Here is a 127,274-nt window from a genome sequence, read left to right on the forward strand (position 1 = left end):
TAAAATATGTTGCTTACATTACTCAAGTTGGATTTTCTTTGCTACAGTATTAGTTAATTTGCTGTACAATTGTATTATTATAATCTATTGAAGCAACCTCCATTATTATCAGAGCTGGAAAATACTGTGTGTGTGTGTGTGTGTGTGTGTGTGTGTGTGTGTGTGTGTGTGTGTGTGTGTGTGTGTGTGTGTGTGTGTGTGTGTGTGTGTGTGTGTGTGTGTGTGTGTGTGTGTGTGTGTTTTACATTTCACACACACTATCAGCGCCTGTCTTCCTTATGTCAAAGTCGGAATAGCTCCAAACCTAAATGTACAGCAGCCAGATACTGGACGATGGAGAAGAGGTGTAGGTGTCTCTGGCGTGAAAAGCAGCCCGGTTGGATCCTACTACAGACCAATCAATACATCGTTATAGATCGTAATCACGTGAAGCGTATAATCGCCTAAACCTATCAATTATAAAGAGAGAGATAGCCGGGGCCTCCAAATCCTGGCCTGCAGCCCTCTTCCTCCTTGGATTAGGATCTGAGATTGGGTCAGGATCATAGGGGCTGCGCCCAGGCTGGCCAGATATCAGATTAATGACCACTCCAGGGGCACACATCTCAGCCAGCAGTTAGAGGGAGAGGGAGAGGGATCGGCGAGTTACTGCAAAATAATAATACATCATTTTGGTCTGGGAGCTGACATAATTATCACCTAAAACACAGGCTCTCTGGGCTGTGCATGATATATATCTTAGATCAGAGTGATATCAGCCGAGTGAAAGCACGGCTCAGACACCTGTGACGTACGAAAGGGTTCTTTGTGTTTACTTATAGTTTTTTCCATTGACTTAATTATGTTGATTCATTCAAATGTGATACACTATCAGACTTTTCAGACCTCCTTCAGCCAAAAAGAACAAAGTAACACAAGGTGTGTTCGGAAACAATACAGTATTTATCCCAATGTGTATCCTTGAATATAATACCCCATACTTGTCTTGTTCACTCAATATGTAAGGAGAATCTGTCTTAAATACTAAAATGATGTTTAACGTACCACAAAGCTTTTAATTTAAAAGTGTCTTTTTGCACCCGGTTGAAAATAGCTACACCAGAGTTATTCGGCTATCTACACCCATCCAGTGCCAAGTTGTGTATATAAAGATTTTGGTGGTTAAGAAAACCAGTTATTTTCACAGTAACTTCAATTTAAAAGGCACTGATGGATCAAGCCTAAAACCAGGCAGATTAAAAATAATGGTTTAAACACACTGTAAGGGGGCACTGATCACATTTTTTGGGGCCCATGCCACCCCTTCCCACTTCTTGGACCTGTGTAGATTCGCTGTCTACGGCAATGCTGGTAAGCAATTGGCATTCCCCCCACTGAAACACCCTGTTGCCAACAGCAAGGCAATTAAAGTCAGAGGAAGTAATTTGAAATGTGCGTGTCTGCAGCTAAAAATCTCCAATCAAGAGACTGCCTGTGAGGTGATTTCTTACTACTGTGTGGATGGGGAGGCCTCCTGCTTCCAGCTCCTCTCCACCCTTTTGCTTTCACAAAAAAAAAAATAGTCTGATGGTTATGGGAAATCCAACTACAAAAACAAATATGTATATTTTCAATTTATCTCACCTCCCATACCTGTCTGTGCTCCCCACAAGCCTTGGCATCTCTCCTAGCTGCCCCTCCAAGTCACTATTTAAATTCAGAATTCCTAAGCGGATTTTCTCAATTTAGCCATACTTTTAATCTTTGGCGAAATGAGTGATGACTTCTTTCAATAAAAAAAAATAAAAAAACCTGACAGGCTTACAGCGCATACCGGCGGATTAGTTTCCCGTGGAGATGAGGTTTTCCTTTGTGCCGCCGCGTGTCTGTTTGATGGGGTTTAACAGGAAGCGTTGGTGCTGAAATTGGATGCAGCAGGGATCGTGGGTAGATGGCCCGGGTTCGATACAGACCCCCACGCTGCAACTTTGCCCTGTGCCTTTTCCTTCATTTTCTTTCCCCCCGGGTCCAATGACTGAGCCTTTAAACACTCATGGACAGACTGATACACAGATACACACATCTCAACACACAAGTACAAACAGAAATACTGTCTTCAAACACACATATGTGAAACCACAAAGCAGCACACCTGCACATATACCATTAGGAATATGCACACCCCTCCAAAGCACCTTCTTTGAACAGTCTGGTCGAGTATTAAATCCCACCTGCTCCATAATGTGTCGGAAAGTCCACATTTTTTGTGCTAGATTCTCACCGCCTTTATTACAGTACCACATCATTCCAGTTAAAACAATGTATATACTAGCTGCCATCACTTTCAAACAACAGTTTATAACATACATGCACATTGATTGGTTACTGTGACGTCAATGTGATAAAGGCAGAGGCATATCTAAATAATAAGGAGAGGGGATTTCCAAATCTGATTGGATGGTTTTTATATGAGGAGACCATACTGGATTTGCTAGTCTGGAAAACATCTTCACTTAGCTCTCATGTCACTTAATGCCTTGGAAAATGGGAGGGTATTTGGAAATACTGCTGACTTTGGTATCAAGTATCGGATGATTTCATAAAATGTGGCCCATTTATGGTGAATGCAGGCCATAACCCTAATCCTAGCTCTGACCCTGACCCTAACCTACAGACTAGTGATCATCTGATTTATCACCAACTTCAGGTCAAAATATTAGTTTATCCAATACCTGCAGAACTAATGACACTCCCACCATCTCATTAGCTGTTTAGTTGGTGTTTAAGACACAAGTTTCATCACTATACCACATTGAATTGATTCTTTCAGGGCCTGTGAACACAACAACCTCATGCGCTATACAACACATCCGTTTTAGTTTGATTAATTCACACTAAGCTACTGAAATATGATTTATGACTGGACCATTTAATTAAAAACATTCAATATTTGTTAAGCTGTGGATCCTTGTTAAAGCTGGTGAGCAGCAAAAATAAGGAAAGCTGGTCCACCTTAAAGGTCAGTCCACCTTAAGTGAGCCTAAATGTTAAAAATAAGGCTATAAGACTGAATAATGGGTCATCATACAAAATATACCTTGCAGTCTTGCTTATATCTTCAATGTTGTAAGAGACGTTTAAATTCAATCAGAATTATAAAAGAAAATTCTGAAAATATACTTTTTAAACAAAATATGTGAATTGTTGGAAACATATCCTGTTAAAATGGTATGCCACCAACAAAGGGAGTGATGAAGTGTTCATGTTAAAACTGTGGTTTAGAGCACATATTACTAACACCTCATTAGATCTGGTTTGTGTTATCTGTATATGGGAATAAATGCAAAGCCATGACCTCTTTTAGTTTAGAGCAGTCAAGTGCTCAAAAATGATGTGCAGTGCGTCTGACTTTAACATATGTTGCCAGATACCGCTGCATCTTTTGGTCCCCTGTGTCAAAACCTAATTAGCTGCAGTGTGTTTCAGACATGACTCTTTTCGAAAATGTTTATCTATTGAAAGACTTAAAGTAATTTCCCAATGTTTCCGCGTTATTTTCTCCGGGACAGAGACTGCTAAGTGAGTGGTACGTTCATCCATTCAGGTGTTGATGTGAGAGTCTATCAGTCATCTGCTGTAAGGCATTCATTACATTATGTCTGTCTCAAGTTGATACTTAAAGACAAGACATATGATGGTCAAAGTAACCACTGTGTGTTGCCAAAGGTCCAGGACCAGGGTGATGACAGATGGGCTCAGCTAGGCAGGGCTCAGACAGTCTGAGACACTTGGGGTTAGCCAACAGCATCCATGCTCACTGAGTATATATGGCCCACCATTACTCCTATACTTCTTAATCCAGTATAGAGGACTTAAGCTTCTTTGTTTGCTCATTTGACTGTGTGGGTGCCATATCCCAAAGCCGGGCGTAGGATTAGTCAGGCATTGTGTCAGTAGCTTGTGATGATGCTGGGGAGGGGGATGGGGCTGCTTGATTAAACAGAGGCAGCAGAAACAACAACATGAGCTTTCATTTGATGAGAGACTACGCTAAGGTAGGAGGGATCCCAAAAGGATACAGTGGCGGATTCTATAAAATCCATGAGATACTTTGGCATTTTCTATAAGATATGTTGACTCAGTTTGCTTAGACGCAGCCTCGCTCGCCAGCAGGAGAGGCGTTTAAGTAATCTAACAATGCGGAGAGTGCTTTTGAAATAGCCATTCTCATCATTTCCTTTGATGTGTACATACATTTAACGTGAGCCAGGGCTGGCTGAGAAGCATGATAAATCGCTGGAGAGAGTTTCTTCACTGCATGTTTTCCACGGGGTCGGGCTGGCGGTAGGGGTAGTGCAGGGGTGGGAGATTTTGGCATTCCTTTTGGAACTGTGCACTTGACCTACTTTTCTTTAATGGGGATTCTGGGTGAATAAGATAGCTGTTTAGGCCATGATGAAAACCCAAATGACATTTGGTCAAAGACATTGGACGGAGTGGATGCAGTCCCATCTACTGACCCCAAAGGGTGTATGCTTATTGTCATCGGATGAGGCTGCTTGGGTGGAGGGGCCGGCTGAGTGGGGAGCTAGATGAGCTTGGTGACACAAACACCTTTTGAAAAATGTTTGGTGAAAGCACTGCTGGGAGGTTTTGAATGCCCTCGCTCATGAATCCAAAAAAAGGCAATTTCCAAGATGCTTGCTACTTAGAGTCTAAAGGGGATATATCGTATGAAGAGCATTCACATCCATCATATTGAGTGGAGATGAGCTAGCCCTAGGTGAGGAAACCTCCAAAGTTTGGTGCAGGTTGAGTACAGTGACAGCAGGTGAAAGAGAGACGTGTGAACACTGTCCAGAAAGAGTGGAGAGAGGAGAGAAACGGTACTGAGCCGCGGCAATTAGAGAGTCTCACTTCCGAGGTCCAACTGACATCAAAGAGAATAATTCAGGTCCCACCCTTTCTCCTTTATTTTATTGTAGCCATTCTGACCCCTCATTGCTGCAGCCACAATGTGTTTCACCAATTAGCCTTGCTCTGTGGATGCGGCTGAGATGTTGTCAGAGTATGAAAGGTGGCACAGCATACCTAATGTTGTGTCTCAATCTGCGAATTATTCACTCTGGCACATAAATATATGATGACTGTACCTCACAGCAATCTATATTGGATTTCTCTAATCCCCAAGGTCATATGTATAGAGTGTCAGGTTGAAAATAAAGATGTTTCACAATAATATTTTTGACCGTCTTAACCATCTTAGCGTCTCGTTTTTCCTTCCTCTTTTATTTTCTCTCTCACGCGTGCTCGTGTTCCCTCTCTCTCATTTGCTATTTGAAGCAACTATTAGTGTTTTAACACCACAGGAAAGCGGCTTCATTGAAATGCAATGAAAACTGCACAGAGAAGGCAAAGTTAACTAATGGGCTCAAATTTTCAAACGAATGCAAGATTAAAGTCAATTGAATCTCCCATTGGGTTTTGACTGAAACCCTTTGAAAAGAAGCCCCACAGTGGGTTTCAGAAATGAAAAATAGGGCTTGTTCTAAAATATTAATAACATTTTATACCCTCATTACAGCAAGCAATAACATTTGTTCAGAAACGTACTTCTATCTTTACCTTGAGGTGGTTAATGTGCTTCGGTGAGGAAGGGAAGGTGGTGTTCACCTCAGCCTCCTTCTGCAGATGTTACTCATTGACATATCACAGGGCAGAATATCACTTAAAATATCCTATATTCATATTTGATGTGCAGCTCTAAACTCTGCTGCTTTTTTCTCAAGCTATTTCACTGTGAGCATTTTTTAAACCATGATCCAGTTCAAATGAATGAGAAGGAAGACGTTCTCAGACAATATTAGGGTGTCTTGGCTGCCAAAAAAAGAAAAATATCTGAGGAGCAGAACTACAGAATAACCAAACAGAAGAAAGGGATAAAGAAGGTGTTGTCTGACTCAAAACCTTAGAGAGAGAACTACTCGGATTCCTTGGAGGGCGTTTTTTTCCTTCCTTTGCACTATTATTTAAGAAGCACACACAGCAGATCCAGCATCAACTACGATGGCCTAGTTTTTTTACTTTATATATCATGAATTAAATATATTTTTACAATACGTGCCCACATTCCCTTAAATGATAAACGAACAACATAGAAGACATTAGGGAAAGTTGCTCTCGTTCTTCGACAACAAACTCAACAACTCTTTGTCTCGTGCTTGGCGGCGCTCGTGCCTACACATAGTGCATGTTCTCTCTCCCTGAATGTCTTTGGAGGATTTCAATGTGTCGAAACTCACATTCAAGCCTGAGACAAAGAGCAGCAGGCCCACAGGAGTGACAGGAGGAAGGATCTGAAAATCTTCCCTCGTCTGTAATGGGCTAGAAGTCATTAAAAACATCACTGCCGGCCTAATTAAGACGGGACATCTGGTCTTTCCTCACAGAATGGATCGCAGCAGAGTACAAATAACTCCTCTATGACAAGTTGAGAGGTGTCATACATCTCAGTGATCGTCAGTCAACATGGGAGTTATGGAGCTCTTTCATCATTAACGAGCAAATGCTTTGTTTTTTCGCCGTATGAAAGAAAACAGTTAGATAAATTGAAAAAAATAGATTTTGAGGTTTTTCTGTGTCTTCCAATGCTGCTCATCTCCCTTTTATGCTGCTGCCAATTAGTTGGAATAAACTTTACTCTGTCTTTGATGATACCCGTTTTGCATGGAACAGAAGTTGGCTTGAGTCTTCTGCGCTGCATTCGGTAATTTTCCCTTAAATGGGTCAATCCCTGATTTAGCTGCTACAGCAAAAATATGGCCTGATATGGAGTAGTTATGGGGACAAAATTCAAATAAATATCTATTTGTACAACATAACACATGAAATAAACAGATTCAACTAATTGAATTAAATGTCAGTACACTGTAACAAAGTGCAATCTATATTATTTGATATAAATAACTGCATTTTCCTAGGCTTCAGAAACCATAATGCATGATTTCAAGAAACATTTTGTATACCCACACGTCTAAAGCTGATTATGTCCTTATAACTTAAAGGTGGGGTAGTTAAGTTTGAGAAACCGGCTCGCGATACACTTTTTGTTATATTCCATGGAATGCTCTTAACATCCCGATAGCAATGACAAAAAACAAAAAACCCATAAAAAAATATCATCTGTGGAAGCCGTGGCGCTGTAAAAAGCACGACCAATCATCTGAGCCGGCCCGGCTAAAATAACTGGATGGCCTACCTGCCTGTCAGCCTTCCATCTGTGCACAAACTTATCTCGTGCCCTCATTGGTCATGTGCACGCTCGTGTGTGTTGGAGGAGGGGCTCTGTAAGGAAGTGGCAGATTCTTTCCGGTTGTGTATTTTCAAATTCTAGTGCACTCGAGCTGGTTTCTCCAAAATCACCTACCCCACCTTTAATCATACTTAATAAAAAATAGAAATATTTGCTATGGTAACATATTTACTGGCTTAGGGTTTACTTTAGAAAATACTATGGTTGACCTTAAAGGAGCCTTATTATGCTTATTTTGTATTTTATGCCTCTACTCTGACATGTTTCCATGCTTTAATGTTCAAAAAGCTCTTTATTTTTCTTATACTGCCTGTGCTGCAGCACCTCTTTACACCCTCTGTCTGAAACCAGAGCCCTGTCTGCTCTGATTGGCCAGGAAAGGAAAAAACCAGAAAAGCATAATAGTGCCTCTTTTATCTCCGTAAGTGCACCTGTAAGTCAAGTAACAACATTTTTGCCATTTTCAATCATGGTATTGCAATATAAAGTATTCTAAGCATACACTATTTGTTTTGGATTGTCACCTGCAGCATCTTTCCAAACGCGGTTGCTTCACTTCCTGTCATGCTTCATGTGTCAGGAAGTCAGATACAGTGATCATGTCCACATCTCCATGACCTAGCCTCATTGTGCGTCACATCAGCAACTCGATTTTTGTACACACAGGATTTTACCATTAAAAAAGAATCTAGTCAGACACTGAAGGAGCAAATGCATGAAAATAATTGGAGCCCAAGGGGTAATATTTGTTCTCCTGAAATGATAATTATTCTTATGGTCTTTGTGTGCTAACGCTAAGCCACAGAGGGAGAGCACAATCCACCATTATATTTTCATCAATAACCGTTTGTGGGCGTCTGTGGAGGCAGCTGTATTTCATGCATGTCGTCAGCCTCACTGTTTACACGGATAACATGTCTCCTCCTGGGAGTACACCATTCATTTACCTTATGGGCTTATGATGGACCACATTACAATACCACATTTGGGGCTGAGGGGCTTTTTTACATTTTGAGCGTGCATAAAAAATAGCTTTAAACTTTATTTCGTATGACGTGAGAAAAAAATTGAGAAATAGATACCATTGAACATCTGCTTTACTTTTGAGACCACTAACAAAACATCCAAACCCTGCATTTATATTAGTCAAAACTAAATCAATGGCCCTCTGCCAATGAGGCTCTGTGTCTGTGAGAAAATTAAAGAAGGGAAACGCGCAAGCTCAAAATGTGGACCGAGGCTTCGAGGTCAACATCAGTCACTGAAAAATCACACAAACTCTGCAGGCCTTAACACACAATAAATAGAAATGCTCAAATTGAATGTTCGAAGGTCCAAACACTTTCAAGTCTGCCTTTTTGTCCGACCTAATTGCAGGTTTAACCAGACTTTCTATAAAAAACTGTTTATAAATATAAATGTGACCATATTATCATCATCATATTATTAAGTCAAACTACCAATAGTTTACTGACAGATATAAATGTCCCATATTTGTTTGAATAAACACATTATTGAAGACTTGATATATGCTTGTCTAGGAGATGCTCGCTTTCCATTTTGTTGGTAGTGTAGCAATTAAATGCTGTCTTATTAGTATCAAATGACATGGTTCTTTCCAGACAATGCCATAGGAATAATGAATGACAAACTAAGCTAGTCTTCTAAATATTATTTATGTAATTAGACTTGAGTCCCTCGGTAACATTTCATATTCAATTGGTTTTACTTTTCAGATTTGGTGAAATTACATGAAGCATTTCAAATACATCACAGTATATCTAAAGACTTCGGGGTTGCTTTGGATTCAGACAATGACCAATCGAGCCACAATAAATTAAGCACTATTAAAGCTGATTTTATTGGAAAAGAATTTGGGAACACGGAGTACATTTCAATAATTTGAGATTCACGTCCGTCCAATGAGACCTACACCTTTTTTTTCCCAAACCTTCACACGACACATGCAAAACAAAACAACATGTGGACAGGAGGAACTAGGGATTGAACCAACAATCTTTTTGGACAATTAGGGCTGCCACCTAAGCTACTGTACAGCGGCCTAACAGTTTAACCTCTGACAGGGCTTACTGTGAATATGCATAATGGTAACTAAAGCAGTGAAAAGGTGCTGTTTAGTCTCGTGAACTGGACTCTAATTAAGTCTAGTGCTTGAGAATGTATGTTTCTTGCCCCCTCTGATAAGCAACAATGAAATGGTAAAGCCATTCTTAAGTGTTGCATTCTTTTTCCATCAGTGCAGTAAACCAGCAAGAACATTATCAATCAATACCATATCCTAACCCAGACTTCGGATAAAGTGCTATAATAAGAGAATGGAAGAAGTCCTTATTTAGCTAAAATAAGGCCATTTCTATGTAAATCGGCAATAAAGCAGAACTTTTACAAATGCATAAGCTTTCCCATTATTGATATTTGGTAGTCGAAAATCGTTTAGCTGCTTGATAGCAGTCATCTTATCTCCACAAGTATTTGCTTATCCTCCTCTTATATGAATGTTTCTGCAATATTAAGCTGTCCTCCCAGGAGATAAATATCTGCTGTGTAGCAGCCACTCACACTATAGCCTTTGATTATTTAGCCAGGTAATTCCTTTATAGACACAGAGCTGTAGCTGTGCAGCCACATGATATTAACTGCGAGCACAATATCAATTTCAAATTGAACCTTGGATGCATTATTGATTGACCGCTGATATTGTTCTCTGAAAATAAGTGCCATTGGGTTATTGTTTAATATGAATGATAATACCAATCCTCTATCTGGAAATAAGGTCCCGGTGTTCTACCCAAGCCTTTGGAAAAAGCTCTGATTGACTCGATTGATACTGTGGGATTGTGGGTAATACAACAGCTATGAAAGCTAAGGGTCCTCATTATTATATCCACATAGACGGCACAGAGGTAAATATATTTATTTGGAAATTTTTACTTTGCTGTCTATATAAATGATTGTATTGCTTTCTTTACAAAATACTTTAATTTCAAGCTGTGTCCAGAAAGTAACGTGATATAACACATACAAGAATCCAAAAATGTCTACACATACAAGGAGGACTTAAATACAGACTGACCTAATGAGGGTATGAAGGGCAGGTTAATGAGGTCAGGTGGCTGCAGAGATCATTGGGAACAGGTGAAACTAACAAGGCCACGACAGACAATGAAAAAAGGCAGGATAACACACAAAGACAGGAAGTAAAAACAGACATCAGACAGAGTGAGAATATTTTTCAAAATAAAAATAGGAAACAGATCAAACAAGTGTTATAGGATCATGAGGGACTAAGTTGCGGAGGACCCAGGTTTGAATCCTGCCTGGGACCCTTTAGGCATGTCATCCCCTCTGTCACCCCCTTTCAACACTTACTCTCAAATAAAGGTTAATAAAAATAAACTAAAAGTCTAGATCCATTTTATTTTGACCCAAAAGAACCCCAAAACATAGGGCCTTTCTTTTGCCCTTGATCTTTTGAGTCTGTCAGTTGGTCCACCACGTTGGTACAGACTGAAATATCGGTGCCCAGAGGATGAATCCTAATGAACTCGGTCATATTCAAACTTTTTCTCTAGAGCAACCATGAGGAAGACATTTGTAATTTTTAGTAAACTGTCTTAACGGAGTAACTAACGGAGAGATTTTTTGCCAAAGATAAAAAGTTGTACATTACGCCACGTTCCCCTGAGATATTTATCAAATTGATGATGCTCTTACTTTCCATCTTCAACCAGCAATATAAGTTCAATAATAAAATAATTAAAACAAATACAATGTTGAAGTTGAATAATGTTTTATTTGACATTTAGATTTGAGCCCAACTGACACTTTTAAACTCCTGAAGCTGCTTCATTGTAATAATTTGACAACCAGGCAACTCTGCAGCTACTGAAGCATATTTGTAATGTTTTCATCACTAAAAAGACCAGACTCAGCATATACTGAGAGTGAAGGAGCCATGATTGAAGGCTAATAAAACAACTTTTTAAATGTACAAATTAATCTCACTGTTTCCCAAAGACCATAAGGCTGTGATTTCTGCAGAATATAAAGTATTTGAATATCAGTCGAGTATGATATATCCAAACCAGAGGCTGTTTGGGCTCGATCCAGTTGTCTGTCACAAACTCTGGCTGCTGATGAGTACACCAGTTGTAGGGCATTGATTTATTCATGTGTTTTCTTTTAAATATTCACATTGTGGCAATCTATGGAGACATGCATTCTGTCTCCAGTGCAATAGATGAGGGGACAAAGAAAAAGCCAAAGAAAAAGGACAGTTACTTATCAAGTAAGTCAAAAAATAACCAGTAATATGTATTTTCTGAGGTACAAGATCATAAGCAGGTGTATAAGAGCACCAAAAAAAACTGATTTGCTCAGGCCAGTGTTAACATTAAGAGCATGGACAAACAACATATGTTGTCATTTGATTTGGAGGACATGTTGCTTCTAACCCTAACTCTGAGGGTTCTGGAAAAGTGTTTGACTATGATTAATAGGTGTTGGATATGAATGTTGTCCTACCATAAAGAGCCATGTTTTCGCATGGTGACTGGTCTCCGTAAACATGCATATTAAATAACAATAGTCAATTTTGAAACCATTTGCTATCCTTATCTAATAGTATTGCGTGAACTGCACAACATACTTTGGTAAATATGAAAAATGTCATGAATGAGGTTTTACTTGATAAAGACCTCTAAAGTTGCAGCGCTTTATAGCCCAGTGTGAAATGTTCTTAGTGAACATTAGGACTAGCAAAAATGTAGAGCAAGGGTAGAGTGTAGAGCTTATCCATTACTTACTTACTTGTCAATATTTAAAATGAAACTGTTGATATGATACTATACAGATTTTGGGGAGTTTGGGACGAGCAACTGCCTCTTTGCAGTCTGTCTTTATCTAAATTAAAATGTATATCAGTTGCCTTAGCCCTTACAAAATACAATACAAACTAGTTTTTGTTATTGATGTGATGTGTCTGAATATCAGTTCTTACTCTCACAAAAATCCTACATTATGACAGAAGCTTGTGATGACTAATGATTAAAAAGCACTGCCTACAGGATGGACTTACTTTGTTACGCCCGATGAGTGTGTTTCATATGTTTTTATATACGTGAAAATATATGCTATATTAATGTGTACCATTGACACCGGGGTCCTCTGTGACGCAGACAACGCCAATTTTCCAGGCTACTGCATCGCATGGAGCTCAAGAAAGCCGGGGATAAGAACAGGCGGCCGGGTGTCAGATCTGCAGCGCGCCCCGAACAAAATCATATCACCAAGAGTATGACAATAACATTGAAAGCTTATTATAGTGAAAGTGAGCCGATCTCATGTATAAATCCCAAATATATGGAAAATGTATTGTACCAGGCATTTAGGAATACAAATTGTTGACTCAATATCCTTTAAAGGCCAGAATAAAACCCAGAGATAGTCATCATAGTGTTGTTTCTCACTCAATATCTTGTTTAAGAGCATCAATCTGAAGGCAAAACTAATGGAATTCTGTGGAGCAGACGGTCTGGTATATTGTGATCACTGGAAGATTGCAATATTGACCAAATGTCAGTTATAGAGCAATGTAATGATTGAATAAAAGAGGATACATAATCGAAGATGAGGAGTCTGCCAGGGCTGCCTGCTGCTAACAACACCCTGGGAAATACTCAAAATCATTAGCACACACAAATATACCTGCAAACATAGACTCACATATCACTTCACATAAAATAACACATAACAAACGCTGTAGCTTAGCGGAGATATTTGTAAAAATGTATTGGAGTGATTGAGGAACTGCAAGTAGACAGAAAACCTTGTTACCCAGTAAAAAAGCTCAGTTATCTAATTTCGAACCTTTGTAATCAGTTTCAAACTTGCGGCCTCATTTCTACCTTTCCTGCAAACACACCAATGCCTGTTCAGATGATGGAATTAAGTTTTATGTGATTTTCAAATGTCAGAAATCAACACTTTAAAAAATTAATAAAAGCCAGTTTGTATATCAAATACAGGTTACTCAGTTCCACTAGATTCACTGACAATCTTTCCAATAAAATACGTTATCATTCAACCCCGGATAAATCCTTGGTTTGACTGAGTTTATCAAGGATCTGTGGATGTGACTTGAACAAATAGTGTGTCTTTGAACTGAGATACAGCCATCGGATAGTGTTTGAATTTTATTTGAAATGTGGACAACTTGGCCCCATCTGTTCTGCACAGGCCCTCTGAGAAACCCTCAGTGTCACATACTGTTTGATGGGAACAATACTTGCCTAATGGACCTTCAAGAGCTCATTTGTTTGAAGCAATTATTCCAGGAAGCCTGTTTCTGTAAAGTTTCCCCTCAGATGGCAGAGTTTATTTGCTCCTTGCTTTTTAGAGAATGTCTGAAGGGCATCTGAAGACATCCCATTTCTTTACAGTTGTGCTGCTAGCAATAAAGATGGAAAAAAGGTAAGACTCTGGGGACGGCCATCTGCCCACTCTGTGTATACAGAGGTGCAGGGGATCAGCCAATCAGCTCTCAATGTGGGAAAACAATCGCAAAAAAGAAAGAGAAGCAAGCCTGAGACAGCAGATGGCTTCTGTTTGATGGCTCAGGCCTTCACGTCAAAATGTTGAAAATCTCACAAAGCTGCGTCAGAATGATCATATGTCTTCCTCCTTGCAACAGGGGCATAATTACAGATGACCCAGCTCCATTTAATACATCCCGACATGGGGCTCATCGCTCAGATTTGCCACATCCCGTGGTTTTCCGCATCCATAGGAGTCCAATTATCCTGCTTTCTCTCAGCCCTTTCAAAGCCACAGTTTTATCCAGTTTGGAGAACATTTTAATGTATACTTCAGCAGCGGCGTTACCGTCAGGGCAACAATGATAGCTAAATGCCTATTAGATGTGTCACCGTCAGTATCGCTAAAATACATTCTCATTCAAAGAGAGACAGCTGTAGTGTGTTGACAACCGACACATGACATGTGAGGACATTAAATATCACATTCTCCTTTTTATCAGTCAACTATTTTGGATTTCCAAACCTTCCCCTCATCTTCATCCTCCCCCAGAATGATCAATGGAGCGCATTTGAAAACAGCCCTTAGCCAATCCGAGAGGAGCCTAAGACGGGAGGAAATATCAAAATGGCTACAGAAGATGACAGGCCCAATGTGTAGCAAAGCCTGGATCTCTCAGCCTTATCCTTTGTGATTCCCTTCCTCCTTTTTTCCAGCATATCAATCCCCCCCCAATGCATAAGAGTGAGAAGAGACAGCTCCTCCAGTTTCTCCTGCTTCTATTAGCTCCCTGGTGGATCTGCCTGATGTGAAGTGACTCCAGCTATAATCTCTCGCTAAGTTTGTATGTTCTACAACTTGGCAGGATTTAACTCAACTTCTCACACTTCCTTCTTTGACTTTTTGTGGTGCAGTGGCACTTCTGAATCCGACAATGAAGGAGCGATGCAATATTGTGGCCTCACACACACAGTAATACAGTCAACAGTATTCGAGCAGCTGCCTGTTTCAAACTGCTTATCCAGGCTGAATCCAGGTGGGAAATCATTCCCTAACAGTTTCCTTTCATAAGCGCTGGTTGGGGCTTAGCGCCGCTGTGTTCATCCCAGCGCACAAATCACTTCTCAGAATGGTCAAAAGAGCAAATAAATGATGAGTGTGACACCGAGGCTGGGGTCGACTTTCCCAGATGGAGTTCCGCGTTATCAATATCGCTTTGATGGAAAAGAGAAATGCCGCACTTGGTGATCCTGTGCCTGCCATGCATAAATACACTCCACTACCTTCAATGGTTGAGTAATGTTTGGCTTCCTTTTTCTCTAAGAATCAGAATAAGTCCACTTGACATAAAAGAGCAGCATCCAATACCTCACAGAGAGTGATTCTGAAAAGGACTGAGGTGACTCGCTACCTCCTGGATTCTTACTGTATAACAAGCTTGTCTCGAAAATGTATTCTGCGGCGGTTGTTGCCAACGACACACAGATATAACGGAGCAGAATCCGGTCCCTCTGAGGCTGGGTTGGGGTGTGATGATCACAGGGGGATTGGCAAACTGTTGTGCGGGGTCCCATGACACTCTGAGAAAGCAGTCAATTAAAACATGAAGGATGAGGACGGGCGCTCTTCCCCGAAAATACGAAAAATAAAAAAATGGGGAGACAACGAAGTGAGATGTAAAGACTTTGAGTTTTCTTGTACATCAACGCTGTTATCCTCCGCTGTGCCGCGTCTGAGTTAAAGGCCTCTCATCCTGAGGGGCTTTGAACCCCAAAGCAGCATGAAATAAAGGCTTAATTTGCAGTTTGACGACACAATTCCCATCAAACCCTTACACGTCTGTATATTAAAGGTCATAAAATAATGCAACCAAGCTCATTATGACACTTTTTGTCAATTTGTCTCCATGTCCTGTCTGTGTAATTGTGTGGTTACATTTAATATGGAAACATGATAAACTTTGGTTATTCAGGATGCCAGTAAAGCCTCCAAATTGAAAAACAGAATATCAGTTCTAGAAATGCCTTCCAGGACAACATCTTTTTTTGTTTATACCACCCCAGGAGGATATCAGTTGTCGGATCTTTTTTTAGGTTTTGGCTTGAAAGCAGTTGGTTCAAATATTCTGGTTCGGGTTTACATAATTAATTACTTCAGGTTGGGGAATAGTCTTGGTTGTGAAATGAAATTTGCTGTTACTGGGTATTTGTTGAAACAGCTGATGCCAACAGTCAGTCCGCATATAACACAAGTTAAATAAAGTCTACATCTAATGAACAGTGCTATGATGATCAGACTGTGTATGTTGTATGTATACAAAAAATGTATACGGTGATTTGTTACCTCTGATAAACTTCAATTAAGTACTGGCACTGCTTATGTATTTGTTCCAAAGCAACATTTATCTTATCTTTTCATTTTTAGGCCTATAAAATGTCATCACTGTACAAAGGGTTCCTAAAGTGACTCCAAAGCTACTTTAAATGTGTTTAACTGAACTACTAGTATGCCTATAATCAAAGCTAATGTCAACATGCTAGCAATGCTAACATGCCGATCGATCGATACTCTCTAAAAATGCCGATCTCGAGAGCTGATCGCATGATGTAAAATTATGACGTAAAATACATGACACTTTTCTCTATGCGCGGCAAAACAAGCTCGCCAAAATGGCTTCACCAGTCTGGCAGTATTTTAAGGTGTCCGAAAATGACAATAAAATAGCGGTATGCAACGTGTGTGAAGCAGAAATCCTGCAGCTCCGCCCGCTGTGACGGACCGGTGAGCGGAGCAAAACACACACTAAGAGTTAGACCTAACACACTTATGGCGCATTTTCACTGCAGCGGGTAGCCCCGTTTAAGCGTCCTTAATCGTCCTCAAGCGGCCAGGCCAGTTTTTGGTGGCCTTTCCATATAGCGTAGCACCGGCTAGCGGGTACTTTTTCCCTCTTTTTCCGGCCCCATAAAATTGTGGTTCTATCAGGCCAGGGCCAGGGCTGAACTAGTGACGTCAACACTCTCGACTGCTGCTTAGTCAGAGAGAATCGTCACAAGATCGCGCGTGAGATCATCCCTAGCGTTGCATATATATCTAGAAGCAAGCTTGCAGCATTTTTATACACAGCATTTTTGGAAACGGAGGAGCTACAAAAATGGCAACGTCAAAGAAAAGCACACCGTGGTCGACCGAGGAGGTGACGACGTTCCTACATCTCATTGGGGATGATAAAATCCAGCAGGAGCTCGACGGGAGCCTCGCCTAACTGCGTTGCTACCCCAGGTCCTAAACTGTAATGGAAATGCGCCACGGCCTCGGACGGCCAGCGAGGCACCCCGAGGCCTGAGCGAGGACGCTTAGGGACGCTTAAACGGGGCTACCCCGCTGCAGTGGAAATGTGCCATTAGCTATTTTATCTACCTCTGGAACAAGCTAAACTAGTTATAAATATGTTTATTCTTCACTGTCGGGTCACTCATTACTGGATCAGTGAGCTGAATGAGATAGCCTACTGACAGGCTGTCAGGAGATAGAGAGAGGGGGAGAGAGGAAAAGAGAGAGCTTCCGCTCATTTATCCCGTGTTATTATCCAAAGTTAATGTAAACTTGAATAATGTACTTCATCTGAAGTTAATAATTATGTTGGTTGTTGTTTGTGGAAGGGCCAGTGAATGAGCCCCATTAACTGAGTTTTAAGCATCACTTTAAATGGAAGATCCCCATAGGCCCCGCCCACACGATCAGACCGGCGATAGGTATCGGCCCCAAAATTGGTGATCAGAGCATCCCTAGTTTACAATCTTAGTTTAGGGTGTACACTTGTTAACGGTTTTTCATTTGAAGGTGCATTGAGGCTTAACGGAAGTGCTTTAGTTTTTCAGGTATTTGGTTAGTGTAAGGTACAGTACTGGAAAAAATAATAATTTTCGAACTCATGGTGATATACATAAAAAGTCAGAGAATTGGCAAATACCAAATTTTACCTTAGCTTAACTTAATTTCTACATCACAAAATTGCACATTTTAACAATATTAGTTTATTATGCCAGAGGTGTTTAACTATTTTACTGGTAATTGGTAATGACCAATTAGAGCGCAGTTGTGTGGCCCACCATAGCTTATCTGTGTCTAATCACAAAGGCTCCATCAGGGGCTAGACATTATATCCCATGACTTCAGAATCGAAATGCTTGTCTTAAGCCATATATCAACCTTCCGCCCCTGATTTTCCCATCATTACTGCAGATCAGCAGGCTAATGTTAGAAATATCCACTTTTTTATCGTGTCACTGATACCAGACAACAGGTGCCGGGATGAAGAGTGACAGAGCCTGCAGCCGTTGTGAAATGAAGTGATTAGCCATCTTAATTAGCTGTCGTCTTTGGCCCTGGCCTTCTCTGCATGATGGAAAGTTGTGCTCCGAGGATCAATAGGGAGTAAAACAACAGCCACCCATAAGCCTCCTCTTAATCAACCATTCCTCTGCTTGGAAGCAGAAAAACCGAGAGAAAGCGAGGGTGGGCAGGCAGTTTCTGGTAGAGGACACTGTTTGCCCTCTCTATTGGCCTCTGTTCAGCTCATTATTCATCCAGTCAATAGGTGTTACACTTCTTGCTTTTTACATCAACTATTGTTGAACTTAACACCTTTGATCTTTTCTATGAATCCATATTAAAAGAAACCATACTGCAACATTTAATTGGATAAGAGAGGAATAACCACTGTGTCTGCATTATGCTGCAATGGTCATGCTTCATATAAGTTTGTTCACGCTCCCAGGGGGATGAACTCCAAACGTATTGCTCCAGAATCATGCAAAGCGACACTCCATACCCATTAATAACTATACTACAGTTTGTGGCATGTTAGACTGTGGAGACTGGTACATATTCTATGGCAGAATAAGAATAGTAGAAGTCACACTTTGTCTGATAATGTCACCATTGTAGTCATACTGTATACTTGTGGGGAAATGAAGTAGAGGTCATGGGTATTACTATTCTGTTAAAAATTGTGAGTTTTCTGGTAAGTTATGTAATGGGAATTACTTTAATCAAGTGCAATTTCCTTGTGAGGGCACAAGAGTTTAGTTTAGTTTAGTTTAGTTTAATGTAGAAGGTTTAATGGGATCTGAATCATCACTTCCCCTCCTGGCTAGACCACTCCCCCAAGATTGTATAACTCCGCCTCTAAAGCATGTGACTCCATCCTTTCCCTCAAAACTATTCAAGGAACAAACATAAACAGAACACATTTAAGGATGGACTTTTCACCTCGGATAAACTGTTTACATAGACTTCTTTAGTATAAGTTAGAGTTAGGGTTACCATTTGTATTTACTGTTAGTATTTCTTTGAGACCATTCTGATCTGTAATACTTTCTTTTATTCTTCCTTTGTTTTGACAAAAATCTAACATCCGACTGTTTACTAATCCAGGAATACTGTCTTTAAATCTACAACACATCAGAAGCCACCACAAACAGTAGGGGTTCTACAATACAGAAACGTTTTTTTATACAGTATATAATCTAAAATCCAAGGTAGATAAATAGTATTTTTTCTGTGATTGTGTTGCATTGCCAAGATCTTATAACTACCACTCCCAAGAACCAATATTCTTTAACACATGCTTCAAATGAAAATGCAGTAGCGTTGTTACACTTTGATAACAATTGTTCAATTGTATGCAGGTACTAGGTCTTTCACCACTGCTAACTGCATCTAGCACTTGCACTTCTAGCATTGGTTTGGGAGCGATCGCCACACTAAACACAGAGTGGAGATTTGGCAGCTGGAACCACTGGGTGAGCTGTCCCTGGCTGGCTCTGTCTTGTTCGACGTGGTGATGTTCTGCTCGACCGTGGCTCAGCTGTGCTTCCCTCCAGGGGGGCTCATTTGTAAGACTCCCTCCCTGCGCTACTCTAAAGCAAGAACCACTTGCTTACATATGGCCCTCAATTAGTTTGGTTACTGAGGGGCTTGGACAGACTGCTCTGGAAAATGCACTACTGCAAATGACTGAAATGTTCATAGCCAGAGGAGATCGTGAGTGTTGTTATTGTCCTCTCATTAGTGCTGCGAATATAAAGAAAATCACAGCATGATGATGATCGAGTGTGCTGCAGAGCTCAAGCAGCTGGAGCTAATGCTGTGAGTTGTAACAAAAACAGAACTATTTGATTCTTAAAACGCATAATAATGTTTGTCATCTGTATTTACTTGTGTATTTTACTTTTGCAGTGAGCATCTGCGGGGTCCTACAACTTTTACTAATAACTACATTTAACCACTTATCTCTTTCTCTACAAATTCTCTTCATAGTTTTGTGCAAATCTATTCTTAATTTTGTAAGCAGTGAAACAACTACGCTGGCAGAGGTTATGAATATTTCGCAACCACCTCTGCCTCAAAGGATACAAGTAATTCCCTTTGTACAACAGATGGCTTAATTTCAGAGGTACAATTAATATTTATGTTTGTATTGAAATCCTTCCCACACTTGTTTCCCTATCCAATGTGTAAACCCAATCCAGCTGTCTCTTTTTCTTTAAATGTGATCACCTTTTTTGTCTTTTTTGCTTCAGTGTTTTGGTGGCTAGAACAGGATATGGAAAGAATGTCAGGGAAAGCAATATTCCATCATTAGCAGGGGAAAAACTGTGCTCACAGGTATTAAATAGAGTATTCATTCATGTGTATGTAAAAATGGCAACCGCAAATCCAATATAAACATCCCATTCTAAGCGGCACAGTTTGACTGTCAACTGATGCTCTGCACTGCAATCAGGGATTGTCGGCAAGAGATTAAAAGATATTTTCCTCTTCAGGCGGAGTAAATTGGTTTTGGATTAAGGCTGATTGATTGCTGCTGAGGTATACAGCAAGTCTGTTTGAAATGCTCAGTTCTGAACACACAAGTAATTTCAGCCCAAGCTACTCAAGGAAATCACGCCGGATGGAATCGATAGATATTATGTAGCAGTTACCAGCATTGCATTGTTCAAGGTTATCATTAAAGGCTTGGAGAAATGTTATTATTTGATACTGAATGAGTTTGCATATGTGTGTGTGTGTGTGTGTGTGTGTGTGTGTGTGTGTGTGTGTGTGTGTGTGTGTGTGTGTGTGTGTGTGTGTGCGCGTGCGTGCGTGCGTGCGTGCGTGCGTGTGTGTGTGTGTGTGTGTGTGTGTGTGTAGGTGTGTGTGTGTGTGTAATGGCCTTTGAAATGGCATCTAAAATCTCTAAACACTTCAGTGTTTATGTATCAGTGTCTCTTGGCACATGCTGTTCTCATAAAAGGGTTCGTAGCTTTATTTACGAGAAAAATCAGCTGTCATATCGTGCTTGATTTAAAGATGCATTGTAACATTGTAATCCTGGTAGTAATCCGCAGTTTATAAAAATGTAACTGTAATCCGATTTTTTCTGGAACTGGAAAAAACTGGAAAAAAAGACGTAAAAGAATTTCGATCAGGCATTTGTGAATCCATTTTGTGTTTGAAAATGCGTTTGTTGATCTCAATTCTGTTTGTGGATCGTTTTTTTTTACACACACAGAGTTTTGAGACTAACTTTACGCAGGTACGAACCAACATCGTGTCATTCGGCTATGTAAGAGGTGGAGGAGGGAGAAAATGTGTCAAGAAAGAGGCCCTTTGCAAACAAACAACAACTTCGAGAGGACTACCAAAAAAGAAATAAATTAACTACATTTGGAAATTCTGGTTTCAATAAATCTGTTGTTTGCCTGTGTATGTTGTCTTTTTCCTTTATTTTATTCTCAGAGTCTAATGCTTAGTTTGCACATTAGAATTTAAAACAATTACAGGGGTTTAGTTTTCCACGTCACCTTTTTCAGGTATGCATGTCATTATTTTAATGTAGTTGGTCAAAGCTTAGTACAGCACAGGTTCATATAATATCAGATGTATACATCAAAAGTAACTGTGAGCGTATTATCAATGTTATGGAATAAAAAGTACTACATTTTCCTCTGGTATGTAGTAAAGTACAATTATGTGGAAAAATTACTGCAGAACAGTACTTGGGTAATTGAACTGGGAGATGGTTAGCGATGTTGCTGCTGAAAACATGCTAGGTGATGTTGAGTGTGTTGGCCGGATAATTCTAAAAAGGCAGAGGTCGGTTTATTTCCGGGATTTATTCACGATTATCTGATATTATATTGTTTTCACTCATTTAGGCTTAGTAGCAGGTGCTGTCCAAGTGTTCTGGAACATAACAGAGAACAGTTCTAGGTTCCGATGGTCTCCAGAACACAGGAAGGAGATTCAACTGAATTTCAGTCATTCAACCTGAGTCATAGCGAGAAAGAGAGAGAAAACACTTTACAAACCTATATATATCTGATATATCAGCTTCTAGGACAAACATGTACCAAAGATACCACAAGTACTTTAGTGGCTACACAGTAAGTTGTATTTATTTGGTTGATGTTTTTGTAATATGAAACAAAGACGCAAGGTCTCTTTTCTTTGTAGACGTTTTTAATCTTATACATCCTTATTTAGTGGGAATGCTGATACAGCATTCCAACTACTTGTTATGCTACACACAAAATTATTTATTATTCTGCCGGGTTATTTTGCGCCTCTTTTGCTCCCACATTCCACATCGCAGAAACTCAGTTCAAACATAAAAACGTTCAGCTCGGTCGGGAATCGATGGCTATTACTTTTCTCATTCATAACTTTCATAATTCCAGAGATATATCCCATAATTCATCACATGTTTAACATGGAAGTCAATGGAGAAACTCTTCAGACTTGAAAAATCTTCATGCGACTTCAACTGCTAACTGTTCCTTCATACTTTCACTCAGAAACCTCATTCCAACTTTAAAATGTTACACATCTTTCTGACATTATTCGTGTAACACAACTTTTAAATCGGATTCATACTTTTAGAGATATTAAACATTGTTCAGACCTTGGTAAAGAGGCCTTCTTCAGATTTTAGAGTGCGTGATGTCACAGCTAGAGTGGAGGACAGATTTAATTTTGCCTTCAAATTTTCTTTTAAAATTTTTTTTTTTAAAAGATTAAGCTAAATAATTAAACAAAATGCCTCTTGAGGGCATGCAGTGACAAAAACTTTCAACATGTCAGCGTCATCTTTCCCCACCACAGCAGCCGCACACCTTTAGTTAACACAAAAAGTACACTTCAGATGCTCAAGTTCCTTGACATGCTTCACGCTTTGAAATTTCACCGATATCTGTTACGGTTCTTCAACAAAACGTTCACATGTAAGAGGTTTATCTCTCATTCAGAACAATGAAAATGCTCTCCTCTCACTGATTACTGCACATCACGATGGAAACCTTTGATCTCTGGACACGTCGTTAGCACAAATATAAACACCTGTGTCATAGAACACGATGATGTCATAACTCCAACTGACATGCTCAGAGCAGCAGACTTCAGATAATGGTTAATGGTCCGGCCCTCAACAGCTCTATGTCAATTATGGGGTGTTGCATCCCTGGCCATGAAACATGATGTCGCTGTAACTCCAATGGACACAGTCCGATCATCCCCAAACTACGCTTGTATATCACCGGTCCATGCCTCAACAGCTCAACGTCAAATCTGAGATCTCACCATGGGCTGTTGCCATAGAAACGCATCCCTCGCCATAAAACACAATGTTGTCATGATACCTATGCAAATGGTCCATACATCACCAGACTTCAGATGATTGGTCCATTGGACCAATCCACGGACTTAACGTAACGGCTCCGAGGACATAACGTAACGCTCCACGGATTGGTCCATTTGGATCAATGAGTCCATTTGGGTAGGGGCACGTCACTGTACCAAGGAAGAAAAAGAGAAATCTCCAACAAGGCGTTCTGGGGCAGCATAGACAGACAGGTCTTTTCTGTGTTAGAGTTTTACTCGCTACAGGGTGTACTTTGAGGGTTTGGGACTTTGCAGACCGTTTACATGCATAAAAACCTTCATAACACATAAGGGGAAGGGTAATAACCAGAAAAGCATGACATGGGACCTTTAAGAATTATTTGGATGAGTTGACAGCTGCCATGGTTGGACTGTCAATCAAGAGTGACCAGTTATCATGCGATGATATGGACAACTTAACAGCTGACTTGGCTAGACTTACTATGAGAAGTAACGAGGTAACAGACGAGTGTGTGGATGAAATAACAGCTGCCTCCGGAGGACTCTCCACTAATGCTCAGTAGCTTCCACTTGTCAGAAGAAGAATACTCTTATACCGAGACTAACTCCCTGAGACCATCGAATCCACTGATGCCCAGGTGACTAATATCTACTTTTGTTAGTTGTACTTAAATGTCACCTATTATGCTAAATCCACTTTTTCATGTATTTTATACATAAACATGTGTCCCCTCTGTGTAAAGAGATTATGAAAGTTTCAGGAAAAAAGATTCTCTCACTTTTTGTCCCGATCCATTTATATAAAAACCTGTCTGAAAATGAGCTGATCAGATTTTGGCAACTTTATGATGTCATAACGATTTTTTGGCTTGTGTAACAATTAGCCAATAGCCAACCAAGGTAACACCCGCCCACCTTATAACCTGAATCTCCTCCTAGAGCACCATTGTGTTCTTTGTAACCAAATATCTCTAAGAGGGGCATGGGGAGTGGCTCCTTATTTTCATCTAAAGTAACAGACAGAGAATCAGTACTTTTGAAACAGGGCTGAAACAGAGGGGATTATGGGATGCTGCAATGATCTGTTTGTTATTTCAGACAAACAGTTCAGAGACGTGTTTTGTATATATCTGAGAACTATAATATATTGATGAAAAACAGTATAATGGGGACGTTTAAACGTACTTATATTGATAGTGATAAGTGATAACGTCTATGTTTAGGCATTGCAAATACTTAGCTACTTTTCTGTTGGTTCTTTAGGATTAAATAACCTAATATATATGTTTGTCACTAGCTAACAAGTGATATGGAAAACTGTATACCTTCCTGTGAAAACACTCAAAATGAGAGGACGGTGGAGGCCATGAAGCCAAAGCCAAGGCCCGGTGGAGTGCTGCGTAGGTATGTCCTCTAACAGCAACACTCTGATGTCTTTATTGAGTATATACAGCTATTGTGCATTATGTCCTCAAAGCTTCAGAATGTTGAATTGAAACTTGTGTATATGTTGTCCTACAGTATACAGAATAACTGCTGCTCAGTCCTGCCATCACTGCTCCCCCTGCCACGGAGCATCAGAGCACTCGAGAGGTTGGATAACCTGCGCCAGTAATACCCCCCTAAAGGATCAAGCCAATACTGAAGATAATGAACAGTGCAAATAAATGACCAGAAGTCTATATTACTCATGTTGTTATTAACAAGGTTCCCATTGAATTTCCTAAGTGTTAAAAGAAGGCTTTATATATGATGAATTAAGAGTCTGTTATAAATACTTTTTGTATCTTTATCGTACCATGTCTGTATACATTTTTGGGATGAATAGTAGTGTTATTTCTTAATATATGGTCCATCTGTCTATGTAATGTTTATATATGTCTATATTACTCATGGTTTACAAGACATTTTATAATCATAAACAAGAAAAACTATATTTTAAAATGTGTGCAACAATAACTAGGTTTGGGAAGGCAACTTAAAACATGTAATATGTTAAAGTTACTAGTTAGCTGTTGAAAAAAGTAATCAGTAATGTCATTAGCCTAATATTAACGTAATGATTAGTAACTGATTACTTTCCGTTACTTTTGGATGACCTCAATATCAAATATGCAAATAAAGACAATAGAAAAGAGATATCAATAAGGTTGCTTTTACCTATTGTATTCTGATAACATGAAAGAGAAGACAGCAATGTAACATAAAAGCATAAAATGTGACCTCTTCTCAGTGGTCACATTGGCAGAAGGCAGAGAAGGTGCCAAATCTTTTAAGAATGTATAGACACAGATCTCAATCCACTTCTGTTCAGCATGTTAAAATGTCAACAATGGGTTCAATTGCATGCATTGCTCATTTGTGCGCAGGAATTAGTAATGTGTGTGTGCTGTTTATTTATTGTTTTTGAGTATGATGTCATTTGTATACACCCTATGATACATGCTGGGAGTCTGTGTCTGGTTCTGAGATACTAATAGAATATAATCTAATTAGTTGTATTGGTTGTCTGTATTAAACAACCGCATACAGACCTTATTCATTAAAAGCATACAAACAAACTTCTTTTATACAATTTCAGACCTTTCTGAAATGCATTCTTCAAAAGATGTTTCCTAAGTTGATTCTTAAACATGCTTTATTTTCCTCCAGCTAAAGGAAAATCTGATGTCTTGACCTTGTTAGGTCTGTTTTTCAATAACATATTCACAGAATTCAACTCTTCAGTCATTTTAAAGGCGCTGTTTTGATGTCCACCCTAATTATGTACATAACTCTAATTTGCATTGAGGGCCAGAGTAAAAAGTTGTTATTGTGTTTCCGATCAATAAGTCCCTGAATTTCAAATTTCTCAGAATGTAGGGATTAGAATATATTGCTTTTTCTTTTGAAAAGCATGTTCACAAGAGATTTACCCAATATAATCCAACACCAATCTCTTTTCAACACTAATGTCATCTTGTAGCCTACCTGAAATTAAACTGAGTCATTCAATTTTAAAGATATGTCATCCTCTATGACAGTGTTCATTTACAAGGGTGGAGGTGGATTACAAACCAACACATGATTACTACAGAAATACTTCCTGGAGAATGAAGGTAGTGTTGAAGCAGAGAGGAAATTGCTTCTTTTCAAATCACGAGAACCCAAAATGATGGGCTTAAGGTGGTAGCTTAAAATCTCAGGATGATTCATAGAACTGACTGCAAAATGTTTTTCTCATGAATAAACAGTCCCTCTGAAAACTGTTAGCAGCATGTTCTGATGATTACCCAGCCTAACTTGGACACTGTTTCTTGAAAAATGTTGCTGTTGAAGTTTTTGAAGTCATGTCTAAGTGCTGTGAACACCACCAACGCTATTTCATTGACATCCACTGTCAGTATCTCTAAACTTGGATAAACTTGTGATTATCGTATTCAGCCTCTTGACTGACAATGAAGTGGTTAAAAGCCTTCAGATTTAGCTCTCACTATGATGGATATTAACGATGTGATGTTTCAAACATGACTTTTTAAAGCTGTCATCCGAATGGTTTTATGACATATACAATCTGTATTCACATTAAGATCTGACACAGCAATGTTAGACAAAATACTCTTTGTTCTGCCCCTTTAAGAGTGCAGGCAGAGTGTTTTCTGTTTTGCACTGTATATGTCCATAAAGCAGGGGTGGGGAACCTTTTTCCTCTCAAGGGCCATTTCAATTTTTTAAACATCCTGCGAGGGCCGTACAAATTATTGACCTCTGCTTAAAAATACTAAAATCACAGCCCATTCATTTCGCCTTTCTTTCATGCCGTGCAAAGAAAAAGCAAACTCTTAATCCAGATATTTTACCATGACTCATGCATGCATTCACGTGCACGGTTGTGGCATGACCACCAAAACAGAAAGTATATTGGACACAAGATATGTGCAAATGTATTTCGTTTCCTATCCATGTTGACGTGATTTAATAGTGGGGGGGGGGACCTAACCTCCTCTAGGGGGGTCCTCACCTCCCCGGGAAGATTTTTTTTTCAACGTTGAAGTTAAAAGCATCAATCTGGTGTACTTTGAGAGCAACATTAGGAGATCTATGGATACATCTCTCAACATCCATATGAAACAGAACTGGAAGCAGATGTATTTTTCTTTATGGATATTTTACAAATCACTCCCCTTTCAAACTGTATTCTTGTTTATTAATAACAACTTTTATTTACTGTCATATAGTATTTTATACCTGTTTACTTTATTCTATTGTTTTTTAGAACTATAATGATCATATAAAGAAGTGCCTTTACCTCACTGGTTGGAGAAAAAGCTTCTTATATTCGTTAGCATAGCTAGCTATCCAGATGCTAATAACAACAAAGTTATTGACTGTATGATCAGTTTGACAGATGAACAGATCGCCACTGGGCTTACAACTAAAGACACAGCCACGCAGAAACTGCGTGGCTGTGTACGGCTCCTTATGGGTACTGCAATTTTTGGAAGTGCCGAAGTGACGTTCTGGTGCTTCCCTGCCATGCACCCCTGTCAGACGAGACATATACCACGTGATGACACGTTAGACTCGTGTTGTGTTCAAGGACCCTGACCTTGGCCAGGAAAAACAGGTACTCACCTGTTTAATTTTTTGTCTACATTTCTTTAATTTTTTTCTTTTTTGCGTGTGTTTATAAATTACCTCGAGGGCCGTAGCAAATGGTCTCGCGGGCCGTATACGGCCCGGGGGCCGGAGGTTCCCCACCCCTGCCATAAAGGCATGCCATAGTGTCCTGGTTCTGGCTGTCTCTGAAGCACATGGGTTGTGTTTCCTGTGTCCACCCAATTTTCCCAAGGGCCTTAATGTCTTTAAGTAGCAATCCATTGTCTTACATGCACACTTGATTTAAATAGTTGACTTGAAGTGCTAGAAACTGTAAAACAATGAGTAATACTAATCCTGTTAACATGTGAATGGGAGATCAAATGTTTAGTTAGCATCAATGCTAATCGTTATTCAACTGTGTAGCCTACAAGGTTTGTTAAATCTTGTGTATTTATATAATGGTTAAGGATTGAGTGTTTGTTAATGTGACGACAATCAAGCAACACCTTGTAATATGTGTGTGTTGTTTTTTGTTTTACAATTAAATGTATTGAAGTAAGAAAAGAGATAAAAATCCTAAACTGACCTGCTGTCTCCTGGGTGTTTATTGAAGACAATGTTAAGCTGTCTGCCAAGCTAGGAATCATTCAAACATTCTAGTAAGGGCAGAATAGTGTTATTCATTAGGCCTACCCATTTAGAATCTAAGCTCAGTCATTCAGGAGGCCTACTTCTATCTTTTCATCCATTCAAATACAATTCAAAATGGTTGTGTTGTGCAATATCCGCCCCAGTGGGACCGAGGTTCAGTACAGGGTATGGCAATCCAGTAGCGCATTGCAAACTTGTTGCCATTAATTGTGCGTCTTGCCCCCAGCTGCCCAGGCAAGGTTGATACCTACCCCCTTTGTTCTAGAATATTATGGTTCCTGTATTTTGTAAAGGCACTCAAACATCTCTTAAATCACACAAACACTATCTTGTGTTGTATTTGTTTGACAAGTGATCAAGCAGGAGAAGAAACTTCTGTTCTATTCTGATCATGTCATTAATGCCACAGAGTAAAGATTAATGAGCATCCGTACGGTTGGCCTTTCCTTTACTCTGGTGACACTCTTTACAGCCATCTGCAGGCAGCAGCTATACCTGTTCCATCTGCTGTCTCTAATTGGAGTGATGTTACACACTGTCAAGACACAATTACCCACAACAGATCAACCACTTACTTTTTTTACAACAAGCACCAGAATATAGTTAAATAATCACAGAAACAAACGCTTTTCTGGTCTTGATGTAAAAAAAGAAGCAGTTTACATCAATAACGCAAAGGTTTATATAGACATATAGTTTAAGGCCTATTTTCATTTTTTTGAGAGTACACAATTATTTTATGTCTTTACAACACGTTCTCACTCCCATTTAACATACATTCAGTTTCCATTTTTTGCATACGATGTTTTTTCTAAACTTCTGTTTTTCACAGGAAATACTTGGTTAAGGTCAGGGAACCTAAGATCATGTTTTGGGTTAGAACAAGTACCGTTGTTACGAAGTTAAGGACATTACGAATGCAACATAATTTAAGTATGTTGCGTAACTAACCATTAACTTTGTTCTCTAACAGGACATGTATACCGGATTCCTGGGTAAAGGGTTCTGTTTTTTATAACCATCCATCCACCCTGACTTTCCACAATGTTACATCATACTTTTACTGTTCTGCTACAAGCAAATAAACACAACTAATGTACTAATGTGCAGTGTGTCCAAAAGGTGAAACTGTAGCTGGCCACAGTCTGTTATTTCCAGTTCCGACTCAGAGAGAATGAGACTGCCTATTACCAAAGTCCCCGCTCTTTGACTGCGGCTGTTCTCGTTTTATATTCTGACTAAATGAATAGACGCTTGAATTAAGTAATCTCCATTAACTCTCAGTGGAGTAATAAGAAGGGTCAATACTCTTTGGCCCAGCTATTCTTTAGATTCGGAGGGCTCCCTTCTGACCTATTACCGAAGGTGATTCTCCAGATTTTGTGAGGAAAGATGGCTTAGGAACTTAGCTCTGCCACTTCTCTTTCTGCCAAAAGACAAAATTGGCCTGCGGGGGAGAGGAAAAGTTGTCATTAAAATTACGTATCCCTTGACCCCACTTCAAGGTCGTATACTGGCAGCAATTACTGAGTGTGACTTTAAGGAGAGGCTCTGCTGGTCGTTAGTGGAGACAGTCCCCTGGCTTATCCCCCTGGGGCAAACCAGGGTGTGTGTGAGGGGTTGGAGGACCAGCTGCAGTATCCAATCCTTAAGCTCCTCGTCGGCCTGTGAGGACTCCTCTATAGGAGAAGAGTGGTAGTAGAGAGGGGCTGGAGAGTCCTCTAGTAAATGTCAAAACCCTCAGAGGAGATTCTCTTGGAAGGACAGACATCTAAAATGGTACTGATGGGATAAACCACTTACATCTGGTAATCGTGACAGCTTGATATCAATATGCTCTACTTCCTCAATCCAACAGCCAACTCGTGAAAACCTTTACGTCAGCTGTTCTAAACACCTGCTATCGGTGAGGTGTTTCTCTGGAAAATGCTATGAGTCACCTGTCATATGTTTTACACATCGACTGTGTTAAAACCAGAGCTAAATTATAGAAAAAAGACGTAGGTTAAAAGGACAATAGCTCAAAAATGTAACAGTTAGTTCAAATTAACAAGAAAATGATGTAATTGATTGTATTGTCATCTGTTGTGTAAAAACCCGTGGAGGACCGAACCCAAGATTATTCACTAAATGTTAATCTTGTAGTATATACTTGTCTAGAGTAGGGTTAGGGTTAGGGTTGGGGTTATTACTAACCCAATACATTACCCAGGGAAATATTGTAATTTTTGTTTGACAGCTGCTTTGTTTTAGTGTCCAAGGTAAGTGTTATATTCCCTTTTAATGTATCTAACTTTCAAGTTTTTAAGGTTCATATGTTTAAAGGTGGGGTTTGTAATTTATTTCAGAAACACTTTTTGTTATATTCCATTGAATGATCTTAACATCCCGAGAGCAATGAATATATTAAATGCTTTGACAATAAATACATAAAAAAATGTTTCATCTGTGGAAGCCGTAGTACTGTAAAAAGCACGACCAATCATCTGAGCCGGCCCGGCTAAAATAACTGGATGGCCTACCTGCCTGTCAGCCTTCCATCTGTGCACAAACTTATCTCGTGCCCTCATTGGTCATGTGCACGTTTGTGTGTGTTGGAGGAGGGGCTCTGTAAGGAAGTAGCCGATTTTTTCCGGTTGTGTATTTTCAAATTGTAGCGCACTCGAGCTGGTTTCTCCAAAATTACATACCCCACCTTTAAGGCATTGCACACATTACGGGCCATAAGAGTGCAATGTACATTACCAGGCGGGTATCTAATGGAATTAAAGGGGCCCTATTGTGCTTTTTGGGGTATTCCCTTTCCTGTAATGTGTTATATAGGTTTTAGTGCATGTAAATGGTCTGCAAAGGCTAAAATCCCAAAGTTCCCTAAAGAGTGACTTTATCTCTAAAACTACTTGTGAATAAATCTGATTCTAATCAATGCTATGTTTTGCTATTTCATTTTTACAGTAAATACATGAAAATCTAAAGAATTGTATAAATGTTATACATCATGACAGTTGACAGGCACTTAGTCCACTGTCTGACTCTGTTACATGAATGAATCTGATGAACCCCAAAGCCCTCAAGTGTTTTTTCCTGTATTTTCTGTCATACTGTATGTAGGTTAACATGTACAGGAAGTGTCAAGGACAGCACGTGTGTAAGAGAGCTGGTATCAGCAGCAGCCGAGTGGAGTCACTTCAAGTACATGGGTTTATGGTCGTGAACGGTCTCAGCAGTGAGTGCAGACAGCTACTGTCAGCAAGCTTAACTCTGTCACACAGTGTGAGTTTGTTACACTTTTTAAGGTTGTATGGCTTCCATTTATATGGCTGTCAGTTAGTTTGGTAACATATCAAAGAGTAGGTGGGAGAAGGAGAGTGTGTAAGTGTCAGGCTGCTACTTCCTACTTCCTGCAAAAAAAGACTTGGTACAAAACTATTGTTTGATTGTTTTTACAAGCCCATTATAGTTTGCAGCTACAAAAAAGATTATTTGGTTAAATATTATTCATTTTTATAAATTGAATGACCTGATAAAGTAGCTTTACCATGACAAACTTCTTTGCCTAAATGCTTAAATACATCAGAAATAATCTAATAATATATGCGCATAAAACACTTAAAGGGCTCATTTTGTGTACTGTACTCTTGTTGACTGACTGACTTGACTGACATGACTGACTCCTGAACCGAAATGTTGCTTTTAGAGTATCTTTGTGATGTTTCTATTTTTGAGAATGCACTAATTCTTATTTTTGTAATAGTTAGTCAGGTGTGTGCTATCTGAAAAGTGTTCACACACCCACAGAGACATATTAACAACTCAGCAATTCCCCTCAGCTCGGAAGGTTTCAGGATTTCTGAGATACTGTTTTGGTTTTGAAAAATCCATTCATCAACAGCAGCAGCCGCTAGGAAACCTCTTAAAAACTCTCTCTATACCTGGCAAAAGCACCAGACAGACACAAGATGAGAATAGATGGTGTGCATTGTATAGCAGCTAAACAGCCAGACATTATTTCTCATCTAATAGAACATTATTTAATCCTTGAATTTACATGGACGTATGAGAATCTTCTAAATTGGAGATACACAAAGCTTAATTTTGATAACCAGCACTAACAAAAGGTCGACTGGTTGTCTGGCCTCTCTACCAGGATTTGCATTTGAACGACCACAGCTGATACTGGCCATCAGCAATCATTTGCTTTCTATGATGACTTCTCTGTGTTCATAATCCATCAAAGCCATGTGGAAAGACAACATAACACAACCATTTTCTCACTACTAAAAACTGACTATAATTAAAATGTACTAAATGATTTCATAAAACAGCTGATAACTTACACACACATTTTTCAGAAAGAAGGAAAGAAATCATTTTGGGGATTATTTTTCTTTGGCGGATGAATCCACGTTTGGTCTTTGGTGAAGATGTTTTTTAATTTGCATGCGTTTTGTCACATTTGTGTTTTCATTTGCATCGTTTTGAAACGGCAGCGCACTCCCAGTCATTTGTTTGGGTACAACGTATGACGCTGAAGAACATTATATGCCAGACGTTGATACACACACTCTATTTGTTGACAAAAATAAGGGAATATCTTCAGACTTCTGAATCTTAATCACAAGTAATCTACTATAACTGTCACACTTAAGATATGTCCTCGAATCAGGAGCTGCAGGCATCACACATTAAGTGCTGGAGCTTCACTTTATGTGCTGTTGTGGAAACACACACACACACACACACACACACACACACACACACACACACACACACACACACACACACACAGAGGAACATTTCAATCTGGGTCATGAATCCAGATATCAAGAAAAACGACACGCAGTACATCTGTGATAACATAAAGACTTGAGAACATTTTTATCCGCCACTGCTTGCTCGGAAAATACTTGATTACACCACATCGCAAATAGTTTTTTTTTTTATTTGTCACTGTGGAGATTTGTCTTCTTTTTAACATGCACTAGCTTGACATTACCATTTCCCCAAGTGCTTTCTGTTTTAGCACTCTGGCTAATTAGATGGGTGAGAGGAGTGGCACTCATTGGCATTATAAAAGCTGCACTATCTGTCCTCACCGGTTACAACACCCCTCCCTCTTTCTCCCTCTCTTCAAAGTTGAGAGGAATTATTTAAGATAAAAAAGCACTATGGAAAAAAAAGATCCTCCCCTGACAGATATTATCATTACAACCCTTTATGGAAAGTGCTAACCTACTCTTTCCCTCCTTACCCTCTTTTTCTCTCTCCATCTGTGCCACTCGCTCTGACTCCCCCCCCCCACCCCCATCTCCCAAAGGGTAGAAAAAAAGGCAAGGAAGGAGGAATAGAAGAGTGAGTGAGCTCTGTCAATTGGAGTGAGTGCACTGCTAAGTCTGGCTACACTACAAAGGTTAGCAGATCTGACTGTCAATAGTGTCTTGTGGGTGGGAGGGGGAGGAGGAGGGAGGAGACATGGGGGTGAGGTGGTGGAGGTGGTGGTGGGGGGGCGGTCGCTTTGAGAGAAAGAGATACTTTGATATTTCGGAATGTTAGAAGGGTGAATGTGGAGAACTGGAGGTTGGGGATCTAATTACCGGGCCATAATTGGGGGCTGGGGAATAGGTTGCCGTCCTCTCAACTCGCTGCAGATCAATTATGTTAAGAGAACATCTGTAAGTAGAGCTTAATGAGGTCCATTAGAGCAACATGCGCTGCCTTCCCTAACGGTGCTTGTCAGCTTCTTGGATGAGCTGGAGTGTGCTGCTGACTGGGGACATGGTGGAGGGGCTTAAATAGGAGAGGAGGCTCCACTCTCCGCCGCTTGTTTCCAGCCAGAGAACCAGAGAGACGCACGGAAGAGACAGGGAGGAGGAGAAGCAGCTAAAGGGGGACGACGAGAGACGACCTGTGAGCCGGGACATGTAGGGGAGCCGAGGTTAAGGTGAAACTCAAGGTGGAGAAGTTCTCTTAACTCCTGTCGCAAAAGTTTCCTTAAGATCTGGAGTCTGAGAAAAGTTGCCTTGTGGACACTTTTAAAAGAAGAGGAAGAAGAAGAAGAAGACAGCTGTATCGACCCGGAGAATTTCTTTTGGGGCATCCTTGGCTGTACTTAAAGGTACGTGATTGGTCCTCTGTGTGTGTTTATGGGATGTGAGTTTACGCAGGGCTAGAGCTGCGCGTAAAGTGAGCTCCACAAGAAAACAAACACAGCTCGGTGATACAGATGGGAGGACACTTCACTTCTGGCGTGTCCCCAAACAGGCTGCATCTGTAAATAACACAGTGTTGGGTTAAAGGAATCCGGTGTTGGTGATGATGTGTTTTGGTGCATGTCCCAGCTGTCATTCCCTGTCTTCTTTAGAAACTGGGATGCAAGGTTTGGGTCAGGTACACGCGTTCCATTTGCGCATATATGATGGATTAATACATGTGCGTGCCTCCGTGGGATGAAGAGACTTAATCCGTGCCATTTGACTGTCTCCTCCATCCTCCATCGCTGCCTTTTTTTTCTCCCTCTCCCATTCATACGGAGGCTGGAGGGCACCGGGAGAGAGGTGGCAGCCTCACACACTCCACACACACTCTGCAGAAAATTGCATGATTACCAAGATAGGCCGCCTTGAAATAATTCAATCCATGACAAAACCTAATTACTGGCAGGTAATACCCTGTCAGCTTTAATGCATCTCATCACTCATAATGGCGCAGAGAGCATTTTATGACCCATCTCATTATCGCTGCATTTTAGGCTGGAGCCGCATGCCAACTATTGACTTGTATCTCCTCCTCCCACAACCTCCCCTCCCTCCATCTTCCCCTGCAAGAATATTTAAGGGAATAACTTGTCAGGCTGTGTGTTGGATGGGGATGAGGTGTGGGGGCACAGTGCCCTAACATGTGGGCTTCATCTAGTCCAAACTGGGTCGCCAATCGATGTTTCAAAAACAGGGCGCGGAATAATTTCGTCCTTTTTAATTACAGGAATGGTTTAAATAAAGAGTGTGGAGAGGCGGTAATCAGTCCGGGGCCGGCTGCCACTGTGGAGCCGGGACCTCACATGACGCCGTGTGTGCGCATGGAGAAAGAATGCCAGAGAAAGAGGAATCAATGACCTCTACGAAGATTGATTTAATTATCCATAATAGTTTGTCTGCTTCCTCTTTATTTGAGGTCCATATTTTCTTATAGACTAGTCTCTTATTGAAGGGAATTAAAAAACCATGTTAAACAAAATCACGTGTGAAGAAATGGCACTCGTTTTGTTCTTTTTGATAATTAATAACAGTCATATTTAAGTAGCCTGGTTGAATCCAACACATCCAGGGTACTTTCTTTACACTTGCTGTTATCAATCTCCAGTCTCCAAATCTGAATATTCTCTGTTTTGTCAGTCAGGTGTCAGAAGAAACCATTTTTTTTCTGCACAATAACATGCCCCTGAACGCAGCACTTCCATCTTAAATTAATGCCATGCCATGCTCTTCGGGCACCCCTAGACTATACATGTGTTTCAGTGTCTGTAAAATAACGAGCGCCGTGCGTCTGCGCGCACTCGCGGCTCTAAGATTGAAGGACGTTACGGGAAATGGGCGTTCCGGGGGCGCGCACGCGATGTATGCTCTCCGTCATATAGTGGAGCGGCTGGTAATAAGTGAATGACCTTATCGTGGCGGTGTAATGTCTCACCGGTGAGGGATTTGGGGGGGGGGGGGGGTTTGGAGATAATAAAGCCTGTCTTCCCCGGTTCTCTCGCCACTCTCTGTGAAACATTTGGGGACGTCCGGCCTGAGCCCCGCACTCTCTCGGCTGAACACCTGTAGCTGGGCACTCTTCCACTAACTGGGCGCCTTGATCCACGTGGAGCTCATTATTTCCATCCCGAAGATCAGTTTGGTGAACTTTTTATTTCTCTTCAGAGAAGCTGGATCCGTTGCTGGAAGAGATCAGTTCTGCTTAACTTGTTTAGAAAGGTGAGACAAAATACTATTATTTAGCGTTTTCAATTTAAATGTTAACCAAACTGAATGAGTGCAGGGGATGTGATATAGGCTATAGCCTAACATTACACGCAATGTGGGTGAGAATGAGTTTTGTAATAGCAGGTTGTGGTGATGGGGGGGGGGACTGTGTGCAGATGCCTGCTGCTGGTACGTCAAAGCGCTGATTAGAGCAGCGTGCAGCAGCCTGTAATGTGGCCAGCAGGATTAGATGGTCTCTGCGCCGCGGAGGGGAAGCATCTCTTTGTCGTCCTGTCATTCGCTGCCTGCCTCTCTCCGCTCATACACCTCCGCTCGGCGATAACCGTGCTCTCACACGCCGAGTGACGACCGACGACGGCGAGCAGCTCCGTTTTTGTTCGCCGGTTGTTCTCTCTTTTTCTCTTCATTCCTCACCGGGTCGCCGTGTTGGATTGTTCCCCATCTAACAAAGCCCGACCCCAGCCTGCCTGCCTGCCTGCCCGCAGACAGCTGCTCTCCGGACCAGGGGCTCCGGGTTGCATGGTGGGTGCTTCGGCTGCTTCAGCGGTTCAACAAATGCAGAAAAGGGAGAAAAGTTTCGGTAAGACGCTGACTTTGGCGCTTCGGCTTGTATTATCGGCACGTTTTCATGTGTGTTTTGGTGTGCTCTGCGACGGCAAGTTGCAGCATCTCTCTGCGTCGAAAGGCGACGAGTCCAGGTCTGACCTGCTGTTGCTCTAACCTGATCCAGTAGGCTATCTGTTATTCCAGCATTTCACCGAGACATTACATATACGTGCTCTGGTGTTATGTTGGTGGTCACACAGTGCAGTGCCTGTCAAAGCTGCATGGCAAATTGAGTGTGTGTTAAACCCGTTATTGGCCTTTACCAGTACTCCGCTGCCATGGCAACAGTAATTAAACTGAAAGGGTGAAATGTCAGCATCTCGTTGGTGAACAGCTGGGGCTGAGAAAAGCAGTCTATTCCCCGATCTATTCCTCCATCATCCTCCATCCGCTGGTGATGATCGCCTCCATGTGCATGCCGAGGACGCGCAGCAGCCTTCAGGTCCACAATGAGAGAGTGGGAAGGGAGGATACGAGCCAGCGCGCAAACAAAACCGATATCATTAGGGCTCCGAGAGCAGCTGTGGTTCCCTTTCCTTTATGGAAAATGAAGCTTTTGTTCAGCACTTCCCCTCGGCAATCGGAAGAGCGAAGTGGTCAAATTCCTGCCATGCTTCTCCTCTTCTATGCGAGTTGATTAGACAGTAAAAAAGGGGGGAGTCGAAACTCTTTTTTCCCCCTTCTTTTGGTTTGGTAATGAGTAGCGGGGACTTTGTAGTGTTAACGAGGCTGGACGGATCAGTGGCGCTGAACAGGAGAGCAGCCGCGCGCACCGCTCTCTAAATCCAGCCAATTAACAAATCAACAGCCCCAACCCGTGGAACAAATGAGCTGCTCACTCTGCAACCTGTTTGATAGTATGTCTGTGCGAAAGATTTCTCACTAAATATGCTAGATTGTGTGGCAGCAGAAGAAAAAAGGAACAAGTAGTGACAGGTTTCTTTCAAAATAAGACATAATTTCAGTCTTTTCATGTTCATTTGATGCATCTCAGGCATAGTTTTATCCAAAACATTGAAACTCATTGAAGAAAAGTGCTTGTTCTCAACTTTAATAGGAGCCACCATGTTATTTATGTACAAAATTAGACACCGGATTCCAGATTGTGTCACTTCAGACAGTTCAAAATTAATAGATTACATTATTTCTACTTCCATGACCAGGTGTTGTTGTGAAATTAAAGGAGACACATTATCATTATACCAACAGTCATAATGAATGAATTAGAAGTAAAACAGTGTCTTTCTAACTGTAAATGGACACATTTGAACTGGAATCCTAAAAAAAGTTAGTTTCAGTATTTGAAATGAAAGCTGAAACTACATGCTAAATATCAAGCGTGTGTGTGTTGTGTGTGGTGAATGGTGGGACAAAGGGTAGTGGGGGTGTGCCTCTCCTCAGGGAATGGTAGGAGAATACTAATTCCAGCCGGGTGCGAAGCTACATTGTCCCCCCCACCCCTCTTCTCCTGGCTCCCAATGGGCCAACAAAGGCTCTCCACAGTCAGCTCAGGCCAAACAATACAGGCCGCTTGCAAAGCTCCTCGCCTGTAGCCACGCCCCTCTAAACACAGGAGGTCAATGTAAAAAAAAAAAAAAAAGTCCTGGAAGAAATGTGAAACTGTGGCTTTGTGTCTGTGTGGGCTGCTTGTTGCTCTCACAGCAGTTAAACAGGACTGTTTTGGTTTGTAATGTCAGATCTGCATTCACTTCTTCTTCTCCTTTTTTAGTCCATCGCGGGTATTTTACTGGGACTAGTCACTTATTTTGAACACTGGATTTTTACAACGTTAGAATAATACTTTTAACTGTTATTTAAAGATACTTTCTTTGTGTTTTCACCTACGTTGAGTAACACCTGTTTTACAAGATCTGTGTGTGTGTGTGTGTGTGTGTGTGTGTGTGTGTGTGTGTGTGTGTGTGTGTGTGTGTGTGTGTGTGTGTGTGTGTGTGTGTGTGTGTGTGTGTGTGTGTGTGTGTGTGTGTGTGTGTGTGTGTGTGTGTGTGTGTGTGTGTGTGTGTGTGTGTGTGTGTGTGTGTGTGTGTGTGTGTGTGTGTGTGTGTGTGTGTGTGTGTGTGTGTGTGTGTGTGTGTGTGTGTGTGTGTGTGTGTGTGTGTGTGTGTGTGTGTGTGTGTGTGTGTGTGTGTGTGTGTGTGTGTGTGTGTGTGTGTGTAAAGGATACATTGTCTTCTTTGAGTAATTAGTCAAAGTTTTTGTATTTCAGAAGTAAACCATTCCTTACCGGAGATGTTTACAGCTCACACTGGTCATGTGTGTTCTCAAAGATAGAAAATATTGTTTCGTATTTAACAAACAAAAAGACTGTCATGGGACACAGTCTTTTTGTTTGTTAAATACGAAACAATATTTTGTTTCCATCCATTACATCCATACTTAATTTTAAGTACTTTTCAGTAAGCTGGAACACATTTTTGTCCACTTAGTGTTGACACTTACTACTAAGTATAAGTGAATTGAATTGTAACACGAATGCCAGTTAGTAATAAAGGTAAATAGAGTTTTTTTTTTTTTTTTCTAAGGTTACCGAAGCTCTCACTATTTTCAATTTGGTTATATCTTTTGTAAAACATTGTATCTGTTAAGTCTGCATACTAAGTTTTTGAGTACAATTTAATTTGGAATTGTGGAATTGAAACTAAGCCCTGCATTCTCATGTCTCTTGAGTATATCTAATTTGCTCTAGCAGACCAGGTTAAAATCTGTGTTTTCAAACCATTAAAAAATGTAAATAAGATTGATCTTGTTTATTAATGCTCATTTTCACTTATGTTTTTTTTCTTTCATTTCAGTCTTAAGTGTTTATGTGTGATAAATACATGAATATTGTACTTATACCACCTGCTGCTTAAAGACCGAGGAGCACAATGAAAACAAGTGAGAATTTGTATTTTGCTCCATTTATCTGTCATCAATTTATTTCTTGTTCTGTATTTTTTAAATGCATCACAATCCTTGTTTTTGTTTTCTGCCTAGAATTTGTGTGTTTTTCTTTCACCATAAGGAAACGTTCCTCTGTCAGTGTGCTGGTGCTGGATGAGTTTTTAAATCGTCTCTCTTCTTTCCCCCCAGGTATACAAATGCTCTCCGTCCAGCCGGACACCAAGCCAAAAGGCTGTGCCGGCTGCAACCGGAAGATCAAGGACCGCTACCTGCTGAAGGCCCTCGATAAGTACTGGCACGAGGACTGCCTGAAGTGCGCCTGCTGTGACTGCCGGCTGGGCGAGGTGGGCTCCACGCTCTACACCAAAGCCAACCTCATCCTGTGCCGGAGAGACTACCTACGGTAAGAGAGACGGCGTCTGCGTGACGTTCAACAAACACTGCATAACGCTCGGTCTGCTCCAGGGCTGTTGGAGAGTTAACCCACTGAAATCCTTTCTACACACATTGAGAGTTCGGTTTGAGCTCTGTTTGTTATGTGGAAAGGAGCTAAGGCAGTTTTAATTCACAAGAAGGCATTTGGTTTGGCATGTGAACCTTTTTTAAGGCCTCTAAATGTGTCACAACCCAGCAATCAGACAGTGCAAAAGTTACACGTACATTATGGTTTGACATTTCAAAATCTTTTTTATTGTGTTTTCATTTTCTTTTATTTTGCGCACCTCAATACAAATCTCTGTTGCACTTTTGTCCAGTTTTTTTTCTCAAATTGGCTTAAAATATGGTTGTTATAACACTTGTGTACAAAGTTGCAATCAATATTTTGTATACATTATATACATTAGGGCTGCACAATTTGGGGAAATAATCTAATTGCGATTTTTCTGACAGATATTGCGATTCGATTTGCGATATTTGTTTTTAAGCGACCCAACGGAAATTTATTGTAAAATGCGGCCATATCTCCGGAAGGTCGTATCAACGTGCTCCCATCTCTAGCACCCCCGCAGCCCGAGCTACGAGTGAAAGAACTAAACTTACATGAAACTTCCGTTGGGTTGCTTTAAAGTCAAGCTTCAGTTTAAGATTCACCCTGTAATAGATGTAACACATGTGATGGAGCATTACTAACCTGACTCAGATGATTTGTTTCACCAAACCATCTAGGAGAGCTCCATTGGAAGCCATTTGGAAAAGGGCAGGCACTTTCAAAAATACTTGGCAGGTGATTGGATCAATCTGTCTATCACCTTGTATCATGGGCCACTTCTGATTGGTTAACAATGACTGGTACATGTGGAGCACAGCACTTCTGATTGGTGTGGATGACTGACACACAAGAAGGGAAAAAAAAAAAAAATCGCAGGCTTTGCGATTTGATAATTGCATCATTTCGATTTAAAATCGATTAATCGTTCAGCCCTAATATACATGTGGAATGTAGGTTTGTCTTTTATAAAAACGACCTCAAAATATTGCAGCTTGTTAAGTTTTTAGTGAAACTCAAAGCAACTATAAGCCTCTAAACTATAGCATCTATCAGCAAGCAAAGTATGTGAATAAGAGGTGAAATCATTTGAATCAAGCTGTTTAATTTAGCACTTATTTCTCAAGAATTATGAAAGGAATAATCTCTCATGTTGACAGATTATTTTTGACAAATTTAAGAATAGAAAGGCCTATCAGTTTTTAACTGGGTTAAGAAGGAGATTTATTTTGTTGTCAGTCAGTTTTAGATCATTTTCCTCTCCATGTAGCACTGACACCTGCTGAGAGTAAAACAGCCGCTGGCTTTAAAGTTGTTTACATAAGAACTTGTAGTTTATGGAGGTTTGACACATATAACGCTTTGTAGAGACATGGCTTCACATTAAATCATCTTTGGTTTTAGCTTCATTTGGGTAGGAACCTGATTTCTGATAGACAAGAATATATCATTTTGAACAGATATATATTTAAAAAACATGTGACTGGATGTGGGGTTGTTTCTGTTAAAACATCATTTGAGATTTTTTCCTACCAGCATACATCTGACGTTTTGAAAAAAATATAAATGACAGGCCCATTGCACACAAAGGAAAAAATCTGCATTTTAGTTTATTTATGTTAAATAAAAAAGTGTCAAGAACATGATTAGGTCAGAGGTCATTGGCCCCTTTTCATCCCAAGTGCGTAAATAACATCCAATGTTTTCTGCTGTTTAGTTCACTGTAATGTAACTGTGCAGAGTGAATCTACCAGGCAGGAAGACACCTTTTTGTTCCGCTACAGTTGGGTTGCAGATTGTGATCAGTTTCTCAGTTTCTACAGGCTTCACGTGTAGGTGGCTACTTTAAATGTCTAAACCAGGCTTGTTGAATTGTTGGCATAATCTTCAGTCAGCACCACATCTGGCAGTCAGTCCAATGTGAGACAATAACACACAGACATACTGCTTTAATGTATTTTTTGTTCTACACACGCATACCAAATATGTACATCCACCAATGGGTGAGATGTTCATTTATTACCAAGAACACACACGTGTATATGTATTTTTACTAAATCAAATCAAATCAAATCAAGTTTTATTTATATAGCACATTTATAAACGATTTTTGGTCGAGCCAAAGTGCTGTACATATAATAAAAATAGCCTACAGTAGAGACACTTTGCAGCTAATACAATAGCACAGATTGTTCAGAATATCAGTATGAGAAAAAACGACACCCTCTATCCTTAGACCCTCACATCGTACAAGGAAAAACTTCTGGAGAAAACCCACAGTTTCACACATACACCATACTGATGGCCCAAAAGAAGATTAATCTGACACAGAAAATAGTTTGCAGCAATGCACTTTTACATCCTGGTTGATGAAATACAGTGCTACATTGTCCAGAAGTTTAAGGAAGTTGCTGAGATGCACCAACAAATGATTGGTTTGGGTGTTTTTACAAGATCTGTCAAGAAAAATAAAATGGATATGATATTTTGTTAGTTAGCCTGGTATCCTTAGGAAATTAGGTTTCCATAAAAACAAAGAACATTCTCAATTGTGCTTTTTGTCCACATTGTGTCCCGGACAACTTTTTGTTAGGATTAGGTTCCTAGTGATAGTTCACACAAGTAATCATAGGGAAATTTAGATGGAAGAGTTAATCAAGCTCAAGGGCCTCATTTATAAACGGTGCGTACGATCAAAAGATGGCGTACGCAAGTTTCTACGCAATATTTGCGATTTATAAAAACAAACTTGCCGGGAAAATGTGCGGTCCTCCACACAAACTCTGACCCATGCGTACGCACTAAGCACACAAACGGGAGAGACGAGAAACTGCGACACCGTTGGCAGAAGGAAGAATGAACAGAAATATGTGGAAATAATACCATAAATAAAATGTTACCTCTCATTCATCATATATGAAGAATTAATTTGCACAAATTGATTAAAGCCAATCTTAAAATGATTTAACAAACGCCTGTTTGAGACTCCTCCACAAAAACATAACTTTGAGAAATAAATAAATATGGAAATGTTATTGATCACCCCTCGATTATGTTCTCTTGTTAAGAAATGTATTCTCATAAATGATGCGGTAAACAGAAGGACAGAATTACTTTAAACTGACGCCGTTTTGCATTTCTATAGGTTGTTTAGATACGAGCATGGTTTTATATACTATCACGTTTTGTGCCGTTCGCCAAGACTTGATAAGTGGCTCGTAAAACACAGGAGGTATGGAAACTAAGAACACCATATGTGGTCAATTGTACAGATAACATAACACAACACATTAGTTGTATTTCCTTTAACTGGTGGATTATGGATATATAGTTGCTGATCGACAGCTGGAACACAAACCACCAAATACAAAAAAATAATTCAGATCCAGTCGTCATGACTCCACTCCGGAGGGATTCCCCGATCATTTCTTACAGTTTCTCATCAAGGGGGGGTCTCCTGTCCCCGGTACAAACACACTGACACACTGCCTGAAGAAGGCTATGTGTATCTATTTTGTCATTAACCTTTTTCGGACCATTTATTTATTTTGGTGACGATCCGACCTCCATGCTGTTACTCTGGTTCAAACTGCATCCACCAAACAATATGATTTATCTCGACCTCCCCAAAATAACCAAAATCTGACACGGTGTGAGATCTCTTTTTTAGCTGTTCTGTCGTCATTTCCTGCGATCTTCTTCATGCAGTCAGTCAAAATGAATGAATGAATGAATGGGCGTTTCTTTGACTATTTATAGGCAAATATAGGCGTTACGTGAAGCCCGCAAAAGCTGCACAGCACTTCGAGTTGATTGTGATTTATAAAGGGAAACCGGCGTAGGATGTGCCGGTACACAAATCCTACACCGGTACATAGTGTTTTATGAATCGGAAAATGTCTGTGCGTATTTATTTGCTTTGTCCTACGTAAGCAACCTTCCCACGTGAATCCTACGCAAGGCTTTATAAATGAGGCCCCAGGACTTTCCCCAGGAGACCAACTGTCAACTCAGACTATATTCAATTTTTATTCCGTAACTAAAATTATGCTGGGGGAACCATTTTTAGGCAAACTATTATCTGTCACTAAACCTAACCAAGTAGTTTGGTAGCCTAAGCTTTTGCATTTCTTTTCTCAATCACATGTTTTCCTTGAAACATCTACACCTACAGTTTTAGTAGACTGGTGTCCACATGTTTTCCTGGTGACTCCTGTGTAGCAGAGCTCCAGAACACAAAACTCGAAATGTCATCAATGAATCAGTTGGACATTGTTTTCCCAACACCAATGCATTCAGTAGCCGTGAGGACCGGGCGAGCGTTTCTGAACAGGCGTACAGGCTAAGAGGAAGACCAATTCCAACATGTTATTCTTTCATCTTCAAAGTTCAAGGTGACTGAATTGATTTGACGCTCGCTATCACGCGAGTGGCCTGCCCGCGAATGCGCCCTGACATCTCCTCACTGCTGGCTAATGAATGGCAAATATAGCAAAACCGCAGTACTCCACATCTGATCTGCAGAGCAACAAAGAAAGCCAGGCTCCATCACCAACACAATCAATGGCTGCTGCATCGCAAAGCAATACCATTTTTACACACACACATCTTGCTCAAAAAGCAAATGTATTATTTCTACTTATGTTTATCTCAGTCTGTCAGCACAGGTTAGCAACGGGAGAGGGAGAAATAAGGACATTTAGTCGAGTTTTATATTCTATTGGCTTTAACAGTAAATTATTTGGGCCTTCATTACACACCCCCACCCCCTCCTCCAAGTCAATCCTTTTCTGCTTAGCAGGGTGGCATGTTATTAGGCCTGACATAACCAGGGTTAATAGAATTCTTCAGGGGTCTACAACCATGAGCGATGTGATCCCAGCAGCAGAGAAATAATAATCCTTTATCGCAAAACATGCACAAACAACTGAGGAAAAAAAACTGAATATGAGGGAGGAAAAAAAAACTTAGTTTCAGCAGTCCCTGTGTGATCAAAAATGATGTAAAGAGGTGTGTGTGTGTGTGTGTGTGTGTGTGTGTGTGTGTGTGTGTGTGTGTGTGTGTGTGTGTGTGTGTGTGTGTGTGTGTGTGTGTGTGTGTGTGTGTGTGTGTGTGTGTGTGTGTGTGTGTGTGTGTGTGTGTGTGTGTGTGTGTGTGTGTGTGTGTGTGTGTGTGTGTGTGTGTGTGTGTGTGTGTGTGTGTGTGTGTGTGTGTGTGTGTGTGTGTGTGTGTGTGTGTGTGTGTGTGTGTGTGTGTGTGTGTGTGTGTGTGTGATCGTGTGATCCCTTCATAAACCTGCGACTGCAAACATAATTACAGGTATTATCTCCTCGAGCTTGATTTGTGCTTTGCTCTCTCTGAATATGGAGGAATGTGGCACGAACATTTTTATCAACAAATGATCCCTTTGAAACCAAAGCTCCCATTGATGATACTGGTAACAGCGCGACGCCACTGTTTATGCTGATGTGTGATTTCCACAGTACAGAGCGATACTGTTTGAAAGCCCGGAGGAGGGAGGAGAGCAGACAGACTGACACATTTAAGTTAAAAAACGCTGAGAAAATGAAGACTGCGGCACGGCGGCCTGCTGAGTGCCACCACACACACACACACACACACACACACACACACACACACACACACACACACACACACACACACACACACACACACACACACACACACACACACACACACACACACACAACAACAACCAGCGCTTGCTCCAAGGCTGGGTGCAGGCGTGAAAAAGCTGTTGGGCATCAGTTAATGGAAAACTGTAAATTCCAGGCATCCATTTTAAAGACAGCACCAGGAGAACACTTATTTATTTATCTATCTATTCATTCATTTTTTTTTAATCCAACTTCAATTTTCCTCTACAGTGGTTTTACTAAGATTGTAAATGCAAGCAAACTCACAGAGCCGTCAACATAGCTGGATTTATTAACGTTTTGGAAAGCTGGCTATCAGTGAGAGATAACCAACATGTAGAGCATGGTTCAGTGTAATAACTTTTTTTTCCTCCTTCAAAATCAACTTTGCCGTCTGCAGCCACCTTGTATAACCATGTATGTAAATGAGAAATGTATCTTTTTTTTTGTCATCTCGCATCGGGCTTATGACGCATTGTCAGTTTGTATGTTGGCGTCAGGCGTGACTGTGACATCAAGTCAAGCTTTATCTCCAGGGACCCGGCAGGGAGTGAGGAGAAGAGGATCAGGCTGTCTGAAACGCTGTCTATTCTTTTCAGAAATCTCATTTAGATACATTCTTCCTTATGAACATGTGTCACACCTTTTAATATAAAAAAAACTGTTCATTGTAGGGTTACTCGCAAAGTAGCAGCATATCGTTTTTGAGACAAAGAGCGCACATTGAAATGTAGTGTTTAAGGACAGATTCTACCTCGTCTTATATTTATTTAATTACATTGTGAAAAAGATCATCTCTGCCACATCTCTCAATTATTATTTGTTAAATGTTGGCTCATACAGATTCACTGCGAGCTGAAAGTGACATCAACATGCATGTGTGACTTGTTTTCCTTTATTTGAACTGTAATACTTCCCATGTCAAACAGGCTTATTGTACAATCAGATTAAATGACAGGCAAAAAATAGTTTTGTGTGCAGTTCAAACCCAGAAAAAGGGCTAAATGTACAGTGCCTCCAATGTGTGTATGCATGGGGTTTATGTATGTGTGCTTGTGTAACCACCTGGTCTCTGGGTGATCTCAGAACACACCAGGAGCTCCACTACTTCCTGTTATGTCACTCCAGACATCTCTTATTTGGTTCTTCTCTCTGTGCCTTAATGATTCCAAACATCTCAAGATAGGAACATACTTCCCATAGCAAATTCAGATCCACTTTTTGAAAAGGCCTTCTATGCACCAATTCTAAAATTAGCTTCACATTCACTGCTTTGGAGTGAGTCCACTGTAGAATTTAAAGACGGTTGTAACCGAAAGTTTGTAACCGAAAGTTTGTTACCGAAAGTTTGTAACCGAAAGTTTGTAATCTGCGCCTTCATGAAGAACAGTGGTTGTTACCTTGAATTCATGTCAGAATAAAGATGGTAACACGTTTTCACATCAAAATAGGTATGAAAATAACCATAGAAACTTGTCAAACTCCTTCTATCAAAATACATATTAGGTTTCAAACAATTACCCCACGACATGGCTAAACCCTAACCCTGTGGAGTTTTGAGGAACAAACAGAACCCAGCATATTTAACAGTTATAGCCACTACAGGACTAAAGGAATAAGTGTTGCTAACTGTGCATTGTGTCATAAACCTTACTTATAATGATGTAAATACAGGCGGGACACTTGTAGTGATCGGTTATGAATTGTTTATTCTAGATTGAGCCTTGGTTATTCTAGATTGAGCAAGCAGCAAAAGAGTATTCGTGTCAGACTGAATAATGCACAGATCCACAGAGCTGACTAGACTCCCAGTGAGGTCGGTCATTGTTATAGCAGCAATAGATGGCAACCAGCTCCACAAAGAGCTGAAAGTCGGTGGATTCCGAGTTGCCACCGAACAGCATCCCGCTCACTTGACGATAGCCGTGCTCCTGGGAGATGTGCAGGAAGCTGGGTGTAGTTTGTCATCAGCTCTCCTCTCCTCCCTGATTCTCTGCAGGCTGAAAGATTCAGGCCAGCTCCTCTTTCGCTAATGACTAGCGCAGATGTTCAGCTGTCCTCCCAACGAACACTGAAGGGCACAAGGACATCCTCAGCCAGGCCGCTGGTCAATGACACCAAAGCTTACTTATCTTCTACTCTAGCTGCAATGCTGAGAGTAAAACATAGTAGTCACAGCACTGCTGACCATTTCTTAGCAACTGAATGTGTTTCCTATATAAAAGCTTGCCCCTAGCCCAAGGATTAATGTTCAAATTGGATGATTGTGCTTTAAGGGAGGTAGACGGGCACCTTGTTCCATTTTTCTGCAGGGAACTTGAGGCCTGTCAGCTGTAAACAAAAGTGTTAACGGCCAAAGTTGAACGTAATACATCTTTAGTTTGCTCTAAAGTGAGAGTTAGTTCTGGATACTGGATCCAAAGACCTATCCAGGATGTCTTCAGAAATTTGAAACTGCTTTTACATGTTGAGGAGTGTGACTGGTAAACCCATTGGTGCGCCATTAAACTAAAACTAGGAATACTTGAATTGGATCCAAGACAAAGCACTTTTAGAGGGGAGATTTTGTGAAATTAGGGTCCAAACTTTTGCTCAAAGACAAACAAATACAGCTTGCCCAGGTATACAAAGTGAACAGAATGTGGAAGTGGCTTAAAGTAGCATTCTTCAAAGAGCAACTCCCCTCGTTGCAAGAATAAGTCAGATTCTATAGAAGTCTATGAGAAAATGACCCTTCTTCTCTCTTTATTTATTACAATAGTAAAGACCTCCTGACGAGTTTATGGTCTCGATCAATAGTTTCAAGTCGTTTCCAATACAGTATGATATCCATCCTGTGAATAGAGACAGGTTGAGATTCAGGGAGGGGCTACCTTGTGATTGACAGATTAGCAATCTGTATGTCGGTGTCCAGTGCGGTCCGTATGTTTTCATCTTCAACATCTTTTCACATTGGGTGTTTTCAGTTCATGAAACCTAATTGTGACATTTTAGTTGTTTTTAAATATGGCTTGTTTAGCATTCAGTTGTACTTAGCTCGACACTCTCCAGTCACTTCTTGCTCCAAAAAAATAAGATTGTGACGGCCAAAACAAAGTCTAACATCTTGGCACATTTCCTTTTTTGAAACCACTTTTATTTTGGGAGGAAAGTGCAAGGTACAAACTAGTCTGGACTTGACGTACTACTGTACCTTGATTGAAAAAGAAAAGCCACATTCAGATGTAGGTAACCAGTTATTCATATACAATTGTGACAAACCAACAACAGAATGACCTGTTTAGCTGGATGGGTAATGTATGCTTAACTTCAAAGGTGCGTTTGACATCAAAGATAATGTTTTTGTCTTTCTTCTCGCATCTGTACGCATGCTGTAATTGTTTTTTCTGAATCCTTTAGAGGAGAGTGGGGATAGGTTTTTTTTTTTTTTTTGAAGGATGTGGTTCTCTAAAAGGTTACAGTGCCTGCTGCGTCAGTGAATGCCACCACCATTACTTTCTCTGTCCTTGTGCTTTGCCACATTTTACTTTTTCTTTGTTGTGACAGCAGCAGAACAGTGCTTTGTTAACTGCAGTTTAAATCTGAAAGTCAAGTCAGTCACACACTGACTGACCAGAGGCTTTTCAAACTGGTTGCATTTATTCCAGTCAGTACCATGTTAAAAAGGCACAACCCTACCCTGCTATTTACATTTTAAATACCTAGTAAACAGGAGTTTATCTTTAATGCTGAGAGTCGTTATCCCTTCAAAAGCTCCGAAAAGAAGCATCCTTCAGTTTTTTGAATCCCTTGAGGACTTCGGGGAGAAAATTTGTCTGGAATTTGTCGGTTCATTCAGGCCCCAGATTGAATCCTGAATCTGCTGCTTGTTATTACAATAGAGCACTCAGCATGCAGAAAGGGCCTCTCCTGCTCGAGCTCTTAATGGGACTTAAAGGTGGAGAATGCAGCACTTGGTCTGTCAGCCTTGGCACTTCACCGTGTTATTCCTTCATCTTTCTCTCACACACACACACACACACACACACACACACACACACACACACACACACACACACACACACACACACACACACACACACACACACACACACACACACACACACACACACACACACACACACACACACACACACACCTCTCCCTCAGCCCTCTTTGCCTTCTTTGATGCTGCTAATCAGGCTCTCCATCACTTTAGAGAGGCCATAGATGATTACCTGATTCTAATTACATACAAGGGGGGAAACTTTGTTTGATGTCTTTTGTGTGTTTTTCGCTCTGCGCTTCCTATAGCTTTAACCCCCCCCCCCCACCCCCCACACACACACCTTTCTCCTCTCCCCTGGAGACTCCTCTGTATGAGGCTAGACATACACGAAGCAGCGAGGCGGCCTCAGCGCTACAAGGTGAACTATTCCCCGGCACGTGTTATTATTAATAACTGCCAGAGAGAAGGGTCACCCAAGACAACTCCTTGAAAAGAACCGCGGGCGAGGCAAGTAGGCCGCAGCTGGGTGTGTTGTAAAACAATACACCCCTTCCCCCTGAGGAGACGTGCTGCTTAAAGCAAGAATAATGCATGGGGGAGAGAGGGGAGAGTCGGCGCTGGCACATTTTTCGGCCGTGAAAAATTAAGATGTCACCACCTGGCGCTTTTAAGCATACCTTTACCACTGAGCTGAAGGTATTAGAATATGAATAGGTCAGGGCTATAACTTTGAACAACCCTTTCTCCGCGTCCCTTTTTTTTCGCCGCACCTCTGCTTTTATCGTTAAACTTCTGATGGCAGTGTTAAATCTAAAAAGGGCTCGCCAGCGCAGAGCCACCGGGGGGGGGGGAGCATAAATGAAAATGGGAGAAATGCTAATCACCAGTCAAATTATGGGACATAGTTAGTGGAATTGATGGGGGTTTAATAGCCTTCTCAGCTGTGCAGCACTGCACAAATACAGTGGGTGTGTTTAAGGTTTGGAAAGCGTGGTCTAAATGTCGGCAGTTACGAGTAAATACAGTTCAAAGCAGGACAGTATTTTGCAACCTGGAATGGCCTTACAACACAACTCATACTGAAATACAGTATATCTGAATGCCACATGTTCCCGTTTCTTTTAGATTTCTTTTAACAGAGATATATGTGACTTCAATTTCCTTCCTGTAACCTTTTCATGAGAGGCCTCACTCAGTTTGCATGCATTACAAATCCGGCTTCAACATCCCCGACACTACAGCACAACTCAGACCTCCATCTCTCCAAATGAAATTGGTTTTGGTGGGGTCAGAGTTCACAGAGTGGTCTATGTCCTGATTTGATCTGATCTGTGCTGAGGAATAGAATGGGGGTAATTCTCCCCCAATGAATGTATCAGACCTATAGCTTCGTATTTCTATTCCACCGCACGAAGGTCTAAAATTGTTGCATTATTTTTTTTCCTGTTTGTTTTGGGGATTTTGAGAAAATGTGTCCTGCTGCAGTGAGTCATCTCACACAGTTATTGAGAGGAGAGTCTGACAGTTCAGCCTGTTAGTCAGAGAGTTGATCTCAAAGATTGTCTGAGGAGAAAAAGTCCTACATAATTTATTTTGTTAACTCTTAGATCCCTCAGATGACAGATGATCCTTGCGAAGAAACCGATTTGAGCTTCATTTTATTTTCCTGTTTTATTAACAGTCCCATGTTCAAAATACCCTTGGTGTTTATGTACATGATATCACTTAAAGTAGAGTTTTCTGAAGTTTATAAACCTGAGAACTGATAGATTAACCAGGTTATTGGAAAGCTTTCCCTGTCTATTCATTTAATTACCTGGTGAATGTGACCATGTGTCTGATTCCATCACAGACATAATGATTGATGTTATGGTCGGATAACACACATTTATATCCGACTTAAGTAAAATACTGAAACCCAATGTCTTAACTGCTGAAACACAAGCAGTCACACATTCAAACAACATTACAAAAAACACTAGGTTAGTCAAACTCTCTGTTGTAAACAACGATCGCAGTTTTCAAATCCACTTCCTACTTCAACTTCTCAATACAGTTGGACTTCTTTTCCGTTTGATTCATTAAGAGGTCAACATATCTGGATAAAGAGATGGTTTGATCCTCTCTTGGCTGATAAGACTTGAATGTCCCTCTATCCTTAAAACATACTGTAACCAACCATCTTTAAGAATATACCTTACTTTCTCAGTGTTGCCATGGACTTCTATTCCATTGTTACTATGGAGCCTTCTATCTGTCATTATCCTGTAGGTCATGCTTAACTGTGCCATGAATATCCTAGCTTACGATCCACCCAAACCTGATCGTATTTCTGTGTGTATGAGATCCTCTGAGTGTGTTGCCTCCCGTCTGGCCCTGAGGCTGGCGGATACACAGCCTCCGCTCTGTGTTTCATCAGTGGGCTTATCTAATTCAGTGTCCCAAACACATCAACCAGGGTAATGAAAAATTCATTGAGTCAGTTACTTTGCGCAATTGAACACATCCATCATCTCCCGATGCTTTGTAATATTGTAAATCATGTGACTGTCCCTGTCATGAACCCGCTCTGACCAGGCAGACCTCTTTGTAATGAATATTGACTCGTATTGCTTCAAATTCACTCGAGCAAATCAAGCCTTTAAAATGTGTAAAACCCACCGTCGCCCTCTCTGGTCACGGGCACCAAAAGTGTTGGTGTTTAATTTTTTTTTTCATTACATTTTCATACAGTGTAGAAGTGGATGTTGGTAACTCCATTACCTGCTGACTGGACTCGGGCTAAATTTAACTTCCCTTCACAGTGGGAGCTCATTTGGATTTCTCTCCTCATCCCAACTATTTGATATCCTCTCTCCTTCCAGATTAACCTTTTATGGCCCTAATAAACGGTCTATATTGACATCAAAGGGATAGGAAGATGGCGCTCGGCCTTATGGGAAGGGGAACACGGGCCTTCCTGAAAGAACCTAAGCACAGCTCCCCTTCTCACGGAACAGTAATTGTGCCTGTCCTCGCCGAAATTATGCTCTTCTTTGTCTTTTTAATTAAACTCAAGTGCAGTTTGGAGGCTATTTGACCTTTGCTGGCCCCTCTTTATGGGGAGTGCCGCAGGTCATTTCCATGCATATATTAATGGCTCACCCTCCTCCCTTTTCCTCTTAGGCAATGATCCACGAGGCTTTACAGATTAAGGAGAGGTTCAGGTCCCGAGTATTGCCCGTTTTTAATCTGCTTTGCAGGAAGTTCTTTGATAGAGGAGAAGCAAAATGTTTTAAACGTTGGTTAAAATGGTTAAGGGAAGGTGTGTTTTATGTGATTGTGTTTATCTGTTTTCATGGTTAACTTCCTGAACCCTGATTTGCCCCTTTTAATTTCTTCTTTAGAATTAAGAAAACAATTCATATTGTCTTGTTTTTTTTGCAAGACCATTTTGCATTGAGAATCAGAGTAGAGCTAATTTACTAGCCTACATGTGTACAAGGGATTTGTTTTGTTTCGGCAATACAAAAATTAAGTATAAAATGAGATATATTGTCTGTCATTTCCAAGTGCCAACGCAGTGAGGCCTTAAATGCTTTACATTTCATTCCCTTTAGTATATTTACGTAAAGTAAAATGTTTTATCTCTTGAAAGAATCAAAATGGAAAGAATTTTAAATCTTAAAATCAATTTTACAAACCTCTGAAAACAGGAAGTGCACTCAAATTCCCAGTCACCGTTTTGAAGACATGACCTTGTTGTGGCACTCTCACAAAAATATATCCTCCTTACATATTTAGTATGCTTTGAAACTCTAAGATGTGATCCATAATGTTGGTTTTGTAACAATTAGAAATGACCATAACACATCCTGCCTTAGTCAGAGGGCTCATAACCTCATCCTTAGGAATAAAATAAAATCATTATTTGATGTGTTAGTCTCATTCCTTCTGCCCTTTGTTGTGATTTGTTGTCATGTGTAATGTTGTGTGTAAGTGAAGGGACCTCTGCGGTCACTGCCTCTGCAGCCCGGCCCCATGCCTTCGCCTGGAATACACCGCAGCCACATATTTGGCTCGCCCCTCTCTTCTGCAGGCATGTGAGAGTATGATAACAGCCCTGCTGGTTGACACACAGTGATATGCAGCCCCCCTCCCCTCTTCAACCCCCACAGGCTTTGGCATTGGTTTTGTTTTGTTTCAGGGTTATGTGTTTGGGAATAATCCACAGCCTGTATACAATCGCACTCTCATAGTCAGTCCAAAAACAGACCCAAAAAAACCTCTGGAAAGTTGAGTGGTGGGGGCATGGAACCTGTGTGATGCCTGAAAGCGAAGGCAACCCTCTCCCCCGTGAACCGGCCCTCCTCTCTGTTTTCAACTATTGATGCTAAATTGCTCCAAGTGACAAAAGCAGATGTGTTGTGGCAGGTGAGATCAAATGCGGCCATGCATGATTAATGTGGCCTGCCGGAGCAGATGAGGGTGTTTTTTGTGGTGGAGAAGAGGAGGGAGATTTACAGAGAACGAGGATAGAACACCTGTTAGACAAACACTCCCCCTCTAGTATCTCCTTTAACCTCGACATGTGTGTGGAAGTGTCTGTGTAGTTCAGTGTCGATTCAGAACCGACTTAGATGACTGGAAGCAGTTTAGAGACCAGATCTCAGGTCTGGGATCAGCTGAGGCCAATAAGGCTGGGGGTGACGAGGGCCGCTGCTGCAGCTTCAGAGAGCTGCTGATTTTGCCGGAGGGTTCCACACACTCACTGGGGGGTCCAGTGATCGCTGTGGGCTGAGGACTCAAACAGGAGGTGGTTTAGTAGGAGCTCTGAACAATTAGCAAGTTCCAGTTCGACTCTACTCTATGACCCTATACTTCTCACTTGATTTATTACCTTAGATCACTTTACATTTAGCGTGTGTGTTTTATGTTCTCAATATAGTTTTAAACCTTCTTCTACAGGATATTCATTTTGTATATGGTCCATTAAGAGTAAATCAACCTTAATGCTCTAAGGCATGGCAACCTTGCGTCTCGTTAAACCTCCTTTCAAAGTGTGTTTTCAATTGATGAAAGTTTCGTAACATTCTTGTCACCTAAATATTTCTTGTTTAGTGTTAAATTCTACTTAACTCCCCCTCTTGTGTTACTTAAATTCAAGGGTAAACTGGTAGTCCACAAACAAATGGATGACGTCACAGTGTTTATATCCAATTCCTGTATACGGTCTATGATTGACAGACAGAAAATGTACTACAGTGAGGCTAAGGTAGATTTGAAAGTGCTGTTTAAATGGACCTTGACACTGCTAAAAATGTTACTGTCGACACTCATGCTCATGTTTTTTGGGGCTTCTTTAATGTCATCAAAGTGTTCCTATAACAATACAACACTTTTTTTAAGTAGAACTCTGAATGCAATACTTGTAATGGACTACTTGTATACCATCATACTGCTACTCTTTCCTAAAAACGAATAGCAATCTACTGTTCTCTTACTTTTTCTGAATTGTTTTACTTTTAAATTTGGCTGAAACACTGAGGGCATGTCCTATGATAGCAGACGTCCCGCTCATGTCAGAGGTGGTCTTTAACATTGGGGAGGTCACCTCATATTGTTAATGGAGCTGGAGTCAAGCTCGGTCATGGAAGCGTGCAAGCAGCCCGTCTGCATCCGTGAACCTGAGCTGCTCAGCTTTCCAGCAATTAGAGTAGTGGTGTGTGCAGATGAGGCAGTGTGTGTGTGTGGATGTGGTGGGCTTCATCCAGGCCTTCTGTGCCACCCCTGGTTAATGAGGCCTTTATGGAGATGAAGTGGGGGTGCGGGAGAAGAGGACGCAGAGACGAGTGCGAGCAAGGGAGACTGGAGCTGGCTGCAGCTGTTAGAACAGTGAGTGTTGGAGAAGGGGGGGGGGGGGGGGGGGGGGGGGGGGGGGGGGGGGGGGCAGTATTGTGGAAAACAGGATTTCAAAATGCTGATTGGTTGGTGTCAGCCCCACTTACAGGCGTTATTTGGATGGTATAGGCAGAGCTGTGAGGCCTGCGCTGAACCCCTGAGCGACTTCTCAATTAGTGGGCGGCCTAGCGTAACTGCCAGACACACTATTGTGCACCCTCCCCCCCCCCCCCCCCCCTCCCCCCCAACAACACCACCACCACCCGATCCTTGATCCAGCCGCCGCCCCCAAGGCCGCATGTCGACAGCCAGATCTCCACGGTGATCAGCGCAGGTCAAGTTATTCTGGCGAGAACACGCTTAGATAGAATCCGGTTGTAAACCATCTTTTGGAAAAGCACTGAAAGAACATCTCAGCTTGTTGCGAAAGCTTTGCGAACATATTACAATGTTTCTGATGTAAGCGCAGTGCTCCGAACGGGGGAGTGTGTTGCTTTGTGATGCGTCCAACCTGAATCTCTGTGATAACACGCGCCACAATGAGGAGGGAAAGAGCCCGGCTTGCGTAACAGAGCTGAGCCAGTCTAAGTCACCGTGCTACGCTTGTGTAAAATGAGATGTAAATGCGGCAATTTTAACAGCCTGAGTTATTCATGAGGAAGCCAAAAGAAAGAGACGAATGCTAATGCTACACACTGCTTTGCCCTTGGCCAGTGCACATCAACAAACAAGTCACTCCGCAAAGGAATTAACAACTTCATTAAGTTACCTGACAACGTTTGCACGTCTTGTCCCGCACCTCGTCTGCGCTGCCTTAAGGGCCCAACATCCATTTTTTTAGACTTGAAATTTGATAACGCATCATCTCAGGATGTTTGTCCAAGCAAGGACCCTGAAAACTGAAAGAAGTCCGTCAGGCTAGATCCATACAAAGACTCATTATTGAGAAGACATCCAATCTATAATTGGTTTTGGAGGTATAAAAGAATCAATGTGTTGCTGAGGTCACGCCTGCCTCTTGTATATCTGATGTGTATCTGAGTACATGCTGGTGAAAGGCTGGAGGACACAGCACTGCAGACGGGCTGCTGCTCGCTGCATTGATTGCACCTTCCGCCAGTTTTCCATACGATTTTAATCTGTGAAATGCTAAAGAGGCAATCAAAGCGATCTTCAGCCGTGCTGTCAGAGCAGCGTCCATGTGTCAGTCTGGTGATTTCTCAGCCACCTCCGCTGCATTAAGAAGGCCTGATCAATGGGTGGGAGGGCCGGGCCTTCTGCCTGCACACACACATAGGTGGTGAGCTGCAGAAATCATCCTGCCAGCAGACTTCAACACGTCCCAAAATAACAACTCTGCTTCATTTTTCGAGGATCTGACAATGTGCAGATGTAGTGCTAGATTTCTTTGATATTTTCTGCTATTAAAGATGAAGTCGTTACACTTAAAGCATGTGGAAATGAAGGCAAGGATAACTGCATTTAGCATCAGAAGTAAAGACATTTTTAGGATGAATGACCATCCTTTATCCTTTCATTTTAAACAAAAAAACACCACAGTTTTGATAACTGAATGTCAAAAGAGAAGTTTTAAAAACACCGAAGAAATTCAATATTACTGCTCGCGTAGAAACCGATACAACAAATTAACCCTGAGCTTTTAATAAATAGTCATAGAGATAACATTTGGAACGATGTGGGAAAGTACCAATTTATTCAGAGAACCAACTCATCATATAGAAACGGAACGCTCGGTTTCTTTAATAACAGTCAGATTGGGTTGGTTTTCTAACATGGTCAAATTATTAAAATCACATTGGAACAAAAGTGACATTGACTTTGACCTAATCATTTCTGCTGTAAAATACTTTTAAAGTTGGTTTATAGCTCAAGGAATATCTAGCAAATGGATGTTACGAAAGGAAAATAATTTGAATGGTCGGTGTGGTGTTAATGATTACAAATGTGATGTATTGCATATTGAGATCAGCTTACACAGCGAGTAGAAGGTAAAGAGCACTCAGCCTTGAGAAACCCACCCATGAGAAAACTCATGTCGGGGAAGCATTTATTCTTAACTCCATTTACACAAAGCACAGTTGGCTTTGTGGTTTGACTTGACAAGTGGTCTTAATGATGGTTTTAGTCATGCTTTCTTGCTCATGATGTCAGAGTTCTCCTCCAGCTGCTCCTAACACAAACAGTTAAAAAGTTGCTCTGCTTCAGTGCTACAGAAAGCTTTTCAGACTTTAATGGTTTTCCATATTTGGTTTTGGCCAGACCTGGGGCTTGTGTGGGCTCTCGTTAAATTAATTGGCTGCACTTTGTCCATTCATTCTCAAGATCTATTTTGTTCCACAGATTGCCTGGCTTCATTTTCACACATTTTTGCCTCATCACCACGATTTCAGAACGATAAAGAGCCATTATACCTCAGGAAGTGTAGGAGTTGTTTCCTTAATGCCTAACTGTGATACCCAGATGTACTTAATACAGCAGGGGTGCTTTTGATACTTAATGATGAGCCTATTTAGACGTTCTAACAGTTTGGATGCAGAATATATTGAACATAAAACTTAATAAAATAGCATCTTTGTATCGGTGACCTAAGACATACATTTCACTCATCATCATTCTTTCTTTTTATTACTAGGTTTATTTGCTTGAAATTTCAGTCAGTAAATACTACAAAAAACAATAAATCCCCCATAAAGTTTCTAGTCAGACACTTGGTTGCCGCTAACTGAGGGAAAGAGCAAAAAACAATGTAGTGTCCTCAAGAATAAAATATATTGTATCCACCAATTTGACTTGAAGGACAAAAGAAGCCACAGCATTTATCCCAGAATGACTGTCAGTTGAAAAATGTTGACCTTTTCCGGGGTAGATTGTTCTGATATTTCCTCTTGATACATAGCAGATAAGATAATAAGAAAACCCAATAAATATGAAAAGATATTGCTGCTGACAGCTTGTGACAGTTGGCTTGCAGACAACGGTGGGAATATTTATAATATTCCTATCCATGTCAGTGTTTCAACAATGTGTCAATCAGAGAGATTTCACCTGATGGACCATGTGTCATGTCTAAATCTTGCAGATCCTGATTCGTAGGTGTAATACAATATTTAAGCTCTGGTTGTGGGGTTGGAATCATTCAGATGCACCACATTTATTTGATTTCAAAGATATGTTTAAGGAAAAATAATTCCACCTATGAAGGTAAACTACACTGGACAGAATCTGACCCTTACGAGCCACGAGCCAGGACACTAGTTGCTTTAACATAACTCGTTTCCTATTTGGCAGTAGTTTTAAATGTCAGAAATGATATGATAAAGAAATGTGTATCTCCACACAGCTTCCACCTCAGTTAGCAGTTTAATGAAATAGCATGGCGTAAGGATGTTAAAAAGTCCTGAAAGCACCCTATAATTGTTATGTTGTGCTTCGAAAAGCTTGGCTGCCATTAACCTTCCAACACAACAACTCACTTCACACGTCCAGCAATTACCTCGGCAATAAAGCCCAAGCTCGCAAATACGTGTGTTTCGAAGTTCCTGTAATTAAATTGGGCTTTTCACATGTAATCTGAAAATGTTATGGGGTCAAACTGAGAACCGGTATTCACGAGCAATTGAGTCTGAAGGAGGGTCACACATATTGGAGGGTCTGGTTCCACCCAGCGCTTAATTGTCCCGATAAGAGGGGTCACTTTCCCTTATGGAGAGGTCAACAGTGGGTGCCTTTGTTTCCCAAAAGCACAGAAGGAATGTCATTTGATGGAATAAATAAAAGGCCTTCAACCACGATATAAATGAGCTTGTATTATATCCTGTACGATGTTGGAAGAAAGCCATTAACCAAACCTCTTGGTAGTCTAGTCATGCCGATATACAATTAAGCAACTCTACCATTTAATAAATAGCTTAAACCCACTCAAGCTGGCAAACTGACGTTGTTGATTTGTTGTTGGCTATTTTATATAGAGTTGTCGTTCTGCACTTGTCTTTCAGTATTTTATAAGCTTGTTCCAGTTCTATCTTTTCAAAAAATGCAAACAAACAATCCTTAAGGAATCACTGAAATACTGTATTTTGCCTTTTTTTCCACTTCCCTTAATAACAAGGCCATCATTTGGTTTCCATGAAGAACACAACACTGGTATTTTCATTTTAACTAAAATGCTTCAGTTCAGTCGCCCGGACACATCATTTTTTGGACCGTCCCCTCCAGTTGAGATTAGTTAAATTAGCTGTGAAGAGCAATGACTCTTGGGACTGTGCATGTTTGGTGCAGATAATTGCAGGGCTGGTATGCCACAGCCTGGCACTCAGCTTGGGATTGCAGGTGGGTTGGCGTGGGGAAGTGCCTATCGAACTGCACATCTGGCCCCTGCAGGGCTCGAAATCTTTCATTACACCCTCTTCAAAATGGACCCAAACACAGCACTGCCAAAAACGGTGCTGAAAGCTGCTTACTTTGTTTGAAACACTTTTTGTTTAATAGTTGTTTTGAGTGTATGGGCAGATGAACTTTGGTAAATTGTTACCAAGTACTATGTGATCTAACGGATGAGTAGATGTAAGGGTTAAAGATAAGGAATGGTGTCTTAATGGGTGAAGTAAAACATGTAATTTGATGGTAGTTACTCAGGACAGGACTGCCACCAGTAGTTTATCTCTTCTTCTCTCAGTTTCAGAGAAGCGTGGAGTGTTGTAATGTGGACTGGTGGGTGTTTTTCGACCTTTTCGAGGAGTTTCTATAGGAGCTAATTAGGTAGCACTCTGCAGCTGCTCTTCAGGCTGACAGTTCAGGGGAATGTTCCTCTGTATGGTCGGCAGTCTCTCAGAAAGCAGGCCATAATTCATCATTAGGATATCAGAGTCCAGGTGCAGATGAGAACTGATAGAGCCGGCAGCCAGGCAAGTCAGGGCACTCAAGGAGGAAAATCTTATCCCAGGACAATTCCCAGGTCATGCCCGTGGTAATTGAAATAATTTTGCCCCAGAGTTGTTTAATCACTGACAATCTCCCACGCAGGGCGGACAAAATTGAGGAACGCACAAGTCTGATTACATTTGCTACCCTTAACTGTCTCCCCTCCCCCGACTGCGACAATTCACATCAGTTCTTTAGATTTCTGCAACCCCTTCTGTTTCTGTGCTCTCCTGCTCATGTCAAGATTTTCTTGAGATGAAGCATTTATGGGCAACTATTTCTTGCCTCTCTTTTTTGGACACATTCTTGTTTGCACATCCAAACCATAAGCCTCTCACCGTGATTAAATTCCAAGTGGAACGCCGGGGTAGATCATCAAGTGGACAAAGCACGGTCCCCATTAAAAAAAAAAGCCTATGTTGAGATGCAACGAATCATTTGTCTGTTATTAACCCTGAGCCTGTGATTATGCAGATTGTCATAGATTTTCCCTGGTTGCCTGGAAGTGAGATCCAGGGGTTGTTCTCAGCGTGGCAGGCGGACGAGGGAACGGCCGTGCATTACTGAACTTGCCACATTCATCATGTTGACTGATGGCACAGGGAGTCGGTCCCCGGGTCCCGGTGGTTAATGTAGTGGGTAATTAACTGTCATTTGCCTAGTAATAGGCCGATGATCAATGGTTTGTGAGGAAACAAATTCTAATCCGGCAGCTGATGAATGCATGCCGAGGCTGGAGCAATTGAAGTGGTGGGAGGGATGGGAGAGACGGGGATGGGGGAGGGAGGAGGAGAGCAAAGCTGCCACCGGAATTTCAAATGGCAACTGGAGACATCGGTGCTATCAGTGTCCCACCCCTGCGCACCCCAATCACAAAAATGGTTTAACACTGACGAAGAATTGGCCTTTATGTTACTGGAATACATAGTCAGGTAAACGATAGAGGAGTGGATCAATCCTCTGGACCAAAGTTAGTTTCTTAGGCAGTGTTCAAAAACATTTCTCTATTTCCTCTAGTGGTATTTCTTATTTTGCCTGTTCAGGTTTTTCCAAGATTCCTGCAACTACAATAATGTTAAACAAAATGTATTATGTGTTGTTCACGGCAATAAAAGTCACTTTCTAGAAACAGTGTCAATGTTCACTGGGGCTGTTTTAAAATGGTTTGAAGTTGTCGATAACCACTCCACCGTCAGCCCTGTTTGCATTTGTGTCGCTACATGTATATATTCCAGGATAATGCATTTGGCTTCCGAGGCCCCAGTAATTGGCGGTCATTGTATTTCGGATTTAGCTGAGGAAACGCATTGGCATGACACCGCTCCAGCGTTCTCCACAAGGGGCTGGGGCCTGCACTCTCCGACTGGGTTTTGGGGTCCACTGGGCTAAAGCCTTGTGGAATAATTTAATTGGTGTCTGTTTTTCTCTCATCAAATAGGTACCACTGAGCCGTACCAGGCTGTAATGCACAGTGAATGCCTTTTGACTAAAACAAGGTATTGGCCGCTGACTGCCTCTATTCTCTTTCAAATTCAGATTTCAGCAAGGCATGAATTTTAATTTCATGTTGTATCTTCAACCTCTTTAAATAAACATGCTGTCTTGTCAGCCATGGATATGAAGTGTATGTCAAGCCTGCTATTCTACATATGTTATTCTGTTTTCATTCAAGCAGACCCACAGTTAGAAGCCTTCAAGGTATGGCAGACAGTTGTACACACGTCAGCCTGTGAGAGATGCATTAGAAATGTATATATTTATTACTATAATATAATAATCCAGTGCTGAGAGCGTTGAGTCTCAGGCACTGGGTCTTACACACGAGGCCTCTAAACTGTCATCCTCTGATTGTGTTTAAGGCTGTGCCTTTGAATTCATAGCAACCAAACCACGCTTAATTTGCCTCCTCCCCTGAGAGCCATTAGCGTCTGTGGCATCAAACTGGCGGAGCGGCAAAAGACGAGTGGCAGGTACGCTCCATCCATCTTCCCTCCCCACAGGGTGAGCTGAGGCTTCCTGTGCGCTGCCGGTTTGAAGAGCGTTTGCCACACAAGAGCCCAGCGAGCCGCCTGGCTACATGCTGGCGCTGCCACAGATACAGTTTGCATAAATCTCTGTAGACTGGTATCAGCCGCTCCACTTCTTAATCTCAGTTTGTCGTTAACACTAAAAAGACGTTTTGATTTGAGTGTAGCGTGAATGTATGTGTTTTTGTGATGAATTGTGCAGCAACATTTGACGAGAAGCAACCAGGAGTTCAGATGATCTGGTTGGGAAACCTGGTTGATGGGGTTTTTATTTATTTATCTTATACAGACTCCATTTCCTCTGTAAGAAAAATCGATGCAAGTATTAGCTAAGAAATATATAAGGGTTAGGGGTTTTTGAAGCTATATCATTGTCTTATAGAGTCACTTCTGTAATACATTCACCGTCAGCTGTGTCTGAGATGTAGTGAGACTAGAATGGAAAGCAGCATATGATAATGTCATGTTAGAGATACTGAACAACTTCGTATTTTTATTTGATGGTTCTTTTAAATATCACTTTTTTAGTTATATGAATATTTTATCAGATACACATGACACGAGTTTTAAACCCTACTACACCATCTGTAAAATGTAACGTCTCTTTATTTCCTTTCATCAATTTGTGAGTTTGCAGTGTGTAAAAAAATGACATTTAAGTAAGACTTTGTTTGGCCTAGTTGTCGACCGGTTGGGGGAAACTCATGAACACTGGTTGTTCACGGATGCAATGCATTTTACCCAGAATTCCGGAGAGCAAAGTAGTGTGACAGTATTTTTAAGCTGTGCAGGCCACCTCAGATTTGCACAAGATGAGAAGAGCATGGCCAGAATACCGGCAGTAAGCCTATAACATCATTTTTTAACACAAATACCTTCCATCATTTATGATACGGAGCCTTGAGTGCATGCTATCTGAATATGACTCAGATTACTGAGACAAGGACATTCGCCCCTCCACAGCGAGAGGCGGCCGCATTGTGACTCTGTCGTATGATGCCGTACAAAGTGCGGCTGTTCTGCTCAAACACTCTTGCTCATTATCTTGCACTAAATCTATCATTTCCTGTTCTTTTTTTAAAGGTTTTTTAGATCAATTACTCTGCTTTGTGAGAAGAGAAATAGATGAAATATCTATTTCATGTGAAGGGCCCTCTGGCAATGCACATTTGTGCGGGAAAAGAGAAAGGACAAGAGATACCACAAATTTATCTAAATTTAGATTGCTCAAAGGAAAAGGAATAATTCTTTTAATTAAGTCAGCACTAATCCATCGAATTGGCCTTCTTTGTTTTCTCCCACCTACCATGTTACAAGAGATATCCTTCATTGTCTCAAGGTGTGTTGACAGTGGCTCTTAATTCTGTAGATATTCATGAGGGCACAATCTATCTGCTTCCTTTGCCTCTGGGAAACATACTTTCTGAAGGTTAATAAACAACCCTGCATTTCCCAAGCCCTGAGATCATTTATCAGATTGCGATCTCTTACAGACTTTGAGAGTGGCATGCCGTTTTATCATTTTAACAACGACGGCTAAAAGTGGCCTCAAGAAGTCTGCCTAATAGGTTATTTTGTTATATGATTTTGTTATCAGATATATTTTTTTCCCCTTGCTAGTCTGGTCTGTGTCGCTGTGTAGTAACAGTCCTGAATCCCTAATGAATACTCACATTAATGTCCCCGGAGCAGGCGAATAAATAATAGGGTCCTCCCTGGGCAGTAATGCTAGCCATGTCCCATCTATTTCTATAGCACAAGCTGTGGCTCTGCTATTTTTTACTCCGCTACTGTTGCCCAGCTCTGTCCAACCTATTTTAGAGCCTGATTCAGAGCCCCTATCTGTGTCAGCAGCTCATGTTAGTGTGTTTACCGCAATCTCTCTGACAGCGGTCACTCCATTCTCAGAGACACAGCATAGCACAAGTATTAATTCTCTTGAACATTATGTTTAGAGTGTTTCTGGTTATAATGGTGATGCAAGGCTTGGTGGTAGGTGGAGTCAAATTCACAAATTCTAAACTTAAAGTAACAAAAACACACTAAGAGACTGGCGCGAAGCCAAAAAGTCAACGCTGACTTGTTTTAATTTCCTTCTCTAACGTAATAACAACGTTCTCCCATTTCTGCCAGGTCACGATCCAAAGGAATCGTGGTTTGGTTCAACCTTAGCAACTCTTTTTTTGTGTGTTTGTTGTTCAATATACATTGTTAACGACATGTTTAATACTGCACAAATACTCCAAACTTATTTTAGAATGCTGTTAAGTTGTATGTTGAATGGCGTATCTTGCGATTAAAAGTCAGAGGGCAACTTGGAAAAGAGAAAATAACACAAACACCTAAAACCAAGTCAAATAAACAAATGCCCTTTCATAATGCCAGTATTTGATTTTCCCCTGTTCTAAGATCACCTATACACCTGCCAGACATGCTGTCGTGTACTGAGGCTCACTTGCATCATAAGTCTTCTTTGTGTGTGTGTCTCAGGTTATTTGGTGTAACGGGGAACTGTGCAGCCTGCAGCAAGCTAATTCCAGCCTTCGAGATGGTCATGAGGGCCAAGGAGAACGTCTACCACCTGGACTGCTTCGCGTGCCAGCTCTGCAATCAGAGGTGAGTGATTGGACCTCACCGCTGCTCCTCTCCCATCCCTGTGCCTAGGCAGATGGCTGGTCAGGGAAGCAAGATTGCGGGCGTAGTGAATCTCAAGTGCCGCTGAAAGTTGAAGAAAGATCCCATATCATAGATTTATTTCTCTAACCAGTGACCAACAAGACACCTCCGGGGGCCGTAGGGACACCTGCTGGACCTAGCACAGTGATTATAATCCTGCATTACTACTTTACAGTGTCAGCCTGGATGTACAGGTGCAGTTACATGTGCATTCATTATGCTGGCCATCAGTCTTCATTACTGAGCCTCTGCCTGTCGACAGTGTGGTCAGAGATTTTGTGAGAACTGTTTCTTACCACAGCAGCAAAGAAGAGGGTGCAGCTTTGGAAGCATTGAACTCAGTGATAGAAAAACCCTTGTTTAATAAACTCCATTTTTACCCTCAGCGAGTCTCTCGCGTACCACTTCAAATGAGTTCATTATGTAAGCTGCTACAATTCATTGGAATCCAATACAACAGTCCTGCTATATAGCTTATCTTTGAGAATCTAATCATACTCGGTATCTGAGTTCAATGCTGTTGTCCACAATCATTTGCATGGTTAAAGAAAGAATAAGAAACAAATACATTTTTCTCTCCCAAACACTCCCCCCCCCCCCCCCCCCCCTGCCTGAAACACCTCCATTGGACTCCTTTGTTTACTTCTGCAACATAGTGACATCTCTATGTAACATTTGCATTGCATTTGATAGGCTAAGGGGCGGGACTTCTCTAAGCGGTATACCATTCATATCGACTGGACACAATCCTTCTTGGATTTCCCAGCCGCAAACACAATGACGGTAGAGTTTGAACGACCATTGAAAAAGCACTACTGCTAATTGTAACATTGGTCTTTTTAGCTGTATGAAGTGTCTCCTTTAAATTCACAAGTACATAAGAGATTTCAATACAACCATGACTGCATCCCATTGCCCCTTAGTCCCTTTGAAGGAATCTTGAATACTTGTGCATGTATTTGTAGTCTTACTATAAAAAAAACGATACGAATGGAGATGATGGTGTCTCCTCTCCACAGGGTTCATGGTGATGCAAGTAGTTGGACAAGTAAAAAAATGACAGAATAGGTTATGTAACACACAGCTAATCTCCTAAAAAGCTGCAAAAAACATGTTGCAAGGCTACTTTGAGAAAGTCCTACAAACTCCTTTTTTAAAATCAGCTAAAGCCTCTAGCCCTGCACATCCTGGGCCTTTTTAAAAGTGTTCTCCACACATGTAAAACATTCCTGTGAATAGTTATGGGAATTTACCAGGAACTTTCCCCAAACATTCCTCCAAAGATCCATGTTCCCATGTTACTATGATGGAACGTTGTTTGTGAAGGAACATTCTTGGAGCTAGTAAACAAACCATAAGGTAATCAAAGGTTTTCTGAAGGTTACAGAAACACCATTAAACAGAAAACATCAAGAGGGTTATGTGTTGGCCAGAGTTCCTTTGTTTCTCACCTATTTTCCCAAACTTGGCTTTATAGCAGACACACAGGCCCCCCACACACACACTCACCAACCAGACACATTGCGCATGCTAAAGGCAAAGGACCTGGTTACGCACAATTAGCACTCGGTTATTGTCTTGCCACTTCAGCCGGCTGCACCAGACAACCTCTCCTAATGGAAGAAGTCAGCTAATCTTCATCAGCCGGGCCCAGGCAGGCCAACTCAGCTCTCCCACATTAAAACCCATTAAAGCGCGAGCAAATCTTTCTTTTTACATTAGGCCAGTTGATGAACTGTTGAATAAAATCGACGTCAGTGTGTTTCACATGGTCCGCTGTGGCCTTGAAAGTACCGTTCAGATGCCCATCACAATTTCTCCGAGGCCTGGCCAAGATTTATGGTGTGGCAACGCTTTAATTGAAGCTGTTCCTCAGCACTGGCTTTTTGTTTTCCATTTTGTTTTGCAACATCGGTAGAACTGTTAGGGGAGAAATAGTTAAATTAATATTAACTGAAAGGATCAATCTGTTTGCCTTAAGTTCATGAGTTCACAAAACATATTGTATTGGGTTTGTACACTTCAAAATCAAGCTTGGATCAGAAATGATAACCCAAAAACAGCCACATATTTTACAGCCAATAGTTTTTTCTCAGTAGTCATAAATCAGACTTAGTGAATTAATTGACCTCTGTCATTAGGATTTGAAAGTCAGAGAAGGTTTAATAGATTTTCATTGATGACCACAGCATTGGTAAATTAATCTAGTTTGAGTATTTTAACATTTATATCCAGATTTAATAGAATGACCTTTTACAAATGTTCCCAGCCTGAGATCTATCAGGAGATCTCACTCAAGATTTCCTGAATAGTTTCTCAGGGTCTTGTTGCCTTGAAATGGGCTTTTTAGTCTTTGTCTAGCATACCGATCTGCTGCCTTGTTCATCTACACCAGCTCTGTCCCCTCTCGTTTTCCCAGCCTCAAACAAACATGAAAGCAACCCATCGACCCCCCTCCCCCCACGGGCCCTTCAATAAAGCAATCTAATCCATCTCACAAATGGCCAAGAGATTTCTCTGCGGAACGTCATCAGAAAATGTGAAATCTGATAAACAGAGCAGGCGATCAGCGGGGTCAGCAGGGGTCGAACATTGTAATTATCCGGCACTTCTGCAGGTCAGCCGTGGCCCATGTTGCCGTTTGAAGGTTGAATTGCTCCAATCAAGTACGAACATACAGCCCCCCCCCCCCCCCCCACCACACACAAACATACTCAGTCATGCATGTATCCACGCCATCAGCTGCTTTGTGGGTACAACCACCCTACTGTATCCCACAGAGCAAGAACAGCCAGTGATTATTCTGATTTCATCATGGACTCACTGCAGGACTCTAATGGTCATCGTTATGTTCAGCTATTAAGGGCCTTGCTTAAGTTAAAGGGCCAGCAGAGATCGAGAGACTGGCCCGTCAGCTGAGTGGACATGTCACTGCAATCATGACCTGCAACTGCTCTCTTCTTCTTTGTCATCATCACCGTCAAATTGGCAGCAATCTCTTGCTTGCCACGAAAAGAAGTATTGAGAGCTGAACCTGCTCCAGGAATAAGATAAATGGAAAAAGCCTCACCAGTTATCTTACTTGTGTATCTGCCAAAGAGCAAAAGCCCCCCCTTACTCCCTCTTTCTTCGCTCTGTGCATGACTTTGAAATGGTATCAAGCTGAGGGGAGTGAATAGCTCCTGTCTCTGGTCTATCAGTGAAAATATAGGATCCAACATTGGCTCTGATTGCTCATGTCTGCACCCAACATGGCCTTACTCTGTTAAACTGGACATAAATCTGCAGTCGTGACCTTCCCACCAGCAAGACCTGTTATTTTCCCTACCTGAGTTGGGGAGAGGAAGCACCGCTGTGGTCTTAGAGGCAAAGGGACGGGGGGGCTGGTTCTAAGAAGGAGAGGGGGTGTTGGGAATAAGGACAGAGATATGAGACTCCATCCAGCAAGCAGTTAGCCACAGATCAGCCCTGGGGGACAGCTAATCGATGGGGCTGTCGTCCAGCCTCATCATCTAGCCAGTGCTGGCCCAATTTCCCCCTGATGAGCTGGAGGCCACAGTCTAGGGAGGCTGAAGGAAGGTTAGAGTAGAGGGGAGCAAAGGAGAGCAGGATGGGTGACAGTGCAGGGGAAGGTCAGTGCTGATAAGGGAGGATGCTCTACACTGGAGCTTGGGAAGGGAGAGACTGACACCAATTGGGTTCAGCACAGCTAAGCTTAGCCACTGGTGCCTTGTATGTCACGAGTAAGGCTTGTTAGACAGGAGCCTAATAGCCAATAAGGGACACAGTTGTCACTTTGTGTATGATTGGTGTGGAGAAGTAAGAGCATGAACAGCCAGCCTACTAGAGAACACCATTTAACTGTGTAATCCTGCACAATATAAAGTGAAAATGTCATATTTTATACAAAATGTCAGTTTATTTCTGCTCATGGAGATGATAAGATAGTGTTTCAACCAAGGCCACATCCTTCAAGGTCAGCATTGGTCTCTAAAAGGATGTCTCATGACTGACTGTGTTGCATTACTTTTTTTTGGACTCCACAATCTGGAAGGGCAGGGTCATATTAAATTGGATGGTGCAACATAGCTATAATGGCTTCCACCATTTGTAGACACATTGTTTGATTAACAATTGATTTTTTGGGTGCTACAGTATAGAAACCTGACATAATGCCAGATTGTGTTAAAGCACAACAGCATTGGAGGTTAACACCAAAGAGGGACACCTTTCCATATGTGAAATTATGTTCTTCATGTTACAGTCCCCGAAGAAAAAACTCATCTTCAGTGTGTCCTTGTGCGGCTGTCTGATTGCCCATCAGCAATCTGCCAGAGAAGATTTACAACATGCTGTTACAATTAGACATCAGTGTCACCAGGCCAAGTGTTTCTGAACCTGTATGCATCCCAACAGTAATTAGATTTGGTGCAGTTGAGACTATTTTCTCTCTTTGACAATCTCCCTGTTTCTTCATTTGAGTGGAAGTGAACACTCTAGTTAACACAGGCCTCCGAGGCAAATTGCTGGCATCGCAATACATCTTTTAAGTGTGTGCCTGTGGAAGCCATTCTTTCTCTTCCTCCTGCAACAAGAGGTCTCTAAAGACTCATTAGTCACAGTCACCTCTAAGTAAAGGAAGGAAGACGGAGGGAGAGAAAGGAAGGCAGTACAGGAAGAGAGGAAGACAGCACCGGCAGAAGCTCAGTGAAACCATGATATGATGGCAAAACTATATGGATACTAGCAGCTGCGGTGTTAAGGGAGGCCTTTAATGAAGGTTGAGCTATAGCTAGCTAACACAATAACATGTGTTAGCTGCATATAAGTGACAAAATAAAGGAAAAAACCTGAACTGGTGTAAATGAATACAAAATAATCAAAGCAGATCCTAACAAAAAGGGTTTGGGGGCTCACTGGTATGATTTGTATGAACATGAAGTAAAGTAGGGTTAGGGTTGGGGTTAATACATTAAAACCTTAAAAATGTGTTTGATTTTCCTAAATAGATATGCCTTACACATAAGTCTTAATTGAATATTTATATTATATATATTCTCTTTTCCTATGTGTTGGTAACAGTGAGGAAAAGCCAATAAACGTTTAAAAAAGGTTGCGTTTAATGATGGTTATAAGTTCCTCAAATCAGGAGGAATTTGGGTTCATTGCTGGTTTTAAAAGCTCAAACTGGAAAAATGTACATACATAGTAGCTAATAGCTTTGGATAAAAGCATCTAACAAGTGACATGTAATGTTAAATGATGTATAATATCAGAAGTTACTTACACAAACTAGCTGGTTATCCAATGTTTACTGAAATGTCAGGGGCAGCAAACAAATATACAGTATGAGCCTTCTGCAATTGTTTTTAAGAAAGTGGAAGTACTAGGGCAACACAATGTCCTTTTATTAGACACGCCTGTGATGGGCCCAGTGTAATATCGTCATCATAATTGGTGCACAGATGTCACATATGCTGTTGACATTTCACGGAGCAGAAACAATTTGTCTGTGTGAAATAAGTGGAGGGCAGGGATAAGAGCTGTGAGGGGGGGGAGGAAGAGGATGACGGCGAGGGAGGGCGGCAGTACAAAAATAAAGGGAGATAAAGCTAAAGTGGGAGTGGGCCCGACACAGACCCTAATACATTCTGGGAGAGAATGTGTCATTTTAACAGGTCATTTGTATCAGAGAGGATGACACCGGTACATGAAGCACACCTCTGCCTGTGTTTAATCACCGTGTCAAACAGTTTAGATGAATGGATATTAGTCTTCTGTGTTTAGTTTGTTAATGAAAGTGTGCGAGCATTGTCAAACTAAAATAGACATGTGAGAAAACAATTGATTGCAGTCACCTAATGTACATATTGTATAAGTGACTGACAGACTTTAATGCTCATGTCAGAATCAGAATGTTCAGCTTTGTTTTTTTTCCAAATAAAATGTCAGCTCTTCCTCAGAGCATTTGGATTTGTTTCCAGAAACACACCATTCTCACACTTTGTATTACTTTGCGTCGGCACCTACGGTGTATTTGAATCCTGCTAATTGGTCCCAAATGGATGTAACAAATCAGCCTCTCAATCTGCCCTGCAGCCCTCAATAAATGCTGCAAACAGCCCAGGCTTGTCAGGTACCTGAGCTCCATGCGCTGTGTGCAGCTCCCAGCACTGAACTCAGCAGTCTTAACATCCAAGGAAGTCAAATGGAGGCGAGGCTCACTGTCCCCATCCCCTAACCCCAGCTCCACCTCCCCTTTGGTAAACACTGGCATCGCTGCTTGCCGACCTTGTCTAACCTGTACATTGAGAGAGATAAGCAGCCCTCAGGACAATACAGGAAGAGTTACTGCTCTTACGCATTCAACATAATCTCCACTTGGCACTATGCTGAAAGGTCAAGCGTAACTGCCCCCCCCCAACTGGGGCTGGACGGGCCGCTGCCGAGGTCGGTGGGGGTCTCTGTAAAAACTGCAGCTGAAAAGGGAACCTCGGCTTGAAACAGAGATTATTCCACCAACACCCCCCCACCCCCACCCCCCTCCCACCCCTGAATTTTCCCCCTTGTAATTGAGTTGACTGTTTCCTAAAGGAGAGCCTAGCTTGCACACGGCAGCGTTGCAGCTGGCTAGGCCTGCTAGCCTACAGCTCAGTGCTAATGATGAGATTCTTGCTTTGATGCTTATGTAAACCCCCCCTTTCCCTCCTCTGTCTCTTTTGTGTTGTGCAGGTTTTGTGTGGGAGACAAGTTTTTCCTGAAGAACAACATGATCCTGTGCCAGACAGACTACGAGGAAGGGCTGATGAAGGAGGGCTACGCTCCCCAGGTCCGCTGACCCTCGCAGGCCAACGAGAAGGAAGAGGAGGAGGGAGAGGAGTGGGAGAAAGAGAGAGACTGAAGGAGAGCTTGCAATCACACAACAAAAAGCACTATTGCCTCCTGTCCAGCTCCTGTCCAGCTCCTGTCCCCCACATGTACATAGCTAAGCAGAGGGGACACTCCGCTGTACAGAATAGCCATAGAGATGCCGGTGTGGGGCGGGGAAGGGCCCTGGAAGCCTACAACAAACTACAAGTATGAAAAAAAATAGTGTGGCCATTTTTTTTTTTGTAACGGATGCTGCCTCTTTCCTCATGGCCAACCAACACCAGCCTCAGAGCAATTTCTAACCAACAGCTGATCCCAGTTGTTGGAAAGCAAAAAAAAACAAACATTTTAACCAACCCAAAAGCAGTTGTGTCTCTTCTTATCTGCAACTTCTACTTGAATCTGAAACACACTGAGGTATTGTCAATCAACTTTCAGATAAAGACCTTTTTACTGTATGATATCAGATTTAAAACACGGTGAATGTAAAGAGGGCACAAATAACACTGATGACTCATTTGTTGCTTGGTATGTATGGTTGTGTGTGTCTGTGTGTGAGCATGCTGGGTATGAATCCGTCATGCAGTCCTGTGATGCTAAGTCTTGTCCATATAGTCGGTTCAGATCCTTAAGATTCCAGAATATTTACATGCTTCCCAATCACACAGCTGCTTTGGCTCACAGGCACAAAATCAGAGTTTTGGAAATAATAATGTGTTTCTCTGGATGAATAGAATCTCGTACACAATCACTACATACATATACTCCATAACGTCAATAAATCCAGATCACCCTTGAAGAATACTGTCACAGAGGAATGTAATTGGCTTTTTGAATATCAATGAACAGAACTTTGCTGGTCAAAGGGAGCAGCATTTGATGGCATGTAAACTACAGTGGTCAGTATTTGTCTTTATTTGAACAATGAATAGAATGGTGTTTAATGTGAAAAGCATTGCTATAGTGATGAAACCCTTTCTATCTTCTATTGTTCTGAATTTTTTGCCTGCCCAGCACCAAACATTATTCGAAGTTAGCAACTAGTTAGCTACAAAGCCAGATATTTAAAATATATGTTTGAGCGGTTGGAGGAGACCAAAACAGAGCTAAAAGGAGAGTAAACATTGGATTTTCATGTATCTATTGGACAAACGCCAACCCAATGACACGCTAATGTTGCTTGCAGGTTGACCCAACATTCGTTAACCTGCAAATATTGCTTTATCTTTTGAATTCGCAACTATCGAACTGCTGTGCAAGTAATCTGGATGTGTTAACAGGCAAGAAGCATGTTAGGCAACAACATCTGAATAAATAAATAAATAGCTAAAGCGGCTTTAAACATATGGACCAGACTTAATGCCTGTAGACAACTGTGTGGTTGTGCAAGATCATCTTTCATATAATCGACAAGAGTCAAGGTTTTATTCCTGAAATGCATTCCGCCAGAGCCCCTTTCAGCCGCGCTCTGGCAGCCCGGGTTTGAACTCTAACTCCAGGCTTAGTTCTGAAAAACGGCTGTATATATTTTTTTTTGCTGGAGACGGTCTTTCTATTTATCCAAACCTTGCTTTCATACTGCTCAAACAGAAAATGTGAGGAAATGCTGGTGGAGGCAGGTTGTTGTAGCGTTTGTAGGGTTGTAGGGATTGGTCGGGGATGGTGGGGGTTGGGTAGTTTTTGTACACTATTTATTTGATAAACATTCAGTGCATCACCTGTTGTCCAACATTTCACATTGTTTGACATGCTGATACTTGAATCCAATCGATGATTTGTCAATCACTGTTTGTTTTATGTCGGGGGTGGCTGTGTAATTTCCAACACAGCCAGTTAACTGCACTCTGCGGCGGGTCGGTCACCTTCAGATCTGGTCATCTAAGTCTCAATGACTCCCTGCTGCGGGGGGGTTGAATCCAATATTAAATCCAAGCAGGTGCAACAGCGCTCAGCACCATTTCTAGCTGAAAAAAAACCTTCTTTACTTTGTAAATTGTGGGTGTACATAAAATAAATATTAATTTTTGCTTGCTATTGTACAATGATTTCTTTTTATGTGTCATCCAGCATGAGATGTTTATTTTTAGGACAACGCTTGTAAATACTGTAATTGTAATAATTTTAAGCACAAATGTAATACAGTTTTATTGTGTTACCAGTGAGTGTGGCGTCTTTTTGTCTTCAACTGTTATTCAAGGCTGAGATTTGTGTCTGAAGAAAGTTTTTAAGTCGGTGTTCGCTGGAACAACAAAGGTTAAGTATCTAGCCCAAGGGCACAGCATTAGATGCAAAGCAGCCACCATAAACCGCCTGTTCCCTGTCCATTACCCTAACCAGCAGAGCATGTTGTAGTCTATGATATATGATCGATCTAAAGTGCAATCATTTCCTCAGTTTGTTGTCTCCGCTGCTTATAAAAATGCCCTTTTTTCAGTTTGGTCCCGATGAAAGGGAGCTCAAAATATTTCCGAAAGAAGAGCCTTGGTTGCAGGGATTACATTTCCCGTATTAATGAGATTCATTTTTCAAATCCATCCTTTGTTCAGTTCTAAAAACACAATGGGCTTTCATCTTGTCAGAAGGAAAAAAGTGGATTTTCTATTTTTGGTACTGTCATGTGTCAAACATTGAAGAAAAAAAAGAGATAAACCAATGCTTCCGTGATACTTTGCCATCAGCTGCTTTCAAGAAGCGGCAGCAGCTATCTCCTCGTGGGTTGTTTCAACTAATTACCTGGATTTCAATTTAGAATCATCTGGAATGTCGAAGTAAAACATTTGGATTAAAGTTATTGCTCTAATTAGCGAGGTGCTTCCAAAGTGGCCTGTGAAGTTTGTCGACACTGATGCTTACATCACATTACAGAGGATAATATCTAGGCCAATTAAGCTAATTGAATTTCCTTATCGAGAGACACAGAGAAGAGAGAGAGGCTCTTTGATTAGGCTCAAGCTGTTGAAAGTTCTTCAGATGAAAACACATGGAGATTACAGCCGAGTCAAATTAAAAGAAAGTGTGGCAACCATGGGGAGAATTCTCACTAATGGCAGACATGTGTCATGTGTTATTATGGTGCAGCTTCTCCAGAGTCAGATGTTAACCCCTGAATCCTGCCGCTGATAGCGTAGCATCATTACCGCCGTGTTGTCTGCTTTCAAAGGGATAATGCATCGCAAAGTAATGGCTGCCTGAGCCACAATGTATGTAGACGAATAAAGGTGGTTTTCTTAGGAGAATACTACAACCGTCTAATCATTTACTGTGGGATAATGCAACCATTTATATAAAACAGATGGTGTTATGATCACTGCGGTAGGAACAATGTTTCATGTGCTTGAGGAAAACAGCCAAAAAAACTAAAGTATTGTTTGAGAGACAAGAACCAATAAAGATAAATAGGCTTGGATTTGATGTATTTGTTATGTTGGGGTTTTTAAATGCAACAATGTGACACGACAGCATCAAAAAGTCAAACGGTTTGGGCTATCATCAGCTTTTTGTTCGATTATCTGTGATGGATTACACATGTTCAAATATACCATACTGAAATAAATAAAGCGATGGTCACCTATATGGTCACAGAAGTGGAAAAACCCAAACATACAGTAGCTGGTAAAGATCTCTAGATCGCAAGACTAAGTTTTATTTAAAGTCGGTCTTTATCACAAAAAGGAAATCTCTGCCATGTCCCTGTCCAACTCAGTCTCACGGCATTTTGTGTTATAATCACGACATTTAATCTATTGATTCGTGTTCACCAACAAGATTTCCCCCTTTTTTTTGTTGCCCAATCAGCTACAGTGAGTTGATGAAGCACAACGAAAAACAGAGACCCCAAACTCTCCCACATTAGGGATGGCAATCATTAAGAGCATTTAGAAAAAGCATTAGCTGCCAGGCTGCGTATCGTTAGCGTCTTCATCCCTGTGTTACAGCTGACCCTGGAGTTAGCGCTGGGTGTGCAGTTAGCCCTGCTCACAAACGGCTCCAGGGGCAAAAATAATGATCTTTACAGACATGCCAATGCTATCTGGACCAGATAACACTGCTTTAATGACTCCTTATCCTTTGGCCCTTTCAAGGAGATGGGTGCGCTGGCAAATATCTTCCCGTTGTTGGGTCATTACCTCTCTATTGCAGGGATAATAGACTTTTGTATTTTTAGTCTGATTTAACTACTTCTCAACTGAGTGAAGCCCTTTGAACGATTATTCAACCCTCTGTGACAAAGCATAACACCCAGGTCACCGTTACTCATTCACAAATCAGAGCCAAAACAAATCACATTGGCACATTGACCAACATCAAATGGAAATATAATAGTCTGAATAATGATTGGTGGTACAAAAGTTGAGTTGCTTTGAGGTTGTAACTAATGTATATCACTACCAAATATGTAGGTTTTCCATTTGTGGTGGTCATTTGTGGACCCACTGTCCCCCCAACCCCCTAAATCATATTGCAGTCACAATACAGGGAGGGAGGAAGGTAGCAACACACTATTTCCATACAATGTTTTTTTGATTGCGTAAGTAATCCTTAGAAAACAGCTGGTGGTGTTAGGAATGCAGCTGCTGCTACACCTCAGTCATGGCTGTCAAAGCAGCTGTTTTGACTTTGACAGTTGATGGAAAGCAGCTGCTTTGACATCCCCTCACTGAGTTGTTGAAATATTCCATGTTGAATTTAATAGAGATATCTGTGGTCCTCACAGAATGTGTCCTATAAACCTGGTAGTCCTTTGACCCTTTCCTATTTCCACCAACACTCAACAAGGTCTATCTTCAAAACTAATGAGCGAATGTATATGAAATTTGCTAAGGATGTTCATAAAAGGGTTGGAAAACAAGCTGATATAAATGATGTCAAGACAAAGAAATCTGGCTTTTATATGCTGCCTTTATGTACTCGAGTAATGAATAACATTCCCATTGCTTGAAAATGTTGTTGGATGGTATTGATTGTTCTAGTGAACTTTAAGATGTTACCGGGCAAGTAAAGTTACAGCTTGTAGAAAACTTTTTTTATTGGAATTAACTATAGCAATACGTTGGATGATGCTGTTTGAGATATTATTTTAGATTAATGGCCACCCTATGACCTCCTTTCAGCCTCCCAACCCTGCTTCATTTATGCCACTCTCTGATTCTCCCTGTGTGTTGTGATTGTTTAGCTGGAGTCAGAGCAGCATCGTACTAGCTGAAACCATTTCCATAATCAAGACTCCTACAAACACTCCCCCACATTTAATACCAGATTCATAATGGATTCACTGTTTCTGCTCTGAACCACCAACACCAATTACTCCATCGCCTGTCTGTGTCTGCACCTGCGTCCACCTATTCTGCTGCCCCGCTAAACACTACCTTTGCTAAATCGTTGGGCATTATCCCTTATATATTATACAAAGCTTTTGCAGAGGATGTGATTCAAACGTATCGAATGATCCAGGCGAATGTGTAATGCTAAGCTGTGTAGCATAATGTTATCTCGTCAGTATGAAAGGCATCTAATGCAGCTAACCAGGCTGATTATTGACATTCTAGATAGCAACAAATGTTGATGTCCCTGAGACACACAATTAGCACCACATTGATTGCAGTGGCATCTCAAACACATGTTCCAGCATTAATCTGACCCAGTCAACACATCCCTTATTTCAGGGAACACAACAAAGAGAGTTTTGATCACTGAGGAATCTGCCTGTCATTAGCCACATTGCAGTCAGAGGAGCCAACGGTCTGTGAGATGCAGGATTCTGGCTCTCAGAAATCTTTCTTTTGATGTACCAGGGTAACTTCTACCAGATGCTCATTTAGGTCTACCAGCTCAACCATGCAAGGAAAATGACTGCAATCCACCTCCCATTCACAAACATACTCACGCACATCACCTTTGACTAACAGAAGCTATGCTCTGCAATGTTATTGAAAGTGTTTTAGTGATAAAAGTGGGCCTCTAGTAGTACTAAGAGAAATATTAATGTTCTTCTCAGATGGCAGCGCTGATGTCAATATCGCCGTATCTCAAACACTGAGAACTCGTTTGTTTGTTCAGATATGATTTATGTTGAATCAAAAGAAACAGCCGAAGCCGTAGTGTGTTTACTGATCCAGCCGCAAATCAAACATCCAATCTGGTCATGCTGCGTCGGGAGGAGGGTGGGGGGTCGACTTCTCTCCTTCTCCCAGTTAGTAACAGAGATCTGTGGATTTCTGTTTGTTTGTTGCCCTGGTTTCTGCTACTGCCAGTGTCATGGCAATCAAAGCTGGATGCACCTAGAACAGGGGGAAACGGTGCCACCCTCCCCATCCTCCATTGCCGGTGTGCCGACCCTGTGTGCCGACCCTGTGTGTTTACGATGTGCTGTTTCCATATGACCTAATCTCAAACAAATTGGAAAGATGATTGTCATCTGCAGGGGGGAAGGAGCTGCATTATTTTCAACAATAACCTTCAGAAAACCTTTCATGAGGAAAAAAAAAGAAAAGAAATCAAGAAGTGGATTATTCAAAAGGCAATTTTCTTTCAGTTTCCAAACCCACCCAGCTCGTTTGGTGGAGAAACGTTGTGCGATGAGACGTCTTATTTTGTTGTGTGAAATGGCGGAGGAGATTCAAAGGCAATGCTCCCTCTCTCTTTCCTCCTCCTCCTCCTCCTCCTCTCTCTCTCTCTGGAGGATGAGTGTAATCAAACAGGGCAGATGGAGGATCTGAGGAGAACTGTGTATCAGCAATAAACTGTTTTAGAAAATACAGACAGCAATGGGCACTTTACCTACACATTACACACACTCACAAACTCTCAGTTAAATGTTTAAGCAGGCAATGGAAATGGAAAGGTATGTGTGGAAGGAACAATATACCTTATCACCAAAGATATGTAGATTCCCATGGACACCTTTGGCCTACTCCTGCTTAGAACAATACCCCTTAGTTCCAATGATGGAAATCCTAACGCTTCAGCATTAAATAACATTTGTTAGTGGTTACCAGTGTGAGTTTAGAGGAGACCACTTCCCATTCCAACATGACAATGCCCCCATGCAGAAAGCCAAAGCCAAATCCAAAAAGTGTTTTCCCAGTGTGTTTTAGGTAATCCCATCTAACTGAAGCAAATGTGGTCAAAATGTGGCACTATAACTTCTGTGTTAGTTGGTTACATCATTAGGCCCAAAAAGACTTACATTTTTAACTAAATCAACTACCCAGAACAAGCACTTTTAAAGCCCTTATTTAAAAGGGACCTATCATGCAAAATGCACTTTTTGATGTATTTTATACATAAAGATGTCTCTTTTCCTCCGTACCCAAATCTCTAAAAACGGGGCTACAACGGAGCTGATCTAGATTTGCGTCCGAAATGACGTAATATCGGAAATGTAGGCTGACTTTACACCCACGGTCCTATCAGAAACGTTTCTATCAGAAACAATGCCCGACTGTTTTGGACGTAATATGGTCGGTGCATGTTTATATTAGCATCGCTAACACTCAGAGCTAACCTGTACTGCAGAGCATGTGTGTGAAGAAGCAGGAAATAAAAAGGAACTCGCCTTGTGGTATAACCGGCAAGAGAGAAAGCCTTTGAGCTCCATACTGTTTCAGAAATAATCCTTGATAATCCATGATATGGTGTTTCATCACCGCAGTATCTGCCGGTAGCATCTCCCGCATGAGCTCAGCCCCCTCCTTTTTTTTTATCAATTTCTTTTTTTTTTTAGAATGGCTGATCTGTTTGGTATTTTGAGCAAAACACTTCATAGACATGTTTTTTATATTTTTGTATATATCTGAGACCTATGCCATTGCCTAAAAATAGCATGATAGGTGACCTTTAAATCAGAGTTGTTTCCCCTTTCCATTCATTTGACTGAGTCGTGATTGAATTTGCTTCAGTTTAAAGCATGAATGAGTATAGTATGGTTTGATGTAGGCATTGAAACCCTAACCCTATTTTGAGTTGGTAAAAAGCATATTTAGTTTTTGCTTTAACAAGGGTTTTAAAACAGAGATCAATTGAGACGAATGTTTCTTCGCTTTGAGTCCTTGTGTGTCAAGATGAGTGGCAATTATATCCAGCTCCATTTGCATTAGATCAATGGATTAAGAACACTGATGCAATGATGAGTAAACATCATTTTTGAATGATGTGTAAAAGTATTCTATTGCATGTGGAGGAAATGTTTGGGTATACTCACACTTAGCTCGAGTCTCTTTACACTTTTGGCTACGTAGTACACATACATATTGACAAGAAAATCTACAAGAGATTGTACATTGCAATCAGAGAGATACAGTATGTCCACGTTTTTGAGCAAGTCCACAAATCCAGTCTTTGTCAAGTCTGTCACCACCTTCCCGCAGCTGCTGGCGCCACTTCGTCCGGTCCTCTGCCAGCCTCTCACAGTTGTCCGTCGCAATGTCCGGGGCCTTCATGTCACGTTTTACGAATGAACGAGATTTTAATACCTCACATTTGCTGTAGAAACCAGATGTGTCTTCATTTCAGTAGTAAGATATCCAGGTTGTGTGCAGAATAGCTATCCTCATAAATATGACTAATTACAAAGCTTGCATTCGGCTTTTTCAATAATAGGTCCAGTGTGCTGCAAGGTCAGGATCTCTCCACCAATCAGATCTCATGTAACATCACACGGAAGCCGTAACCCCCATCATTAACTCTACCTGCACGTCTCAACCTGCTGACTGCTGGCCTGCAAGCTCTCGCTACCGAGTGCGTTATTAAGGAGTCTGTGGACTGAGGTGACGCTAACAACAACAGTGAGCTCTACAACTGAGCAGGCCTAGCTGTAATTGTGCAGTGGAAGTGCACAGGGGTTGCTTGATCAGGACACTGGGCCTCCTTCCTAATGGGTCCTCTGGAGAATCCGAAGCTGGTGCTCCTCCTGTCAATCCAGCGGCGTCCTCGTGACACCAGGGGATCTTGACGGGGGCCGGGGGCCTCGCTGTAATTACTGTTCACAGTCCCATCACGGAACCTGACATCCCTAATACCCCGGCAAGCCCCAGCCTGAAAGGCCAAGGTGGCCCGCAGAGTCTGAGAGAAAGCTTAATTTCTGATCTGTCATAAAGCAGGTGAAACGGTGAAAAGTCTGTCAGATTGTGGGGCTGTCACAGAAATCCCCCAAAAGCCGGAAGTTAGTGATGTATTTAAGTGACATTGGGGGGTTCCTATTGGGACATAGATACTGTCCCACAGGATTAAGAGATGTAGGTGCTATGTTTACACTATGTTCAACATGTTATATTTCATATTTCCTACAGATGTTATCAGCATGACTCTCATCATGTCCCTGTGTATTGTAATGTATTTGTGTTGGTGAAGTCATGAAACACGTATTTTGGCCGCCTCCACGATTGACTCCCAGACCCCACTTGCATGATTTTCAAGAGCACACCCACATGCAGCACTTGTAGGGTGTAAGTCACTTTGGGTTGAATACGTGGGCAGAGTGAGAGAGGAACAAAATATGAGAACAAGCAGAGACAGTGTGACTGCCAAACGATCCTGGAGTGTTTGTATTTGTCTCTGAAGATGGAGCGGGCCAGTTGAGAAGGGCTGTCTCTGGAGAGCCACTGAGCCAAAGCCATGGCCGAGGCTCTACCCCGGGGCCTCCAAACCCCGTACAGCACCACTGAGGCACCAGGACTTACCTGGGACTGCCTGCAGGGACAACAAAGAAACCAAAACTGTGAGTATGAATTATAGATATGTGATACAAAGGGAAGCTGCTTAACAATGCAACAATACAGGCAGAAAGTTTCAGGGGCAATCAACATGTGAAATAAATGATTCATTTTTAAAGAATCAGCACAGGGAATTCCCTGAAGGCCTTTCAGTATCATTTACACTTAACCACATATGTGCTCTCTATGCAGTACATTCACAGTGAGTATAGTAATACTTCAAATACTCTGAACTCAGTATATATCTTTTTAATCTTTTTGTTTGTGTTATTGTCTTCCATGTACTTATTGGCAAGGCTCTGAAAGAGAACCATGGGCATACTGTTAGCTTGTTTACTTCAGTATTAAACTTCTGTAAAACTTGCTTTTTGCAGAGCTGATAAGATGAGGTTTACTCACTTTAAGTATCTAGTATTGGTGAATAACAGTAGTCGACAAGGGTAAACACGCAACTATGGCCCAGAAACAGTCTATTAGAAGAAACATGCTACAGCTACAGAAACGTTGCCAATTCAAAACCACCCAAAGATCCAAGACAAATACAGTACAAAAATGGATACTGGTTAAAGAAAACGAATACATTAACAACCAACTTGCTGGGAAATGTCAAAAACACTGAATTTCCAGTCAGCAAAACAGAAGTTCTCAAGAGCTCCAAGGGGAACACTAAGAGGCACAGCTGGATTTTCACCTCAAAAGAAATAGACCAGAAAAGAGTGTATTTTTTTAAGCAGGAAGGAAAATGCACATAGAGTACTAATACAAATTATTGCTAGCTGTTTGGCATCATTTCTGTTTCTCCTAATGGAAGTACTGTATGCCGTTGTGGTGCATTTAGCCTCGTCGGCCACCATAGCCTAGCTCCAAAAACACTGGATGCTACAATTCCTAAATACACATCCATGCCTGATTCACATGTGTTTCAAAGTCCAATTTACTACTTTGTACAGTCTAAGTCCAACCAAAGATAACCGTCATTACATCCCGATGGCATCATCTGAGTTATTCACATATCATGATTATTTTTCTCTTCAACATTACGTCTATAATATATCAGAAAATCGTGAAACCTGTCCATGACATTTTTCTAGAGTTCAAGGTGATGCCCTTAGATTGTTTATTTGTCTGACCAATCGTATAAATATATTCCGTTTAATATCATAGTGTCGTGCGGGTGTGAGTACGAGGCAGTATGGGAAGGTGCCAAACACAGATTTCCACGACAGACGGGGACAGTTCTATTATTTATATACAAAAGTGAGGAATCATATGCTTACAGGCAAGGGTAGAAAGTCCCAACAGAAGTAACAGACCATCCAATCAGTTAACAGGAATCAGAAACAAGTACAGTAACACGTTCCAGGGTACCAGCTGCAGGGTTCAGCTAAAGATTGCAGGTTACCGGGTGCCGAATACAGGGCGAGAAGGCAAATGCATAAAGCACATAAAAACATTGATGACCTGGCCATGAGTGAGTGGAAAAGGGATGATTACATACTGCAGGGCTGATAAGGGATGGATGGCTATGGGTCATGTGACTGGGACTGTAAGGAAAGGGGTTACTACAGCCTTTAGGCCTAAGTAATCCCAATGTAGCCACGCCCTTAAGCATACACAGCTTTATCGTCTATTTGAATTTAAATGTACTAAATAAACCTCATGCTGTATTGGAGAAGACTTGTAACAAGCAATTGAGAACATAAACTAATTGGGAAAATGTCTACTGAGCGTATCAGTCAATTGGGAAGTAGGGTCATTTTTTCATAGTCTTCCATACAATCAGCCCTTATTTTTGCAACATTTGCAAATTGTACATCCAACATATGGCAAATAATGACCTTCACCTGCAGACTGTGTTTTTGTTCCTGCTCTAAATACACCTCTCACCAGTTCCTGCAAATGAAAACCTTGTAATTATGTTCAGCTGTAACAAGCATCCTCTGCACCGTCAGCAGCCTGTTCAATTCATTTTTAGTTCTAATAAAGGGCGACACGTTTGGCATATTTGTTGCAATTAGTTTTCACGATTGCCAGGGTTGAGCATGACTCTTACTGAAAACATTTTATCTTTAATTTGGATGGAAAAAGAGTTGTCCCACAAGACAGAATCCACACCCCAAAGTATCCCAATCAACGCAACTCCTCCAAGACCTTGGGGTTGGCGTTAAAGGGTTTTCCTTTTTACCCCCTTTTTCCCCTCTCTTCCTCCCCTCCCTAAACTTAATCAAGCAATGGAGTGAGGAAACAAGGGATAGTAGATAAAAGTGTTGGGAATGGTAATGATGCCAAGTAATGATTTCCCTGGAGGAAATCTGATCTATTGCCACAGGGAAAAGATGGAGAAGAAAGGCCTGGGGGAGGGAGGGGTGGAGGGAGGGGGAACCCACATCAGCATTTCATGCAGGAGCACCTAAGCCATAGGAGAGGGAGGAGAGACCAAATAATGGAGAGGAAAGATTTTTTTAGCACCCTGTGGGTGGCTTCATCTGCCTCTTTCTCTTCTCTCATTCTCCTCATCCCTCCTCTGTGCTCAGAGCATGCAGAGAGCATGTATAAAGACAGAATGCCCGAGGGGAATGAAGGTCTGGTGCAAGCAAGGTGAAATTAAACAGCTGAAAGGTATGATTTAACAATGTACAAAACTCAATAAGTGCAAGATAAACAATACATTAGACGTGTCTTACAGGAAAAAGGGGGCAAACATCTCTTTATCGATCCAATCGTCAAAAATGAATCTGCTTCCCTGCTCCTCCTGCAAAGGATAGTGGACAGCAAAGAAATCAAAGCAGTTAGTGGAACAGCCTTCCCCTTTTATAAAGCTCCAACCAGCTGTATGTAGAGGGTGCAGTGTTAAATATACCTTTTGTTATACGATCTTATATTCTGCAATGTTCGGTAAGCTAATGACACAAGAGTGACCTTGTGAATGCAATGTTGCCAATTGTAAGCTCATCGTACGCTACCATATGTCCTGTGGTGCCTTTAGTTCAGAATCTTCAAGCAGTGTATTTGATTGCAGAAAAAGAAAAATCCATGTATTGGTTCTTTTGTGCATCAACAAAGTCCAATAGTGTTCAGTTTCAAACCGAACACATACAGCGTGACAAACAAGCTTAAGCTCCACTGCGGTTCCGCGATGACCACAATACAAAGTGACACTTAAATGTACACACAGTGAACAAACAGTTAAGATGCCATAAGATGCTTCGGCGTACAACATAGTTACTGTAGTTTGCTCATAGGCCTGCATAGAAATCCCATAGAGTAGGTTTAAGGTTAGGATTAACCCTGCCCCCCGTTGTCATTGGTTCATTATCTCCTTATTGAATGACCACAGTAAAGCAGATCTCATCATGGACATGTCACTAACATCCAGGACTGTGTTGCTTCTCTAATCTGTTGGAAGAGGGATCACATCTTTAAGAGTTATTGTGACAGGAAAAAGAAAGGAGACAGGTGATGAGCAGCTCTGGACCACGAGCAGCAATTTATTTTGCCTCCAAATGAGTTTTCCTCACCATGCTCAGAGTGTGCGATGTGTGTAGTAGCTATTATCCTTGCTCTGTTCAATTATTGATTTGCGAGTGCCACAGGGTGCAAACCAGAGCACACCACGCACAGGCCAAATAAATCTGTTTGCAATTTTTTCGGCTTTCTCTCTCTCTTGTGCTGCCATTTCCAGATCCCAGTTTTGCCAGCAGGCTCAAACCTTTAGCAGGTCTGCTTTCCCCCGTGCGGGCGGCGTTGCAGTCCCACCCCCAGCATCAGTGACATCTCCACAGTGTATGAGGGATGTTGCCTTGACAAATCCCCCTCATCCTCCCCCCCCCCCCCCCCATCCTCACAATCTGATCTGTCAAAGGCCCGGCAACACAACCGACACTCTGACATCCTCCTGTACTCAGTCTTTGCCTACCAGGAGCAGATTTGTCTACGCCTCCTTGGCCTGGAGAAATGTTGAAATGATCACACACAAACTACTATAATAGTCAGTTACATCACTGTAGCACCGACACTGAGCAACCTACAATGATGACATCATCCATTACTTATATCTAAGTTAGGTCTCCACACTCAGGGTGAGCACACTGCCTGTCAAAAGTTATTGAACACAGTGTGCTATATTTCTGCATTTGGCAAAGTTGGGTTGACTGGAAACTTTAAATTGTAGGTTTGAATGTGCTCTGCAATCTAGAGGCAGGTGGCAATGAGAGAAAATAATCTAAAAAGGGAAGAATCCTCTATACATGCAATGCAAAAAGTCAGCTCCCATAAAAGAGGGAAAAAGCAACGAAATGGGGAACAAAAAACGACTTTCAACGCAACATCAGTTCAAGTTACGCTGCTGAGTAAATCCCAAAAAAGACAATGAAGCTCCGATCTGTGATTGATGCAAAGTTTTAACACAACCTGTTCATTGGTCTTACTTATTACCCGGTACCACTTACTGTCATTTTTCAATGTGCAGGGCAGCCGTATAAAGTTAGTTAATATTGTAAATTCACACATTAGTAAGAGAGGAACAACAAAACGACTTGGTTAGATTTGAGACAAGATCATGGATCATTGGCCAATAACTATGTTTGTTACATAGCTTACGTGAGTTTAGAATGCTTCATAAATTGACTTACGAACGTTAGTGAAAATAAGTTAGCACTGACATTTGTTTTCTGGTATGATAAAACCCATGCATCTACACCAACCTCCTCCCTATAAAGACTAGAGATGATTGTTCGGGCCAATGACCAAGCACCATATTGGACGAGCTGGTAGTGAGAAGACGCTGCTTAACCATAGTCTGCATTCTAAATATGGCCTCAAAGTGTACAATCTAATGCATTGAAAGCAACCAATTAGCAGCAAAAACACCAAAGTGTTAAACATAACTTGCTCATTGGAACAGAGATGTATGAAAGATATATAAACACAATGCCTTTCAATAAAAAATGTATGATAAAAAAATAAACACAATGCCTTTGTAAAATTATGTATTGAAGTGATAGCTAAATTAAGAGCTACATATTAATTTCTCCTCAGTCACTCCCTGTGGTTTCTGCGATGCAGAAGCAGGAAGTGAATGATGATACTGAGTGGTGGGCAGTTTGTCTCTGCACTCATCATCACCAAGGTGTCACATGTGTCTTAGCAGCCCAGTCTTCCATCTGAGAGGACCAGAGGATGAAATATGGTGCTTGAGTCTCTCCACAGCCCCAACTCAGCTGCCACTGAGGTGGGGCGCCTGACAAGCATAAATTATGTTAATAGAATTTAATAAAAAACACTTTATTCCAAAGGTTTCGGTACTTTGAAATGTCAAGATGATCTAGTGGGCTACCTGGAGAGAATTCTGAAGCTTAAGTTAGAACACTAAAATATTAAAAGAAGAAATTGTGATCCCTCATGAGGAATGACAGAGCGTGATGAAAAATGGAGAATGCACAAGTGTGTCTCCCAGGTGGAGTTTTCTCCATTTATTAATTGATCTGAGTGCTGGATCTAGTCCTTCATTATGGCTCTGTATAATGAAGAAGATATTAAACCGATTTGGGAATATTTTAATGAAAGAATTGCCTTTTTTGTCAATTCCACTCTGTAATTTGCAATCACACTGTTATCTAAAAAAACAGCAGAATTGCAATTAAGTAAGAAATTGGGCTTTTGTGTTAAGTTTGGTGATTATCAACCACTGTCTATTGAAGAGTGGAATTATCAGAAAATGATTCTTATGAATACAGAAAACACACACACACACACACACACACACACACACACACACACACACACACACACACACACACACACACACAAAGTAATGATGGTTAGACTGTAAATTATCCACTGCTGGTTGTTAATTGAACATTTCCATTGTTACCATGACAGACTGCCTATTGATTGGCTATTGGTGCCCCCACCACTCCCCCTGGCCTCAGGACACAGACTGACAGAAAGGAGCACAGTTTAGCATGGATACTGCTGTTAGCACAAGGATAAACAAAGGAGGGGAAATACAATGAAATAATAAAAGAATAAAAAGGAAAGAATGTAGCCAAAGTGAGGAAGTGAAATCTCTAAAAAGGGAATCAGGAGGCGGGGCAGTAACATTAGGTGCTTGGCCACGGTGTTCAATTACAGCATGCAGGATGTTAAATCAATAACATTTAAATTGCTTATGGTAATCACCTGCAATGCACCTCCAATCACTGGGATCAGCATAAGCAATCTGCTGACCCCAGCCCCGCTCAGCCACAGATTGAAACATATGAAGAGGAGTCATCTGGCTGGAAGGGTCAACCTGGATTTGGCATGTGTGTGTACGAGTGTGGATGTGGGTGTGCATGCACCAGGCTGGTCTAATACCATTTTTTTAAATTAGTAAGATGTCTTAAAATTCAAATACTGCTGTGTGCAGAAAAAGTGAGAGAAATGTGGTTCCCCCCCAAAGAGTAATTGAGAGAAGGAGACCAGCAGGAAAAGACCATGGATGTTGAAATGAGGCGATAGAAAATGAATATGAGGTCAGAGAGGCTGAGAGGAGTGCATTTGACCAAAATTCAAAAGGATTTTGAATGTTCTCATCTCTAATGGATACTGTGTTTTGAGTTTGAGAGTAAAGACTACTTGAAATGAAATATTCCCCATTTTTTTTTAAATATTACTTCTTAAAAAAACACAAATAAAAACAAAAACATCTTGTGAGTGTTCTTCATAATTTTGTCCTAACAGGGATTAAAAAAGGTGTGTACTGACAGATATCAGCCAAACGTTTGTTGTGTTGTTTCCTTAATTATTTGTTCCTATGGCAACATTCAAGTCAAAGGACTTTTCTCAACAAGATGACAAACAACACACAGGGTGAAAAGGAGTGGCAGCCGACAGCAGGAGAGACTTTGTAAAAAAGTTAGGAAAGTACGTACATTATTATGGTGTTGGCGATTAGTGTGGTTAATGTATGTGAAGAGATATATACATTTCAAAAGATGTTTGTATGAAGTGTGATGCAATCACGTCAAAAAGTGTTTCTACTTGTAATTGAATGGCCGTTGTTTTGAAAACAAAAAAAAGTATGACCTTATTCTGATACCCTTGTACTGCCTTCTCAATCTCTCACCATATGTCCAATTGTCCATTGAGTGTCATAGTTTTGATGAAGTGTATAGCCTACATCTTTAAAAGCATGAAGTCCGTCGCTTTTAGAAATTATATAAATGTTGGACAGACTTCTTTAATTTTGTGCCTGAAGGAAGGTTTAAGATACTAGGATAAGTCAAATAGCTTAGCATGTGCTGTACCTGTGTCATACTGTGAGCATTTCCACTGCAAAGACAGCTACCAGAAGCTAAGATGTTTTTTCACAGAGAGAAAAGTAAAGAAAATGTGGTCTCAAAATATCCACCTGGTGTTATCCAATTGATTCAAAAGTCTCTTCACCAGCCTTGAGTTGGATTCGGTCTAACCATTCATTAATTTTTCACGACCTTGGGTGCTGTTGTACGATATAAATATCTGGCTCACCTCAGCACCGGTGTGTAGTGTGACTTTGAAGTTGTGCCTAATGAAGCGGCTGTATAGTTAACCAGCTGAACAATAAGGCTCAGGGCAGATCTTAGGCATGTGGATGACAGCTAATGAAACGCAGACACAAAGCAAAGCGAACAGGCACACAGAGGTAACATCTTCAACTGGAGACACTACTGTAACTAATCAGGCTGTCATACATGAAGCTCTTCAGTAGTAGGCACACAATGAGAGACATGCAAATACTGTGGTAGCTGCATGTATGTGTATCTAACCCTGTCTCCAACAAAATATGTCTTACTTTTAATTAGCTTTATCAAATGTGTTTTGGGGTTGTGGTGAATGGATGGATGTTCAAACCACTTAATACAGCAGAAACAAGGGGTGTGTGTCCTGCCTCCCATGTGTTGTTATGTGTATGTAAGTTACCATGTTGTTCTTGTAGAAATGGTTATTAGAAATGTCCCATTATGTTATTAAAACACAATGTAGTAATGCCAATCTGGTTCACTTCAATAACATCTCATATATGTTTTAGGCCATTGTTCTGAAATTTAAAGTTTCCAGCGTGTAATCGCTTAACAATGACTTTAATGATTGTACCATATTTCGCCAACCTTATCAAACTCTACCTTTCCTAAAAGAAACCTAGAAGCTTTTCACAGAATTAAGAGCCTATTTTTGACATGAGTCTCGGCAGGGATTACACACAACCAGGGCCGTCCCTGGCAAACATGAGGCCCTACGCAAAGTTATATGATTAGGCCCTCTGTTTCACGAGCGTCGACCGGGGGGGGTGCTAGTGGAGCCTCGCAGCGCCACACTAAATCACCGCATAAGCGCATTTTCAGCTCAGTTGTGGCACCCTCTGCAAGATGAGGCCCCCTCCGCAAGGTGAGGCCCCGTGCAGTCTGCATGATCGGCCTGTAGAGAGGGACGGCCCTGCACACAACTCTCAACTAGGAGATAGCTGGACAGCTAGCAGTGCTTGCAGCACTAACAATGCCATCTGTGCTAACACAGCTATCAGCGCTAACCTGAGGGGTAAAGGGCAAGCATTATTCTTCCCCAACACCTTAGGTTATCAGCGTTAACTGCCATTTGTGAGCATATGGGAAACCCACATGGTCTCTACACAGTACACACAGGGTCTCTACACACATGGTCTCTACACACAGGGTCTCATGCACACAATGCTGGCCATGTCACCTAAACAAAGAACAGAGAACATCAAGAGTAGGCAGTGAACATTTTGCAGATACATTCAATTTTACCATATGTACTTTTTTCGAAAAACACAATCCAGGCAGATTCACTAAAAAACATTCTGCTAATGCAAACAGTTTCACATTCATTGGAGAAATGAGTCCACTGATGCAACATTAGTGAGGCGTCCTCCTGGGTGTGTCTGTGGTTATTACTTATAGAAAGGGGTTGAGGTGTTCCTCCGCCTCCATCCAAACTGTGAAATGCCTGGCTTGTCTGAGGAATGAGAGACCCTGGAGGGCCAAGGGTCCCGAACAAATGAGCTCCCATAAAACTCCTCTACTTATAAAGGGACAGGACACAATGCAGACGAGCAACCGCCCAAAGCAGCCTTCATGGTAATTTCCCCACTATTTACAGTGCCCACCCATGGGTTTCACTGCTCTGTGTTGGAGCCAGTCACCTTCATGTGAAGCGTGAGGCATTCATCATCTGACACATCTAAACAAGTCTGTACGCTTCACTTCCTAACCGCAAACACAAGCGGTGATGGCGATAACTCAGTATAAAAATGTTAGCAAATTGGGCTAAATGATACCGATGCTGTTGTTGTTCCTTGCATTTAGCCTTTGCATATGTTACAGTGTTTGTGCTCTGCTGGAAATGAAATGAAAGCTGCGTTGTGGAATATGCAGGGGAATGTTTTCAGCCGAGCAAATTAAGTTAATTGTTTGAGCTGAAGCGCTTTTATGAGCTGCACCTGGTCCATAAATGAGTCCTAATGAGGAGCATCTCAGTTGACTTTTAAAATGCCTCCCTCTAGTGGAAGACAGACACACATCTGAAGCGTCACTGTCAGCTCTCCTCTGGTCCTGCTAATGAAACAACTGAATGCTCCTGCACTTGTTAATGTAGTTGTGAATAAGACTGTACATAGAATGTCTAGAGTAAAACATAAACTGAATTTCATAAATGGCTCTTTTATATCTCCCAATGTTCAACTCCTCCTCACGTGACTCCATTCTCTGTTTGTTTTATCAGTTGGCAGCACGTTATTACACCTTTTATCAGTCAATAAAGGAAATTAATAATGAACGAAAAAATATAATATATCGTAAAAATGCAGACACTCTTGCATGGATTTTCAGTGTGTTTAATTAAAAAGTTTAAATCGAATTTGAAGAATTACTCTTTGTATAGAAATTATGGTTTTCCTTGTTGAATTGAAATTACAGATGAGAAGACTAACGAATGATACTGCAGATATATTTCACTATTTTCAACAATATCATAATAAAATTATCAATAGCTTCCTAAACAATAGTGATACTTGGAAGACAATTAGGACAAGGAGCAGTTTCATTTCTAGAAAGAAAATAAATTAAGGAAATGCAATCCATTTCAAGTTCATTTAAAGACACATTTTGAACATAAAAAATTAACCATAGAACTGAACGAAGACAGTTTCCACTTAACTAGAAAACATAACAGGTATAGAATAGAATATATAGTTTGATTGGTACGTTTAAGAAGCCCCTACATGCTGGATTACATCAGGTGGGAACTCAAGAAATGTCGATGTCAAATGGTTTAATTCATTTTTTTTTATTTCTCCCTCAACTGAACTCAACATCTGAGACGGAGAGGATATGATTGATATTAAAATAAAGACATATACTTTATCATATTTATTCAACTTTAGATATTTGACATGAGCATTACAACTTGAAAAAAGGAAACCATTTCAAATAAAATGATTGAGTTTATGTGTTTGCTGTCAGCTCAGTCACACCTGACAACAAAATAGACATTACTTTAATTTTGTTTAAGATAATGTTTTCAATTTGTCAACACCCTGCTGAGATTCACATAGCATAAAATGACACCAAAGATGAGCCATGTCAATTTGTTCTGCCTTTTGTAATAAAGTAAGTCTATTCACAGATACTATTTGTATTTGCAATATTATTCTTAACACTCATATCTAAATAGTTATACATGTTTTTTGTTGGTAGCTGTGTATGTTAGCAAAACATCTTAGAAATCCAGATTCTAAGACATGTTGTCTAACTTTTAATAATAATACATATTCCTTGACATGTTTTATTAAAGTGTTTCGCCATTCCCATAGATATTTAACCATGCAGGGACCTTCATAACAAAGACAAGGCAAGTAGAGACACATTTATCTTGTTTGTGTGGTCCAACAGGAAGTTAAATCAGTTAAACCGTTTCAGGATTATGTGAGTGTGCAGGTAAGAGTTTATAGTACATGTTGCCTTGTTTTCTGCACAGTCATTGTGAAGAGCAAAAAATGAGTCCAAAGATTGGACAGGTTGGCATCCATCCTGGGGCTGTGCAATCTTTGGAAGGATATTAGTCCTCAAATAACAGGTACAGTTAGGTTGGCTAATGTAGTAGCAACTTAACCTCAGATACACTGATACTCGCACATATGATCCATGTAAAGCAGGCTCATCAGCACCCGAACACATGTACAGAGAGGGCATGTGATTTTCGTGGGAAGGCCCAGACAACCGTGATATGCCGTGGCCAGTGGCGGTTCCACGGGGTGGCACGGGGTGGCAGCTGCCACCCCAGCTGCCACCCCAGTTGGCAGCTTTGTTTTGAAAGGAAAATCGTGGCTCATCGGACATTTATGAGAGAAAATCTCTAATGTCCGAGTGCAAGTGAATGCAGCACAAGACGCGAGCCTTGTAACCCCCCCCCCTGGCGCGAGCTTGGAAATATGATTGGCGGGGATTTCATTTGAACGGTAGGACAGCACAAAACGAGAAGCATTTCGGATCCAAGTAGACAGAAGGAATGAGGTATTTGCGGTCAGGGTATGGCTGGGGTAGGCTACAGCCATACCAATAAATGGTTTAGCCCCACCATCAACAATGATGTTAAAGTAAGCAAAATATAGTCTGCCAACTCGCGGAGTAAATTGCACAGACAGCAGTTAGTAAGATTGATTTCAGTAGCCACTTGTCTGGAAATACCGAAGACCAGAAACGGTTTTGAAAACTTTTGTCATGTAGTGATCGTCTTCTCAATAGAACATTTGATAATGTCTTCTGGCCAATCAGAATCAAGATAACAGCGTGGTGACGTTTCAGGAAGTCCCGACGGAGAATACTTTTGCTGTAGTACATCTCTATATACATCGATACAATATTACGTGTTGATTTCTATCAACACGTAATGAAATAAGACCCCACGGTTTGATGATTGATAGGTGTGTGGGCTGTCTTTCATTTTGACACACAGAACAATGGGGGCTATCCACCCTTATCCACAATGTAAAGTAATTCACACAGCCTCTTCCCTCTCTTCTCTGTGAGGAGCAGCAGGTTCAGCTTTCAGAACAAAGTAACAAAAAATTAAAATGGCATTCATTTTTTTAAATATGTCGTTGAGTAATAGATTTATTTATTTTTCTTCTCAAGAGAGTACCATAATGTGTATTTTATGTTAGTATTTCAAAAAATCTCCTGGGGAAGAATCCCCCCAGACCCCCCTGCAAGGGTTGGGTTTTCAGCATGTCAACTCTTTCACTTGTGGGGAAATTGCAGGATTGGCTCCAGGTCGCCCTTTTTATTTACTACAAGACAAATGTGCCTTTTTATTTCATACAGGTCAATTTGGATTGAGACAGGGAAATAATCTAAACCTCACGCGTGGCGTTTCACTGTCAAGGGGAGCGTGTATGTAATTACATTGCAAATACTGACTTGAGCCCCACTACTGTATGGGTTAGCCCTACCATAGATTACCCAACACAAATACTCTGGCGCCGCCACTGTTTGCGGTCTACAATAACAAAGAAGAGCCTGTCAAGTTTGGCTCTACTCAGCATTGAATCAAAACGCACCATAGCTTTAAATCTTAATAAGTTTGTGAGGCGTTTTCCTGAAAAAGATGTTAATCGCCACATTCAGCTGTTATAGGCATGCCAACTTGATGCTCTGCTCACGGATGACTTGATGAACATTAACAACTGTTAAGATGATGACCTTAAATGTGTAAATACATGTTTCTTCTTTGTGGGGGTCTGCCCCCAAAAAACTGTTTCAAGTCCTGAGAAAGTAAAATAAGACGGTGTGTAAAACTTCAATGGCCAGCCAAAAAAAAGTAACCACTGAATGATCCTGCTATCGTTTAAGTACCTGTTTCACCTATAGAAGAACTTAGAAACAAGGTTGTTAGCAAAGTTGATACAAAAACACCTCCACCCTTGACATTAGTTGCAGGACAAAGAGTAAGTGTAAAGGTTGTTTATTTATCAGACTGAAGCCAGAACAGAGTAAAAAACAGATACAGGTTTCATGTTGGCATGTGAAGAGGTCAACTGGTCCAGTTTGGTTTCTAAAGGTAGAGAACGGTGCTAAGCACGTTGTAAGACATGGAGAAGTTGACCAGCAAGCCGACCACCCAGGACAGAGCCCTGCTGGGCTGAGGCAGAGAGAACAGGTAGGCGATGGTGTGGCATATGCGAGAGCCGGCGAAGATGCGGAAGTGAAGCAGAGCGGTCGACAGCACAGGGCCAGTCAGAGTGTAAAGCAGGCCGACCAACACGAAGGGAATAATGTTCTCTAAGTCATTCTGGTGACACCTGGAGAACAAAAACACATAGGACCTATTAGTATCTATCACAACTTGCTTTTATTGGATAATTTACCATTTGAATTGCCCATAGAAGTCTTTTATCTGGTTTAGTTATTATCTAGCTTTCCATGATAACCTAGCCAGGATTTGCTGTGACCCTATGTGTGTTAAGGTCACTCATAACCTCTTATCATCTCACCTTCGAACTCGCTCTACATCTGGATGGTTCCTCAGCAGCTTCTTCCTCTCCTCTGCAGGCTTTATGGCCACATCTTCCTCATTTGCAAAAGCCTAAATTAGGGAGATAAAATGAAATAAATTGACACAAAAACCAAAGTTAGCGCGAGTTAGACATTCCACATTTCCCTCTCAAAGACCAGGAGAAAAACCAATACAATTCTTATCGATTTTCCAGAAAAAACTAATGTAGAACAGAAATATATTTGTTAACCTGTTAAGCCCGGGAGCCATTCAAGGGTGGTTTTCACTATAAGTTACGGGTCTTTTTTGGACGGAAACTATCATTTAATTTGTTTTACTATGTTCAATCTGAATTTACTTTAAAATAAAAACGTCTATATTGATTTTGACTTTTCTACATCCAACCCACAGGTGTATCATTGCTTTAAGAAAAAAGATTATTAATGTACCCCTTTTAGAAGTGAAGATATAGCCATTTGTTCTGGGCATGTCATTTTCGAGTCTGAAATCTGGAAAAACAGGCTCAGGGCTTAATAGGTAGCACCACTATTGTTACTTACCCCTCTGGTAATGCGGTAGAATGCAGTCAAGGGAGCCATCAGCAACATTTTCACAACGACAATGACTGCATAGGTGGTGAAAGCCTTAAACACCTCATCTTCCATAAGCTTTGCCATCTCTGCTGGTTTACAACTGAATCACGCTGAGGAAGAGATAGGATCACGCTGTGGCAAAGATACAAAATAGACTTAACAAAACAACATAGATTTAAAACAATCCTGCTGCCAAATGTCTTCAAAACGTCCACAAAAGTGTCAAACGTGGGATCAGAGTGCACTCAAGGCTTATTACTATCAAGTGGAGAATATTAGGTTGTTTGTAAGGTTTTAAATGCACTGTTTATACAGATCAAGTAAAAGAAACAGACACACCTCTGCTACAAAAACTGAACAAACAACTTTCAGCTTGTGGGTTTTAAAGTAAGTCCGACCACATATGAATGTGAATGCAATATTATCTAAAATACAGAAAACCATTCACAGTTCAACAGCTCTACTTACGTGCTGGGGTGACTCAGCAGAAGTGAAGAAAGTCTGTGTCTGTTAGGCAAACTGACCCAGAAAACTCAGGGGGCAGGGCTACAACTGCAGGACAAAACACACAGCTTCCTGGTTGTAGGAATGTCCCTCTCTGTCATACATTCCAAGATTCTAATGCTTAGTGTGTCAAATGCAGCATGACAAAAAATACCAGGAAGTCATTTTTCATCTGTTTCAATTTTGCAGTTTATTAGGCAGCATGTTTTTCTAGGTATTCTAACATTTATGTATACAGATGATACTGACCCACAATCCGCTGCACAGAGGACAAAGTGCAATGCTTTCATGAGTATAGTCCAATGAGTACATACTCCATGCATTTTTTGTAAGAGCAGCTATAGTTTAAAAGAAACACTATGCGATTTGAAACTCAGCGATGTTTCTCCATTTCGCCCTACATCTGCTTCCTATTTTTAAGATTTGCATATTTCAAATTCACTTACACTGCCTTAAGAATTGATATGTTCAGTATTTGAGGATTGCTGTGTATGGATTTATTTAATATAAGTTTGGACCTTTGCTAATCGTACCAACTCTGAATGACTTGAACTATTTAAGGAAGGGTAGGGAGTAGTGTGAGTGGGTAGGCCTACAACTTATGCATATGAGGAGTGTGTTAAGTTTAATGCATTTTTAAGTACCGTAATTTTCGGACTATAAGGCGCACCTGAATATAAGCCGCAGCAGCTAAATTGAATGATGTGTACATATATAAGCCGCACTGGACTATAAGCCGCAGGTGTTTTAATGTTTAATTACCATATGTAAGGGTTCGTGCACAGAGGGGATTGTCGGGAAAGAGATGGCTGTTTGAGGAAGCTCCCATTTATTAACATTTCAACAAACAAGTCGCATATTTGCATAACGTATTCAAGTGTTACCATTTAGTGCAATAGTAGCTACAGAACATGTACTGTGCTGTGTAAACTGTACTGTATCACATAGCGTTTCAGACTCACAAACTTTTAAACTTTCAAACTTAAACGGTGCGCTCCCATCGCACGTACCGGCAGTGATCTACAGCAGTGGTTTTCAACCAGTGGTACGGGGACAAACTGTCTCGCTCTCGTAATGTCTGTCTGTCTTGCTCTCGTTCTGTCTCTCGTACCACTCTCTGTTCCACTTTTACTTTTGCGCGCTACCTGTCTCACTCTTTTCCGGCCTCCAGCTTTTCCTGCTGGAACCCGCCGCTTAAAGTTGGGGGTCCGCGCACCGGCCATAGAGCCCATAGAGTTAAAGGTGGTGGACTGTTACCTGTAAAATCCATAGATTTAGGAGGTCCCCTAGTGGCCATTAGCTGTAAAAATCCATAGATTAGCCGCACCGTTATATAAGCCGCAGCGTTGAAAAATGGGAAAAAAGGCGCGGCTTATAGTCCAAAAATTACGGTACACTCATTGAAAACATCTCTTTTGGATGAGATTGACTTATAATAATAATTGTGAATGAAGCACGATTTAATGCTTTTCATTACAACATCAAATATATTGCTCTACATGCTGGAGTTTATTACTCTGCATGCTATATGTATATACCCAAACCCATGGACAGTAGATTAGCCATGCAGTCAGTTCAATTTAGATAGAAATACATTTAAATGACGTAACCATCGCCAGTGAAAAGCATCAGTGTCTTTTTGAACCCTTGTTGATTGTTAATTTGAAAGGACTTCACAATATGTACTATTTGTCCCCGTGATCTGATGCATTATGGATTTTTTTTTTTTCGATGAATGTGTTTGTAGCCCCAGCTGCCTGGTGGGAAAACAAAGTTTGACTTGACTTGAGATCTGTTGTTAGCACAGATCAGAAAAACCTCAAGGACCAATTTAGACTGACTGCAGGTGTCGGTTTATACCCTCATCTGAGAGGGGATTTTGCTGTTGCGCTTGAAACCTTTCACAGCTCAGTTTCAAAACCCCAATAGTGAATTGGGAGTACGAGTTGCAAGAATCAGGGAGTGCACGCTTACAGGCGTCGTATGTGAGAGATACTGTATGTCAATTTGAACATATTAGGTTGTCAAGTAACATGATGAAGGGTTGAATGTTATTCATATAAATACAATCACAATCATAAGTCATTAAAAAATAAAGAATAACATGACATTTTCGCAAAGCTTCATCCCTTATTTTAGGGCTATTTGTGGGCATTAAGGAGCTCGACAGCAATTAATGCAGAAGATGTATTCCATGTATTTAAGTGTATTTGACACTTTTCGCAAAAGTGATGTTTAAACAAGCCAAGTCAAAGTAGATCACGGAGGAATTGTCATTTGCGCTCCTTGCCATTTCAAAATGTCCTGCTGTCTTGAGACCCCAAAGGGGAACATTTTGAAGCAGCACTACAGTTACAGTTATGTGATTCAGTGCTTGAACATCCACATTCTATGACTCGGAAAGTTCCAATATGTCCAACTGTGTTGTTTATAACATGAGATAGTATCCCGTTTTTAAAGAAGTCCTCATGTCAACAAAAGTTTATCTCTCAAGATAATTAAACACAAATGTAATGGATTAGTCCGGCAACCTCACGTTCTGATCAGTGAGCGGGTGGCGACTCTTTTGGTTGCAAAATTAAGTGGGGTTGTTCAGAAGAACCCAACTTCTTCTTCTTCTTAGATTCTCTCAGTTTTAGAACTTCAACCTTTTCATAGTGTGGTTTTAAGTTCATGAAAGGTAATTGTTACTTTTAAGTTGCCTAGAAAGGCGGGTACTGCGTTCCGTTGTACTTTGACCACCCTTTCATATCACTGCTGGTTCCAAAAGATCAAGGTGGCAACTACTATAATGACAAACTCAATGTTCCCAACTCTAGTCCACAAACCAATGGGTGAAGTCATGGTGATTATGCCCATCTCTACACAATCCATGGGATAAGTGTAAATTGTCAATTGCTCACAAGTCATAATGTTGAGAATCCTTCCCATCATTCTTAACGCCTGGGACACATTTCTGCAGATCTGCTTGTTGAGTGAGGTGGATTAACAGTAGACTTGCAGCTCCCTTGCTTCAAATATCAAGTGTTTCAATCTGTTGGGATTTTGGTAGCAGCTTTTAAAGCAGCCAGGCTCTCTTCTCTCCGTTCTTCATCCTCCCATCGTCGCTCAGTGAACTCCTGTCCCCAGACCGTGTGGCTAGATTTCAGCTGGGTAAAGTCGAGATCACTTTTGTCTCAAACAATGCTGTCATATCTCTTTAATCAAATGTGTGTCACGTTGGTGTGTTTTGAGACGCTTGAAACATTGAGTCTGAGCTCACACAAAGAGCTTGTCTTACCAGCATGAAGCACTTTGAAAAGGGTACGCAACACCTGACAAAGAGACCAGGCTTGTTATTTCTCCCTGTGCACCAGCTCCTCTCCCTGTCACATCCCACTAAGCCCAGTTGATTCTCTGAACCGGGAGGGTGTACACCAGTTTGGGAGGGGAGTCACAGTCGGTTATGCTTAGTTGTTGGAGAGCAATGTCTGCCTAAGAAAAACACTATTTTGATAATGTGTCTATTTAGCCCGAGGCATGTTTTCCATGATTTGACATGCTGATACATGTAGAGGCATGATGCTAATGACAGGTGACAAACACACACACATATGATGTTAGTTGTTTCAATGCCTCTCACTGCGCCGGCTGTATAGGAGTTGCTTCAGCTGTGTTTTTTAGTTGTCTGTCTAATGCGCATCTGACAGAACAGGTCCTGTTTTAATCAATACAGCTGTCTACACAGGCTTGTGTTTCACTCACCCTGTATGTGCGACCCAAAGCATATTGTTTTACACTTCAATTTATTTATTTTTTTGTGAGTTGTGCTGTTAGCTCTGCCAAAATGCTACTGTACACTCAATACTTTGCCTGAATGCATCCTGTACTTGTTAGAAGACTGAACCATACTACACAGCAGAAATCTATCCCAAGGATAAAAAATGTAACATTAAACTAGTGATGATTTAAAGGTCCGCTATTACTGTTTTTCATCAATATATTATGGGTCTCAGATATATACAAAACATGTCTCAGAAGTGTTCGGTTCGAAATACCAAACAGATCATTGCAGCATCCCATAGTCCCCTCTGTTTCAGCCTTGTTTCAAAAGTGCTGATTCTCTGTCTTTACTTTAGATGAAAATAAGGAGCCACTCCCCACGCCCCTCTGAGAGATATTTGGTTAAAAATAACACAATGGTGCTCTAGGAGGAGATTCAGGTGATAACCCAGCTAGCGGGGAACGTTCTCACAACTTTGGCTAACGTTACCTATTGGTTCTAATAAGGTTTTAAAGAAACGTTTTAATCTGATGTTCAAAGAACCTTTTTAGGATGTTTATTTGTTCAAATAATGTTCCTATAAGGTTAACTAAGACATAACGTTTTAACTGCAACATTCAGAGGATGTTTCCTGTGGGGGACACATTAAAGATGTTCTTTATAAAACGTTCCCTCAATGTTACATGATAACAAATGAAGAACATTCTCCAAGCAACATTCTGAAAATGTTTTCAGGATGTTATTGAGGCCTGAGATGACAGAAAGTGTTTTATAAAATGTTCCTTTAATGTGATATGTTAACAAAGGTGGAACGTTTTGCCTGCAACATTCTAAGGATGTGTTTTGGACGTTGTTGGGTAACACATTAAAGATGTTCTTCATAAAACATTCCCTTAATGTTGCATGATAACAAATGAAGAACATTCTCCAAGTAACATTCTGAATATGTTTTCAGGATGTTATTCTTTTTTTATAAAACGTTCCTGTTATGGCAAATATTAACACAGTCATGGTCAACGTCAGATTTATTTCTAGAGCGCTTTAAAAAACAAACTTGTTGCATTTGTTTGAAAAGGATGTTTTAAAAAAAATCTGATGTCACCATATTTTCCTTTTGATAAAACAAACAAGCTCGTAATTCATGATAAGCTGTAAGCAGATATTGCATGTTTGCGGTGGCATGTGTGAGTTCCCAGCTAGAAATGTTTGTTACCATTCGTTGTTCTAGGAATGTTTTCAGCGGGGCGTTTTATTTTGGTTCCCAGAATGTTCTTCTGAAAGGTAGGATAACTTTCTCTAAAAACATTCTTAAAGTGTTTTGTGATAACTTTCTTAAGATGTATGAGCGCATTGAGACAATGAATACGACGTATAAAAATGAATTTATGCATGCCAATATTCACTCACATGCACTTATAATCACACTAAGGTATGTAGGCCCACAGTATTCATAATATCATATTTGTAAAATATCCGAAAATAATCAAACTTTTTCTGACTATAAAGGTTGTGTCTCGTATGTAGGTTCTAACTGTTAGATAAGCTATCTGGCCGTTTGTGGTTTGTGAGGGCTGCGTATAAACAGTGTCCGCTGTTTATGCATATTGGATAAAATCGTTATTGCACCCTTTAGATTTGAGACCGACAGACATATAGAGGAACGGACCGATTGTCACTGCTCGTGCCTGAAACCCCTCTTAGTGTTTGTATGTGTTTGTTTCTACTGTGTGTCTCTCTCTCTGCCTGCTGGTCTGCTCTACACGGCTGGGAGCAATCTCCAATCAACCACACCTGCAACCTGCTCATCAACCACACTATGAAAGCCTGCAGCCTGCACTCATTCCCTGCCGGATTGTTGCCGTGAACGGTTTGTTGCGTGCCGCTCTAGCTTTTTACCAAGTTTGACAACTTTGCCTGCTTTTGCCTCACACTCATTTGTATGTCTCTCCCAGGAGGAATCCAAGGTCTTCCACACTCCCAATACCAGCCAGGCCTCTCTACCCTGGAACAACTGTTTCCCACTGCCGCCATAACCAACCTCCACTCCCAGCTCCCCTTTTCTAATAAACAAATGTTACCTTCACCAGCTGATTCCGAGTCATCCTTTTACATGTGTTAATAGTCAAATTCCAATAGTTAAGTAAACTATCAAAATCATCCTAATGACCACAGTGGTCAGTCCACTTACCCAGGAATTTTGAGTTGAACAATTACAGGAATATTATGTCTTTATGTTCTAATAGTGTAAAAATATTTAATTAAATTGTTACCACAGAACATTTGCATAATGTTTTAAACATAAAGCATGTTAACCTTCTCTAAAATAATAACATTCTGGCAACATAAACAAATCTAACTTGCAGCTAAAAACATTTTAAGAACAGTAGGGCATAATGTTCTAACAATGTTATCAAAAACATTTTAGGAAGGTTATCACCAAACATTTTAAGAATGTTTTTAGAGAACGTTATCCTACCTTTCAGAAGAACATTCTGGGAACCAAAATAAAAGCTTCTGCTGAAAACATTTTAAGAATAGTAGGGCATAATGTTCTACCAATGTTATCAAAAACATCTTAAGAAGGTTATCACCAAACATTTTAAGAATGTTTTTAGAGAACGTTATCCTACCTTTCAGAAGAACGTTCTGCGAACCAAAAGAAAACTTCCCGCTGAAAAAAATTCCTAGAACAATGAATGTAACATTCTCAGAATGTTTTTAGAACCAAAAATGTCTAGCTGGGAAGGTGGGGGGGGGGGGTTACCTTGGTTGGTGATTGGCTAATGGTTACACAAGCCAAACAATTGTTATGACATCATAAAGTGGCCAAAATCTGATCAGCTCATTTTCAGACAGGTATTTATATAAATGGATCAGGACAAAAAGAGAGAGAATCTTTTTTCCTGAAACTTTCAGAATTTCTTTACACAGAGGGGACACATTTATGTATAAAAGACATGAAAAAGTGGATATTGCACAATAGGTGACTTTTGAACAAACTGAGATTAAGGAGTTTTTAATTAAAGTAATCCCAGATAAAATAGAAATAAAAAAAACGTTATAAAATATCTCAAGGGGTATTATTGTTTTCTTTTTTTTTAAAGGTCCCCTGTTATACTCTTTTTCACAAATATATTATAGGTCTCAGATAAATACAAACATGTCTCTGAAGCGTTTGGCTCGAAGTAGCAATCAGATCATTGTAGCATGCCATAATCCCCTCAATTTGAGCCCCATTTCAAAAGTGCTGATTCTGTGTCTGTAGCTTTAAATGCTAATGAGCTGCTGGCCACGCCCCTCAGTGAGATGATTGGTTTAAAAAAACACAATGGTGCACTAGGAGGGGATTCAGGCGATAAGGTGGGTGGGTGTTACCTTGGTATGTGATTGGCTAATGGTTACACAATCCAAAAAAACATTGTGACATCACAATGTGGCCAAAATCTGATCAGCTCATTTTCAGACAGGTTTTTATTATAGAAATGGATCAGGACAAAAAGAGAGTGAATCTTCTTTCCTGAAACTTTCAGAATCAACCTGTTAAGCCCCAAGGTCCCCGCCGGCGGGGACCCTGGTTTTTTTTTCAGGACACTGTGTCTCAGGGGATCTTAATATTTAAGAACCTATTAATGTGTTATACCAGATTAACGGAAATAATTTCAGCTAACTGACGATATAAACCATTTTTACCAAAACAAAACACAAGTCTCATAAGAAGCATCTAAATGACCCCTTAGCGAAAAATGCTAACGGACATTGGCACAGAACTCAAGATAAAAGTACCCTTATTACTTATCGTAGCTGCACATACAAGATCTCCGATTAAAGCTGAGGTTCCACAGATTATTTAGGTATATAGTATCATCACTGAGTGATCCGAACTCGCGACAGGGGAAGCAAAGACAGACATCACAACACGTACCTTTACGTAGCTTCTAGGGAGATCGTCTCAGCGTAGCTGTTAATCTGATCAAAAGACGTGTTCAATGGCATTAAAACGAGAAAAAACGCGGCTGAATCGGTTAATCCATAGGTTGATAAAGTTCCTGGGCAATAATTGGAATTATTTATAATCCATAATTCCATTTTTATGTAAAAATCGCAGAGCAAAAGTTAGCTGCTAATGGTAGCCACCAGAGTGGTTGCTGCTTCCGGTCTTGGCTATGCGGCAGTATAATACACACACATGACCAAATAAGGACTATGTGGGAGTTCCCCTCGATTCCATTGGCTCTTACGGTTGGAAAGAGAAGTCACATGTCAAAACCCAGCAGGGGGAGCCAGAGATATGAAAAATCCACCCAAATGGCCCCAGAAAAGTATTTTTTTTGCTAAATCTGTCTAAAAATGTCAAATATCACTTGTTTTGCATCAATCTTGATACGGGGTACTTATTATATGTTGTACTTTGGATTCCTAAAGCTTTTAGTCTACTAACCCATCATCCAAGGTTAGTTTTCACTATAAGTACAAAATATCTTTTCGACGGACACTATAATTTACAGTTTTTTACCATGTTCAATCTGAATTTTTTTTAAATAAAAAACATCTATATTGAATCTAACTGTTCTACATCCAACTAACAGGTTTATCATTACTTTGAGAAAAAAGATTATTAATTTAAGCCTTTTAGAAGGGAAGATATGGTCATTTGTTCTGGGAATGTCATTTTCGAGCCTGAAACCTGAAAAACAGGCTCGGGGTTTAACAGGTTAACGCAGAGGGGACACATAATTATGTTTAAAAGACATGAAAAAGTGGATTTTGCATAATAGGTGACCTTTAAGATGTGATGTCGCTAATATGCTAATGCTACAGTACCATTGAATTAATTTGCAGTAGGTTCAGATCATGAATTATTAGGGCAGATTTATTCTGGATTTTCTTCTTTGTTGGAAAAATAATATATTTATTATTAATTAAGAGTGACTCATATTACGTTTACTGCTAATTGTATACACATTCAAACAAACAAACAAACCTTATTCCTCACAATGCCTGTCGCTTTCTGTAAAACCCGGTATTGGGTCTGTCGGTAGAGAAAGTGTAAAGATTTCTGGCAGTTACATTTAATTTCTCTGCGGTAACCAGTTTACAATTTTAAATTGATTCCTTTTTCTTGTCAGGAGCTGCCAGGGATCAATACGCTATGATCACATATCATGTCAATGGCTGCCAACAAAATATGAGTTTTTCTCTCTCCCCTACTCCCACTCGGCTGCAGGAGTCCAATCTGAGCCCCGCCCCAAATGAAATGGAAGCTAAGCGCCTCAGATGGATCTTAAATATCAGCAGCCAGGCGTCATCCTTTGTGCAGCAAATTCCCCAAGAAAAATAATGTGCAGTGATTTCCCACAAGGAGTAGTAATGGCAAAAAGCTGCATTGATTCCTCGCCAGCCCTGCCAGTAATTGGGATGCTGGCTGCGATACGCTGCCATTGATTTCTTATGGTAGCCAGGTTATGCTGCTGGTGTAGGACAACAATGACTAAATAACAGCCTGGCCAATGATCTTAATGCCAGAAGCCAAGCACAGCTATTGATTTCATTACAGAATGCCTCCTAGGTTCTAGGCACATACATTTTTTTATTGATCAGGAGCAATGTCCACATTACTTTTAGCACTGTCACATGCAGCCGATCAATGACTGCAGAATGCTGAGTGCATGGAATTGCATAGGTACAGTGGGGCGCAATGAATTTAGGCAGCATATAATCAGGGATTGGAAGGTGACCCCGACTGACAGAATTGATAAGTGCGAGCATTTTCAGTGCAACCTGTGGGATAAACTGCAGATATTTTGTGATTAACTTGTCCAATTGGGTTTCATTTGACCCTATTCACAACTCTGTGGCCCAAGGGCGGGGAAAAAATAAGAAATCAGACTAGCACCAAGGCAGGAGAAACTGCTCAGATAAGACTGTATTGATGATAGGCTGGAGGTAATTTGTTCAGCCTTAACCACTAAATAGAGAAATCATATCAACTGGATAGACGGGCAGCGAAATAATGGTTGAAGCCACAATACCGGTAATTGGTTGTTTTTTGTTGAGCAGGAACATGATGACACCGTCACAACCAGTCAATTTCCATGCTCTCTAAGGGGGTGCACAGGTGGAGGGGTTCGTTTAGGTTATGAAATGTGAAGATGAACACAGACATACATCAACAACACAATTACTCCATATTGAACTGAAAGTAGCAAGGCTGTGATTTAGACGTTTGTAGAAGGGTAGCACATTTGTTCACATGCTTTATAGCTGCAAATAGAACATTACTTTGTCATTGATGCATCTAAAGCCCTGAACCCTGCTGTAAGGTATATTATCCAAAATACAGCTGTGAACAAAGAACTCTACAATTAATATTTGTAAAGGTACAATTAGGTTCATTAAAACTTAAATATTTCATACTGCTGCAGCACCTCTTTTCACCCTCAGTCTGAAACCAGAGCCCAGTCTGCTCTCATTGGTTAGCTGGCTGGCTCTGTTGTGATTGGTCAACCTCTTAGAGATGTCCCGCCTATCACGTACAATGTGTTGGAGCGCTAGCCAGTAGAAGTGCAAGTGTTACATAATATGTCACTATGTTCTGGAAGTAAACAAAGGAGTCCAATGGAGGCGTTCAAGGCAGGGGGGGAGGGGGGAGATGGTAGGAGAGAAAACTCCTTCTGGAGGTAACTTTGGGATATTAGGGTTTGCAGATCATTTACATGCACTAAAACCTATATAACACACTACAGTAAGGGAAAACCATGGCCCTTGAAGAAAAACATTCATCATCCTTTATACGGTTGAGAAATGCTTCAAAGCTTCTTTTGAAGATTATTATTGATATGTAAAAGATTCCCCAATAAAACACAACAAGAATAAAATTACTTTTTCGGTTGTTTGGCTAACCAACTCACTTTCTACCGCCACATTGTTCAACCTCAGTTCATATTTAATGGTGCCAAATGCTTGTTTATTATTGATTAGTATGTGACGTCAATAAGGCCTGCACTGCTGGTATGTGCTTTTGTAAGTCAATGCCATAACATTTCATATTTGTTTCTTCAGAAGGACTCCTAAAACTTTATACAAATACATTTTTTAAGGGTAATGAGCTGTTTATGGCTCACATCCTGGAACATTGCAGCTTTCAAACGAATATAAGAGACTGATGTGACAGGATATCTGATGTTAACGACCGATATTGGTGAGGAGCAACCCTTGAACTACTGACTAATGTGTCGAGTCTAACATGTGCCCACGCATTCCCCCAACATGCACCTTGTCATCCAGTGACTTAGTGTACTTGTAATGGTTTTCCCTGATGGGGGTAGCCTGCCCTGGTGCTCGGGGTGCGGAGGCTGGCTGCCTTACAGACCTTTCCTTCCAAATGGCTCCTAATGAAGAAGCTCATTAAGGATCAGCGGTTGCTCTGCTCTTAATGAGGGCCACACAGCTGCTCATTAGGCTCAGGCCTTTAGGCTTCGTCTTTTCAACAACCACTGATAGCAGTTCCCTCTTTACATCCACTTTTTAGAGAGCTATTTCGTTGAGGTGGGTGACCAAGCAGGTTAGCACACCTGGCAGCATTTAAAATCCTTGTCGCTGGCTAATTAAAGCTCAGACTCGTTCGAAAAGAGAAAAGAGATATACAATTTCCTACATGCTGCAAAGGTCGCTACACTGCCTTGTATGGAAGTGTAACAGTAAAAAAATAGAACTTATTTTTTGAGACGTTTTTGTGCAGTTTCGAATCATGTAGTGGACTTTCTAACTGGAATCCACTCAAAAGACCGGCAACTTTCACTTTTTCTGTCTTTTATTTTCAGCAGTTTACTTTTCAACAGCTTCTATGACAAACATATTTCCATTTAGTTGTCGTTTAGTTAAAAAACCTTTGAAAACAAGAAAAGATTCAATAAGTCCACAATCTTGAAAATAGTCATTAAAATAAATAAAGAACAGCAGGGCATGCAAACGATACACAACCACTGCTGTCTTGATGACAAATGTTCCACAAAATAATATGCAAACTAAGCACAGAAATCTATTGATTTAAAAAATGAAATCATCTCTTACCGCTTCATGTAAGCTTTTTAATAAATGTTCAGCCATTTCAATTAACTGGATTTTATCAGCAAGGTTTTTAGGAAATCAAATAAATTATTTTTAACAAGAAAGACTGTTTTAATCTGTAATTCAATTAATTAATAAGTAAGTGTTTTAAAGTCTGTCAGAAAAGTGCCAAGACGTTCAAAAAGGTCAACGTTTTTTTCCTTGTATTGCTGTTATGTGGGTGAGGTATTTGCACCCAGGTGACCATAGTCAAACATTCTATTTGCATTAGTTATCTGGATAAACCAACCACTAACGGTAATGGATGGAAACAAGCTACTATTGGGAATGGTGTTTTTCTTAAATGTTCTCGAAATTAGATTCAAATTTGCATTATATTGGGCTGGAAAACTGGCGGCTGGCTACTCAGACACAGGTGATCTGACTCCTGTGAATGTGTTAGCACGGAACACAGCTGCTGTAATTGGTCTAACAATGACTACACTTCATCATTAAATGCTGAGATGATTTATATCTAACCCGTGTACCGTACAGTGTGAGGCATTCAGTGTTCTTCACCAGCGAGAAGGTGATAAGGAATCTCAATGAGTCATGAACACTTTGAGTGATTGTGGGAGTGTCATCAAGCCCTCCTTATCTCTATTTCGCTTTGTTCACCTCACCCGGCCAGACAGCTGGGTTTAGTGAATAATAAGGAGATCTCACGGAGCATTAAGAGCTCTGCGGCATGCTGAACGAGGGTCTGCTGTGAGGGAGCAGAGGCACCGGCCTGTGGATGGATTCCTTTAGTGGTCTCGTTTCAGAGCTGATCAGCACACTGTCACCGGCCATACTGCAGCAGGGTCACGCTAATGTATGGCAGACAGCATTCACTTTGAGGCATCCTCTTTGTTTATAATAACATCATGTACTGATAAGCTTTAGCTTTCACAATACTAAAGTGTTGATGGACTGATTTCTGTAGACACCTCTTTTCCCAGCAGGTTGGACCGGTTGTTCTCTGCAGTATTTCTTAGTTGAACGTCAGATAGTTATGAATATTTACTCTCTGTCTTTATTATTATATTTGTGTATGTCTCACGTGTTTGATTATGTTCCTAGAATATAAAAAGAAGGTCACATTAGCCATCTGTTTAAAAAGGCCCTGCTATCATGCAAGAGGAACGGGTAATGGGTAGTAAATGATAAGCAGAGAAATTACAAGTAAGCGCTTCTATGGTCAAGTGTATGATATATGAAGGTGTCTTATCACTGACTGCAACACATCTCCATCCTCAAAAGTATTTAAATATTATTGCTTGAAAGCCTTTGCAAACATTTCCATTATCCTTAAGATACTGACATGTGAAGAAATGTAATATGCAATATTAAGATAAACATGCTAAAAACAACCAAATCTGGAAATGTTTTTATGTTGCAAAGAAGGTTTTATAGACTGAACATAAACCAAATTAAATTAAAGATGAGATTTGTAGCGCAAAGTACGATATATATGCTTCCTATGTCAATCGGAATAGAAAGATAAATTATGGAACAAGAAACTTGATTTGTAGAAATAAAACATGCAAGAAAACTGGTTTCATTTAAAAATAATATATTTCCCCGTGCAAATTAGCTGTGTTTTCTGAAAGCTTTTCTATTATAAATAATACTTTTCCTTGAATAAAGTGTCAGAGGAGTTAGGATCACACCTCAGAAACCAGAACAGAACATTGTCAGTGACATTAAATCATCTGTTCACCATAACTTAAATTCCTTTTAATAGCAACTAAGCTAACGGTAACGCGGATATCTGATACAAATGAAACCCAGTTTCTTCCACACACAGAGATAATTGCAGGCGGCATGCCATGCTGGGCGGTCAGGGTGTGTTCACTCTCTTCCTTAGCTGTGTTTGGCAGACTAAAAGTGAAGCATTCTGGGGGATCAGGCCAGGGAAAGATTCGGCGCAGCGGGTGGGGGGGGGCGGCTGTGCCTCATTAGGGCCCTATTTTAACAAAGCACTTTCTCTCGGCGCTGCAAAGAGGCATGTAGCCGCGCCTCGACATCCCAAGCTTTCCCTCTCCGCCCTCACAAAGGGATATCAATCTCCTTCGAGCGGGATAATTACCAAGATAATTTTATCCATAATGATGCTTGTCAGTCAGGAGTGCTGATGAAATTAAAGAACTTCTTCTCTGTGAAATGTCTCCCCGAGATTTCTCCCCAGATTTATGTGTCAGGGGGAAGAGGAAAAGAGTAAGTCTGAGAAACTTTCCCGTCTATAATAGGCTGACTCCATAAATCCCTGCAGTGTGAACGATGTGTACATTCCTCACCTGGCCTCGAGCCAGGAGTCAAGCTCACATCAATTTAAAACAAAAGGTTGCAGGCGAGCAAACGGTCATTGTTGTATTTACATTATACACAATGAAAAGCCTGCTGTAGGCGGGACATAATGTACTCATTGTGTGGCGACTGTCATCAGAGAACATCATTCAACTTGACACTTAATTTGCTGTTCACACACACGCTGGTAAATATACAGACATGTGTGTCGTGTGCAGATCTTGGGAATCCAGGACAGGTCTGAACAAAAACAAAAGCGAGTACTTGATCATGGTGTAGTCTCGGAGAGGAAGTCAGCCCTCGCCCTCGCTGCAGAGAAACTGCACACCTTGATCTTGTATCTGAATTCTTACGACTTGTCTTAGTGTTCTTTAAAAAAGGGCTACTTAAATTATTTCTGAGATGCTGTTGTGAGACTTGGTGGCAAAGGTAAAGGCCTCCTGTGGATAAGAGGAGATAAAAGGGAAAAACAAAAGACATCACTGCCTGAATGTTATAATATTTAGCATAAGCAGCGCCAAACATTTCTTCAAGGAATACATGTCTTGTGCTTTCTTTTAAAAAATTAACGTGGAGGAATTGGGACCCTGTTACCCGTTGTATCACTCAACAAAGGCGACTGAACAATCGCTTATGTCAAAGTTTGACAATGACAGAATTAGAGCAGGGTTTTCGTCGGCTCCCTGTCCCCCACAGGGAACCTGACTCACACAACTTACAAAAGAAGTTTACTTTCGTTGTCATTTGAAATTACACTCATTTGCATTTTCCGGGAGAATGGGGCCACATGAAAAACAACGATGCCACCAAGCGGGGCATAAAGAGATGCAACGCGTCTTTGAAATGGAACCTTGGAGCACTTGAATCCGATGAGCTGTCTGCCGATCACCCCTACAGGGTTTTAGAGAATCCGGGATTCAGGAAGTGAGAAACTTTTCCAGATGTTTCCAGAGTTCTGGGTTCCTCCGCTGCTTCACTAACAGTAGCGGGGAATGTGACCGTTGGAGCATATTTCCAGTTAACATTTCCAAAAATACAGGATTTTGCCGAATATTTATCTGTATTTCTGAAATTAAAAAAAAATTCATTGTGACAACATTTTATTCGACGTCAAGTACTATGTCGTTTTTTCAGACATTTTCCAAATACTATACTCGTGTACTATATTAAACAAACTTTAATAAGTTGTTTGAGATACTCAAATATGTAGTTTTTTCTGATATTTTCAAACTTACTATACAATGTAATTTTGTCAGAAATGTTTGACATGTTTGGCGTATTTTCGATCCAGTATACTTTATTTAGCTTTTTTCTGGAGATTTCGACATACTAAACATATTATATTTTGTGGTTCTTTTGTTTTTCTACATACTATAATGTGACTTGTTTTAAAATGTTTCGATCCACATACAATGCCATTCCGTTTTTTTCATATTTCAGAAACAATATGACTTTTACTATACTATACTATATTTATGGGTTATTTATTTTTATTTTTATTTATTTTTTATAGATCTTTTTATTAGTTTTCGCACAGATATCAAACAGACATTTTCAAGACATTACATGTAAACTACTGTGTTTTCCTATACAGTTGACAAATAAACACGAACCCCATTACCCCGCAATCTCATTCACACAAACATACAAGGGGGTGGGGGTGGGGGGGGGAGGGGGGGCAAGGAAGGAAATATAGTTTTTTAATATACTATACTATGACTTTTATCAAAATACAGAAATGTCTCCTCATTGTATTCATTTAAAAACAAAGGATGATCAAGGCAGATTTATAAGTTTCTTTCACAATGTATTTGCTTTTGCAAATTATGATGGTCCGTCTTTATTGCCTTAAAAAGGACAGAGTAATGTCTTGTAAATCACACCACTGTAGTAGAGCTGCAGAATTCTCCTCAGCATACATACCCTTTGAACAGAAGAACATTTTAAAGAAGGGAAACGAAAGAAAAATCAATGAGGGGGGATCTTACTTTGAGCAGGCCAGTGTGAAAAATACAGCGGAGCAATTCACATGCTGCTGAGCCCAACGCTGACCTCCATACAGCCGGCAGATCAATGGACAGGACGGAGGCCACCGGGGTATTGATTGATTAATCAAAGCTAATGTTCTTTTGATCAGCGCTCCCGCCCTATTAACCAGCGAAGGCAAAGTAAAGCAGCATGTTTTATTTACTGGGCCTGGGTCCCTTGTTGACTCCTGCTGCACACATCAAACAGACTGTGACAATCCTGTCATAGCTGATTGCTAGAAAATAGTTTCTCTTATATTTCCCTCATAGTAGCGTAGACTAGGTTTAACTATAGGCAGTTTTTTATTAAATAATCTTAATTTTCCTTCATGCCACAAATTATTTTCATAATTTCCTTTTTATAAATGTGCTGTTTGACAATACAGCCACACAAAACATTATTCATAAATGATGCTTCCACTGTGGCTCATAAGGGACCCTTTTTTCTAATTGAGTGAAACAAGATCTCATAAAATGGTTGTTAGGTGCCAAAGATGAATTTCCTCTTAGGGTCATGAAAAGTACATTATATCTTAAAATAATATTAAACTCAAGGACATTAAAAGGTTGATTTGAACCAGGGACAATTTAAGACTCAATATTACACTGATTTCCATTCAACACTGCTCTTCCTCATATGAAAGCCATGTCTATGTAATACATAAAGCATATCTAAAAGAGGTTTCATTGTATTCTCACTAATAAACATTTTGTCGCTACATCAAGGCCTCGCTGAATGTGTTTCCAGAGAGCAACAGGAGAGCTGCTGTAAGTGCAGCTTCAGGCCGGTCCAGTTCTAATCAGCCTCCCAACTGTTTCTCCCAGCATGCACAGGGAGCCAGAGCAGGCTCCTCACCACAACAAGGCAATCAGCATCACACATTATGTGTTGCATGCTGTGGGGGGACCCTGGGCATCAAAGCATTTGATAACAAATTCAAGGTTTTTAATGTTTTCCAGTCTTTTTCTTTACTGTGGTTTAAAATGGAGGAATGTTTCCCTCCTCAACTCCCAGCTCTGTTTTGTTATGCCAATGCGCCGTATTGAAGAGAACGACAAGGTTCTCTTCTGAATCCGTGAGGTTCAGACCACCTCGCACACCTGCTTTGCAAACACAACTTGTTTAATTTAATGATCTCCTCAAGTGCAGACACTCAGTCACACACACACACCTCAGCTCATTCTCACAATCTTGAAAGCGCTGCTTATAATTTCTGAGGTGAACGCACCTCCATCTTTCTTCATTTGAGAGGCCCCTCATCCCCTCCCCGCCCTTGAGTTTCTCCAATGTCAGCGCTCACTTCAAACGCCTCAGAATGGGTTCTGAGGACTCCATTGAGATTTCCCATTGCAAACAATTATTCTGTCCGTGGTTCTTTGACAGAGATTTCTTTAGATTTATATTACTAGGCCATGAATCAAATAACTCTCTGTCTCAGCGGTGCCCCGTGCTTCACAGTAGTTATGCTATTGACCAAAACCTTGAGCTGAATGTAGATTATTCTCTGTAGAGGGATCTAGAAACTGATTTAATTTAAAACAGCTTAGAGGAGTGAGATTTGGAGAGCAGATTTAAGGAAAAGCAGAGTTTAGATGTAGGGCGTCTTCACACTGAGTTTTTGGGTTGTTGAAGTTCATGCAACTTATAACTCACTGTTTCTTGTGCGGCCCTCCTCCCAACTTTCCCCTTTTACCCTGAAATCTTACAACTTCTGTGGCCCTCTGTACCTGGGATATCTACCTGGGCTGGGGGGGGGGGGGGGGGGGGGGGGTCTTTCATGGTGTGCAGCTGAATCATGCAAAATAGATAAGAAAGCCTCTCTGTTGCCACAGGAAGGCTTTGTGAAGTCTCCCCCAGCAAAGGCCCCACACAAGCTAGGGGAAGAGAACAAGGGCTGGTGCTTTAACAGAAGCTCCACTACAACACCTCCCTCAGGTAACCACCCACACTGAGGAGACTCACAGACACAGCCATGTCCTGAAGGGGAAATGAATGTGAGTAAACATGGCTGCATAAATAAATGCATCACCTTTCTTTATTCTGAATTTCAGATTACTGCTGGAGGACTCTCGGTGAAGTTTAAAACCGAACCGGGCCCACCTGAGATTTGTAGCATTACAGGCAACTGTTGGTCAGGCAAGCTAGCTCATGAATCCAAACACTGGTTGTTTCTGTATAAACCCATGCTGGTAATGAGACCTCAAACCTGGGAATTAGTTAGCATTTGACCACTTCTGGTTTGTTCGACATGAAGTGTTTTGGTGCCTGAAATAAGATATGTGGTTGAAACAAGCTAACGAGATGTTCACGTTTTGTTCTACGAATACTGCCACTAATACCACTACATACAATATGTCAGTACATTTTTATGAGTACAAAAAACTGCGGGTTGCTAGCAAGTGACTAAAAGACTAGACCCTCAAGAAAAACCACGGGGCTAAAATCCTGATTATGCGATTAAACATGCGGGGGTTTTATGTGATTTTATGCTGTGAAATTGCGGGAAGTTGCGAAAAATAATAGATTTTTTTTTTAATATTGGGCTGTCTTATTATTCTCTCTCACACACAACCTGCCACTAACGTTAAACCCCTTTCCTATTCACTTAAACACATTCAATGTTTATTTATTGTAAAAACAATTGGGCTATTTTAATCTCTCTCTCTCTCTCTCTCTCTCTCTCTCTCCTCTCTCTCCTCTCTCTCTCTCTCTCTCTCTCTCTCTCAGCTCTCTCTCTCATCTCTCTCCTCTCTCTCTCTCTCTCTCTCCTCTCTCTCTCTCTCTCCTCTCACACACACACACACACACCACACACACACACACACACACACACACACACACACCACACACACACACACACACACACACACACACACACACACACACACACACACACACACTGCTCCGCCTCATTCTGTTTTCATTTACTCGTTCGTTATCTGACCAGCTTCAATCTTGTAGGCTACTCACTTTGTTTCTTGTAGCCCTCGAAAGGGTTTTGGAGGTTGAGGCCTTGGTTGAACGTGAGTTGTTTGGCTTTCTTGTCCGCAGCAGCAGAAAGCATTTTCGAATGTTAGAATGAATCAAAGTGGGTCGTTACCGTCGATTTCCCCCCCCACTTCCGTGAAAGACATCGGGGTACTGCTTTGCCCGGTCTTTAGCAGAAATGTTCGTCGTGTGGAGTTCACACGTTCACTCTACGTTGTTGTTTACCTTCTGTGATGCGCGAGCTGATGACGTCGCGTCATCATCATCACTACTTCACGTCAAGACGAGTTAACTTTTTTTTCTTCTCAACTTTGTGTGGAAAAATGCGGGGATTATGCGGCCTTTTGATTAATTATGCGGCCTTTTAAAAATCTGCGCCATTTTGCTGATTATGCGGTAAATTCTGCGATCGCAGAATCGCGTTTTTCTGGAGGCTCTAAAAGACGCTACTAAAGGTCATCACACAGAACATTAGCCGCCTTTAGCTTAGCGGTGGTGATGTGATGCTATGCTACCATTAGGCTTTTACTTGTGAAAATTACATTTATGCTTAAAAAAAATTTAAAAGGTGTGTGGTATGTGGAGATTATCCATTTGAACAAAATGTATAAGTATGTGTGTTTGCCACAGATCTTATTTCCTGCTATGTTTCAAAATCCAATGAGAAAATCCCAGTGCTCTTTCACAGAGGGAGTGCTTGCGATGCTAACTTCAAGTGTTGGCCTACAAAAATACGTAATCACTCTTTTGATGCAAAGCTTATACCAATATCACTGATATTTTCGAAAGGATGCTGTATTCATATCTGAGATGTGTTTTATACATTTCAGCCGCTATATTTTCCTTTCCCTTTATGAAAAACCACCTGCAGAGATTTAAAATGTGCTTGAGTTCAGTGGTCCATCACATTTCTGCTTTTATTGTCCGAAAAATACATTATCATTTATTTTTATAGTCGACTTGAATTAAGTGAAACTAGCCTGGAAGGTAAATCAATCTGAAATGTTTTTGTAAATGTGTGAAATGGCTATACACAACTTTATAATCATGCCGATACAGAGCTCCTTAAAGGAGATATTAAACAAAAGCTGGAATCAAACACTAATTTTCAAGACGTTTTACTAATTCACTGACTAATAATTAAATACATATCATTTACAAAAAAAAGAACAATCCAAATTCAACCGATAGATATTGGTTTAAAAACAGTTAGACATAAGATAGGCACAGTAGCCTACATTTGAAATATCTTACATGATGTGCCTTTCATGTTGATTTAATCACATTTGAAATAATGTAAGTGCAGGTGACCTGAAACAAAGACTGGACTGTATCACTCAACTTTTAACCCATGCTCTTTTATTATACCGCCTTTATGAGTGTTTATTGCATGTGAAATGGTGTTTCACATGCGATGAATTATGAATTATTATGAATAGAAATTAGCATCTCATGGGAGCAAGCCCATAGTTATCCTTATCCCTTTTGTGGTATGCACTCTTTTCTGGTATACTATGCATTAAGCATTCCATATATTTATAATGATGTCAAACAGACTGGTTAACAACTTAAAAATGTATTTCCGTTTTCGTAAAGGTGGTTTGAATAGTCTCATGTTACAAGCATTGATTCCATGAAATTGTAGTGATTAGTTATAAAGACTTTTAAGACTAAGATATACTTTGAAAAATATGGATTAAATGGAATAATAATTCCAACATTTTCTTTTCGATTTTACACACTAAACATTATTGACGGATTAAAGCATTACTTGGAGTCGGTCTGTGTACAGAATCAGTTGTTAGGAAACGGTGTCATTTGTTCACAGTGCACAGCTGTGTTTGCCGCTGAATCAATGCTGATCAACATCCATAATGAACGTGGGCAGTGAGAACTCTGTGCCGGTGTTTGTGGAGACAGGTGAGCCGGGCCTGTTTTGATCTTTCAAACATGTATTCCATCTCTTCTCTCACCACAAGGGAGCCTCCAACCAAGGTCAGTGCTCAAAGGCAGGGTGCACCATGGGAAATGAGCCTGAGCGAGTGTGTGCCAGCCTCCCGCTTTTGTGGGATCAGCGCGGCATCAGAAGGATCGGACTGAGTGAAGTCTCCCGGTATCACCCATCACTACCTGTTTCTGCCACAGAGGAAACCAAAGGCCTGCTCTAATTGTATCATTAATATCATTGCAGTCTCAGTGCCAATTATTCTCTCTTTGAGTTTCACCTGCTCCAACCTTGAATCAGGCTCTGCTTGGATATTTGAGCACAGACTGGCCGTGTAAGTGATGGTGATGGAGGAGCTTTTTCTGTCATGTGTAATCAAAGCTGTGGATACTGGCCTAAAAGCGCAGTTCAAGACACAGCAGCACAACATGTCCCAAATTGCTTCTACTAAAGAAACAATGCAGTGTGGTGTACAGTACCACAATGTACATGCTGACATCTTTCTGTATTTCATCATACCTTATCCTTTATAAAAACTTGTCTTGTGCTTTGATCCACATCCCTTAACTTTGTTGCATTTTATTTAAACTAAGGAAAAAAGCCTTCATTGAGAATTTGAATCGGGTGGGGCGACAAAACAAGTTTTAACAAAAATAAAAAGATAACAATTAAGTTGCTGAAGAGGCTAAACTGTCACTGTGACTTGTTCCAAAAATAATAATAATAATAATAATAATCAAATAAATAATAAATTACGATAATAATAAAAACTCCTACGCTAAACTTTATTGAAAATGCCACAACAAATATTATTATTATTGTTATCATTTCATGTAATATTCTAATTTATTTATTTTGAAATGCCTTTACCAAAATGGTTTATTTATAAAAATTGTTATCTGTCATGTTTTGTACATTTTTTAGAAACCAATGAAATATTGATCAAATGTATGTTGGGTTGTTTTGATAAGAGTTTTTGTTCTTATTTTGTTTAATGTTCATAAATCTTGTCGTATTTTAAATGTGCGTAAGGGAATATCAATCAAACTAAGGTTGGTTTATTCATTTTAAGAATGGATATTTTTACAAATGTTTGACTAAATGTAAAATGATACTGGACATGAGAAATATCAGTCACACACACGGACATCACTCCTCCTGGTTGACGGCCAATAGCAGAGCTGTATCCTGGGATATTAATGAAAGCATGCACATGTATCGTCTACAGCCACAGAGAGCATGACAAATCCCAGCCGTGACTCCTAATGGATAGTCGGGCTATTACTGACACCACCCCCCCCCCGCCAGGCCATTTTTTCTTCATCATAAACTACGTTAGGGGTGTTGCTGTTGTTTTTCAAACCTGCTTCAGGCTAAAGAAATGCTGATGAATTAAACAACAGGAAACCAATCAATCTGAGCGAGTCGATTTGTCAGGTGTGAGCGACTGGATCAGCGCTGGGGTGACAAATCCAGCCGAGCTGCAGCTGGGGGTTTACCCAAACCAAGGGGAACCTCTAAGAGAATGAAAGTGCTAGCTGACCCCCACACTGCCAAATAACATACTGTCCAATTCACATCAAACACACACTTCAAGTTGTCCAACAACCTCGTGTTGTCCACTGCAGCAGCTCCTAAATGTCGGTGTGGTTTAAAGGTAACTAGGCTAAGCTAACTGGATTTTATAGCTTTTTTTTGCCAAGTTCATTTGCTATTAAATGACGGAGATAGGAAAAAACAACCTTACTTCTGAGCATAAGATAATTGGAAATAAAGTACATCCTTTTTTCATTTATAAAGCCCAAAACTATGTAAATGGGTTAATGCGATATCAAAATCATAAAAGCAAACACAGACAGAATCTAGTACATTTTTAAACACATTTTAATAATTTACAAGAACAGAGATTTTTGTAGCTTTTAATATTTCGAAGGCCCATTTTGCAAGATCTGTATAAATAATTTTTCAATCATTTATCATTTTCACAAAGTCGTCAACGTTAATCATGACAAGAAGGCGGTACGTTTCCTGAGTTTAAATGATCAGACAGCCAATCACATGACATGATAAATAGTTCAAAGTAAAGCAGGAAAATCTTCACAAATTCATTATAATTGTTACATGTGTTGTCATTCAGATAATAACATATTAATCTTGTCCGTATTGAACACTGGGTCTTTAGAAAATATCTTTTCAACATAACAGTAAACTCACAACTAGTGTTAAAGAAGCATCCGTGTAATAATCCTTTAGCAGTCTACTGAGTTTGTGTGTGTGTGTGTGTGTGTGTGTGTGTGTGTGTGTGTGTGTGTGTGTGTGTGTGTGTGTGTGTGTGTGTGTGTGTGTGTGTGTGTGTGTGTGTGTGTGTGTGTGTCCGTGTGATAGGGATCTTTATGGATGGCCTCGGGAATCAATCAGGCAGAATCCAGTTCCGGCCTCCGAGCCTCTGTCGTGGCGAGAGGCGGTTTGCTGACCGATGGTCCAGATTTGAGATGATCTACATGCCTTTATGTAAGTGGGGCTAATCCGTCAAGAGCGGACCACTCCATCATTCCTGCCTACACACCTCACAACGAGGGAGACAAAACGGAAAGAAAAACTACTTGCTCCACGCCGTCAAACAGTTTGCATGGTTTTCTTAAACATTGGTGATGGGAAACATTTAGGTAGTTTACAGATATGAATCCTACCTGAAACTTGACACTAAACGGAAGCAATACAAGACGTCTGCAATGTTGTTACATATAAGTTAAAAAAAGTTGAAAAAAGTGAACAGCCAAAAGATTTCCACAGAGCTTTCGATTGCTTCTTAGCGTCCTTTTCTGCTTTGAGTTCCCTCATGGATTTCAATCACACACAAAAACGCAGCCATGGATTGTTCCATTTCTGGTTTTCATTTATGCTGCTTTTATATATTTTAGACACCTGATTTACTGAAATACTGGGTTTGTTTTTAAATAATGTATTAAACAAAAACATTTTTGGGTGGCCTAGCTCATCATTTATACTGACATATCGTGCATACAAAATATCTTAGTTTCTTTTTTTCTAAGGTTACATTGTTCTGTTGTCTTACAAATACTCAAGTAAAAAAAACACCTTGAGTTTCTTTTCCCCTTTCTTTATGTGCATTGCATTTGATATTGAGGTAATCCAAAGATAACAAAAAGTAATCATGTTCCTTGTATTACTTATAAACAAGTAATCCTCCCTAACCTGTTGACAGGACACTCAAAATGTCCTTGAATGTGGCATAATACATCTGTAATATGGCCAGTAGTAGTATAGGATGTGTTGCTGTATACCTAAGTGTTAAACTGATCAATATAGCGAAAAACAAATTGGCAGCAGACACATTTATGCCAAAACTCGGGGATATTTGTCCTCTAAACTGTTTAGATAGAAAAGGCTTATCTGCAGAATGACCTTTAAAGTTCTGTATTTGACCTTGTCCAACCACCACCTGCAACTCCTAACAGAGCATGGCCTCATTCCCAGCCCTTCCACCAGAGTCCTGAAGCGGACCCTCCCATGAGTTTTCCAATCAAATCCCACATGTTTCCCCAAAAGCCCACATGCACCTTCCCTCCACAATTAATTCATTTATCCTCTGTTCCAGTCAAGGTCAATGCCTGTGATATCGTAATTAAAGAAGAAAAAGGAAGAAGAAAGTTTTCTGTCTTCAAATGAAGCCTCAAATTTGTGAGCTGTTCAATCAGATCTTTTAAACTCACTTAACCCCTGATTAATCCCCAGCGCTCTCCAGTTGGCCAAGCTTCCCGCTAATGAAATTAAGAGCAAAGGAAGCCTGCATATTAGATTCAGCACACATCGCCGGGACCGGTCGGAGACTTGACGAGCATCCGGAGAATCACCCCGGCAGCACGGAGCGGCCGCTGCATGGATGTGAGGGAAGAGTCCTCATGTACCAACAATGAACAGGAAAGTTGGGCTCGAAGTAATAAACGCAAGTCATTTTATCACATATATATTCTTTTTATTTTTGTAAAATGTCAGCAAGGACCAGATTTACAATACAATGTCGAATTATTATTGTCTTGAATCTAAATTGCTAGATTATCCTGCTTTACATACAACAAATAAAACACATTCTCCACATAATATACATTTATTATGTCTGTTTGAAAATACTGTGACAACATTTCTTCATAAGTCTGTATTGGCACTTCTTTATACAGAGCACAGACATTGGTCCCAGTCTTCAGGCACAGCACTGAACATGAGTGTGGTGACAGGACAGAAGAAGGCTGCTCAGATAAGCAGTGAGAGGCTTGTGTGGCGAGTCTGAGGTTCTGATTGGTCAATAAAACAGGAAGTCATCCACTTCAAGCCATGGGCAGCTCGTGATAGGCTGCATATCGTCCAGTCACGTGATGGTAGATCTGTCCAAACAAGTACAACAAAATCACTTGTATGCAGACAAGTTAAACATGGAAACAAAGTGTGTGTGTGTGTGTGTGTGTGTGTGTGTGTGTGTGTGTGTGTGTGTGTGTGTGTGTTTGTCTTGTCCCCACCTGCCTCTCGATGTCCGCCAACAGGCTGCTGGCTCCCAGGCGGAACAGCAGCGGGCTCAGCCAGTCGTTGCCCAGCTCCTCTTTGATCAGAGTGAGCCACACCAGAGACTCCTGAGCCGTGCGGATCCCCCCCGCCGGCTTAAAACCCACCTGAGGGAACACACACTCCTCAGTCAACAGGACACGCACTCCACGTCAAGCATGAGAATAAACTTTAAGGGGACGTGGGATGTGATTTAGGCCAATTCCCACAAAATATTTAAAGTTTTGGGTCTTTTCTCAACGTAATCAGAAAGAGCAGCTCAGAAGCAAAATGCCTCTTCATGGATTTAGTTTCAGATTTTAATTCTTCCCAGCATATCAACCATCAATCAATTTCCGAGAAATAAGGAGATGATTAAAATGTGGGATTACACCGGGTTTAATAAACGTATATTTTATCAAAATGGCACATGCAGCTTAATCCAGATGAACTAAACATTTATATCTGCAAATAAAACACTGCATTTATCCACCTGTCATGATAAATGTGTTCCAACTTGTTTACTTGAATTGTATGTTTTGTTATTATTTTGCTGTCTTTCTTCTCTTTTCCCTCCCTTCTTTATTAGTTCAACATAAAACCACTCAACACCCATCATAACCAACCCTTAAAAGTTTGCATTTTGTAATAAAAAAACGACAATTTTCTTGTCATTTATTGTATTAACAAAACAACTCAATAACTTAATCGAGAACTAGACATTTTTTTTTATAAAATAGAGAGTGGAGAAGACGGCATAAGGCTCGTCTACAGCGTACCTTCTACACAACAACCAGGAAATAGTCAGGACCCACAGAAAACAGAAGGAACTGTACCTTGTGGCCCGTACACAGGAAGTAGTCACGGATGGCCCTCACCATCACTATGGCGACAGGGTAAGTGGCATTGACGGACTCCTTTCCTGTGGACGTCTTGATGAAGTCCGAACCTGTCAGTTACCAAGAGGTGAAATGGTGACTTCAGAGTCCAGCAGATATCATTCTACTACTCAGCGGCTTTGTATTGAGATGAGCTGGTGTGAGGCTGCAGACTGAGGATGGACAGGGCATTACTCCCAACATATGCTGCTGCTGCTGCTGCTGATGATGATGATGGCGCACAGAGGGCAGCTGCACGCTCATCAATAAAATCCTTCATTTTTCCCCTTTCCCTTCCTTCACAGCCAATTATGTTTTATCAGCTTTCCTGATAAAAATAGAAGATGAAATGACACTCTTTAACAGATTACCCACAAACTGCAGGAAAGGGGGAAAAAAGTCATCCCTTCTGCCTCCCTGGTGTATAATGACTGTTCATTACGGAGCAGAACAAGATGAACATTTTCCAGTTCATTAAAGACATGTTCTATGTGTTTTTCCACTCAGGTCTTTCTTTCAGCCTCTCTCCCCTCTTCCTCAAACTGGCATAATCCTTAAGATTCGTTATGGGGAGTCTTAATTACCAGATAATGGATAACGGTTATTAAATGCGGGTGGCGGTAATGAAGCTCTATTCATTTGCGTGGGCAGGGGGATACTGGCGGGGAACAGCGGAGGAAAATAGCCTGCATCAGAGATTAATAGGTGAAATTATCATTCAATTTCAGGAATCTCATACGCAATTCATAGGAACAAGGGGAGATTAAGGAGCGAGTGTGGCGACAAAAGCAATGCATTTTAATAATGATCTCTATCAGAGCCCCTGACAATTTGGCTCTGTAATCGGCTTATTATGTGATGGCTAGTTAAGCATATTGTGTGCGTGTGTGTGAGTGTGTGTGTGTGTGTGTGTGAGAGAGAGAGAGAGAGGGAGAGCTCCAGAAGGCGAGGTAAAAAGCTTTGCAGCAGCGCCACAAACCGGAGGACTGCAGGATTTACACCAGAACTATAACTGTCCAGATTTATTTCTCTGTCCCCTCTGCAAACAAATGTATTGGCAGAAGAGCGTTCATGTTCAAAGCCCCAGCACACTGGAATACTTTACCTGCTGCTGTTAGATCTCTTGCATCGTTGGGTATGTTTAAACATGCATCATCATCTCGCTTTCAGCCGGTCTGCACTTGTTGTTGATGAAACTGATCTGCTCGACTGTCACTCAAATTGTAATGATTGTATGTATTACTTGAATTTTACTTAACAGACTGTACTTTTGTTGATGTATGTCTGTAAGTTGTTGCTCTTGTCGGGACCCCCTTGAAAGGGGTTTATCCCAATAAATAAAATGTCTATATATAACTTCCTTTAGAGTTTTTCAAATCTCTTTATTGCCCAATGAAAATCAGACCACTGTGTTAACATGTAGAAGAAAAATAACTTCCTGTAAACGGTCCAAACACACGCTCCTTTCTTTCCATAGAGCTGTGATTGGGTTATTTGAGCAAAGCCAGCAGTAGTGAAACTGAAACCCTTTTAATATCAAGGAGCTGTGTGGGAAGAGTTTCTTTTTCTGATAAGTTGTTTATATAAGTAATTATTTGATGCTATAAAAAGTGGGTCTGACATCATGTCTGACAACTGAGCTATAAGGGTAGAAACGTCAAGGAGAGACTTAACCTTTACATTTAATATCTGTGATTGTTTCAAAATAGACTGTATATATTGAGTTTTATAAGAACGTCTTTACATAAAGGTCTCGCTAGCTAGCTTAGCAGATGATGTTTCTTATACACAAATCACAAGTCTGTAATGGAACATGCATCGATTTGATCATTTAAGAGGACATATTGTGCTTATTTCCAGGTTGTAATTTGTATTTGTGCTTCTCTGACATGTTTCCATGCTTTAATGTTCAAAAAGCTCTTTATTTTTCTCATACTACTTCTTTTCACCCTCTGTCGGAAACCAGAGCCCAGTCTGCTCTGATTGGTTAGGAGTTTAGAGATGCCCCGCCCCCGCATCACGTAGAATGTGTTGGCCAAAGTTAGCGCAATTGTTACAAAGTGATATCAAAAATTTGACCGATTGATTTTTTTTTTTGATGTGAGTCTCTACACAGCTGATGATGATTGATTAAAATAAAAGTGTTTTTCTGTGAGATGCATAGCTGAAAAACATGGCTGAAAGGCCTATCTCATTCATGATGTTGCTTTTACTGTGTGCATCAACATAAAAAGCCCAAAGATGATGTAAAACATGGTCTGTTCCTATGTAACACATCGAAAGACTGATAACGAGCTTCTTATCTCACTCTGGAAAGAAAAGAATAAGCCTATTTGCCAATATGTTAAGAATGTAAAGAACGTGAAAACTATCACATTCAATTAATATTGTCTTTGAAGAGACACAAACAGATGCATCAGATTGCAGCGGGACTTACCAGCCATCATGGACACCAGGCTGGCCTTGTAGACGTTGGTGAAGGTCCCCAGCTCTCCGATAGCCAGGATGGTCTTCATGTGGGCGTCGCCACAGGCCTCCCGAAACTGACGGATCTCATCGTACATGGCTGCAGGGAGAGGAAGGAAACACTAATAAACATCATTCATCCATGTGAACAAAGGGGCAACCTGGAGAAACTTTGATGTCATTACCAAAATGATAAGCAAGTATTTCAATTAACAGACCAAGAGTAAATTATTTCATTTGCGACCAGTTAGAATACGAGGAAAACACGTTTGAGATAGGGCTGCACGATATTGAAAAAAACTGACATTGCGATATATTTTTTTGCCCTGCTATATATATTGCGTTTTTTTTAACTATATTTAACCGGATGAAGGATTTGAGTCACGTACGTCTGGATCTTAACTGGTTGACTCATCATACCTTAAGTCACGATCCAACATGTCATGATAATGCATGTTGCTTACCCTCAAATAAGGGGGTTCATCTGTGAAGAAGAAGAGAAGAACCTTTTTGTATCCAAAATAGTTCCAGAGGGCAGATGTTGCTTTTCTTTTTGGAAGTAAATCTTCATTCTCTCCGGTATTGTCCTCCTGTGCCTCGCTCATTTTTTACCGGTGTTTTGATGGTCTGCAAACTAGCGGGGCGGGGCCTGCTGTGATCTGATCGAGAATGATTGTGATTGGTGGTTTGCTGTGCATGCAGAGCCTGCATGTCACTAACTCAAGTACCCCTGACATGAGAGCCGCGCAAGTTTTCCTTTTGTAGCAAGCAGCAAAATAATTGTAACATAACGTGTTTGAGTTAATTTACCTACTTAATATCGCACGTCCTAAAAAAATAAAAAAATAATATCGCACGTCCCTGCGATGTGAATATTACGCATGCGCATATCGCGGTTATCGCCATGACACGATATATCGTTCAGCCCTAGTTTGAGATCAAGTATATTTGAGCTACCTAAGGACATTTATTCTTGCTTAGCTTGCTGTTTTCATATTTTCTATGTAGCCGTCTGATTTCAAACCAAAGATGGAGGTTCTGGCAAATAATTCTTCCTTACAGCTTAAAACTTTTCAGCACAATCTCCAATCAAGGTCCAATTTCTTATACAATTACAGCTGTTGATAAAGACCATCTGCTGTCATTAAAAGCTCCGGT

The 127,274-nt window shown here is 40.8% G+C and overlaps 3 protein-coding genes across 8 annotated transcripts in view; 1 reads left to right on the plus strand and 2 right to left on the minus strand.

The window, feature by feature from the left end:
- Positions 1–36,452: 36,452 nt before the first annotated feature.
- Positions 36,453–74,914, plus strand: lmo3 (LIM domain only 3). 5 transcript variants are annotated; one of them, XM_079655197.1, is made up of 5 exons: positions 36,455–36,714; positions 40,140–40,224; positions 40,420–40,633; positions 65,701–65,826; positions 72,619–74,914. In XM_079655197.1, the coding sequence occupies exons 2-5, from the start codon at positions 40,215–40,217 to the stop codon at positions 72,722–72,724; spliced, it is 456 nt and encodes a 151-aa protein (XP_079511323.1). In that variant the 5' UTR covers positions 36,455–36,714; positions 40,140–40,214; the 3' UTR covers positions 72,725–74,914. The 5 variants fall into 5 exon arrangements, with proteins under 5 accessions (XP_079511325.1, XP_079511323.1, XP_079511321.1 ...); XM_079655196.1 differs by lacking the exon at positions 36,455–36,714 and adding an exon at positions 36,912–37,303; XM_079655198.1 differs by lacking the exon at positions 36,455–36,714 and adding an exon at positions 36,912–37,245.
- A 20,538-nt stretch (positions 74,915–95,452) lies between these two features.
- Positions 95,453–97,158, minus strand: mgst1.2 (microsomal glutathione S-transferase 1.2). Of its 2 annotated transcripts, none has more exons than XM_079655952.1 (4): positions 97,061–97,158; positions 96,560–96,724; positions 95,998–96,089; positions 95,453–95,805 (listed from the first exon to the last, which is right to left on the minus strand). In XM_079655952.1, the coding sequence occupies exons 2-4, from the start codon at positions 96,674–96,676 to the stop codon at positions 95,559–95,561; spliced, it is 456 nt and encodes a 151-aa protein (XP_079512078.1). In that variant the 5' UTR covers positions 96,677–96,724; positions 97,061–97,158; the 3' UTR covers positions 95,453–95,558. The 2 variants fall into 2 exon arrangements, with proteins under 2 accessions (XP_079512078.1, XP_079512079.1); XM_079655953.1 differs by having other exon boundaries at positions 96,560–96,702; positions 97,061–97,150.
- A 25,031-nt stretch (positions 97,159–122,189) lies between these two features.
- dera (deoxyribose-phosphate aldolase (putative)) overlaps positions 122,190–127,274 on the minus strand; it is an 8,535-nt gene continuing 3,450 nt past the window's right edge. Inside the window, exons 6-9 of the mRNA XM_079655717.1 lie at positions 126,088–126,216; positions 123,609–123,721; positions 122,751–122,900; positions 122,190–122,618 (exon numbers count right to left, since the gene is read on the minus strand). Coding sequence (XP_079511843.1) covers positions 122,562–122,618; positions 122,751–122,900; positions 123,609–123,721; positions 126,088–126,216 — 449 coding nt within the window. The 3' untranslated portion in view covers positions 122,190–122,561. The remainder of the gene's footprint in view (positions 122,619–122,750; positions 122,901–123,608; positions 123,722–126,087; positions 126,217–127,274) is intronic.

Source organism: Notothenia rossii (genome assembly GCF_949606895.1).
Source record: "Notothenia rossii genome assembly, chromosome: 10".
Classification (NCBI taxonomy): domain Eukaryota; kingdom Metazoa; phylum Chordata; class Actinopteri; order Perciformes; family Nototheniidae; genus Notothenia; species Notothenia rossii.

Bases quoted from the DNA above. Each gene is read 5' to 3' on its own strand.
- mgst1.2 (XM_079655952.1), bottom strand. From the start codon at position 96,676: ATGGCAAAGCTTATGGAAGATGAGGTGTTTAAGGCTTTCACCACCTAT. The intron at 96,090-96,559 runs GTAAGTAACAAT...TCCCTAATTTAG, and splicing joins TCTACCGCATTACCAGAGGG to GCTTTTGCAAATGAGGAAGA. The intron at 95,806-95,997 runs GTGAGATGATAA...TTTGTTCTCCAG, and splicing joins GATGTAGAGCGAGTTCGAAG to GTGTCACCAGAATGACTTAG.
- lmo3 (XM_079655195.1), top strand. From the start codon at position 37,243: ATGGTGGGTGCTTCGGCTGCTTCAGCGGTTCAACAAATGCAGAAAAGG. The intron at 37,304-40,419 runs GTAAGACGCTGA...CTTTCCCCCCAG, and splicing joins GAAAAGGGAGAAAAGTTTCG to GTATACAAATGCTCTCCGTC. The intron at 65,827-72,618 runs GTGAGTGATTGG...TGTGTTGTGCAG, and splicing joins TGCCAGCTCTGCAATCAGAG to GTTTTGTGTGGGAGACAAGT.